The sequence below is a fragment of the Balaenoptera musculus genome, chromosome 16 (assembly GCF_009873245.2).
Source record: "Balaenoptera musculus isolate JJ_BM4_2016_0621 chromosome 16, mBalMus1.pri.v3, whole genome shotgun sequence".
NCBI classification, from domain to species: Eukaryota; Metazoa; Chordata; class Mammalia; order Artiodactyla; family Balaenopteridae; genus Balaenoptera; species Balaenoptera musculus.
The window spans coordinates 38,630,256-38,768,194 of record NC_045800.1 but is presented as its reverse complement, the minus strand read 5'-3'; the positions used below and the strand labels follow the sequence as shown (position 1 = coordinate 38,768,194).

The following is a 137,939-nucleotide window of genomic DNA, read 5'->3' as shown; positions in this document are numbered from 1 at the left end:
TCTGAAATCTACTTTGTCTGATATTAATATAGCTTCTCCCACTTGGTTTTGATTAGTGTTCACATGTCATATATTCTTTCACCCCTTTATTTTTAACATACCTATATCAATATATTTTAATTTCTTTTTTGTAGACAATACATAGCTGGGTCATGTTCTTTGTATCCATTCTACCAATCTGTATGTTTAACTGGTATATTTAGACCATTTCCATTTAATGTAATTATTGATATATTTGGATATAGATCAGCCATTTTATTTGTTTTCTCTTGGTTTCCTTTTTTTTCTTTCATTTCTCTGTTTTCCCTTTCCAGCCTTATTTTGAGGTAGTTGGACATTTTTTAGTACAGTTGACCCTTAAACAACGTGAAGGTTAGGGGTGCTGCCCCTTCATGCAGTTGAAAATCTTCATGTAACTTATAGCCGACCCTCTGTATACACAGTTCCTCCATGTCCAGTTCCTCCGTATCTGCAGTTCCACATCTGCAGATTATGTAATATTGTAGTATTTACTATTGTAAAAAATCTGTGTATAAGTGGACCCATGCAGTTCAAACTCCTGTTGTTCAAGGGTCAGCTGTATTCAGTTTTATCTATTGTGTTTTTGACTATATGTCTTTGTAAAAGAAATGTTAATGATTGTTTTTGGGATTAAAATATAAATATTTAATTATCCACAGTTTGCTTAGAATCAATATATTTTACCACTTCAAGTGGATGTAGAAATCTTTGCATCGTTTATATCCCTTTACACTCTCTTCTTTATGTTGTAGTTGTGTATTGCATTTACAAACACTGAAAACATACACTGGAAATCAAGAATAGTCTGTTATATTTACCTAGAGATTTACCATTTCTATTCCTGATGTTCCAGGTTTCCTTCTGGTATACTTTCCCTTCTGTCTAAAGATATTCCTTTAGTAATTCTTTAGAGCAGGTCTGCTGGCAATGAATTCTCTTTGTTTTCCTTCTCTGAGAATGTGTTTATTTGAACTTCATTCATGAAGGAATTTTTGCTGGATTTAGAATTCTGGGTTGAGGAGGTTGTTGTTTTTATTCCCTAGCACCTCAAGTTGTTCCACTTAATTCTACCCTCCATGGTTTCTGATAAGGAATTTGCAATCATTTGAATTGTTGTTTCCCTGTAAGTAATTCGTCATTTTTTTGTAGCTACTTTCAAGATTTTTTTTTTTGTCTTCAATTTTCACCAGTTTGATTTTGATGTACTTGGGCACGGATTTCTTTGGGTTTATCCTGTCTAGGGTTCACTGAGCTTTCTTGAACCTGTAAGTTTATGTTTTTCACCAAATTTGGGAACTTTTCGGTCATTTTTTTCAAATATTTTTTACTGCATTGTATTTTTTCTCCTCTTCTTCTGGACCTCCAATGACAAATATTAGATCTTTTGGTTTCATCCCACTAGTCTCTGAGGTGCTGTTCATTTTTTTCCCACCCCCTATTTTTTCTCATTGTTCAGATTGAATAATTTCTGCTGAGTTATCTTCAAATTCACTGACTGTTTCCCCTGTCATCTCCATTCTATGATTGAGTCCATCCAATGAGTTCTTTATTTTAGTTATTGTATTTTTCAGTTCTACAATTTCAGTTTAGTTCTTCATATCTTCTATTTCTTTGCATTCCTTTCTCTTGCTTCCTGGTATGCTTTTATAATAACTGCTTTAAAGCTTTCGTTAGCTAATTTCAGCATCTATGTCATCTCAATGTTGGCCCCTGAATTGTCTTTTTCCATGTGAGTTTAGATTTTCCTTGTTATTTTGTATGCTGAATAATTTTAATTATATCCCAGACATTTAAAATATTATAAGACTCTGCATGTGCCACACTGTTCATTGCAGAATTATTTACAATAGCCAGGACATGGAAGCAACTTAAGTGTCCATCGACAGATGAATGGATAAAGAAGATGTAGCACATATATACAAGGGAATATTACTCAGCCATAAAAAGAAACGAACTTGAGTTATTTGTAGTGAGGAGGATGGACCTAGAGTCTGTCATACAGAGTGAAGTAAGTCAGAAAGAGAAAAACAAATACCGTATGCTAACACATATGTATGGAATCTAAAAAAAAAAAAAAGGTTCTGAAGAACCTAGGGCCAGGACAGGAATAAAGATGCAGACGTAGAGAATGGACGTGAGGACACAGGGAGGGGGAAGGGTAAGCAGGGACGAAGTGAGAGAGTGGCATGGACATATATACACTACCAAATGTAAAATAAATAGCTAGTGGGAAGCAGCTGCATAGCACAGGGAGATCAGCTTGGTGCTTTGTGACCACCTAGAGGGGTGGGATAGGGAGGGTGGGAGGGAGACACAAGAGGGAGGGGATATGGGGATATATGTATATGTATAGCTGACTCACTTTGTTATACAGCAGAAACTAACACACCATTGTAAAGCAATTATACTCCAATAAAGATGCTAAAACTAAATAAATAGATAAAAAATAAAAAAATAAAATATGGGCAACATAAAAGCAAACTTTTTGGCCAAATGAGCTTTAAACAAAAATTCAACTTCTAGAAATTCTATTAAAAAAATAATATAAGACTCTGGCTTTTGTTTAAATCCTATGGAGAATATTGATATTTTTTGTTTTAGCAGGCAATAGAGCTGGTTGTATTCAGGCCACAAATTTCAACCAAACTCCTGTAGGTTCTAGTTTCAACGTCAATTTTGTTTTCAAAATATTTGCGGTACTGTTCAGATCTATCTACTATGTGTGCCACGCTCAGTGATCAGTCTGGGACATGTGCAGTGGTATATCCTTCAAAGTCTTTGGTATGCTGTTTAGGATCAGATCCACCCTTGTGCAGCTTGAAGGTGAGCCTAGGTGTTTATAATCAACTTTGTTACTTTCCTGAGCTCCTCTGTCTCCATGATCTCTGGTACTTTCTGGTTTCCTAGACTTCCTCTTTTAGCCTTACAGCCAGAAAGCTAGTGCTTCAGTGATCCTGCGCTGCTGCATACTCGCTGGGACTGTGCCATGTCCAGGGCCAGTCAGTAGATGGACAGAAAAAAAAAGCAACCAGCATTCTGCCCATTCTCCTGAAACCACAGCTTCTCCTTAGAGGAAGGTTCCCCTCTCTCAGAGATTTTGGTGCCCATTGTAGTCATTGCCACTGCTGGGCTGGCAGGATTTCCTGGGGCCTGGGGCACTAGAGGACAGAGACAGGAACAAAAAATGGCAGATTTCTCCTAGTCTTTCTGAGCATTAGGAAATGCTTTTCCTGCTCTTTAAGCCAGAACTGAAGGGCTTCTCCCAAAACCAGACTAGTAGCTCTAGAGAACCAACTAAGTTTTTATTGTTTAGTTATAACATACCTCAAATATATATTTTGATAATTTTGATATGCCTATGTTTTGGATTAATATACTGCTTGATTATTTGGTCCCTGGTCTCCTTGACTAAATTTGCTTAATGTTTCACTATAAATAATCTCAAGGCTGAGTGACCTAGGTCCTGTTTGGGCCAATTTTTATGTCTTTGAGAAGCTTACTTCAAAGACATATGGTTAGAAGCCAAAAGTTCATTTCTTTCACTTACAGTGTGGGAAAAAATGAGAAATGAGAGTAGTGCTGAATAAATATATGTAATTGAGTAGAAGGAAGGTAAAGGAGTTTGCTTATCTTTTGCAAATAATAGTTTTAAATAAATTCATATAAGAAAATAAACAAAACACTAATAATTCTTACCCATCATAAAAGAAGGACAAGGCCTCATAATTGGAGTGGAACTAGGCAAGAACTAGGTGTCTGTCTCAAGTGGGCTGAAGACTCTAGAATAGATCAGTGAGCTTTGGTACCTAAGGTAATTTCATGTTATGTTCTATTGCTCTCCACCAGATGGACTTCTTTCTTTTCTTTTTGTCCCCCACTGATCTTTTCCATCTTATCTGTTCCCTTGTCTTCTTCCTTTCTTCACAATTTTTTTTTCCATCTGTGAACTTGGTTAATCAGTAGAGCAGGGTTTAAAGAAGAAGCTGATCCTTGAAGGGAGCACCTTTCCATTATCCACCTTCATCCCCCCATCTTTTCCTTGTACTCTTGTTCCATTCCCATTCCTATTCTGCCCTTCCATGTTGTCCTCCCCAGGGCTGTGCTTTAGCTCTGCCACTGTTGGCCAGAAGACATGGCTTAACTCTGCTTGGGTCACTTGAAAATAAAAAGGTTATTACTTATTCTAGAATAAGAATACTATAGTTTTCCCGTCTCACACTAGAGTTTTAATAAAGCACTACATTGTTCCAGGGTTGGTAAGGATAATTTGTGAACTCAAACTCAGTTGTGATTTGGCCACTTCCATCTTAGAGACATTCAACGAGAAACGTTAGAAAATGATAATTTCATCAGAACTTGTTTGAAAGAGAAAAGTTAGCCTCCTGCATAAAAGTAGGAGTCCACATTCCCGGGAATTTTGGTTATTTATGCTGCAACTGAGGAAAAGGTACATTACTATGTTTGCTTTGTGATTAAAAAGGCCTCATAGACCTTTTTTTCCCTCTTCAGGGCACAGATTATTAACTAAGTCTGACATTTGCTCTGTTGATGTTCCCTCTGGGAAACAAAAAATGGAAATAGTGATTAAAGTCTTTGCAGATAATATCCTATACCAAAGTATAGAAAGAAAGGTTTATATAACATGATATGGTAACAAAATATAATATATGGATATTATTATCTGAGGATTATGTTATATTCAGTTGATAAGTTATATTTGTATGTTTAAGTATATATTTGAAACAGTGTGCAGTCTTCTAGTCATTGAGTTTATAAATACTTACTGAGTGTCTATCTGATATGTAAAAAAACTGTGCTAGGCATTGTGAGAAGTACAGAGGTTTACACCTTTGTACAAAGAATTATTTTTTAACCTCCAAGAAACTTAATGGGAAGTGGGACTAGCTACACTGAAGCAAAGACTGAGATGTAGTTAGGAGTTGGCAGGGTTTAAACTAGAGAGTCTAGAGGTACTGTACCTTCTGACAACTGTGAGTGAGGCTGGTTCTTGGGAAGCCCGTTGCTAGTTTGCTCTTTGTATAGTTCAGCTGGAACTATCATCCTTCTAGTTTGTAGGAGACATTATTCAGGAAGCTATCTAGTCCATGGAGGAGGTGACATCTCCTGAACCTGGCCCCCACAGGGAATTTTGAATGGGTGGAAAAGGAGATTGTATGCATTCTTGCTTATGTCATAATGTTGGACATGTGACTTAAAAATGTGGCAGGTCACTGTGATTGGACTATTTCATTATCATACTTTGATTCAGAGGCAAATGTGGCTTATTTCAACTCTTAACTGAAACATTGGTATGACGTAAGATTATAACAATAAAAGACATAAAATGACTGTTTATTGGGGACATCTTGAAGGACCAGGGGAATCCTTGTTTTCTTATCACCTCCCATCTTGCACTTGCTGATAGCTATTCATCATTCATTCGGCATTTACTGAAAGTTTACCATATCTCAAATAATATGCAAGGTGTCAGAGGTGGCAATAAGGAGAATACAACTGAGTAAGATACAGTATCTGCACTCAATAAAACCAGCTAACAACGAGCACTTATATAGTGTTTACTATGTGCCAGACTTGTTCTAGGTAATATAATATATATATCCTCACCCAATCCTCATAACAACCCTGTGAGGTAGGTACTATTATTATCCCCATTTTACAGACAAGGATACTGGGATACAAGAGATTATGTAACTCGCCAAAGATCTCACAACTGTTAAGTGGCAGAGCAATATTTGAAAGCAGACAGTCTGGCTCCAGAAATGATGCTTCTAGCCTCTGTGCTAAATAGCCTCTCAAGGAATTTATGATTTCAGTATACATAGTTAAGTACCTCACCTTTCAGGGTAAGGCAGTGGGGAATGGTGTATAAAGAAGCAAAAAGTGACTCAGATTAAGTGTTTCCGTAAACTAACACCAAGGGTGTCTGACTCAAGCAATGCTTCAGTTTGTGCTCCAGAGAGAAGAATGGAGTAACAAGAAAGTATTAAATGCAGCAAAATGTTGGATATATTTACCAGTGGATAGCCATCCAGTTTAATTTTATGTCCAAAACTACAATCCTGCATCTTCCTTTCATATATACAGTATAAGGATTAATGATTACAATCAATCTGATAACATTTCTTTTCTCCCTTTGTCTCTCCTTTGGTAGAGGTACTTGTATGAAGGCTGCTTCACTATGGAGGTTTGGTTCTGTATAGGCATGTCTGGTGAACTGATGGGATGGGTCTGCTGGGATAGTACTTACAGAATACTGGAAACCTTAGGGAGAAAATTCCTGGGGTGGAGAATTGCAGAAATGATAATAAAGCCTCAGTTATTTCAGGAGAGGAATGATTTCAATACTTGTGATACAGAAGCAGTATAGAGTCAAATTATAAGAAAAACATGAGATGTATTTCTGTAGATCTGCCTGTAGACCATTTAGTAGTAATATGTAGTCAATAAATATTCATTATTATTTGTATCACAGTGCTTACCCCAGGCTGTCCTTATAAAAACATATTTGCAGAGACCTAAGAGAGAAAATGTAAACATGCCAGGGGGCTTCTTAAGACTTTACATGTGCCCTTTAATGACCCTATACATTTCTAAATGTTATCAACAAATGTTAGTTATAATAAAATATTGGTAGTAATTATCATTATTACTCTTATTATGTCCTCATTTCATGTTATCACTAATTTTACCTTGGGGTTAGTGAGAAAATAGGATTTAATTTTCGAAATATTCAAATATTTTAGTAGATTTCTTTTTATTTATTTATTTATTTATTTATGGCTGTGTTGGGTCTTCGTTTCTGTGCGAGGGCTTTCTCTAGTTGTGGCAAGTGGGGGCCACTCTTCATCGCGGTGCACGGGCCTCTCATTATCGCGGCCTCTCTTGTTGCGGAGCACAGGCTCCAGACGCACAGGCTCAGTAATTGTGGCTCACGGGCCTAGTTGCTCCGCGGTATGTGGGATCTTCCCAGACCAGGTCTCGAACCCATGTCCCCTGCATTGGCAGGCAGATTCTCAACCACTGCGCCACCAGGGAAGCCCCTAGATTTGTCTAAACAGAAAGAAAAGGATGAAATTTATACATATAGACAATTAACTTAATTGTCATTCCTGCGCCTTATGGATTTTGCTTTCCTACAGAAATGAACTCCTGAACTATGATTTTATTACCATAGAATTAATTTCTTGCTAAGAGGCGCTTTCTGCTTATCTCACCTTTGGATATTTGCTAGATCACTAATATTGCCTCTATCCATCCTAAATAAATAAATAAATGAGTAAATAAATACCTTACTTCCTCTTTCCAGGCAAGTAGAAATTTCAAAAAGATGATGAAGAAATTCTTTTTCTTCTAATTGGTTCTTTGGCCGTTTTAATCTCCCCTCCACTCCCAGCAAGGGGTAGTCATTAAAATGCCTCAGAAAACTGTGGAGCCTTCATGATAATAACTATGATATGATCATGTTACACACCCATTCAAAGTCCTCTGCTTCAGGACCAAGGTTTGGGTGATACCACATAGCCTGTGGACTTCCTGCTTCCTGGAACGGCTTCACTGTTGTGAGGACAGGAAATGAGAGAAAGACGAGCCTACTGTAATTCTGAGGATCAGATTTAACTAGGGTCAGGTAAATCTTGAGATATTTCCATGTTGATAAATTTATCTAATGTATTCCTTTTAACCTAGTGTGTAATAATTCTGTCATCTGAAAATATCACATTTTATTTATCCATATTGATGGATATTTATTTAGGTTCTTCCTAACTTTTTGCTATTTCAAATAATATTGCCATGAAAATCCCTACATGTTTTCTTATGCACACGTATGAAAGTTTTTCTAGAGTAAGGAATTTTTAAACTATTTTGCTAGCTTATCCCACAAACAATTTGGACAAACTTTTCTTCCTTACACATTTTAGAATTGGAATGAAACTTTTCATTATGAGTTTAAGTAGTTACAAAGGAAATAATTTCCTTGTAATGTAAACATTAACGTTTAAAAGTAGAATTATTAAATGTATCTAATGGAATATAAATGCCGTAGTGATTTGATATATTCATCATTATCCATCAAAACATTAACAACATGGACAAGTGCTTCTCTTATAGTGGGAAATTTTACATCACTTCATTTTCTCTTTGCACTTGAATTTTCTTTCCACTCCTGCCACAGATTTTTATCTGAACGTAATATACATTATGTGTGAATATCTTTAATGATCACTCTATCGTACTTTTCTGTAACAAATTTTATACATAAATTTAAATTAAATTATGTTAAATTCCTTTGACCATAATACTTCTAAGTGTTAAATTATTCTGAATTATCATTAATTATTTTTAGTTCATAATTTATCAATTAAATACTTTAAAATGTTGTAACTATTAAACATAAAAAAGAAATCAATAGGGCTTTAAAAAATTATATATCATAAGTGAATTTTACTTATTTCCAGAAGGAGACAGGTTCACACATCGGTTTATTTCTAGTGTTTGCTTTTATATTATGAACACTGAGGAATATTGTTTACATAGATATGTGATTGGAAGGAATTGTTTTAGTGATGTCACATTTATTGGAAAGCTTTCCAAGTTGTATGCCACACATCACTTAGTGATCTTATCTTTAATAATTTTTCAGTGGACAATATAAATAGGTCTTCCTTCAATTTACTAGAAAACATGTATTGTTAAACAATCTAACTTTCAAAAGGGTTTGTTAGTCAGTAAAATCATTTAGCCTCTCAACACCAGTATCATTATTTCAGAATGTCTCTTCAGGTCCTTGCAGGTTTTTACACTTTGGAGCAGTACACCACTTTAGCATTTAGGTAGGGGTATGCCTTTCTCTTTTAAAGTGGGAGAAAGGGCCAGTGTGAAAAAGGAGGTGGGGCTAGGAACCACAAGGGCCACTTAACTACACTGGTTCTCAGGAAGATCAGATTTGGGAGGAAGTATATATTGAAGTTAAAGATCTGGAATTGATCGCCTTAAAACTATCTGAGTGTCTCAGTTCCCTAGTTTGAAGACCACTACTCTGAGAATTATACCCAGAAGTGAAATTACTACTGTTGGAGTCTCCTAAGCTATATGACTGTTTCACTGAACCCTCATCACTGAGGACATTGCTATGCCTCTCAAGGACTTGGGAGAAGTCCCTCCAAAGTTCCCTGTATGTGAGTCATAGGAATTTTCTAATTTGGGGAAAATCCCATGGTCACTTTATTTAAATAACTGGTGACCAATGTGTAGTAACCCACCAGGGCTCTATGAGACACTTTATTTCTTTCTATAATTTGCTTTGTGACAACCTCTGGAAGTATGTATTTTTTAAGATTTTTTTGATGTGGCCCATTTTCAAAGTCTTTATTGGATTTGTTACAACATTGCTTCTGTTTTATGTTTTTGGTTTTTTGGCCGTGAGACATGTGGGATCTTAGCTCCCTGACCAGGGATCGAACCCACACCCCCTGCGTTGGAAGGTGAAGTCTTAACCACTGGACCGCCAGGGAAGATCCCCTCTGGAAATATTTTTATCCATGATTTTCTTTCTTTAAAGGGCATCCTTAGTCTACGTGAACAAGGATGGTAGAAAGATAGCAATATAGTTGGTTTGCATTCTGTGCCCTGAAGCAGAAATGTCTTTAAGGCCTCCTTTACCCTCTGTTAACTGCAAAATAAACAGATGTCTAGTAGAAAAGGCTATTAGCAATATTCTGTGCAGTTTGGGAGAACAAGAAGTTGGGATCGCTTGACCTAGCTTCCAACAGCAAACTCAGGCCAAGTAAACTACCAAGCTAAGTATACTACCAAAGTAGCTTACTCTTAGGGCAAAATTTTTCTGGTTTACAAGTTTCTGGATGTAGTTGAAAAGGATAGTGCATTTCAAAAATAGAATAATGGCCATTCTCAGTCAGGGACCAGTTTAATTCTACTTAAAGACTGAGAACACTTAATGTGCCAAATTCAATTCATAAGAAAAAGTTGACCAGTTAATAGGACAAATGCCTCAACAGTATAAAATAAACAGAATATGAAATGCAGACAGTCCTATTTTACAGCTACAAGTTATTTTAAAAATCATTATAAAGACTATAATAATAAAATATAATATTTTACAGTTAGTAAGTCCACAAGAACACATTAATAATAAGACACATCTCAATTAAGGGTTCCTTTGTACTTGCTTCAACAGGTAATTTAGGAAAAAGGTGGTCTCATGAGCTTTAGCAGCCAATGGCCTGGGGCTGCACCTTGGGAGGCATCCAAGACAAAGGTATTATGTCCAGGAAAATTTCAGATAAAACTTAGGGCTCAGAGCTAGGTAAATGAGAGTTTTGTTTTGTTTTTCTCAGAAAATAGACTGTTTCTATCCATTAGCTTTCTCTCATTTTCCCAGCTTCATGAAATTTATGTTAAGGACCTGAAATATTCCCAAATTAATTTTTAAGTACCATGACCTTTGCTTACAGACCTCCTTTTCCTCGAGAGTTTCCTGAAATATAAAACCTGTACATCCTTTAAGAAATGCAGTACATTCAAGTACAATTAATTAGGAAAAATTCACAGAAGAGAATTGTTCATCTATTGTATTTAGAATAGGTAAAATTTTCCATCTAAGTTAGGTCTGACAACATTAGATTTTTCTGTGGTTTCTTTCTGAAGTTCTGCAAGGTAGAAAAATCTAAATCACAATGAGAGTACCTTTGGAACTTATTTTATTAATCCTAAGAAATTGTTAATAAGAAACTGATAACTGGGTAAGGTCCAGAACTGCTTTATTTTATCATTAAATGGAAACACGGAATTAACCAGTGGCCTACCGTTGGGCCGCTAAGGTTAGGTTTTAAACAATTAAATATAAACTAAAGATACTACATTCATGCGGTTGAAAAATCAAAAAGCAAGACGTAACAGCATCCCATACAATGTGGATTGGGGCCCTTGGAGCTGTGTAACTTGGCAGTCCTGTAAATGTCACCTTCCCACCTGGTCTCCTAGCCATATCAGTTTCTTGTACATTAATAAAGAGAATCTAGGAACATAGAGGTTAGGAGGAGGAAAATGGGATAGGAAGAAAGAGAATGGTAAGAAAGAGGGCAGGAGAAAAGAGAGCGGAAGGATGCTGGAAAGAGGGTGTCTTAGTCTGTTCAGGCTGCTATAGCAAAATGCCACAGACTGGGTGGCGTACAAAGAACAGAAATTTATTTCTCAGTTTTGGAGGCTGAATGTCCAAGATCAGCGTGCCCACATGATCAGGTCTGTGTCTAGCAAGGGCCTGCTTCCCGATTCATAAATGCTCTCTTCTAGATGTAACCTCACCTGGCATGGCAGAAGGGGAAGGGAGCTCTGTCAGACCTTTTTTATAAGGGCACTAATCCCATTGGTGAGGGCTCTGCTTTTGTGATCTAATCACCTCACAAAGGCCCTACCTCTTAATACCCTCACCTTGGGGTTGGGTTTTAATGTAAAAATTTGGAGAGGGCACACTCAGACCATAGCAGAGGGGAAAGGCTAAGTCTTTATATAAAGGATCAGCAACTTTCTCCCAGCCCTCTCTTGGAATTGTCCTTTGTGTGTATATTTGTATGTGAATATTAGAGGAAGAGTAAAAAGGAAAAAAAAAAAAGACAGTCTGGGGAATGGTAGTAGTGAGCCACTGGGAATTTTTAACCCTGTGCATATGTTATATGAATAAACTTCTTTGTATTGCTTTTTCCTCTCAGATCACTTTTATCTTGTCTCAACCAAGTATATTTAATTATTTTGAGATTTAGGTTTTGGGAAAAAATTCAGAGCTAATAGGCATAAATATTCTTGGAAGAAAGGGAAGCAGGGATGCAGGCCTCTACCATCCTCACAGTAGAGACAAGCTGACCTTTCTCTACTACAGATTGGCCTGATGAAATCCAGAACTAAACTTTCTCTCTGCACTCACCTGCTCAGACTGCAAGTAGATTCATTAACTGATTTTTAAAAATTAAAAAAAAATTTTAAACATCTTTATTGGAGTATAATTGCTTTACAACGGTGTATTAGTTTCTGCTGTATAACAAAGTGAATCAGCTATACACATACATATATCCCCATATCTCCTCCCTCTTGCGTCTCCCTCCCACCCTCCCTATCCCACCCCTCTTAGGTGGACACAAAGCACCGAGCTGATCTCCCTGTGCTATGTGGCTGCTTCCCACTAGCTATCTATTTTACATTTGGTAGTGTATATATGTCCATGACACTCTCTCACTTCGTCCCAGCTTACCCTTCCCCCTCCCTGTGTCCTCAAGTCCATTCTCTACGTCTGCATCTTTATTCCTGTCCTGCCCCTAGGTTCTTCAGAACCTTTTTTTTTTTTAGATTCCATATATATGTGTTAGCATATGGTATTTTTGAGCCCTGCAGGAGATGCTCCCTCTAACCATGCCTGGCACCACTTTCATTGACTCCAACTCTTCAGCAGGTGGCAGTGTTTCCCTCTATTCCCGGAAGCTTTTGGCATTTCCTTCCTTTCAAAAGAGCACAGTCCCTTTTCTTTTTCTCAATCCACGTATAACAGTTGCCTCCTTTCCATCCTTGTTTGGAAGGTATTCTCCCAATGATCTTAGGAACTGAGGAGGAGAAGCAGAATTGTAACATGCAGCAATTCATGTTTGATCTTTAAGGCCCTAATTCTCATGGTTCAATTTCAGGACACTTTAGGACAGAGAGTAAGCGTCAGTCACCATCTTTCCCTATTCCAAACCCTATTTACTGTTTCTGGTTAGGTAGTCTTCTTGTTGCCTTCATTCTCCCCTGTACAAGCTTGAAAATACCACTAACAGCCTTCTCCAGTGAAATTTCTAATTAAGTCTCTAAAAGCAAGGTTTTCTTCCCATCTTTATTCACTGATGGGAATTTATTCAAGAAATTTCCCAAACTCCAATCCAGTATCCCTCATTGAGTAGCTATGTAATCTGGGCATATAAACTCCTTGGGCTTCAGTTTCTTCCTTTGTAAAATGGGATTGGTGAACTAAGGGACCTTTGAGATTTCTTGGATCATAAAGTAATCTGCCACTGCTTTGAATGGTGGTATTGCTGTGGTACCAGATGATTATTTCTGGAGCATATTTTCTTTGAGCAGCAAAAGTCATTAGATAGTACAAAGAGTGAAGAGTAGATCTAGTAGAGATGGTTGATCTAGGGAGAGAGGGTACTCAGGGTAAGATATAGCCTGTCTACTATACAGCATCTCTACTGGACAGCACTTATAGCAGTTATTCTCATGTATTTCTGTTGGGCAGCAGACATCAAACAGACCTTTAGGCTTAAATGCTGGGAATTCCTTAGTGAGCTCATTTATTTAAAAATGAAATTACAGTTGAGCTCTTTCCTTGGTTGATTTGATATTCTTTTGATAATAGGTATTTGTTTATTTTTAGTCTTAATTCTATTTGATGAAATAACTTTTTCATAATAATAAATTATCATTGTAAAGAACCTTCAAATCATATAAAAATCAATAAATGAAAAGAGAAATTCCTCTCCCTCTGAGGCCCTCCCTCCCCATCCTAACCTCAGAGATAACCAGTGTTATCTTCTCTCTGGTTTATTCTTCCATATATTTTCCATGTAATTATGTGAACATATATATGTATACATGTATTATCACTTTTTTTATTTTACTGAATTTTAATGAACACTTTTGTGAAATAAATTAATCCTAGAGTAGAATTATGCATGTGAAATAGATGAGTGAGGAAATGAAAAGATTACATGATTAAGGAACAAAATAGGTAACAAACTGAAAACATTCAGTTGCTAATCAAATTGTCAGCTGATAGTGGTGATTCTTAAATGATAGAGTCTAGGCAGAATTGACCATGGAAAACTGTCTGATTTGAAGAGTCATTTATAAGGAAGAGAGGGCTTCCCTGTTGGCTCAGTGGTTAAGAATCCTCCTGCCAGTGCAGGGGACATGGGTTCGAGCCCTGGTCCGGGAAGATCTCACATGCCGCAGAGCAACTAAACCCGTGCACCACAACTACTGAGCCTGTGCTCTAGAGCCAACGAGCCACAACTACTGAGCCTGCATGCCACAACTACTGAAGCCCATGTGCCTAGAGCCCGTGCTCTGCAACAAGAGAAGCCACCGCAATGAGAAGCCCGCGCACCACAACAAAGAGTAGCCCCCACTTGCTGCAACTAGAGAAAGCCCGCGGGCAGCAACAAAGACCCAACGCAGCCAAAATTAAATTAATTAATTAATTAATTAATTAAAAAAATTTTTTTAAAATAAGGAAGAGAGCTAGGGTCACAGTGGTAGATGACCATCAACAATTCCTCCATCTCTCTACAAGCTTACCACCAAGAGGCAAAGTCTTTTTCCCCAGTCTTGAATCTTGATGGGTCTGGTACTTGCTTTGGTCAATGGAATGAGGCAAAAATGATGCTACTATAGTTCTGGGCCTAGACCTGGCAACTTTAGTTTTTGCTCTCTTGGAAAATAATAACCACGTGAAGAAGTCTGACTACCTTGCTGAAGAGAATGGCCTCGTGGAGGCAGTGTGCCTCTTTTTTAGAGGATAAGAGAGTAAGGAGGGAGTTAGGTCCAGCCAGCTCCTAGCTATCCCAGCCACTCCAGCTAAGGCATTAGACATGTAATTGAATCCATCTTGGATCCTCCAGCCCAAATCAAGCCACCCCAAACAACATTACACGACGGAGAGACAAGCTGTCACCATCATCCTGTCCATATTGCAGAATGGTGAGCAAAAAAATGGTTGTTGCTATTTTGAGCTGCTACATTTATTTAAAATGCTCATTTATTTAAAAATGAAATTAGGGGTAGTGTGTTATGCACAACAGATAATAGAAATTGATGTTTGAAAGTTGGACCCTGGCATAACAAAAATCTAAAACATGTGGCATTGATTTTGGGACCCAGCATTAGGTGGAGGTTGCAAAGGTGATGAGGGAACTCTAACTCCTAAAATTTTTGTTTTAATTTAGTTTTAAAAAATTTATTCTGAAGCAATTTAAACTTACAGAAAAGTTGCAAAATGGTACAGAGTTCATGTATATTCTTTGCTCAGCTGCCCTAATATAATAGATTACATAGCCATAGAATAATTATCAAAATCAGGAAATTAACATAAGGTACAGACCTTATATGAACTTTACCAGTTTTTCCAGTGATGTTCTTTTTCTGTTCCAGGATCCAATCCAGGATCCCACATTGGCATTTAGTTGATATGTCTCCTTAGTCTGGGCAGGGGCTCTTTTTTCTTTCTTTTTTTAAAATTGAGGTGTAATTGACATATAACATTATACTACTTTCAGGTGTACAACATAATGATTCGATATACACTGAGAAATAATCACCACAATAAGTCTAGTTAACATCTGTCACCATAAATAGTTACAAAAATTTTTTTCTTTTTTTCTCCTGATGATGACTTTTATGATGTATTCTTTTAGCAACTTTCAAATATGCAATACAGTATTATTAACTACAGTCGCCATGCTGTACATTACATCCCCAGGATTTATTTATTTTATAGCTGAAACTTTGTACCTTTTAACTTCTTCACCCATTTTACCCACTCCCACCTCTCCCCTTCCCTCCAGCAACCACCAATCTGTTAATCTGTTCTCTGTATCTATGAGCTTGTTTTTTTTATTATTATTATTGTTTGTTTTATTTTTTAGATTCCACATATAAGTGAGATCATACAGTATTTGTCTTTCTCTGTCTGACTTATTAATATTTCACTTAGCATAATGCCCTCAGGGTCCATTCCTGTTGCTGCCAATGGCAAAATTTCATTCTTTTTTATGGCTGAATAGTATTCCATTGTGTGTGTGTGTGTGTGTGTGTGTGTGTGTATTTATATACATATACTACATCTTCTTTATCCATTCATCCATCAATGAACATTTAGGTTGTTTCATATGTTGGCTATTGGAAGTAATGCTGCAACGAACATAGGGGTGCACATATCCTTTCAAATGACTATTTTTGCTTTCTTCAGATAAATACTCAGAAGTGGAATTGCTGAATCATGTTGTTCTATTTTTAATTTTGGGGCGGACCTCCACATTGTTTTACAAAGTGGCTTTACCAATTAACATTCCCACCAACAGTGCACAAGTGTTCCCTTTTCTCCACACCCTCACCAACACTTGTTATTTCTTCTTTTTTATAATAGCCATTCAAATAGCCAACAGATTTGAGGTGATATCCAATTGTGGCTTTGATTTGCATTTCCCTGATGATTAATGATGCTTAGCATCTTTTCATGTGCCTGTTGGCTATCTGTATGTCTTCTTTGGAAAAACATTTATTCAGATCTTCTGTCCATTTTTTAATTGGATTAGTTTTTTTGTTTGTTTGTTTTGCTACTGAGTTGTATGAATTCTTTATATATTTTGGATATTAACCTTGTATCAGATATATGATTTGCAAATATTTTCTCCCATTTAGTAAGTTGCCATTTCATTTTGTTGATTTCCTTTGAAGAGCAAAATCTTTTTAGTTTGATATAGTCCTGCTGTTCATTTTTGCTTTTGTTGCCTTTGCTTTTGGAGTCAGACGTAAAAAATCATTGCCAAGATCAATGTCAAGGAGCCTACCACGGGTGTTTTCTTCTAGGACTTTTGTTGTTTCAGGTCTTACTACATACAAGTCTTTAATCCATTTCAAGTTAATTTTTGTGTATGGTGTTAGATAGTAGTCTAGTTTCATTGTTTTGCATGTGGCTGTACAGTTTTCCCAACAACATTTGTTGAAGAGATTGTCCTTTCCCCATTGTATGTTTTTGCCTCTTTTGTAGTAAATTAATTGACCACATATGCATGGATGTATTTCTGGGCTGTCTCTATTCTGTCACATTGCTCTATGTGTCTGTTTTTATGCCAGTACCATACTGTTTTAATTACTATAGCTTTGTAAGATAGCTTGAAATCAGGGAGTTTGATGCCTGTAGCTTTGTTCTTCTTTCTCAAGATTGCTTTGGCTATTCGGGGTCTTTTGTGGTTCCATACAAATTTTAGGATTGTGTGTTCTATTTCTGTGAAAAATGCCTTTGGAATTTTGATAGAAATTGCATTGAATCTGTAGATTGCTTTGGATAGTATGGTCATTTTAACAATATTAATTCTTCTAATCCAAGAGCACAGATTATCTTTCCATTTGTTTGTGTCTTCTTTGATTTCTTTCATCAGTGTTTTATAGTTTTCAGTGTACAGGTCTTTCACCTCCTTGGTTACATTTATTCCTAAGTATTTTATTCTTTTTGATGCAATTGTAAATGGAATTGTTTTCTTAATCTCTCTTTCTGATAGTTCATTGTTAGTGTAAGAAATGCAACTGATTTTTTAAAATTTATTTATTTTTATTGATTGATTGATTGATTGCTATGTTGGGTCTTCGTTTCTGTGCTAGGGCTCCCTCTAGTTGCGGCAAGCAGGGGCCACTCTTCATCGCGGTGCGTGGGCCTCTCACTATTGCGGCCTCTCTTGTTGCGGAGCACAGCCTCCAGACGTGCAGGCTCAGTAGCTGTGGCTCATGGGCCCAGTTGCTCCACGGCATGTGGGATCCTCCCAGACCAGGGCTCGAACCCGTGTCCCCTGCACCGGCAGGCAGATTCCCAACCACTGTGCCACCAGGGAAGCCCCCTGCAACTGATTTTTGTATATTGATTTTTAAAAAAAATTTTAAATACATTTATTTATTTATTTATTTATTTATTTAGGCTGCATTGGGTCTTCGTTGCTGCGTGTGGGCTTTCTGTAGTTGTGGCAAGCAGGGGCTACTCTTCATTGCAGTGTGTGGGCTTCTCATTGCAGTGGCTTCTCTTGTTGCGGAGCACGGGTTTTAGGTGTGTGGGCTTCAGTAGTTGTGGAACACAGGCTCAGTAGTTGTGGCACACGGGCTTAGCTGCTCCATGGCATGTGGGATCTTCCTGGATGAACCCGTGTCCCCTGCATTGGCAGGCAGATTCTTAACCACTGCACCACCAGGGAAGTCCCTGTATATTGATTTTATATCTTGCAACTTTACTGAATGTGTTTATTAGTTCTACCAGTTTTTTGGTGGAGTCTTTAGGGTTTTCTATATATAATCTCATGTCATTTGTAAATAGTGACAGTTTTACTTGTTCCTTTTTGATTTGGATGCCCTTTATTTCCTTTGCTTGCATAAATGCTTTGGCTAGAACTTCCAATACTGTGTTGAATAGAAGTGGTGAAAGTGAGCATCCTTGTCTTGTTCCTGATCTTAGAAGAAAAACTTTCAGCGTTTTGCTGTTGAGTATGTTAGCTGTGGGATTGTCATATATGGTCTTTATTATGTTGATGTACGTTCTCATTATACCCACTTTGTTGAGATTTTTTTAATCATAAATGGATGTTGAATTTTGTCAAATGCTTTTATTGTATTTATTGAGATGATCATATGATTTTTATCCTTCATTTTGTTAATGTGGTATATATCATGTTGATTTATTTGTAGATGTTGAACCATCCTTGCATCCCTGGAAAAAATCCCAATTGATCATGGTGTATGATCCTTTTAACGTATTGTTGAATTTGGTTTGCTAATATTTGTTGAGGGATCTCAATGGAAGCTATAAGAGTAGTGAGGAAATTGCTATTGGAGGCTGGCTAAGTGGTGTTATGTAGTGGCAAAATGTTTGGAAACATTTGCACTTGTGTGCAGTAAAACATAGAAAATGTACCTAATGAACTTGTAGACCTAGCGAAGATTTTCAATGTGAATGTTCAAAGTGTCAGTTGGCTTCTTTTAGTGATGTGTCATGTATCACAAGAGAGAAATGTGTCAAAAAAAAAAAAAGAACTATTCAGTTTTTAAGCAGAATGTAGAAATATACAGGGCCTAGGAGAGTCTTTATAGTCAGCAAAAGGTCTCAAATTAAGAAATGGCCTTAGGGACTGCCTATAAAATGTGACCTCAAGGAAAAGATTTAATCAAAACTCTGTTGAGACCTCTAAAAAATTTAAGACATTGCTTCATAGACCCTCTCATCTAGACAAAAAGGGCTTCTAAGAATCTTAAGGGTGGTCCAACAGCAGTCACCTAGATAAAGGCCCAATGTAGACAGAGGTTTGTTTTTGAAAGAATTCTGGATGTTGCTTTGTGGTCAAGGAGTGAACTCCAATTAGAGTCATAGAAAACCCACACACTTTTAAAAAGAATTTTATTGATAAAAGCACCAGGAGCTTGGACCAAAGAAGCAGGAGACAGTTCAAAATGAAAAAAAGCCTCTGGGCCCCCAACTTTCTATGGTCAAGAAGCAGGCTGAGAGAGTTATTCAACTGTAAAGGGCAGGCAGTTTTAGTTTATGAAAAAGGAAGATTGACTCAGAGGTCAACTAGACCCCAGAGCAGGGAGCCAAGAACAGTGGATTAGGAAACTACTCCCAGGGAGAAGAACCAGGCCTAATGGAGAACTAGATCCTTAGAGTCAGGATGACAGCGCTTGGCTGGCTTTCAGAATTGCTACAGACTAATGACTGCTATGCGCCTTCCATTTCCCCCTGCCGACCTTTGAAAAGAAGTATCTATTGCAGTTATTCTATCCCTGTTTCAGCATTGTATGTTGTGTATTGTAACTTGTCGTTTTAGTTCATGGATCTCCAGATGAAGAGGAGCAGCATCTGAAATGCCTCATTCACATCTGGGCTTAGTGTGTATTACCAGATCCCAGACCTTAGAGCCAATGCTATACAGAATGATAATTTGGGGGGGAGGACGTAAGTGTCTTTTGCATGTCTGTGTGTGGGTGTGTATGTGTGAACACTTGTGGCCAGAGGGTGGATTATGGTAGAGTGCTTCCAAATATGACTGCCAATAATTCCTCTCATCCCAGCCACTCCTTCCATTAAGAAGTGAGACTCCTCTCCCCTTGGATCTGGGCTGGCCTTGTGACTTGCTTTGGCCAAGAGAATAGAATGAAAGTGAGATTCTGGGACTTCTGAACCATGCCTTTGAGAGGCCTTGAAGCCTCCGCTTTCTTCCTCTTGGGATTCAGTCACTGTGCAAAGATGCTTGGGCTGGACCACTGAATGATGAACGATCACATGAAGAGAGGGAGGCCCCCAGGCACTTCAGGTGCTCCAGCTGAGGTGCCAGACATGTGGGGAATGTCACAGACATTCCAGCCCTAGCCAAAGTCATAGCTGAACGTAACCACATGTCTGACCCAGCTGACATCATGGGGGAGCTGAAGAACTGTGAAGCTGTGATCTTCCCAAATTGCAAAATTGTGAGAAAATAAATGGTGGTTGTTCTTTTAAGCCACCAAGTTTACAGTGGTTTGTTATGCAGCAATAGATAATTGAAACAGTTATCAAATATTAGGGTATTTTCTACAGCTTTAACTTTACTCCTAGACTGTGAAGAGGTTGCAACAGTGTCAGACAAAGAAGCCAAGTTTTCAAGGAGACTAAATTTCATAAAGGCTGGACCCTCTATGCTATAGTCATTGCTCTGTCCACAAAGCTTAGCATTATTAGTACTGGCACATAAGACTCCCACATATTTGTTGATTGAATCATTAAATGACTGAATGGAGTTAAGACCCTGTACCATCAACACAGACAAAAAAGCTACCTTAAATAGAGTTGTTTTTTTTTTAATTTTTAAATTTTTATTTATTCGGCTGTGTCAGATCTTAGTTGCGGCATGTGGGATCTTCATTGTAGCATGTGGGATCTTTCGTTGTGGCGTGGGCTCTTTGTTGTGGCACACAGGCTTCTCTCTAGTTGTGGCGGGCAGGCTCCAGAGTGCACAGGCTCAGTAGTTGCGGTGTGTGGGTTTAGTTGCCCCCTGGCATGTAGGATTTTAGTTCCCCAACCAGGGATCGAACCCACGTCCCCTGCATTGGAAGGCGGATTCTCAACCACTGGACCACCAGGGAAGTCCCTTAGATAGAGTTTTAACCATGCATTTTCTCTTTCAAAAAGGTTTTTTGTTGCTTTTTGTTACCAGAAAAAGTGATACCTCAGAAGCCAGAAGGATGTTCTGAAGGGAAAGATTTGTAGGAGTGAGGCAATAGTTAACTTTGACTCCTTCTCAGTGTCCCTCCTATACCTGGACAAACGAGGGCTACTCTGTGAAGCACCAGGTAAATGCCCCAATATCTGCTGGTAACATAAAAATTATTATCTTTTTCTATTATCGGAAGAGCTAAAAGGCAAAAAATGTGTTCCTAGGGCTAGAGTTAGTATTAAGGGGACCAAAGTGGAATATCCAATAGCCAGTGTTAGATCGGAGACTAAAACAATCAAAGCTGTCTTGTCATGTTAGGTCTTTCTTTTCTATCACTCTCTAGTTCAAGTCACAATTTCTAAATGCCACTTGGACATAGTGAGTGCCTAGTCTGCTCTGTGGTTCTCCCAGAAGCACCCAGCCCAGCCCTTATTTCCCTTTGTGTGATATTTCATACAGCACACCTCTCTACTGAGATGTGAAAGGAGACACAAGTGCCATCTGAAATAGCTCCAGGAGATTAGGGCATGAAGAACTTGTAGGCAACAATGGAAAATTCTCTTTTAGGATGTGGTTGCTTGTATGATCCATACTGGTACCTTCTGGAGAAATGTTGTAAGCAAAATGTCTTTATTGAAAACAACAGGAGGGCTTCCCTGGTGGTGCAGTGGTTGAGAATCTGCCTGCTAATGCAGGGGACACGGGTTCGCGCCCTGGTCTGGGAAGATCCCACATGCCGCGGAGCAACTGGGCCCGTGAGCCACAACTACTGAGCCTGCGCGTCTGGAGCCTGTGCTCCGCAACAAGAGAGGCCACGATAGTGAGAGGCCCGCGCACCGCGATGAAGAGTGGCCCCCGCTTGCCGCAACTAGAGAAAGCCCTAGCACAGAAACGAAGACCCAACATAGCAATCAATCAATCAATCAATCAATCTTTAAAAAAAAAAACAAAAAAAACCAACAGGAACATTTGTAATTAGGATAACTGAAATAAGGGAAAAGTCTTCACACCATTGGAAGAATGGGATGGTTTAAATTAAAATATATAATTATTATATACTTTTTACTCTGTATTATTTAGAAAACAGTGGTTAAGCAGATAAAAATAGAGAAGATTACTTAAAAATTGAAGCCATTGCTTTAGATCTCTATTTGAAAGGTCAGTGTGTGGGAGATGAGAAAGGTACTATAGCAATCAGTGTTCAACAAAAGACATTTTAGCAGCAGGACCTACAAAGAGCACATCAACTATTTATATCATCCCCATTGAGTTGCTGGTCATTTCACTTATCAAAGAAAATAAGAAAGGAATTTTCTTTAGATATTCTCTGGGTGCAGTAGCAATACAGTTTTGGAATCAGCTGTTAGAAACTATAATTAAAGCTGGTTTTTCCTGTTCACTAATTATTCTGTATGGTTAGTCTCCCTGAAGCTTTATATAATTCTCCCTTTGTTACCAGCTTCTGTTTCTCCCCAGGGCAGTCTGAATCCAGACAGGTAAATAACTGAAGTGTTTAGAAACCAATGTATTGTAATATCTGTACAGCCAAGCAGATATTTGCAACTGAACTTGAAAAAAAAATTAAAAAATCTTTCTGTACATTAGATAGGGTCAGCTATTTAAAGGTTTCAGCTCTACCACCTGGGTATGGAGACCTCTTGGGTAGGAGGACAAAGTGAAGAAAAACCAAAATTAAAAAAGGATTTCCTTCGGGAACCCACTTAACACTGGGAAGGGGAGGAAATTTTTTACCCAGCAACTTCTAAGAACCACCTGATATTGCTGTCAGGCTGGTCAAATATCTGCCAACACTGGTGGTCCTTTCACTCACCATGGAGATAAGTAGAGGGACCTGATGTTTAGAGTAGCAGCAAAACTCATTTTCCAGTTTCTTCTTTCAGCAGATGGAAGTGCTTGTGGGCCAGTCTCCTATTCCAGCATGTTAGTGCTGGTGACGCACACCCTCTCTGCTCCAGAATAACTCTGTGCCACGGGAACTGAAAAGGATTCTCTCTCCTCATGCCTAACACCAAAACACCAACAGGGCAGGAATGAATCCACTTTCTTCGTAGGAAGTGGATTTCAGAACTTCTCAGATACTGTGAGACTAATCTTCACATGGAGTGGGGGGAGAGGGGTGGGCAAAGTAGGGCAGTGCTAATAACAGGAACTCTGGGGACAAGATCAGCAACTGGAAAAACAAATGTGGGACATTTTACCCCTCCCTAATCACTTGCCTTCATTTAACTTTATCTTCATTTTCCCTTTCCTCACCAAGCAGTAGTTGATAATCAATTGAGTGTAGTTCTCAGGTTCTTGCCATGCAATCTAGTGGAACACCTAGAAATCAGGGACTTATCCTTGGTTATTTATAAAATAAAGAAATCTCTAGGGCTTCCTTGGTGGCGCAGTGGCTGAGAATCCGCCTGCCAATGCAGGGGACACAGGTTCGAGTCCTGGTCTGGGAAGATCCCACATGCCACGGAGCAACTAAGCCCGTGTGCCACAACTACTGAAGCCCGTGCCACAATGAGAAGCCCGTGCACTGCAACAAAGAGTAGCCCCTGTTCACAGCAACTAGAGAAAGCCCATGACCCAACACAGCCAAAAATAAATAAATAAATAAATTTATTAAAAAAAAAAATCTCTAGCTTATCTAGGCTGTGTGGTCAGGACTTTCATCTTTGGAAACCAAATGGAGGCCTTTCTCCTACTCTTTCTAGGTTGCTCTCCATTTCTTTTTCCACTTGTGGCCCCTCCTTCCCCCAAGCTGACCAGGACCATGCACAAAACCAGGCTCCAATAAATATCAAGACTGAAGATTCAGCAGGTGGCTAACTCCTGCAGAGCTATCTTAAAAGGATGTTGCATATAAATTCAAAGTTTTATGAAGCCTCAGAGATCTCTAAGAACAGTGTAAATATCCCTGGTTTAATTAGTAAGTAGTCCTGGAGTTAGGTAATGGTCTGTGGCTTCTAAGGTAGCTCTCTTGAGGTTTCTAGTCTTCAGGGGCTGCCTGCAACTATGATGTGTTCTTTCTCATACACTGAATAAATCCTCTTTTAGACCTTCCTAGGCATCTATTCACAATAACTGCAACACACATGCAAATTGATCCCATTCTCTCAGTTCTAAAAAACGACCAGCGCCTCAGTCTAGGTATCAACTTAAATACTTTTGGACTCAAATTCTCCTTGAGTTCTACTTCCCAGGGGAAAGAAAGAATTCCTACGCTGGTACTGATGCCCACTCTCTCCAAGCAGACGGTGGACCACTCACTTTGCAGCCGATCGATGTCAGGGTAAATGCGCTCTAGTTTTCAGCATTTCCGAACCAGATCTTTCGCGGTTTAGGTCAAACAATCCGAGCTCTAAGCAGACTTGACAAGTTTGTTCTGGGCTGAAGGCCATGGACTAGGTTCTCCGACCAGATAAGTCACTAGGCTGAGTCTACAGTAGGTGGGGCGCGCTCACCAGCTCAGAGGTAGTGACTGAAAGTTTGTCGCAACATCGTTGAATTCAATCACCGGGCTGCTGCAGGAGATACCCTTTGCACCGCGAGTACAGCACCAGAAAGGTTCGTCCTAGGGGGCAGGGCACTAGCAAGGAAGATGCGCCAGACCCCCGGGGCCCAGCCCCTTCTCCCACGGTTTGGAAGGCGCGGTGGTAGCGGATCCAGAGCTCGGAGTTTCAGGTCTCCGTCCTCTAGCTTGCTCTGTGGGTAGCAGGAAAGGGTGCGACCAGCTTGGGAACTCTTGCTCCGAGATCTGCAAGAATCAGCGGCGGCAGCCAAGGTGAGGGGAGGCGGGGGCACGTGCTTGGATGTGGGTGCTTGTGTAACCAGCTCCTCAGGCGCCAGCACCGACAGCGCTCCGGCGGGAGGATCGTCTGAGCCTATTCTTCCGCCGAAACCGGGGAGGCTCCGGGGTTCAGCTACCCGTACATGGCGGGAGCACACTGGGCAGAGGAAGCGAAGCACTTGCCTCTAGAGCTATCAAATGGGAGTGGGAATTTGGAAAGTTCCCCAACTAGGAACACACGTGACCTCCTCCTGAAAGTAGTTCCGACTGTGGCCCGTGTATCCCTCCACCTCCTTTTGAACCCTCCTAGGTCTCCTCGGCTCCGCCCACTCGCTGGGGCTGCAGAGTCCTACCGTCCCGTAATTCATACTCCCGCCCTGCAACCCCGGTCTCTAGCGTGCACTGACCCGCTAGAGGAGCGCGGAACCTGGCCCCGGGGCGATCCACCCAGCCGGGTTTTCACTGCGGCCCAAAAGGGGCGGGGCGAGGAGCCGCTAAGGGTCGAGCTTGAGTTCGAAGCGGTGAACCCAACTGGAACCCCGAGGGGAGAGATGCTCGGCTCTCCGGGGGAAATGCAGGGGACTGCAGCGTGCATACCATCCTCGGGGATCCGCTTTCAGTTCACCTGGACAGTTGCCCTTTGGGATCTAGAAATTCAGGGGCGATGTGCTCACACTCAGCGCGCTCTGCTGGGAGCTTTCATTTTTAGGGCAAATGAACCGAGTACCGGGGAAGCGGGAGGTGGGGCGGTGAAAGGGAGCCGGATGAGGTGATACACACTGGAGACACAATAGGGGGTTATTCTTTGTACTAAGACTGACACCTTGAGGACACGGGTGGGGATGGGGGGAGAGGTGGGATTTCTCGGCAAGGGCTGCTGCAGTCACATCCCTGCGAACGATTGTGATCCGACATCCGTGCAAAAGGAGAAGGAGGCTGAAGGCCGTGCCGGGGAAATCTGGAGGTGGAGGCAGGGGGAGGGGTGTCCTCGCTGCAGGGATCTTCCCTGCGTTTTCCTGTACCCCGACCATAGCAGTCACCTGGTCTTTTCCACCTGTTCACAGGTAACCTCAGACTCAAGTCAGTGACACTGCTCAACGAACCGGCCACAGCCTTCACCTTCGCTCCCCCTCTCCCCCTCGCAACAGCCTACTCTGCCTGTGGCTGGGTTTTTCGGCCGTGGCTCAGCTCGTTCCCCCCACCCCGGGCTGCTGCAGAAGCAGCCGCGGCAAGTGCAGCTACAGGCGGGCGCCTCGAAACAAGCCCGAGCGAGCTCCAGGCAGTCATACTGGGCATGCTCAGTGCGCCTGCCCGTTGGGGACTCGGCGCTCGCACCCGGAGCTGCTGCTTCTGCCCCCTCCCTACAGCCCCTGCCCTGCCCTTCCCTCCCCCGGCGCGGTCCGTCCGCCTCCCGCCTCCCCTCGGGCTCCGAGGCGCCTGGGCTCCCGGCGCGGCGGCGCAGGGGGCGGGCAGGCCGGCGGGCGGTGATGTGGCGGGACTCTTTGTGCACTGCGGCAGGATACACGTTCGGGTGCCGGGACGCGGCTGCGCTCAGTTCTCTCCTCTCGGAAGCTGCAGCCATGATGGAAGTTTGAGAGTTGAGCCGCTGTGAGGCGAGGCCGGGCTCAGGCGAAGGAGATGAGAGACGGCGGCGGCCGCGGCCCAGAGCCCCTCTCAGCGCCTGTAAGCAGCCGCGGGGGCAGCGCCCTCGGGGAGCCGGCCGGCCGGCGGCGGCGGCAGCGGCGGCGTTTCTCGCCTCCTCTTCGTCTTCTTTTCTAACCGTGCAGCCTCTTCCTCGGCTTCTCCTGAAAGGGAAGGTGGAAGCTGTGGACTCGGGCGGGAGCCGGCTGAGGCGCGGCGGCTGCACCTCCCGCTCCTGGAGCGGGGGGGAGAAGCGGCGGCGGCGGCGGCGGCTGCAGCTCCGGGGAGGGGGTCGGAGTCGCCTGTCACCATTTCCAGGGCTGGGAACGCCGGAGAGTTGGTCTCTCCCCTTCTACTGCCTCCAACACGGCGGCGGCGGCGGCGGCACATCCAGGGACCCGGGCCGGTTTTAAACCTCCCCTCCGCCGCCGCCGCACCCCTCCTGGCCCGGGCTCCGGAGGCCGCCGGAGGAGGCAGCCGTTCCGAGGATTATTCTTCTCCCCATTCCGCTGCCGCCGCTGCCAGACCTCTGGCTGCTGAGGAGAAGCAGGCCCAGTCGCTGCAACCATCCAGCAGCCGCCGCAGCAGCCATTACCCGGCTTCTGTCCAGAACCAAGCGGCAGCAGAGCGAGGGGCATCAGCCACCGCCAAGTCCAGAGCCATTTCCATCCTGCAGAAGAAGCCCCGCCACCAGCAGCTTCTGCCATCTCTCTCCTCCTTTTTCTTCAGCCACAGGCTCCCAGACATGACAGCCATCATCAAAGAGATCGTTAGCAGAAACAAAAGGAGATATCAAGAGGATGGATTCGACTTAGACTTGACCTGTATCCATTTCTGTGGCTGCCGCTCCTCTTTGCCTTTCTGTCACTCTCTCTTATAACGTGGGAGTAGACGGATGCGAAAAATGTCCATAGTTTGGGTGACTATGACATTTAACCCTGGTCGGATTTCTAGATCATGTATATTTTGTGCCTCTTTTGAATGCATTCACCCTAGGGTGTGTTCGGCTATTCGGAACTCTTGCCTGGATGCAAGTGTCAAGGCACTGATGGGTTTCTTAGTCTGTCTGTGGGGACTCTCCCTAAGGGCTATTGTCCGTTAATAAAGAATACAGTACACTGCTAGTGGATTAGTGAGCTCGGTAATCCGGTCTGCTAAATGAACAGAAAAGTAGATGCTTTGAGGTTGAGCATATTTCGATTAAATCTTGGCTTTAGGCCCTAGATCAAGGGTATAGATCAGATTAAAATGAAAATTAGTGTTGCGCGTACGCATATTGCATCAGAATCTTGCAGTGATTGCTTTTAGTTTCCTGAGTTGCATTGATAGATTCTTTTAAAATGTGAGTTGTGAACCGAACTGATTTGCATAACTTTAGAGAGAGAATCATTTTAGCATATATGGTGCTCATTTGAAGGCAAAAGTAGGTTTGTGTGTTAAAACTAAGTTAATTACAACTTTGAATCGCATTTAGAAGTTTTGTAGCTTGAAATCAATAGTACCGTGTTACATCTCAAAGGCGCTCTTACTAGATCTTTGTTAAATTTGCTTTTTTTGTCTCGTGTTGGGGTGAAGTGGGATAGGGCATGAAATTTGCAGTTCAGTAGCACTGTATATTCAGTACTCTTGTGACACATAATAGAATGGAGATTGAGTGGTTTTTGATCCCAGATGATAATGTTGTGTAGGTTCAAGGGTATTGTGTGTAGCAAATGGTGATTGCAGAGATTAAACTTCAGTTTCACTTGAAATTTAAGTATTATTGTGATACCAGAATTAACACTCACCTTATTTAGGTTTCAGGTCCTGTGACACCTTTGGGTATCCATTAACTTTACTCTGGCTTGTGTAGAATATCAGTATAAGTATAATTTACCAGCTAATAACCAGAAATGCTGGCAAGAGTGGATTACTCCAGTTTCGGATTATAGGTGTGTTTGCTTTTTTCATATGGTGTATTAAATTTACTGAGTCAGCTTGTTGGATAAGACAGAAACCCAAGAGTTTCAGTGGTATATAATTGGTTGCCTAAAAGTTAGGCCTTTATATTTCAACAGATAGTGGTTATCGAAAGGCATGAGTCTTTGCAGTTTCAGGTATAATAAACCGGTTTTGATCAAGGATGGCGATAGAGCCCTCCTTTTTTGCAGAATGGAAAGTATCGTAGGAATTGAGAGTCACTGGTAGGCCAGTGTAAGGCATGAAGAACAGGATTAAGTTATTGGTCTGAGGTGACTGAAGCATTTTATTAAGGCCTCTATTTAAGATAAAAAATTTGGTGCTGTGAGTTGTAGCAGTGGACAATACTTAGTTAAAACTACATAATTGCATAGGTGTTAATAGTCTTAATAAAAATGGTTTCTTAGCAAGTATCAGTAAACATTTTGCCTAAAGGTAGAGTGACACTCAGTGTCTATACGTCCAGGTAAAAACTGTGGGGAAGATTTTTTTGAAGAAAATGTTACATATCTGAAGAGGTTTTATTCCTTTGGATTATGTGCCCACACATAAATGTGCACAGCTAATTTTGCCCCAGTTTTTGATATGAAATGAAGATAAAAGTTACTGAAGAAGTAGCTTTACAACACACACAACGTAAGTTTTCTGTTAGGTTAAAAAATGATATTTTAAAAGAATATTTGGAAATTTTGGAGTTGCATTAATTGAAAAACTTTACTAAATCTGAACTTGACCCGCTTGCCCAGAAGATAATTAACTATGAAAAAACTCTACTGATTTGTAACCTATTTCAAAAATAGTCTACTATTGGTGTGACTTGACAGTCATCTAGATGTATAGGAACAAATTAATTAAATGTTTAACTTTTTAAAATAAACCCCCATTCAAAAAATTTTCTAGAATGCTGTTTGATGGGCAGATTGCTTTTAGTATTCAGAATATGTTTATGCTATTTTTGCTTTACCCATTCGATTTAAAATTATCAGAGTTATAAGACTACCATTATTCTACCAGGTTCTTATATGTGAGCAGTGAGGTGATTAGCCATTTCTCCTTTGATTTCAGAGTGTGTGTGCCTCTATGTATGAAATTTATGTGACTTACAACTTTCTCTAAAACTGTCCTTTTAGTTATGGTATGCATAGAAAGCATTATCATATATTGCATCAAATGACTAATAACACTTAATTTCTAGAGTTGTGGTTTTATTGAGCCAAATGTTTATATGAAAAAAAATCACTTAGGGAAGTCAGTAAAGGGTTTACTTTTTTGGTAGTTGCACTTCCAATAATTTTGAAATACCAAAGCACTTTGGTTTGCTTGGTTTCACTTTAGTGTTTATTGTGGTGGGGGGAAAATTAAAATGGCCATTGAAGGCTTTGTCTCTAGCAGGTTGTAGTATCTATTTCAACAGCTAGCCTGTTCAAAGTTAAATTCTTTTATGAAAATAGTGATTGGAGTATTTTTATAAAGATCAATAATGAAGTGATTTCCTCAGAGGAAAATTGAGGACCATCATTTAGTTAATTTTTTTTGCAGCATTGAATTATTCTAAAAATAATTTGTTGGTGGGGTTTTATCCTTAATGTTAGTCTGGAAAGTAGTATTAAACATGAGACTATAAAAAATTCATTGTCTTTAGATTTCATGGAAACTTTAGGCTTCTATTGTATTTTAATTGATAAGTTTGTGTCTTCATAGGGAATACTTTTTAATTCGTAGAGAGTACAGGGACTATTGAAGTTAGCTGTATTATCTTTTAAGATTAGTGATTACTGAAATGACTGTATTGTGAGGTTTTTTTAAAAAAAGATTCTACTCACAATTTTTATTTTACACTGTTTTGTATCTGTTAAGTTGTATTTCTTTCCTGTGCAACATAATTGGGCCACCTAATTGCTATACAATAATTTATAAACTTCATTTTCATAAAGCGTATTAAAGAGTAAAGCGCATCTGAGAGGAATTTACAGTTTATGTAACTCTTAATATAAGGAAAAAGGAATTTTATTGCTGTTCATTGTAAAAGTTTGCACAGTGGTACAGTCATCAGTGCAGATTTAACATTGCTTATGATACACTAAATAAATACTAAGTAAATATAAAGTGTGGTGAGGTATAACCACCTTAATTTTAAATAGTTTTAGAAAGATAGTAGAGAAAGGTGCATTTGTGTGTATTACCTTTCAGAATTTTATTTTAACAATATTCAGGGTAGCTGGTGATATTTTAATTCTTGTGTGGAACAGTATAGTATCTGCTTTTTCCCATTAACCACACACACAATAATATAAAACTCTTAATGTTACAAAATTTCTTACTTTTTGGAAGTCTTTAGTACCGATTTTCAAAGGTCCTCATTTTGAGATTTGCCCCATTTGCTATTTGTTCATTTGATGATAGCTTAATACTTTTTAATAATTCCTAAGCAACTTAAGAAGTAATCACTTCAGTGACTTTTTAATGTAGGAGTATTTATTATGGGAAAATCACTTCACAAAGTTTCTACATTAAATCACTCTCAGTAAACATTTTATTTTTAAATTTTTCCCTTAGCATTTTTAGTAAGACAGCAGTGTAGGAAATGTTTTTATATTAATATTGTATGTGAAATTTGAGTTTGTGAAAAGAAATTTAGAAGTTTGCATGCATATGACAGTTTTTCACTTACTTGAAATGTTAGGCCTTGGCTGTACTATAAGAATTTAGCTTCCAGAAACATACGTTATTAATGATGGTGTAAGAAATTTATTTGGTGTGTTTTTTTTCCTGTAGCCACTATTAGTTCTGAAGTTTTATTTCTATTTCATAGAACCGTCACTCTTACCTTTTCTCCTGTCTCTTTTTTTGTTAGATAAACTTGATTTTAAGTAAAATCAGTATTCTTTTGTGGTATGAATTCATTAAGAAAAGGTGTTAGGATTTGTTCTAAGGATAGTGACTTAAGACATTTGTATCAGCTTGTGAGATTGAGGTCAGAAATGATTTCAGTAAATATTCAGTTTTATGATATTAAATATTCTGTTTTACAGTTGCTTTCTATGTGGTAGCTTTGAGGTTAACACAGTTGCTATCAGAAATACCAATAATGTTAGACTGAACAACCCTAAGTTGTTAAGGATTTGCTGAGCAAACTGATGTCCTTAATTCCTTTATTTAGGCCATATTAGTGCCACATGCATTCTTTGCTAGGTGGTCAAAAGTGTTTTGGTCTGTGATTCTCTAAGTATTGAATATATATATGCATTTACTAATGTAAAGTACTTTCGTTTGTCAGGAAAGGTGAAATTAGTATATTGGATTTGACTATTCACATATCCCCAAATTTTTGGAATTTTTTCATGGGTTACAGAAAAGCTATTGGCAATTTGGTTCTTTTAAAATAATTTGCACTGGCATTAAAAAAGGCTGTTAGAAAAATATTAGTATAAGAAGAATAAACATAATTTAAGGGTGAATTAATTTTGTATGGAAAGTCTTAATTTAGTTCAGTATAGTTAAGGCAAAGTCACTTCATTTGCAACAGTTTGCATTAAGAGATGAGTGGGCATCTTCAGGGTATTAGGTATACACTTGTTGGTAGTGTTGAGAATATTGAGAGATTTGGATACTGTGGTGCACCTTACAGCAAAAGAATATTCTTAACCTGTATATAGTGTGGAAAAAAAGACTGTTTATGTATTATATTTTATGTGGTTATACACTTAATTATTATCAGTAGTCATCACTTCAGATATGGACAGTGAATCTAACTTATAAGGGTTTGAATACTCTGTGTATATATGTAAATAAAGGCAGAATGAGGAAACTCTAGTAATATTTCTAAAAACTGAACTTTCTTCTCTTTAGAGATCACCTTGTGGATGTGGTTTTATAATTTTTAAATAAGGTTAAATCTATTTTAAATTACATTAAAATATTGAGTATTAGTTTTATCTACACACTGTTTGTACATTGTTTCATTTTAGATTTTAGGGTGGCAGTGTAGGCTCTGGAACCAACACTGCCTGTGTTGGAATCCTGACTCTGCCACTTAGTAGCTGGATGGCTTTGTGTAGGTTACTTTTCTCAATCTGTTTTATCTGTAAAATGAGGATGATGGTACCAACCCACATAAAGTTTATTTTGAAGAATAAATGAGATAATGTAAGTAATTCACTTAGCATAGCACCTACCACATTGTAAATACTTAAATGGTAACAGCTGCTCTTAAAAATTATAATTTCAGATTACCCATGTATGAGAAATTGTTTGTCTTTTCATTTATGGGAGGAGCAGTGATTTTAACTGAATTTCCTCAGTTTTGGATATGTTAGCATGTTAATTGGTTCAGGCTATGACTATTTTTTAAAATAGGGGTATTCCTTTAGGAGTTGTGAGTGTAACATGTCTGTGATTTTGCTGTTTCATTGCAAATAATTTGAAGCTCTGCTCCCTCATACTATGGAGCAAAGAAGAGTTAATCATACTAATTGAAGAGTATTTGCTTTAAAATACTAAGGTATGATGAAAACTTTCTCTGTTATGGCTTAATGCAGTAGAAGTTTTAAAATAAAAATTTGCTATAATATTAAATTTTCTTTAGTGTTAAAGATAGGTCAGCTAAAATATCATGTAGTTTTATTCACAGAGTAATCGCCATCTCAAAACTTTCAATATATGATATAACAGTTATATAAACTGTCTATCAGTAAAGGTATCTTAGCATTTCTTTTTAAGTTCAGATTTTTGGAGGAGTCATGCAACTTTGAATGCCAAGTTACATTTATTACAGTAACATTTACACTTAATATAATTTGGCAGTGCATTAATATAGGAATTTTATTTAGGTTAAACCTTTGTATTGTTGTTTCCCATTTTTGCTTTTGATCAAGATTCTCATTGTAGGCCCTAGAAATGGGAAGAAGAGCTAAAGGATTTCTTTCTTCATTTATTCTTACCAGGTATGGGGAAGGATGGGATAAGCTTGAGACCTGCCTATTAAAGGCCATTACTTGTACATAGGGATCAATCTTTTTTCTCCTTTCCCTGTGCTGGTCTCCCAGCTGTGTCACAGTACTCTCAGTAGTGAAGCACTTGATTTCCAGTGAGTTTTTTTGTACATATTTGTTTTGTATTGCAGAATGAATTGTGCTGTCTAATTTTGTATGCAGTTATCTGATTATATGATTTTTATGTGTTTTGTTATGTGTTGGATAAACTAGCTGTATTTTTGGTCCAAGTCTAGGTTGTAGAATTGAACTGTTCATTTTGACAACTTTTAGGAAAATTTAGTTATCTAAAATTCCCTCTCTTTCTCTCTTTCTCTCTAATGCTTCATGCTCCTGTATTTTGTTTTATATTACTACCCAAAACTTAGTTGATTTAGTGTTATTAAAACACTTCTGAATAGTTTTAAATTTTATTTATTTTGATTTTTGTAGGTTCTCAGGCTAAATATAATAAGGTTCTATCTTCTTTAGTAGTAATTGCAGGGATTGCATTCTGCTAATTTTATATGTTTAATATTTCTGATCTTTTAAGGAGGATGTAATTATTTAAGGTATTATGAAATGGGTTGTGATCTGATTATTTAAGTCATATGTATTCCTAAAGTGATTTATAAATATAGCATACATGTTCAGAGTTGCAAACAACTTGTTTTAAAATGTGTGCAATTTTTTTTTTCCATTTAAAATTCTTTTGCTCTCATGAATTTAGTGAGACTCTTCTTTTTGAGTGTTGTAGTTACTCGGAATTTACTGGAGATTAAATAAATAGAATTGAAATCTTTTCTCTACTTTTAAAATGAAGTTTGGGTACCTGTTTGGATATGAAACAGTGTTATTCCTTTTTTGGGGGATGGGGGATGGACAGTGCTGGATATTCTCTGTTTGCCCATCAAGATCCATTTTCCGCCTTTCTCCACCCTTCTTTGAGGCCTGGTAGACTGACATCCTTAGATGGCTCATTCAGGCTCCCTTATCCTCTGGCTTCCATTTGGATTCAGCCCCCAGGAGGCTCTAGCAGAATATTGGAGGGAAGAGGGCGAGTTGGCAGGGGGTGCTGTTGGGCACTAAGACTATAGCTCCTTTATGATGGCTCCTCTTCTATGGCTCTTTATTTCGATAATGGCTGCCTTCCATTGTCCCTTTAGGCCTAGGGGTGAAAATGGTTTACAAGGCTTACCACCATTGCTAAATTCTGTGATGCTTCAGTATTCCTTATTGGTTACCTTGCCTTTAAGCAGTCCTTGCATTAAACTCTCTTCAAATCAAAAAAAAAAAAAAAAAGTTTGGGGAATGTTACCAAGCTTGATATTTAGGTGTAATGTATTTATTAATTACTTTACTCTGAGTCTATCAGAGTTAAAGTGGAATGCCTGGACTTTTTTTTCTTTTGTAATGTGAAAACAGTACTTTGCCAGGCTTAACTTAGCCTTGTAAAATTTAACATTTTAACTTACTCGTTTATGAAATATGAAAGATGAAAAAGTGAGGACTTAAGTCAGAAGGTTTTTTTTCAATTAATAGAATGAGCTAACATATACCTTAACAGTGTCTTATATTTGTTTAGTATTTTTTCATTAACAAAGCCTTTTCTTAATCATTAGCTCATTTGATTTTGCAAAGAAAAAAGGAGCAACCTAAGAGATGGTACAAGCATTACTTTCCTCATTTTTTGTGGTATAGGAATCGTAGCTCCAAAAAAAAAAAAAAATCAGTAACTTGTTAAAGGCTACCTGAAGATTGAGTCCAAAGAAGGATGCAGGGTTTTTAGGTACCTCGTGCAGTATTTTTCCCATTATGTTACATCGGTGGTTCTCAAACTTTAGATGGCATTCGAATAACTTGCAGGGCTTAAGTCATAGATTACTTGCCCCACCTCCAGAGTTTCTGATTCATTAGGTCTGCGTTGGGGCCTGAGAATTCGTTGTTTTTTTTTAAATTACTTAATTAATTTTTGGCTGCGTTGGGTCTTCGTTGCTGTGCGTGGGTTTTCTCTAGTTGCAGCGAGCGGGGGCTACCCTTTCGTTGCGGTGCGCAGGCTTCTCATTGCGGTGGCTTCTCTTGTTGCGGAGCACGGGCTCTAGGCGCACGGGCTTCCGTAGTTGTGGCACGCAGCCTCAGTAGTTGGCTCGTGGGCTCTAGAGCGCAGCTCAGTAGTTGTGGCGCACAGGCTTAGTTGCTCCGCGGCACGTGGGATCTTCCTGGACCAGGGCTCGAACCCGTGTCCCCTGCATTGGCAGGCGGATTCTTAACCACTGCGCCACCAGGGAAGCCCCAGAATTTGTATTCCTAACAAGTTCCCAGGTGGTGCTGATGATGGTAGTCTGGGGATCACACTTTGTGAATCACTGTGTTATATTATATCCTGTCAAGCAAATCCTTAATGTCTTATCTCTTTTAGTTTAATAGAATTTACACATACATTATATCATTTGATTTGTAAACCCTAAGTAGCTCAGCATGGCAAATGTTACCCTGATTTGTGTGGACGAGGCAATGAGTTTAGAAAAGCAGCATAGTGTAATGGAAGGAGCATAGATTTGGGAGTCAGCTAGACCTAAAGTGTAGCTTAAATCCTTGCTCAGCTACTTATCAGTTATGTAATAAAAGATAAACTCCTTAACCTTAGTGAACCTTAGTTTTCACATCTCTAACATGGTCAAAACCCTTAACTTGTAGGGTGCTTTTTTAGGTTTGTTAGAAGGATATATTTTCAGAATATTGTTTGCCAACTGGGGGTGATCTCCTTCCGCCTTGTCTGGGTATTTGGCAATGTCTGGAGACATTTTTGGTGGTCACAGCCCCGGGGGCGGGGGGGGCGGTCAAAGGGCGGAAGCTGTTGGCATTTGTCTCAGAGTAGAGGCCGGGAATGCTGCTCAACGTCCTGCAGTGCACAGAGCAGCCTCATCCACAGCAAATAATTGCCTGGCCCAGACTGCCAACACTGCCGAGGCTGAGAAACTCTGGTTTAGAGGTGTAAGTGTCTGGTATGTAATAAGTATAATATTTGATAAGTCAGTACCTTTGTCCTTAGGTTGTGGTATTTAAGGTGAAATTGCTAATAAATGATAGAGCTAGGCTTTTAACATCTACTTTTTCTGACTGCTGCTAGGCCAGTATTCTTTATAATAACTTTTTCCACAAAACATATCCCTGGTAACAAAAAAGGGTTTATTTGAAGAAGGCTCATGTGTGACTGACTGATTGTGAAGGTGTTGCTTTGAACTTCTGTCAGAAAAGGCTGAAGATGTTTTCAATAAACGTGTAAGTATATTGCAGTATATGAGGTATTCAGAAGGGTGTTACATAGAACTCTAACAGGATGGAGATGCTTTATTAAAGCATTTTTCTTTTCATTTTTATATTGCCGTTAGTTTTAAAAGTAATTCTTAGCTTGCTTCCTTTAGTTATGTAATTAAGAGGTACTTTGCTCACAGGATACTTGTTTTGTGCTGTTTAATTCATTCTTTAATCTTCTGCTTTTTTTTTCTAAAGCTGTTTTTTTTACAGTCAGATGTGGTGAAGTTAAATCTGCTTATGTAAAATGGCAAATTTCTGACAAGTTATAAGAACTTCTCATATCTTTCCAGATGAAGTAGGGCCAACTGTAAGGTTCTCTGATGCATGTGTTACATTCTTTTCTAGACCCTAAATTTGCTATGTCAGCCTGTTGAATTAAAGTGCTTTATTTATCTACATTAAAAACTTGCGTTAGTGTGTGAGATTTTTAGAAAAAAATTGGGATGGAGTTTTAGACTAGTCCAGAGATGAGAAGATGCCAAGGGGGTAGCTTAGTGGATTCTGAATTTTGTTTTGTTTTTAGGGCAGACAAACATAATTACGAAAGTGTTCTAGCAATTGATTGTTTGCTATGATTTTTTTCTGTTCACTTGATATTACAATTTACTTTGCTTCTCAACTTTGCACAGGCAGATTAAAATGTCAAGGCCTATTTTAAAAATCCTTATGAAATTTAAGTTTTGACTGTTATGATTCTTTGTGAAATTACGGGAGATAGAGATACTAATATTTTAAAACCAGGACTGCTAATCATGTGATAGCTTCACATTTATTAAGAAAAACAAGTAGCATTTATTATTGTAATTTAATTGAATAAATATGGTATTTATTTCAGTATATGAATAAAACACTCCAATTGCTTTACTGTACTTAAGAATATTTCTTTTATAAAAATTAAAAAATTTTAAAAATTACTCATTGTCCTACTTCTCTGAAACTTCATATATCCATGTTAGCTTCTACTTTTTGTTCATATGCATTTATTTTAAAATATAATTCATCATAGTGAACTTAAAGGTGTGTGTGTGTTTTCACAATTTCCAAAGCACCTCATAATTACCTTAATTATTTTAAATGGCAAAGTCATCAGAAATATTTGTTTCTCTGTAGTTATACATTAAACATCTATCCAATATTTGGCCAATTTTTTTTTTTCTGCCCTTTTCAGATTTTCTTTAGTGTGGATTTAAGCTGACCTAAATATTAGAAAAGGTTTTCATGATTTTGATTCACAAAATCAGTCTGTTACAGAAAAAAATAGCTGAAGTTTGAAGTCTAGAAGCTTTTTTTTTTCCTTATTTACTTACAGGACAGTTATTGCATATTTAAAATTTTAAGCATATTTTAATTATGTAAAAGTGAGGCGAAATAAAATGTATCTAAACACTTTTGATCTGTCAAATTTTCTTTTGCTATTGTAGGAATAGTAATTCTGTTGTGTTGAAATTAAAGTGGATATAGAAGTAATTTGAATAAACTGTCACATCACTTTATACTAAAGTTGTTATAACCACGTTGCTGTCCTCTCTTTAATCAGAAAGGGTATGACTTGTCATGATGTTACTGTTCCTTAGAGCATATTTTGAATGATACAGTTTATATTTGCTTAGTTGCCTTGGTGATAGTAATTGGTGATAGTGATTGATGCAGGTTTGATGTGCATTTGCATTTATAATCAATATTAATTTTTGTGGTAAAAAATTGCATTTGTTAGTCTATATCAAATTTTAATTTTAAGTGTCAGTTACTACAACATGGAAATAATTTTAACCTTATTAGCTAAATGGTAATTCTCAATGAACTTATTCATGTAGTTAGAAAAAAAAATATTGCGGAAGAAACGAACTTTTCTCTTTTTTAAACACAGTTACTTGTTAGAGTAACATTTTTCCAAATGAGATAAAATTGTTTCAATTCTTAAACATAAGGAAATTTTAATCTAGGTGTGGTGTACCTTCTTGGGTGTTCATGAAAACATAATGAAGGCAAAATGTTTTGTTTGTAAGTAAATATATGTATTTTTTTTAAAACTCAAGAAGAAATCTAATATATGAATAGTTTTCATGGACTAGTGGTAGGAAATCTAAATAAAATAAATAACTTAGTATACTGAAAGTATACAATTTTTCATATCTAGGTTCTGTCCAGTGTGATCAAGTTTATATCTAATACTGTAAAATACACTAAGGTACTGGTTATTAAGGCTAGTTGGATTCTTTTTGATAATGAAAAGGTCACACAGATTGTGATTTTTGTATAGTGTCCAAAAAGTAAGGTTTGCCATCTGTTACACAAATATAGGAAAAAGTTAAGATAATCTAGTGATATAAGTGGTTTTGACACTTCTCTTTTTGGAATCATCTATTAATTACAATTTTTAAAAACTAATAGCAAATTTTAAGCTTTTGCAAAAATAAAACTTAATGGTTATGCCAGTGTTGATACTTTTCTACTAAAATACAAAGATAGCAGTTGGGAACTAAAGATTATGTAATGAAAGTCTGGCTTTTAGTCATTTACTTTTAGAAGATTGTTTGGATATTTAAGTGGAAACATCATGTTTTAACTTGAGGTATTAAGTTATACAAGATTTTGATACTGTAGTTATACAAGATTTTTAAACTGTAGTTTTCCTAAGAGTTGATATATAGGAATTCATTATTACAGAACTTAATCAGGGACCTGATTGAATAAGTATTCCTTAAAGATTTGCTTAAATATTTTTCAAGTTCTCTTCTTTCTTCTCCCATAACTCACTTCTTGTCTGTATGCTAGTAAATGAGTTTCCCCTAAAATTTTGCTATTGCATTTTGAACCACTTCAGTAGTTGTTTCTATAACTTAATTTCTTTTCACCCCCAAGAATTTAATCTTGCCGAGTTGCATAGAAGTCTTTAAAATTGCATATGGGGCTTAATAGGATCTGATTAATTTTAATCTACTTTGTTTTATTTATTATGTTGACATTGTTTTTTATTGAGAAGTTTGTTATCATGCCAGGTGATTAATATGATCAGATATAATATTTCAGTTTAGATACCATTTTGAATTTATGTTTTCAAATTCAACTTTGTGTCCGGAGTTTCTATTTTCTGTGTAAGAAACGTCTTGCCAATTTCAAATTAATGTCTGATGAAAGTAGATTGTTTTACTATCATCAGTTTATAGATTTTGTTCATTCCTGAATTGTAGGCCATGAACAGAATGATGCCTTTGTGTATCTTTTTGGATAGATGGTGTGTACATAAATTATATCTCTTACATGAAGTGTGGTGCATGTGTAGGTGAGTTTTTTTTATCCAAATACTAAAAGTGTAAAAGTCTTCACCTGTTCTGTTTACTTAATAGTATTTAAACGGTGTGAGGTGTTAAGAGCTCCTTTCCCCTCTTTTCATTTCTGTCCCTCCTAACTTGGTATTTTTGTTTTTCTGTATGTTAAACGTTATGTTTTTAAAAGTTTATTTACTGGTTGAAAAAGTTAGTAACCTTAAGTTAGTTTTTTCTTTAATGTTTCAGTCTAATTAGTTTCCAAGATTTTTACTGTGTTCTCCTTTGAATACGAAGATTCCACAGCTAACCATGATCAGTAATTGTGTCTTCTCCCCCATTTGCAATATTGGATTCATACTAATAATGGTATCCCTTGAGGAACATGCTGTCTAAAATTGTGTTATCAGTTCAAAGCAAGCAATGTACCTTATTCTCATAGCTGTTAGTATATTCTAAAATTGCATATTATTAAATCTTAAGATGAATTTTGACTAGTATTTTAGTATATGTAATTTCAGATTTTTTGGATAATATACTTATTCAAGCAGTTATAAATTGATATAATGATTAAATACCATCAGTGGGAATATGAATCATATTATACAGTAGTATTAGAACAGGCACTTATCATAAAATCAGTAATATGATTCTTACCAATAGAGTAATGAATGCCAGTATGTGTGCCTTCATATTTTAAAATCTGTATGAATTTCTAGTTTATATTGTTCTTATCCAGATTAAAATACTGCACTTAGGCAAAACTTTTTGCTAATTGGGGAAAAAAGTAAGTCATTTCCAGATGATTTTCTGACTTAAGATATGGAATAAAGAGATTTGATTTTATAATATTAAAGTAAAAAAAGATATGGAATAAAGAGATTTGATTTTATAATATTAAAGTCAAATATAAAATGAAACAGTACACACTTGTTTGGAGCTTTTCTCCTTTAAAATGTTTCAAATTAACAGGACTTTCTTTGAAAAGTAAATTTGATTGTTAGAAGTAAATTTAAAAATCTTGCAGTTTTGGCTTAATTAATAGGAAAAAGAAAATCCACTTGGAGACACATTTGTATTAGAACTTTGTTTTTTTAGTACCTTGTGTGTGTGTGGTAGTTTTTGAATGTTAGGAAATTTGTTCATGATTGTATCTAAAAGATCAATTCATTTACAAATCTTGGAATCTTTTTGTTCCTTCCAGAATGCAGTTTGCTAATAATTGAGTGAATTGGCACTAAACGTTACTAGGCCTTTGTTGTCAAACTACTGACAAATCCCTTGGCATCTTGTACCTTTAACTCTTTGAATGTCTTTTTTCTGTAAAAGTTAATGGCCTTTTATTTTTCTGCATAGCTATAGAGTAGCCAAAACTAATGTTTTAGGTAGTCACTTCTATTAAAATAAATGATAAAAGAATGGCTTTTATAATAGAATGATATTACAGAAGTAATTTATAAATCTAACATTGAATATGAATATTAGAGCATAAAAGACACCCTCTTATGTACTTCACAGTAATGATGGATTGATATAATTTTAACTTTTACAGTCTTTAATATGCTTTATTAAGATTTTATGGTAGAAAATTAATTAGAATTAACATTTGGCTTGGTTCGAGTATATAATGTGGATAAGTATATCTAGTGCATGTTGTTGAACTGATAATCTTTTTGAAAGTTATGTGTTACAGCCATAATTTGTTCGATTTGTCATTGGTAGTCAATCTTAGATGTTTTTTAGTGGGAGCAGCACTGTAGGGGGGTGTGTGTGTGTATTTTAACAGCAGCAGAGTTCCGAAACAGGAAATCAGTCTTATCGTATTCATCCAGAGACCTAGGAAGAAGGTAATTGTTTGGTATACTCGTTAAAACCAGTTAGTTGGGCAACTTAAATTTTTAGAGGTTCACAGATGTAGGCTTGAACAGTTGTGGATATATTATTTCATAATTAACAACTACTCCGGAGAAAAATTGATTCAGTTAGTTGAGGGGACTAATAATCCCTCAGCTAATACACTAAAAAATTGTACTTTGGATTTTAGACTATTGCTTGCATTATCAGTGACTTGATATTTTTCCATGGTTCTAATTTGATTAAATTTAAATAAATTTCAGTGCCTTGATTATTCCTTTAAAAAGATTTTTTTTTAACTCAGTGGAATCAATATATCTAGCTTGAAATGTTTTCAAAATGATTCTTAAATTTGAACAATTTAATAGAAAAAAAATTACTTCTGTTTCAGATATTTGTCACTGGAAATTATCTTTCCCTGTTTGTTAATGTACATATGAACATAATTAGATCCTTGTAATCAGTGTTTTCATACTGTTCTGTGTTCTCTTTTATCACAAACTTTTATCTGTCAATGGGTACTTATTTTAAAAGCTATATAGGTAATATTTCATCAGGCTAAATATCATGGTTTGCTGAAACAGCACTAATGTAGATAGCTTTGTATAGTTTACTTTTTTTTCCTTGGTTTGTTTTTTTAGATTATATTGTTAGAGTGGGATTGTTGGAATAAAAGATACAGCAGTTTCATGGCTCTGTAGGTTGCAGATTTCTTTTTTTTTTTTTTTAAGATGCTCATTCCTTTATTTATTTATTTTATTTATTTTTTTGGCTGCATTGGGTCTTCGTTGCTGCACACAGGCTTTCTCTAGTTGCAGCGAGTGGGGGCTACTCTTCGTTGCGGTGCGTGGGCTTCTCATTGAGGTGGCTTCTTGTTGCGGAACACGGGCTCTAGGCACGTGGGCTTCAGTAGTTGTGGCACGCGGGCTCAGTAGTTGTGGCGCACGGGCTTAGTTGCTCTGCGGCATGTGGGGTCTTCCCGGATCAGGGCTGGAACCCGTGTCCCCTGCACTGGCAGGCGGATTCTTAACCACTGCGCCACCAGGGAAGTAACATGATTGCAGGTTTCTTGCCAAACGAACCAGTTTATAGTATTGCTTCTAAGTGGAAGAATTACTAGCAATTCTTGATATTACCTTTGAAGAATGTAATTTTTCATTTAGAAAGTGAGATATAAACTTGTGTAAACTTTTCAGTCAAGAAGAGTTGGTATAATATAAAAACATCAAAGAAAGTTGTGAGGTTCAAATTGCTTGGAGAAGTAGAAAACTTTAGTAGAGTTCCTCAGTTATTTGCCAGTCAGTTTTCCTTTCTGGTTTGGCACTGCTAGCAGATAATTAAAAAGTGTTAAAAGGAACCTAAAATTTATGCTAAAGTGAATTTAAGTTAATATATTGGAATTCCTTTTATAATTTGTTTATGAAAACTGTCTTGAGTTGCCTTGTAATGAGACATTTAAACTAAAAAATAACAGGACATTTCTAACTTACGCAACCTCAAATAATAACAACCCCTTATTTACAATTGTAGACCCCTTTGCAATTTTACAGATTTAAAGATATTTCCGATATCGCATTTGATCTTTGAAACAACCAGTGAAGAAGTTACAGCAAGTGTTATTATTTTACAGAAAAACAAAAATATTTGAGGCTCAGAGATTAACTTAATCTGAAGCCTAGGCTTTTAAGTTGCAAAGCTAAGAATGGAATTCTGGTTTTCTATATTAAATGACAGTATGCATTAAGTACTTAGTACAGGACCTGTCATCTAGTAAATATTTCAGAGTTCCTGTGTCCTGTGTTGTTCCTGGACATTTCTTCTGTATTCTTAAAATTCCCATCTTTTTGAGCATTCTTTCTCTTAATATTTCTGTAGTTCATGCTTTTGTATCTATGTACCCTTTTCACTTTAGAAAATAAAATTTTAGGCTGCATTAATTTGGTCTGTACAGGGATGATTATATGATGTATATTAGGGCAGATGTTCTTAAATACTGAACAGTTAACACTTTATCAACTGGGGAATTCAAGGAACTCCTATTTCTGCTTTCCTCCCAATAGAATCATCAGAAACCAGATCCAAACATTTAACACACTTATTAGGGAAAAATAAAATCTAGTTAAGAAATATAAAATCTTTTATTAAATGAGAAAGTCATAGAAGTCTATGAGCATGGGTGGTATTTAAAACATAATTTGATTATAAAAGTTGATAACGTGGATTAACTGTGACATACTTGGAAAGTCTTTGTTAAATTTAAACCTGTTAAAATTTGTTGAAAGAAATGTAAAGCTGATGTAGCTAATGAATCAGTGGCTGAATTTCTTTTCCTCTCACCTGAGCCTTAAGTGTCTGTGAGTTGAAAGCACTGACAGAAATCAAGGAAAAAGCTCCAGAAAATTCCTCGAAAATGAAATTAAATTGTGACCTCCTGGTATTTGCTAACGTGCTTTTGATTCTTGTTGTCTTCTCTTGTTAGTCTGACTTTATTCCTTTACTCCTGCTGCCAGTTTAGCTCAGTGTTCCTCTTGTGAGCCAGACAACTTGAGATTTGCTTTTGAAACTTTTTGATCACTACCTCTCTAAAATCTGTATGTCACTTTTTATTTGACCTGTCGTGTTCCACGTATGCTATAGCTTCACATTGTATGACTTTCAGTTAACTAGAATTCTAAAAATAGCTTTTATGTGGTCTGTGGAAATAATTTTCCTTAAAATAATTTTGGCAGGAAAAATAAGTTATTGGTTTGTATACGAGCACTGCACTTCAGTTTATAAGTTAAGGGATAAGTATATCTATATACTATACAGAGTACTACAGAGAAACTTTTCAGAACTGCTTTACTGTTAGTAATTATATTTATTTATTTTTAATTAATTAATTAATTTTTGGCTGTGTTGGGTCTTTGTTGCTGTGCGTGGGCTTTCTCTAGTTGTGGTGAGTGGGCTTCTCATTGTCGTGGCTTCTCTTGTTGCGGAGCACAGGCTCTAGGCGCGCAGGCTTCAGTAGTTGTGGCACGTGGGCTCAGTAGTTGTGGCTTGTGGGCTCTAGAGCTCAGGCTCAGTAGTTGTGACGCACGGGCTTAGTTGCGCCGCGGCATGTGGGATCTGCCCGGGCCAGGGCTCGAACCCGTGTCCCTTGCATTGGCAGGCAGATTCTTAACCACTGCACCATCAGGGAAGCCCCCAGTAATTATCATATTTAAAATAAGATTCAGTCTGTGTCAGGAACACATTATAAAATAAAGCTTAAGGAGCTATTTTTTCCCTCCCTTGTCATTTTAATAAAATGTGCAATAGAATGGAAAGTAGTAAAACAAAGTATCTTAGGGAGCTATTTTTGGTTGTTATCCTCTATTTGAAAATTCAAGGTAAATTTATAGTTTAAACCCCATTAATTTAGGCTCAAATAAATTTCTGAGGTAAGGTAGACTCATGAGATCTCAAGTCACAAGTTTTTTGAAAGATGTTTTGTTAATTAGAGGTAACTTGGAACATGTTTTTAGTGTTTTATGTTATGCTTGGATGCTTAGAACAGCCAATAAAAAATTATTTAACTCATAGTAGCCACATTATTTTATAATAGGTCATTTATATTATGGGTTGAATCAACTTCTGTGCACAGATTTTAAAACTTAACTATTATTTATTCATTATTTTCTTTGGGACAGTGTTCTGTGGTGTGAGAAGGGATTGTTGTAGCGCTTGAGTCAAACATGATATACTGTATATAATTATCAGAACTCATAAACCAGTCACTTAAGATCTGTGTATTTAATTGTATGTAAATTATACCTCAATTAAAGGAAAACAAAACACATTTTAACATGTTTACTTGAAGGAGGGGGAGTGGGGAAAGACTGTCCAGTGTATATCAGATCTCCTGTAGCTATGGTGGCATCCGACCTAGGCAAGATAGTACCATGTATGCATTTCTTACTCTCTCCTTATTGCATGTGCAGGAGCCACTGATGTGGGGAAAGAGGCTTTTTTTTCCTTTTGGAGTTATATTTTACATATGTTCTTAAGTTAAATAGAAAGGCAAATTGATATAGTAAAGATTTTAAAGAGTTAAAGATTCTGTTGGGTTTTGATGTTCCTTAGAAGGGTTAGGTTATTCAACAAGTCATTGTCATTGAAAACCAACCAAATAGCGGTGGGCTCTTAAGATCTAGGGTTATACCATTTGTTCAGTTCATAGACATCACTGTGTTCTAGGCATTGTTCATATATTAAATCATTTAATCTTTATAACAACCCTATATGATAGGTACTTTTATTAGCCCACTCTACTTATTATTCAAAATAGTATCCAGTAAGTGCAAGTTAAGTCTATTCTGTATTAGAAGTCATATATATATATATATGTATATGTGTGTCTATATATATATATATATATATATATATATATATATATTCCCACCCCCCCAGTTATTCCTATTTGGTTTAAATTGTCTAAAAAAGTATGTCATAAAAATTTTAATGGGAAGCAAAAAAGTCATACGTTAGAAAGGTTTTATTTATTGACATAATTCTTGGCATGAGAAATGTTTGCCTCAAAATTGAGCATTCATAAGTTGCTGACATCAGTTTTGGAAATACCAGTAGATTTTTGTATTGTCTTTTAGAAGTTTTTTAGTTTTAATGTGTGATTAGTAAATTACTTTCATTTGAATCTGCTTCCTTTGAAAATTTTATGTTTTTATTATTGATTTGGAAGTATAGAAAATCTTAATCTTTTGAGGCAGAATGGTACAAAAAGCTTGGGCTTTAGAGTTACGTACATAATGGGTTTGAATTGTAACTAACTACTTGCTGGCTTTGGGACCAATCTTTTTGACCCTCAATTTCATCATCTGTGAAGTGGTAATGTTACTTCATAAGATTGTTAGGATTAAATGAGAATGTATTTGGTGTACTGTCTGGGACGTGTTCTCTGTTTTTCTAATTTATTTATTTATTTATTTATTTATTTATTTATTTATTTATTTAAGAAATTCACGTTCTTTTATTTATTTATTTATTTATTTATGACTGTGTTGAGTCTTCGTTTCTGTGCGAGGGCCTTCTCTAGTTGCGGCAAGTGGGGACCGCTCTTCATCGCGGTGCGCGGGCCTCTCACCATCGCGGCCTCTCTTGTTGCGGAGCACAGGCTCCAGACGCGCAGGCTCAGTAGTTGTGGCTCACGGGCCCAGTTGCTCCGCGGCATGTGGGATCTTCCCAGAGCAGGGCTCGAACCCGTGTCCCCTGCATTGGCAGGCAGATTCTCAACCACTGCGCCACCAGGGAAGCCCTGTTTTTCTAATTTATGATGGATGCCAAAGTGTTGGGTAAAATCTCAAACTGTATGAATAAGGAAGTTGGGAGTCTGACGAAAAATGAAACCTTAAGAAGGCTAAATTCCTAGATTCTGTTTAAAGGAAAGATTGGATTGTTGCTCTGCAGAAACTCATGATTGTTGCATGTTGATCCTGGCCTTTGACTCCTTATCTGTCTGATTGAATTGAACTTCCTGTCACAGCATCCTTAAAACCAGACCTAATCTTCTGTCAGTCCTGCCACCTTCTCCATAAAGATTTGTGTGTGAGCTATACTGGACTGCTCGCTTTTTCTGAATATTTTATGTATTTCCATGTATCTGCTCTAACCTCTGAAATGTTGTAATTGTTCTTGTTTCTTCTTCTGTTTACTGGTGTATGACCTATTTCTTAAGGATTATCTAACATACTACCTACTTTGTGAAGCTGTATCTCTGCCTCTACAGAATTAATCCCTCTTTCTCTAGCTCTTAAAATATCTTGATCTTATGTATATATAATGGGGCCTTTGGCATAGTTGTATGTCTGTGTGTCTGTCTTCCCTGATAGAATAGGAACTCCTAGAGTGCTGTAATCTTTGCTTACTTAGTCTTATGTTCTCAGTGCCCCTTGCACAATGTTCAATGTGTTTTTGAATGTTCAAAATGTGTTTGGACATTATTATTAGTTGCTGACATCAGTTTTGGAATTCTGTAAATTCAGTCGGCCTCCTCCTAATTAAGTAAATAAAGGAGGGGGCTGACTGAATTTACTTTAATGAGTATATAACATCCCCAGTTATGTGTAGTTACTGATAAGTAGTTTTCTTAAGTAAGTTAACCAAGCCCTTTGCAACCTTATTTACTTTATTAGTTAGTATTCATAGTACAAGGATAAATTTGAGTTTAGTCCTTGTTAAAATGACTGCATTTCAAGGGGCTTTATATTTCTATGCTTTTCTTTCTTTCTTTCTTTCTTTTTTAATTTATTGAAGTATAGTTGGTTTACAGCGTTTCAGGAGTACAGCAGAGTGATTTGGTTTTATATATATATGATTATAAGAATATATATATTCTTTTCCATTATAGGTTATTCAAGGTATTGAATATGATTCCCTGTGCTGTGCAGTAGGTCCTTGTTGTTTATCTATTTTATATATAGTAGTGTGTATCTGTTAATCCCAAATTCCTAATTTATCCCTCCCCCCACTTCCATGCTTTTCTATAAGGCTAGAATCTTACTAGCATTCTCACAGAAATTAATGGTTAGGTAAGTTAGTAGTAATAAACTTGTTTTTACATAAAAAATTTTCTGTTGCATTGCTCAGAAAAACTTGGCATTATTTCAATTTATATTTTTTACTAAAATGTATTTATAATTTTTTAGGTAGGAATTCCAGATATGTGGTAGCTGCCACTGCTTTGGGTTCCCTACTGCTGCCTCATTTTTTTCTGACTGTTATTTCCCATTTTCTTATGTTTCTACTCTATAAGACAGAGTTTAAAAGTAAAGATGATTCATTTTCAGGAATTGTACTGCTTTAGGCTTGATTTGAGCCTCTGTTCCGGTTTTTGTGTGTGTGTGTGTGAGTGGATACAATATGCTAAAACATTTTGATAATTGAATAAGAGCTACATTTTTAAGTGGCGCTACTTTCTTATGTGAGAATAATAGATGACAGCTAATATTCGTGATGTTAAAAATGTTAATCCTAACGGTTTTCTTTGGGAGTCTTTATAGTAGAAGAACCCTTTGAGGTTGAGGGTGAATTTATGTATTCTTAAAGTGACAAAAATTGTTCCTGGCCCATAGTAAAAGCTATTTAAGTCTTAGATACTTTTATTATTATACTTTTTTTTTAAAAGAAATTCAGCATTTAAAAAAACTACATACAAAGCTGATTGTTAAGTCATATAGGGCAAGACAATATTTTGCCAAGACACTTAGTAAATAGATTTGGAGGTAATTATAAAGCAAACATAATTTTTAAAACCCGTTATAGAAATAGTACAGGTGCATCATACCAAAAATAGAGAACACAAAACAAGCAAAAATGAGAAAAAATATATACTCCTACCATCTAGAGATTATTACTTTTAGTACTTTAGTTTGTAATCTTTTTGTCTACATATTTTAATTTAATTAAGTATACAGGTATACTGTATATGTTTTCTTTTATCAAAATGGTGTCACACTGTACCTTCTCTCTTGAAACCTTTTTTTCAGTCAATAATGTCTACTATTCCATTTCTGTAAATTTTCATCTCAGCCAATCCTCGGATCATATTAAAATTTCTAAAAATGTCCTTAATGGCTGGTTTGTCTAAAACAGTAACCAGAACAGGATTGTACCAGTGAACTTGACTGTTAGAACCCTTATGTCTTTCTAAATCAAGGATAGCTACCCATCCCTCCCCTCCTCACCTTTTACAATGATATTTGACTTTTTAAAAAGATAATTTGAAAGAGACTGCATCATGTCCTGCAGACCTTTTGAATTTGTCCAGTTTATGCTCATAATGTCATTTAGCTTGTTCTATCTCATATAGTGTCTGTAAGTTAAAATTTATATCTCTAAGTGCTTGGTGGATTCGCAGGTTGAAGATGATTTGGCTATCATAGATGATGCTGTGTTCTTCATATTGCAGCACATCAAAAGTTATGTGATCTCTACTTAACTTTCTTGGTAATGCTGAGATTGACCACTGAAATTGGGTGATGACAGTCTTTTCTGCCCATTATTAAATTATATTTGTCTTCTTACATTAGAAGATACTTTGTGTGGTGTTACTTTGGCTCTGTACGAAAGTTCAGTTCCTCATTATCCACTCACCTATTGGTTTAGCACCATTTGTTGATCCTTGCCTAAATCAATACTTTTATTAGGGCTTGCAAAGTTTGATTTTTCTAATTCTGTCTTTTTATGTTTATTAACTGGTGTTTTCTGTTGCGTTTGCTTTATGAAATGGAGTTATTTGCTTGCCCTGAAATAGAGTTCCTACAGGAAAAGTAGGATAAATCCTTAATCTCCCCCTTCACCAATTTCAAAGTAAAGAACTATTCCAATAGCCACTTTTATCAAAAGTTATAAATGAAAATAATTTTTTGTTTAGTTGCTCTAACTTTTTCTGTTTTGAGTATCTTTATAGACTCACGGATTTTCATTTTATTCAGGATTCTTTAATTTACTACCATTTAAATTTTTTCTTTGATACTCAGTTTGTCACACATTTAGCCATTGTGATATCCTTCATGCTAGCTTCTATGTCTGTTTGATATAGACCACTAATCTCTGTATGCCTTCCTGCTTTTTGGCACAGAAAGATATCCCAGGCTTACCTTGTACCTTCCCTGCCCCAGATCTGACATCAACCAGTTTTCCAAGGAGTTGGTACCTTTTCGTGTATTATGATATTAGGGATGAAATCGGATTCTAGAAGTGTTTACTACTGCTAAGGTGACATACTTTTAGGCCATTTTTTTGAAAAGACCTAAACGATATAGAGTTCTACAAACATGAGTTCACATTAATATTTTCAGTTATTACTTGAGTTCTTGATTTTATAATGGTATCTCTTTTCTCTTACAGTAATAATCATGAATCTTCAAGTCATTAACATAACTTCATTGTTTTTTCCTATAATATAAGGAAAAAATTTGAAGATATCAATACTGATATTATTAGAAATAAACTATTGGAAGAAGTTTAAAATTTCTTTGTAGCTCTCTTCCTTCTTAGAATACTTCCTGCCCAGAAGTACAGTAAAATTAGTGTCCAAATAACCCTTGAAATAAATCCTTTCTCCTGGTTACCAATTTGATATTTAATCAGATTTATTTGTTTCAATGTGTGCTTCCCTCTTTCCCCTCCCCTTCTCTATGAAGCAGCCATTTTTGTTTCTCAGTTATCAGTGTGTGTGTGTGTGTGTGTGTGTGTGTGTGTGTGTTGGAGGGTTCAAATTCAAACAAAAATATGTGTAAATAATTATTTCTTTTATAAAATATTCCTTTTATACAAAAGGTAACATACTATATACTCTGTTATGCACATTTTTTTCTTAAAATATTCTGTAGATCTGTCCAAGCAGTACTAGTAATCATAAAGGTAGAACATATAATAATATAATCTTTTCTTAAATTATAATGATATATCAAAATGAAAGCTTTTAGTAATTTAATAGTTATTTTTAGATTGAAAATAATACTGAAATAAGCTCGGTAGTGTGAATGCAGCAGAAATAAAGAAAAAATATCTTTAAAAGGGCACTGGATTTGGTGAATTTTGAATTGTATTTGGAAGATGAATGGGTCCAAGTAGGTGGGCATAGAGCTTTAGAGATGGTCTTGAGTGGCTTAAGGCAGATTAGCTTGGCTGGTTTCTGTGTCAGAAAATCATGAGATTAGAGAGGATTGATAGAGCTCAAGAAATGAGAGCTAGTATGATGGACAAAATGCATAGAAATGTAGATTATTGGTGTTTTTTTATGGTTAATCTGATACAAATTTTTGAGGTGGAAGTTTGTTTTGTGCAACTGTAGTATATAACATAAGTTAATAGAATGGGCATGCTAAATATTGATTACCTTGTTTGGAAATGAGAATAAGTTTCTACCTCAGTTCAACATTATCAAATCATAAATACCAAGGGCTAGAAGAGATCATAGTGGTCTTCTCAGCCTATTGTGTAGAATAGGAAAGGTTGAGTTGTCCAATTTATACAGCTGTTTAGAGGCATAGCCAGTTCTTAAATCTGGCTTTCTAACTCTTAATTGTATCTACTTTTCTCTATACTGTAGTACCTTTTACAACCATGAAAAATGAGAAGTTGTACAGCTGTTTTTTGTTTTGTTTTTATTTTGAGTTGGGTTTTGTCCCGATACTTTAGGACTGTAAATATGGAAGTTACCTTTTACCTTAGGTGCATTCTAAATGTACTGAGTAGAAGGATTTAAAAATTGTTTTGTCATATAATTGTTTTGAGGATCTTTTTTGGGGTCAATGTATTTACCTGTATTTCTTAATTACACATGGTGGCTTATAAGTAAATACATTTGACAATCTTTTATTAGCATAGCTTGTAGTGGGGAAAGCTTCTTTTTATAATCAGCTAATGTTTTAAAACATGTACATGTAGTTTGCATTGTTGTGTATTTCAATCAGCTAATGTTTTAAAATGTGTACATGTAATTTGCATTGTTGCATATTTCCTTAACTTAAGTACTCAGATATTTATCCAAACATTATTGCTATGGGGTTTCCTGCAGAAAGACTTGAAGGCGTATACAGGAACAATATTGATGATGTAGTAAGGTAAGAACTCTTTAATTTTCTGTTTCAAATATTGATGTATATTCGTGTTGTATTTTCATTTAGAAAAGATTTCTAAACCACAGAAAAAGATGTACCTTGTGATGTAAACTTTATTTTTATTATGTTGGTGACCTATAACTGCTTTTTTCTTGCTTCACGTACCTACTCGGCCTCAATGTGATAAAACTCATTTGATAAGAACTGACCTTTTACATAATCAGGTGTATGTGATATGATTTCATGGACTCCATAAAATGCCCCTCACCAGTTTAATGTCTGGATTCCATTACAGTATGATTTTTGTCTTTTATTTCACAATTGGGTATTATCCTTAAAATCTTGAGTGGATTTATTCACTTAAATTTATTTATGCTAAGGTGTAGGTACCTGGTACCATGTAATTTTACATAGAGCAGTTTATAATGGGGCATAAGTGTACCAAGGAATTGAAGAAGTATTTGGTACAGGGGATCTAGAAAGGAGTTGCTGGGCATACCAAAGCCTAAGTGTTTGCTTTACAATTTTGCATAATTCTCTAAGTGTAATTATCATTCAGTTCTGAACAGTAGTTCTCAAGGCTCATTTAAATAATTTTAAATACATTTATGACCTAAGAGTACATAATATATTTTATGAGAGAAGGAATTTTTGTCTGCTGTGTAAATAGTCAATATGTTTTCTAATTTCAGAGCAAAAAATATGTGTATAAATAAATTAACTGTAAAATGTCAGTAGGAACTTTAATTGGCTTTTAAAAGTTAAAATTTTGGATTATTCCCTGTACTCTCAGAAGTATCTTTTTTGGAGACTTTCAATTTAAATATTTGGTGGTTATGAGAATTAAATGTTATAATGTGCAGGAAAACACTTTTTAAAGCTTTTTGCAGATGTAGAATCCTTTTTAAATAGTTGTCTTAGTATATAAGACTATCTGTACTCTTACATGAGCTAACCATAGTTGTTTTACTAAGTGGTTAATTTTTAGCAAGTTGCTTTGAGCCAGAGTATATTTACATTTTTGCAGTATTGAGTTGTATCCAATTGGATTTTTGTAATGTTGTGTTCAGAATTAAATTTCAGTATCTACAAAAAACTCCCAGAGTTCTTTGTAGTTTCTGTTACGGTTATAGATGGTACATGAGGCTGTCAGAGGAACTATTTAAGAACTTGAAAATAGGAAATGAATTTGCCTTCTCATAGTTGGGCAGGACACAGTGGAAGACACATTACTATAATTCTGTATTCAACCAAGTCAGATTAATACTTAATACTGAAAAGGAGTATGAGTACTCTGAGCAGAGGACACGTTTTCTCATCTCTGTAAGGATATCCTTGTGATACATTAATCTGGTGTGCTAATTTTTACATTGTTCTCTTCTGAATGTGAATTAGTCTCTTTTGACTGAATTTACTGAGACTGATTGATCATGTTTCAGGTTACTGATAAAGTCCAGTTTCTGGTTCTATACATATGATTATCGGATCTTAGGTTGTAATAACGTCATCAAGCAACTACTGTGCTGGGAAGTATTTTGATCTGTCATCTGACTTCATAACCTCTGCCTTTATGCCTCTGAATTAAGATTCACACATTTAGCTTGTAATCAGGAACAAAGGTTGAAGTTTATTCTATCTTCTTTAAAGTTTATTTTATCTAGCTTTTGACTTTTTCAAATGTCACTCTTGAAAAAAGTTTTATGTGTATGGATTGTTATTTAGCCAGTGGGTACTTTAGCCAACTGATCTTGTCACCCCAGTGATAATGGTAATAGCACATAAAAATGAAAAATTATCAACTGAATATAATAGCTATGCTGTGCTTGTTTTGTTTTTGTTTGTTTGTTTTGGATTGGTGGATAAATGGCCAGTAAGGCTTTGTTGGCCTCAGTTACCCGCCCCCCTTAGTTTATGAGAAAGGATGAACAGTGACCAGGAAGGAAGATGTAGTTTTTCCTATGAAGTAAAATGAAAATAAATAATTCCTAAGTAGATTGTGTGTTAGGATTAACCTCTCCATGGAAATGACTGTCTCTAGTAGCTAAATAATTGATTTCCTTGAATGGCTTACACTATATTGGAGACACTAGTACTAATCAGTAATGATTCCTTTTTGGTTCAAAGATGATAACATCTCAGTGAAAAATGTCTTTATTTTCTTATATCTTTCCTGTTAACAAAAAGAAAACATTGGGATTTAGACATTGGGATGTCTAAAGAATATTTAAAATTACCTTTTCTTATCTAATTCCATATTTTTCCTATGATTTTCCCCCCAAGCAGGAAATATTGTACAGAATTCAGACTTGGTTGTTGCTGTACGTCATTGCTTTGAGTAAAATAAAATCAAATTACAAATATCTTCATGCTTAAATTATTTAACCGTTTAGGGATACGGTTTATTATAGCAACGTGAGATTTTATACTTGAGGTACTCAAAGTAATACTTCTGTGACAAATATTTAACTTCTCCTTTTGAGGTTACCTCCTGGGATCAGGAATTTAATGTAAAAAATAAAAAGAGAGAGGTGAAAAAGTGATCCAAGTTGAAATTTTTTACTATCTTAACTGCAAATGTTTTCTTTAATAAGCGATCAGAATTGACAGGGCAGGACAGGGTCATTTCATAGAAGGGAAGTTGAAGAACTAGCTCTTCCCAGATTTTTTTGTCTTCTTAATACTGCCTTCTCTCCCCTTTTTTTCTTGCCACTAAACTCTTTCTGTGACCAGCTGGTAATATGAAACAATGTTTTATTCAGGTGATTGATTATTCTTTGATATGTATATTAATCTTTTGCGTGTGTGTGTGTGTGTGTGTGTGTGTGTGTGTGTGTGTGTGTGTGTGTATTAATCTTATCCCTCAGGCTAATATTGAAGTTATCTAATTTACATGTTATCTGGTATAAATCTAGGCAATCTTTAACAAATTGAGGCTTCATATGTTTAACCGACATAGCTTGAGAACTGTTCTGTACCTAATAAATCAGGAAAGTTTAGGTTTAATAGAGGTGAACTGGCTTTCTTACTGCAGAACCTTTAATGTGCTATTACTCATTATAAATCTCCCAAGAATGAAATTTTAATATGTTGCTTTCCTTTTTTTTTCTTTTCTTTCCATTTCTCTTCCTCTCCCTCCTTTCCCCCTTCTCTCTCTCTTTTCTTTTGTAGTATAGTAAATAGCATCTCTCTAGTGCTAATAGTGTTCCATGGAGCACAATTTGGGAAATGTTGAAAATGAAAAAAGATGTATATAACAATATTTTCCTCTAGTTTGTCAGTAGGAAATAATTTACTTCCTCCTCTTTTATTGGAAAGATTTTAGATGTGGGAAGATTTCTGTATATATTATGAGGAAATGCTTAGTGCTCAGTCTCCTGATATATAGTGATTTTTGAAAAAAGCCTTTATTCATTGTCTGGGATACTATCAGCTTTTTTACCCATATATAAGCAGCTGTATTATAGATTCAAAAGTCCATCTTCCCCTTTCCTGTTTTATACGTTTTCTTCCCGAAGAAAATTTTCAAATATTCTTCTCTTAATCACATGCTGATCTCTCAATCAACCTTAATTGTATGTTGATTTTCAATAAAAAAGGAGGTGTTTGTCATCTCAACATTACCATTATTGGTTATTCAGTTAAAAAGAGTTGAAAAGAGATTATTTAGAGGAAAGCTTCAAACTGATTTAGAGGAAAGGATATCAATTCCCTCTCCCTTTCCAACAGCTTTCGACTTCTTCCCTCATATTGCCTCTCTGTTTCCTGCTTCCTTTTTTTTATTGAGGTGTAAATCCCATAACGTAAAATTAACCACTTTAAAGTATACAATTCACTTACATTTAGTACCCTCACAATGTTTTGTAACCACCACTTCTGTCAAGTTCCAAAACATTTTTTATCACCCCAGAAGAAAACCCTGTCCCCATTTGCTGCCTCCCATTTCTTTTGTTAGTCTTATTCTTTACAAATAGTGGAGCCATGAAGGATTTGACAATGATTAAATTATCTGCACCAATTCAATTTTTGATATTTTAATAATAGGTAACATTTATTTACATTTATTGTATACATGTGTTACTGTTGTATAAGCAGTTTACATGTGTCATCTTATTAAATTGCTACAGTAAACCAATCCCCATTTCATAGATGGTTTAAAAGAAGCTAACTTCCCCAAGTGCCACAGCTGGTAAGAACTGAGGCTGAGGATTGAGTCCAGGTCTGTCAGATTCCAAAGCTGATTTCCTTAATAACCATAGAATCCTGTATATCAGAGGGCAAAAACTGGAAACTCTTGGGCTCATCTAGCTTGTTGATTTCCTTTGTTTGGCCTAATACAGTGTTGGTCCCCACACAGTGTGGGAAATCATCAAAGAAAATCGTTTCTGGTATTATACCAGACATTTCTTTAGGATTTGAGTCTCCAGATTGAAAAGACCTATATAGTGCCAAGCACAATAAATGAAAACAGGCCAATACCAGGCAAATTATTTTGAAATTAAAAATACCAAGAATAATGAGAATTTCTCAAAAGCTTACAGGATCATTTAGAAAGGATTAGGAATATCAGTGGCATCTAACTTCTCAGCAGTAGAATTAAAGATAGAAGATGGAGGAACAGCACTTCAAATGTTCTGCAGTCAGCCTAGAGTTCCGTATCTAGCCAAACCATCAATCAAGTGCAAGAGTAGGAAAAAAAAGACACTCAAGGACTAAAAAAAATTTGTCCTTGTAACATATCTTAAGAGATTACTAGAAGATGTGCCCTAGCAAAACAGGGAAATAAACCATGAAAGAAAAGAAAAGGGTTTCGATAAACAGGGAATACAACTCAGAAATAACAAAGGAAAGTCCCAGGGTGACAACGGTGCCACAAAGCTGAAGAGCAACCAGTAGTGATTAGAGCAGTAGGACAGAGGGCTTCAGGGAAATAAATTATAGGTGGATATTGAAATATTTGGGAGAAAATATAATAGATTCTTAGGAAATTAGGTGAGTTAGAAACAGGAAGCAATTTAAATTTAATATCTGTTGGTTTATTTAACCCAAAATTGTGATGTTGCCATTTGAAGGGGATTAAGAGAAGTGAAATATTTGTGTTGGGGGTACTACTGGTTTTGTAAGCCTCCTCTAACATGGCAGAAAATATGTAGGTAATTGATAAATCTACAAGAAGCATTATTATGTATATTATATAGAAATGCTGAATTAAATACCAGGAAAAGGAATTCCAGTACTTTAGGGTAGTTGCTTTGGGGGGGAAAATATGGGTTTGAGGATGAAAAGAGATGGAGATGAGTAAGTTTTTTTTATTGTGGTATAATATATATAAGGTAACTTCATTTTAACCATTTTTAAGTGTACAGTTTCAGTAACATTAAGTATATTCACATCCTTGTGCAACTATCACCACTATCCATCTCTAAAACTATTTTATCATTCCATACTGAAATGTTGTACTCTTTAGACAGTAACTCCCCATTCCCCCTACTCCCAGCCCCTGGAAACCACTGTTCTATTTTCTGTTTCTATATGTTTGACCATTCTAGGTACCTTACATAAGTGGAGTCATTTAATATTTATCTTTTTGTGACTCATTTCACTTAGTGTAATGTCTTTAAGGTTAACCCATATTGTGGTATGTGTCATTGTATGTATATACCACAACCTGTTTATCCATTCATCTGTTGATGGACACTTGGGTTGCTTCCACCTTTTGACTATTGTAGATAATGTTGGTATGAACCTGGGTGTACCAGTACGTGTTCAAGTCTCTGCTTTGAATTTGTTTAGCTGTACACCCAGAAGTGGAATTGCTGGGTCAAATGGTCATTCCATGCTTACTTTTTCGAGGAACTATCATATTGTTTCCTACTGTGGCTGTATCATTTTGCATTCCTACCAGCAATGTACAGATGTTCCAATTTCTCCACATCCTCGTTGCCAACACTGATATTTTCTGGGCTTTCTGGGTTTTTTTTGTTTGTTTGGTTGGTTTTTCTGGATGATAGCCATCCTAATGGGTGTAAAGTGGTATCTCATTGTGGTTTTGATTTGCATTTCCTTAATGATAAATGATGTTGAACATCTTTTCATGTGCTTATTGACCATTTGTATATCTTCTTTGGAGATATATCTACTTAAGTCCTATGCCTGTTTATGAATTGGATGGTTTGTTTTTTTGTTGTTGAGTTTTATATATTCTGGATATTAATCCTTTATTAGATATGTGATTTGCAAATATTTTCTTCCATCCTATGGGTTGCCTTTTTACTATGTTGCTTTTGTCCTTTGATACATAAAGTTTCAAATTTTGATGCAGTTCAGTGTATCTATTTTTTGTTGCCTGTGTCTTTGGTGTTGCATCCAAGAAATCATGGCTAAATCCAATGTCATGAGCTTTTCCCCTGTCTTTCCTTTTAAGAGTTTTATAGTTTTAGGTCTTTAATTTAGGTCTTTGATCAATTTTGAGTTAATTTTTGTATATGATGTAAGATAAAAGTCCAACTTAATGCTTTGGCAAGTGGATATCCACTTTTCCCAACACCATTTATTGAAAAGACTCTCCTTTCTCTATTGAATAATTTTGGCACACTAGTCAAAAATCATTTGACCATATATACAAGGTTTTATTTCTGAGCTCTCTATTCTATTCCATTGGTGTATGTCTGTCTTTATGCCAGTACCATACATTGTAGCTTTGTACAAAGTAAATTTTGAAATAGGAATTGTGAGTCCTACAACGTTGTTCTTCTATTTCAAGGTTGTTTTGGCCATTTAGGGTCCTGTGAGAGTCCATATGAATTTTAGGATGGAATTTTCTATTCATGCAAAAGAAAATAGTTGTTGAGATTTTGATAGGAATTGCATTAATCTATAGATTGCATAGTATGATATTGAAATCTTAACGATATCAAGTCTTCCAATCCAGGAACATGCGATATCTTTCTGTTTATTTAGGTCTTCTTTAATTTTTTTTCAACAGTGTTTTGTAGCTTTTTGTGTACAAGTATTTCACCTCCTTGCTTAAGATAATTCCTAGATATTTTATTCTTTTTGATGCTATCGTAAATAGAATTGTTTTCTTAATTTTCCTTTTTGGATTGTTCATTGTTATTGTATAAAAATGCAACTGATTTTTGCATATTAATTTTGTATGCTGCTACTTTGCTGAATTTGTTTATTCTAACAATTTTTTTGTGGCATCTTAAAAAGTTTTCTATATATAAGATCATGTCATCTGCAAACATAATTTTACTTCGTTCTTTCTAATTTGGATGCCTTTTTTTCTTCTTCTTGCCTAATTACTCTGGCTTGAACATTCAGTACTATGTTTGAATGGAAGTGGCGAAAACAGGCCTCCTGCCTTGTTATTTACTTTAGAGGAAAAACTTTGTCTTTTACCATAGCATATCATATTAGCTGTGGAGTGTTGTTTTTTTTTTTTTTAATAGACTTTATTTTTTAGAGCCATATTACATTCGCAGCTATATTGAGCAGAAGGTACAGAGATTTCCCATATACCCCCTGCTGTTCATGCATAGCTTCCTCGTTATCGATGTCCCCAACGAGAGGGGTACATTTGTTAAAATTGATGAACCTACATTGACACATCTTTATCATGCGAAGTCCATAGTTTACATTAGGGCTTCCTCTTGATATTGTACAGTCTGTGGGTATGGACAAATTTATCATTATAAATATATATCCACTATTATAGTATCATACAGGGTAGCTTTACTGCCCTAAAAGTGGTCTGTGCTTTGCCTATTCATCCCTCTTTCTCCCCAGCCTCTGGCAACCACTGATGTTTTTACAGTCTCCACTGTAAAACTTCTGTTTGACTTTTCCAGAATTTAGCATAGGTAGAATTACCCAGTATGTAGCATACAAAAACTCTCTTCCTATTCAATATGGCAGTATATGAAAACTTCACAGCACACTGTGTACAACTACTTTGGGAAGACAGTTGGTGGTTTCTTACAAAACCACACCTACTCCATACAATCAAGCAATGCACCCCTTTGGCTGTTTACCCAAAGGAGTTGAAGACTAATGTTCACACAGAAAGACTTAGTGTTCATCCTTTTCATGGATGTCATACTTCTTAAATGTCTGGCTCCCAGAAGAAGAAAAGGGAAAAAAAAATAGGCTCTGGATCTCTAAATCCCCTGGAAGCCATTTCAGTTGTTGGGGATTGCAGCAATGGCAGCCTGCTTCTGTGTCTGCACATCCATAATCGTAATCAGAAGCAGCAGTCGAGGATCAAGACACAGATCTCTGATATTTGGAGGACAAGTCCCACAAGCTCCATCAGGCTACTCTAAGAATACATCCATGGCTGCCTGCTGGGAGGGAATGAGGGGTGGATAGCTGCTACCACACCAAGAGTTGAAATTGAAATTAATTGTGATTTACTGTCCAGACCTTCTCCTGGAAGCTGCAAGCTTTTGAATAGACTCCAGAGTTCCAAAATAGTTACATCAGACAGATTATGCCAGTACAATTTTTGTCTAGGTGGGGAGATGCATTCCTAGTGCTTTCTATTCTGCCATCTTCCCTCAAGTAATTTTTTATTACAAACTTTTTATATCTTTTGGAATATATATGTTTATATATTATTTTGACAAAAATAATTTAAAAAATTTTGCGCATTGGAAGCTTATTTAGAACTATCTCATAGGAATTCTTTGAGGAAAGGAAAGACTTAAAAAATAAGACAGTGTTTATTCTCACAACTGTCTTTAATGAATTCAGATTTTATATATATCTGAAATTATTTGAAATAAGGTATTGAAATTAGAAAGATTTGAATTCTAGATTTTTTAAGTTTTGAGGGTATTACCTCTCTGCTCTTGTCTAAGTTCTTATTCTCAACTTTCCAAGTATCCACAGTTAAATTTTCCCATTTCCCTTTGGAAAGTGCTGTTTTCTTGCTTTTTTCCGCCTTTCCATTGTATCAAACTTATACGGCAATGAGCCAATTGTGGGCCTGAAATCCTTGGGAGGAGAGAGGAGGAAGTGGGAGGGGCAGTCATGCGGAATGTTTCCCTAAGTAATATTCAGGTTCTTTGAGAGAACTTACCCTCCCTCCTTTAAAAAAAATGCTGTGATGTTTTCTTTTAAATAGATTGTTTATTCTCCTGCCTGTCTCACTGTTGCCCGCAGTGCTAGATAAGAAATTACAGTAAAGTTCAAATATTAAAGGGAGCACACAAAAAAGTATGTGTATGATTTCACCAACCCTCATTAAAAAAATAAATAAATAAACTATAGGAAAATAAAAGAAAGAAGTCAGGGTTCTTGGTTGCACATGACAAAAAGTAACTAATTAGCTTAATTAGAAGACAATTTTTTGAAAAATATTAGATTGCTCATAGCTAGAGAACCAGGCTTTGAAGATTTTCAGAAGCTAAGAGAAGCAGGGCATAGTCAAGAGGTTATAATAAGAGTATCCTATACTGAGGACATTGCTGCTTGGATATTTGCTGTCCCAGATACTGCCAACATGGCTGGATATTGGTGACTGTGCTCATAAACTTTAAGTTCCTCTGGAGATCTCTCTGAATAATCTCTGACTCCTCCGCACCTTGCTCTCACTACCTGGGATTCAGTGTTCAGAACACGAGGACCTAACTGATCTTAGACCTTGTACATGTGATGCGAGAAAGATGGGGAAGGGCGTATTTGCTTCTCATCTCTTGAAATTCTCCAAAATGGAATGGTTTTGGATGCTCAGCAGCCTAGAGATAGCAAATATCCCCTACAGATTTCTCCTATTTTACACGTCCCATCCTCAGACCCTCTTCCCAAAGATATCTACAATTAAAAGTTTCACATATTCTTTAAAAAATTGTTTTCATCTTATACTCACTTCTTAAAGAATTACAAATGAGAACATACTACATATTCTTTTTTCACTTAACATACTTAGGAATTTTCCATATTGGTGGGGAGATATAATTGATTCTTTTATTGGTTGTCTTTTATTCCATTTTATGATCATACCATAATAAACAGCCCACCCAGATACATTTTTTAGGGTATTTCCAGTTATTGCTATTGAAAATAGTGCTCTAATGAAAAGCTTCACACATTTATCTTGGTGTCCTTTTGCAAGTACTTATAATCCTTAAGGTAAATTCTTTGCAGTGGGTCCAGTGGGTCCATGGTTTAAACTAAAAAATGGTATCATTTTATATTCTCACCAACATGTGTGAGTCTTTCCCCTCTCACAATCTTGGTGAACTGAATATTATCAAACTGAAAACTTTTTACTATTTATTGTAATTTGATTTTTGATTGCATTTCTTTTCGAGGTTAAACAACTTGGTGATCTTTATTGGTCTTAACAAATTTTTCCTTGGTTTGTTTGTGTATACTACCCTATTATTATTATTTTTCATAATGATTTTTATGAACTTTTTGAAAATTAGCAAATTAGTGGTACCATTTCTTCAGACCATTTTTATAATGCTATGCCACTCTTGCCATTTGAATTTTACAACTACAAGATTCAGATGAAGCAGTGATAAAGAGCTTGGTGGATTATTTCTGTTTTGAATTATTTATTGTTAACTGTCTGCTCTACTAATATCATGGAATATCAGAGATTTTTGTTGATAGCTGTTTGTTAAGAAATGTTCTTTAAGAGATAGCCTTGCTTAAATTGCAAATAAAAAATGCTTTTAATCCAGAGAAATATCATGCACCCATCAGTCTTGAGTTATTGAATCAGAGCAATATTCTCTTGGACAGAGAAGATAGAAGTGAAAAGGAGATTTAGGAGTTCCTGCTTTTTTTCTACCTCTAGCATTATACAGCTGTCTAACTCACGGAATTCTACCTTATTTATTGTTCTTTTTTTAGTCTAAACATTGCCCCGCACTCCAAGCCTTTTCTTTTGTCTTTACCATTTTTATGTTCCTTTATATATGCTACTCTTTTATATTCATCTATAACTATTTCCCTCCTTTTTTCTGGAGATATGTATTTATTTGTTTGTTTATTTTTAAAATAACGTTGTGGGTAAATTCTCTGCAGCTATGTTTATTGGTTTTAGATAATTTCTGTTTTTCCTCTTTTGTCTGTTTTAAACTAGAGTCATTTGTAATTGTTTATACAGAATTTTAGTTTTTAAAGCCTCTCTATGGTCTTTCCTTTTAGATACTGAGTTATGAATTCATAGCCTGTTATTTAAATGAAGCTTTTGAAATCCGTTTTACTGATCTGTATCATATCTAACTATGCCAGTATTTCCTTCCTTGTCTGACGTAAATTCTAAAATTATATGAACACTTTCTCCCTGCTTCCTGGCATTTCCACTCAAACTTGTTCCTCATTCTTGGTTAGAAATATGTCCAAATTGTACTTCCCTTCTTTATTTTATTAGTCTACTGATAAAAGAAAATTAATTTAAAAAATCAAGAATTTGTTAGAAAATTGCATATAGTTGAAAATATCTTTTTCAGTGGATATTTTGACAGTTGTGAAGTCCCCAGTTATTACTGTATCTTTCTTCTGTTTCAATTTTATTCTCTATCCCAAGAATATACCCATTTCTGTTTCCTTTCTAAGAAGCATGTGCATTGTATTCCAGTGGATTTTTTCATAGATACATCTTTTAGACTTATGCTATCCAATATGGTAGCCACTAGCCACATGTAGCTAATTATGATTAAATTAACATTAATTAAAAGTAAGTTTACTCATTCATTTTCCTTTGCACCAGTCACATTTCAAGTGCTCAGTAGCTACACGTGGCTAGTGTCTACTGTGTTGGACAGCACAGATGTAGAACATTTCCATCATTGTGGAAAGTTCTATTGGACTACTCTTCTAGACAGTGCCATTTTGCTTTTCATTCTAAAAAGTTCTAATTCCTCAAGATGATGTGCTCCTTCTATTGCTATGTCTGCTATTAATCAAAATAAATTTGAGATTTTTTGAGGTGGGTTGCATTTTACAAATTGATGCTTATAATCATATTAGTCTTAAAAACCAATTTTTTAAGGTATAATTTATATGCAACATGTACCTTTTTTAAGTGTACACTTCATTGAGTTTTGACATATATACACCCATGTAAACATCACCACAATCAAGATGTAGAACATTTCTATTACCATAAAAAGTTTCTTAATGCCCCTTTGCAATCAGTCCCCAGCCCTGGTTCCAGGTAATCTCTAAATTTGTCTTCTCTCACTGTAGATAAGTTTTGCCTGTTCTAGAATTTTATATAAATGTAGTCATATAGTATGTACTGTTTTGTGTCTGGCTTCTTTCTTTTAGCATAATAGTTTTGAAGTTCATCCCTGTTGTTAGTAATTTGGTTCTTTTTATTGCTGAGTGGTATTCCATTTTATGGATATGATATAATTTATTTATCCATTCCCCTGTGATGGACATTCGGGTTGTTTTCAGTTTGGGTCTATTATGAACAAAGCTGCTATGAGTATTCATGGACAAGACTTTTGTGGACATATATTTTCATTTCTGTTGGCTACCTATGAGTAGAATTGCTGGGTCATATAATGTAGATGAATGGAACAAAATAGAGATTCCAGAAAAACTCACATATACATTAATTGACAAAGGCTTTATTAACAAATGAAGCTGGAACAACTGTAAGTCAGTATGAAAAGTAAAATGAGCCTTTCTCATCATACAGGCATACCTCGTTTTGTTATGCTTCACTTTATTGCACTTCACAAATACTGCATTTTTTTTTTTTTGCAAATTGAAGGTTTATGGCAGCCCTGAGTTGTCAAGTGATGTTTAGCATTTTTTAGCAATAAGGTATTTTTAAGTTAAGGTAGGTACATTGTTTTTTTAGACATAATGCTGTTGTTGCACACTTAATAGACTATAGTATAGTGCAAACATAACTTTTATATATGCACTGGGATACCAGAAATTTCATGTGATTTGCTTTGTTGCTATATCTGCTTTATTGTAGTCGTCCAGAACCAAACTCAAAAATATCTCTGAGGTATGCCTGTACACATAAATTAACTTAAAATGGATTATAGATGGAAACATAAAAGAAAATGTAAAACTATAAAACTTCTAGATAAAAACACCAAAGAAGAAAATCTTTGTGACTTTTTGTTTAGTCAAAGATTTCTTAGTACATACAAAATTAACCATATAAGAAAAAATTGACAAAGTGAACTTCATCAATATTAAATACTTCTATTTTTTGAAAGACACCATTAGTGAATAAAAAAGCAGCCACAGTCTGGGAGGAATATTTGCAGTGCATATATCTGACAAAGGACTTGAATTCAACACAGTATAAAGATGCTGTTACAAATTCATAAGAGGACAACCCCATAAAGGGCAAAAGATCTGAACAGAAACTTTTTAAAAGAAGATTTATAAATGATCAATAAGCATATGAAAAATTCAAAATCATCAGGAAAATGAAAATTAAAACACAGTGAGATCCTATTTCATATTTACTGGGATGGCTAAAACTTAAAGGGCTAATGGGTAGGCAAGGATGTAGATCAACTGGAACTCTCATCCATGTAAAAGCACAAAACGATACAACTTCAGAGAAATGTTTGGCGGTTTCTTATTCATAATATTTTTAATAGCCTTCTGAATTTTTTTCAGTGGGTTATAGGTTACTTACTACACTGTTTATTTCTTTTCCTTCTAATTTTATACCTCTTTAGATAGAATAGATTTTCTTTAGTTCTGGGGATTACTATCTTTCACCTGAATATAATATAAAGCTCTTATTTTTGCTCTTCTATTTAACTTGAGATAATGTAGGAGAAAGTACTATTGTGCAGGCAGGAGTGAAAAGTACATTTTCAACAAGATACTTACTTTCCTTGTGTCGGATATATGACTGATTTTAATTCTGACAACCTGAAGATGACTAGAAGAAAACAGTCAAGAACTAGAATATTTGCAGTTTGCCTGTGTTAATGGGATTAAGGCAGATATAATTTATGTGTTAAAAAGAAAAACAACAATCCAATTTCATGTTTTAGTAGGAGCAGTAGCAACTGTAGGTATATTAGGGTTCTAAGGGCAAATGTTGATTCAACATGGATACAGCAGATGAATTAAAAATGGTTACCAAATAGTGACTCACCTACAGAAAAATGTAGCAAATAAGTAATTATTTTTCTTTTTAGCCTATTTCTGGATTAGTAAGAGCAATCTAGTGTTCTTAGGCTATTTTCTGAATGGGATACCTTGAAAGGGGGTTTGCTGATGGGTTTTTCTCAAGCTGCTAGAAGCAATTGTTATTACGATTGTGGTTGTTCCTACTTGGAGTTTTGTTACCAGTGTATCCACAGTAGTGCTTGTCACATTGCAGGTGTTCAATAAATATTTGTTGGATGAATTTTTATCAGTTCCCAGCTCTAATAATATAGACTTTAATATCAGTAAGTACTGGCACCAAGCAGAGATATACCAGTTCACCTTTAAAAAACAGAATGACTCTCAGGCCTTACAGTAAGACTTCAATTTAAAGCAGTGGAATATATTTAGTTTGTCAACATAAAGCCTTTCGGTGAAAAGAAGGATTGGTTAGCTATTGAAACGTGGAAAAAGCACTGCCAAGAGAAAGGAAGCCTTAGCCAATGAACTTTAGATATTTTTGGCAAAACCATTCCTTTTGTGGAGATGGAAACATCAGAATATCATAGTCTATTAAAAATTGCTTCATTTAACTAACTTCTCTTGTTTGATTCCACATTTATTCAGCAACATTCTGATTTCAGTTCTCAGGTCTGCTTATGGTGAGATATGGTCATAAAGATATGAATAATTTAGTTCTTATGGCAGTTGGATTTTTCAATAAATTAGTATATTGCCATTATGATCATTATGATATTTATACATCAGTCATATGATATGGGTTTTAATTTGTTCCTGGGGGGGGAAAAAACACCACTCAATATGCTGACAGGATCAAGTCTAAACCTGAAAGGTAGAGGATCAGACTCTGGACCACCAGTAACTTCACCAAAGTAACAACTGAGTTTCTTATGCCTTCTAAGAGTCAGTATAAAGCTTATCTTGCAACCTAGATTCTTTCTCCTCTATTGGAATGAGTTCAGTAGCATGGTGTTAATGTATAGAGCATCTAGATTGAGTTTTGCATTTGATTTATGTAATCTTGTCTTGCTTCTTCAGAGCTGAACATTGCATAGTATATTAATTTGTAGAGTGTGACAACTTGTATAGCAAGTATATGTAAACATTTATATGTACTATATTTCATGAAGAAATATTATGAAGGTCAGTTTTGAACTTGCTTTGTAATCACTGACTTTTTTTTTTTTTTGGCTGAGTTGGGTCTTTGTTGCTGCGTGCAGGCTTTCTCTAGTTGCAGCGAGTGGGGGCTGCTCTTCGTTGCAGTGTGTGGGCTTCTCATTGCGGTGGCTTCTCTTGTTGCGGAGCATGGGCTCTAGGTGCATGGGCTTCAGTAGCTGTGGCTCGCGGGCTCAGTAGTTGTGGCTCACGGGCTCTAGAGCGCAGGCTCAGTTGTTGTGGTGCACGGGCTTAGTTTCTCCGCGGCATGTGGGTTCTTCCCGGACCAGGGATCAAACCCGTGTCCCCTGCACTGGCAGGCGGATTCTTAACAACGAGCCGCCAAGGAAATCTCCAATCACCAACTTGCTTAATTGGAGTGTTTAGTCCATTTATATTTAATATAATGATTAATATGTTTTATTTAAGACTAACATCTTTCTACTTGTGTTTAGTTGTTCATTCCTATTTCACTCTCATTCTCTCCATTCCTCTTTTTCTGTCCTCTTTGGGGTTAATAGAATATTTTCAGGTATTCAATTTAAATTCTTCTATTGACTTTTTATTTGTATGTATAAATATATATATATTTAGAGTTTGTTCTAGGTATTATAGAACACATTCTTAGCTTATTACAGTTCCCATTAAAATATAAGAGCCCTACAACAGTGAAATTCTGCTTGCCTCAATATTTTTGGTATGATTTTATATCTATGTATGTAATAAACCCCATAATACAGTGTTATTTTATTTGCTTTAAACAGTCAGTTGTCTTTCAGTGGAATCAAGAGAAGAAAAAGATGTCCTTTTATATTTATTCGTATATTTACCATTTCTGATGCTTTTTGTTTCTTTCTGTAGACTCACTTTTCATCTGGAATTAGTTCCCTTCAGCCTGTGGGCAAGTCTGCTGGCGACAGATCCTCTCAGCTTCTGTTGATTGTTTTTGAAGGGCATTTTGCTGGATATAGACTTCTGGGATGGCTTTTTTTTTTTTTTTGCTTTTCAGCACTTCATTAGATCTGATGAGAAGTCAGCCATTACTCAGACTGGTATTCTCCTATATATAATGTGTCTTTTTCTTTGACTCCTTTTGTTTTTTTCCTTTTGTCTTTGGTTTTCAGTGGTTTTGATCATGATATGCATAGTGTGGTTCTTTTATATTTGTCTTACTTGAAGTTTATTGAGCTTCTAGTATCTCTAAGTTAATGTTTTACACCATGGGTGGGAAATTTCCGGCCGTGATGTCTTTAAAAATTTTTTTCAGTTTCTTTCTTCTGTTCTTCAGGTTAGATAATTACACTAATCTGTGGTCAAATTCATATCTTTATTTTCCAGCTAATATTTATGCATAACAAACCACCTCTAAACATAAATAGCATAGAACATTTATTTATTTTATACTCACAGATCAAGTGAGTCAGGAATTCAGACAAGGCATGGTGGAGATGGCTTGTTTCTGCTCCAGTGTCTGGGGCCTTAGTTGGGAAGACTCAGTGACTGGAGATGAGTTGGCAGGTTGGGGGCTGAATCATCTGAAGGTGTTTTCACTCACATGTCTGGTAAATGCTGTCTTTATCTGGGTCTTTAGTTGGGCTTTTGGCCAGAACCCCTATACTTGGCCTTTCCATGTAGGCTAGTTTGGGCTTCCTCATAGCATGGCAGCTTGTTAAGAATGAAGTGCATGGGTAGAAGTGCATGGCATTTTTATGACCTAGCCTTAGAAATAGCTTTATGTCACTTCTGCCCATACTGTGTTGGTTGAGGCAGTCACAAAGGTGTGCCCAAGTTCAAGGGGGAGGGACCATAGACCCCATCACTTGATGGGAACAGTGTTAAGGTTATGTTGTATGGAGAGCATGTGGGCTGGGAGATGTAGTCATTCTTAGAAAATACAATCTGCCACATCTTTCTTCTGCAGTCCCCAGTCTTCCGTTAAGACCATGCAAGTAGATCTTTTTCTTTTCAGATACTGTACTTTTGAGACCCAGAATTTCTGTCTTTTGTAGTCTCTGTGTCTTTGCTGAGATTTGTCTTTTCATTTGCTATAATCATTTTCCTTTACATTCCTATATATATTTATAATAGCTGCTTCAAAGTCCGTGTCTGCTAATTCTAACATGTGGTTTGTCTTGGTGTTGGTTTCCACTGACTGCTTTTTTTTTTCTTGGTCATAGGTCATATTTTCCTGCTTTGCATGTCTAATAAGTTTTAATTGTATGATGAATGTTGTGGGTGATATGTTGTAGGGAGTCTGAATGTTAATTTAAGGGTGCTGAGTTTCATTTTGGCAGGCATTTAAATTAATGGTTAATCTTCTTGTATTATCGAGCTTGGTTTTCTTTGTTAAGGCAGGCCTATTTTAGTTTTGTTTTTTGTTCAGGGCATGGTCCTACTCCTAACGTGTGGCCTTTCTGGGTTCTCAGCTGAATACGTGAGTCCCTCAATGAGGTCTCTCCACTCTGGCTGGACCAGAACTCCTTCTCCTAGAGCTGTGCTGTCTCTGGTGTCATCTCCATTATGCTTCCAGATTCTGCACATATGCAGCCCAACCCATGGCCAAGTCCCTGAGGTGAATTTCCATACACACTTCGAAGTCCCTCTGTCTGTTCATCCTCCTTTTTCTGCTACCCTCTTCCACAAACTCTAGCTGCTTTACCACCCAGAACTCCAATCTCTGCCTGTATACCTCAGTGAAACCTTTGTTCCATTTGTTCTACTTCCTTCTGCTGTGTCAGAAAAGAGTCTCCAACCTGAAAACAAGGCAGCCACGGGGTAACCTCATGTTTCTTTTTCCCTAAGGATCATAAGCCTATGCTACCTTTTGTTTAGTGCCTCATACATTTTGCCCAGTTTTACAGTTATTTACAAGAGGAAATCTCCTGTACCAGATACTCTTTAATGGTCAAAAGTACATACATGCTCCTGTAAGAAAAATTTTAAGAGATGGCCCCTTTATATTGAATGCCAGTATAAAAAAAGATTTTTAGGACAAAGTTATTTAAGGCCTATTCATAATAGAACTTTAATCTGGTTACAATAACTTTGCTACTGTATAATAATTTATAACGTTCAAATTTTGCTTTTTACTGAATTTTACCCATAAATTTGTATTGATGTTCTCTAGAAATGGCAAAGTGAAAATTTTTATTTTATTCTCTCTCCCTCACTAATGGCAGATATTCTTTCCCAGTCTCCAACCTGTTTTAATAGCCTTAACATTGCCCCTCAACAAGCCACTACTAGTTTGACACCTATTTACCATCTCTAATGTATTTCCATTTTACTAGGTCAATCAGTATTATTTTGTGGGATATTTAATTTAATGAAAGGTTACCCTAATAGATACTTTTCTTTTCTAGAAGTGAAGTGATTTTATTTTTAAATGTGTGTTATAAGACATCAAATGAGGCTGTTTATTTAGGAAGCCTTTAGTACTTCCTGAATGGAATGTAGAAAAATAAAAGATGGGGAAGCAGAAATTCTTAGCAGTTGTGCCCATAATAAATAATACTTGAAAGTTAAAAGAGGATAAAAGTTGGCTTTGAATATACATTGTAGACACCTAGCTAAAGTAACATAAGAAGTGTCCTGATGAAATTGAAGGATAGGCTTTCCATGGCTGGAGCCTCTAGGAGGGATTTAAAGAGATAACACATTACCAGCATTTTAATGAATTGTTTCTGTTTTGTTGACATCGTTTCTCACTGATGTTAGATTTGTGATTTTGGCATACAGTGTGTGCCAATAATTTTTTTTTTTTTAACATCTTCAGGACAGGCTCAGTATGAATGAAAATATAATTAAGAAAAACCTCATGAGTCTTTATAAATAGGAATTGCATGAATCATTAAAACTAATTATTTCTCAAGGAGGACTGTTATCACATTTAAAAAAAGCTTTGATCCTTGTTTTTTCTACTTTAAAAATAGTATATGAAAATATTAATTTTATGTAAACTCTAAAAAATACTGTTTAAAAGAACCTAGACTTTTAATGAAGCCCACTTTTTGGAGGTAAAACATAGTGTGATATAACTTCATCAGTTCTTACTTTTTTGGGAAAATACATTAGGACAGAAAACTTTTTTCTTTTGAAAGTAGTATGTGCTTATGTTTTAACAACAAAATTGTAGAAGTGTTGAAAGTAAATCATGAAAGCCTCCATCTCTCCCTGAAAACCCAGGATAGCCACTGTGATCATTTTGGTATGTGTCCTGTCAATCCTTTAGACTCCAGTTTAAGTGTACGAAGGGCTGCCACATGTGAATAGTATTCCTTGGAGATGGGCAATAGGATGTGTACATACCTATTAATATAGTATTGGTTTATGTATTTGGATTCAAAACATAAAGTTACCAGACACAGAATGAACTAAAAATGAACTGTTAATCCTCCAAAATATCTTTTTTCCCCCCTCTGCTCACATTTACATTGTAGGTTTTCCGTGAGAAAATTGTATTTTGTAGATCATTTTTTGCTTATTCATTTTCTCTCAGAAGAAACCTATGGTGGAAGATATGGCAGGTAGCAATGAGTTGTTGTTTATTAAATTTTATGATCACTGTCCTTCAAATCATTTGTCTATGTTTTGGTTATTCTAATTATCCTTAATATTTACCTAAATTTCCAACCAAATTAAAATAGAAACTGAGAAAAGTCTAAAAGTATGTATAAAGCTTCTAGAACAAAACATAGAGAATATCTTTATGAATTCTTTATGTGTAGGGAAAGATTTCTCAGAGATGATGCAAAGTTCTAAACAAAAGAAAAATTTGATGTATTGGATTTTATCAAAATTTAAATTTGTTGATTATCAAAGCACAATATTAAGGAAATGAACAGGCAAGTCGTACACAAGGAGCAAATATCTGACAAAGGACTTATACCTAGAATATATAAAAGACTCCTATAAATCAATAATAAAAAAGACAAACAATCCAGTTGGGGGAAGAAATGAGCCAGTGACTTAAACAGACATTTCAAAAAAGAAAGTGTAAAAATGGAAAAAAAGAAAGTAATAAACAAATGAAGGACTAGAATTTTAAGAAGCTGACAGCACCAAATATTGATGAGACTGTGGAGCAACTGGAACTCTTAGAATGTTGGTAGGACTGTGGAATGGTACAGCCGCTTTTGAAAACTGTTCAGTAGTTTCTTATAGAGTTAAATATGCACCCACCCTATCTCCTCTGTGACCCAGCAGTTCTACTCCTAGCTGTTATTTACCAAAGGAAATGAAAGCATATGTCCCCCAAAAGACTTGCACGAGAATGTTTATGCACTTTATTCATAATAACCCCAAACTGTAAACATCCCAGATATCCATCAAAGGAGAATGGATAAACAAATGGTGTTATGTTCATGCAGTGGAATAATAGAATAAAAAGAATGAACTATCCATACATGTAACAACATGGGTAAATTCGAAAAACATTAAGTGAAGGAAATCAGTTTAAAAAGAATGCATATTACATGATTACATTTACATGAAATTAAAGAACAAGGCCAAACTAATATATGGTAATAGTAGTAGCTACCTGAGAGCTTGGTGGGGCTTGACTGAAAATGGGCACGAGGGAATTTTCTGGGGTGGTAGAAGTGTTCTATATTTTGATTGGAGTGGTTGTTACAAAACTTATAGAATTGTACACCTAAGATCTGTCTATTTCACTGTATGTAAATTTTTACCTCAATTTAAAGAAAAATCCAAAAGTAAAAATTGAGAAAAAGGTACGGCAATATAGAAGATAAAGAGGGTAGAACAGACAGGAGTGAAAGGGTCTGTAACAAACCACTTTTTCCTGTAATATATTTATAGACGTCTTTGTAGCAGAATCAGTGCTTCCTGGGTTGGTTGAAGTAGTGGGTTAAAGCAAAGAATTATAAAAAGTTACACGTACCTTAAATATTTACTTTAAAAAAGTTGTACACATGAAATACTAAAATCAAATAGTTCTATAGGGTTTATTAACAACTACTGCCACAACAACAAAAAAAGTAGTTATTTTCCTTTGTTTCCCTATGCCCTGTGGCAAGAGTTCTTAATCTTAGGCCATGTACCTTTTTGACAGTCTGGTGAAGCTTATGAACCCTTTCTTAAAATGATTTTAAATCCATAAAATAAAATTCATAGGATTATAAATGTGCCTATTATATTAGTTTTGATTATAATTGTTATAAAATATTTTAAAACATCTATATAATAATAGTTATTAACACATTTAAATCAAATCTGTTGTCAGGTCTAATGACTATGTTAATTTTTGCAGTGTTGATTGTAAATAATATTTTGATATCTTCAACGACTGTAGTATGACATATCAGTTAGTGATAAAGTTGTAAGTACTGCTTGTATTACTGTGTAACATAATTTTTCACATTCAAGTTTATGGACTCTTTTTTTCCCTCTTAACCCAACCACATATTTTCATTCTCCCATTCTTCCAGTAGTATATTGTAATTTTGGTTATATCAATATTGGGTTTTTATGTCATTATGACTAGATAAATGTCATTCATAGTTAAGCAATATAGTATATTATAACTGGTTTTTCCTGCACATTTTGTTTTCCCTGGATTTACAGTTCTCCCTCTCTCCATCCCTTCTTCCCTCCTTTTTTCTCCCTCTCTTTCTCTCTCTCTCATTTAGTTTCTACATTCTTAACTTTAATTCGTCCCTAAACTTACCCCTAGTTGTATAAATCTCTGTATATGTTTGAGCACATTTTTTATTATATCAATTTCATCTTCTCCAGGAACCTTCTGGTCTGCCCTAATCTGGATTAGTCGTTCTCTAGGCTTGCTGTATGACTGTCTAATCGAGATGTCCCTTCACTATTCATTCTGGGGATTCTCCTTTTTTCTTCTCATGCGTTGGATTCTTCAGTTTCTGGAACTTGTCATCTTCTTTCACGGTTTCCCACCCTTGTTTTGGTGGAACACGTCTTGTAGTAACTTCCTGAGAGAGAATATGTGGAAAGCAAAATTATTTGAGACTTTGCTTATTTTAAAATGCCTTTATTATATATTCACACTTGTTTTATAGTCTATCTTGGTATGGAATTCTAGGCTGGGAATAATTTTAAGTCAGAAGGTTTTGCCCAGTTGTTTTCTAGCTGCTGGTGTTGCCATTAAAAAGGATGATGTTATTCAGATTCCAGATTCATTTTATGAAACATGTTTCCTTTCAGGCAGCTAGGATCTTATGTTTATGTCTTCAGCATTCAGAAATTTCAGTGAGATATATATGCCTTTATTTGGGTCTGTTTTAATATTGCTGAATACTCATTATACCCTTTCAGTTTGGAAATTCATGGGCTTCAGTTTTGGGTATTGTTCTTGAATTATATCTTGGATTTCTTCTCCTGTGTGTTCTGTTGTTTTCTCTGGGATGCCTATTCATATGTTGAATCTCCTAGACTTTAGATCTTTTAAAATCTTCTCTTCTGTTTTCCATTTGTTCTTCTATTTATTCTATTTCCTCAGCCTTATACTTTTCTAACCCCTCTATTACCTACCTTACAGAATTAAACAAATTTGTATGCATAAAGTATTTAAAATAGTGCCTGGCATATAGTAAGTGTTGGCTGTAATTGTTGTTGTTGTTTAGTTTCTTAACTAATTGTTGAGGGGAGAGGTCTTTGGTCTTTTGACGTAATAGCTGTATGACCTTGGGCAAGTCCTGTAATTTCTTTGATACCTACTTCCTTCATCTCTCTATCTCTCAGATGTTTGTGAGCATCAAATGAGACTATGTATGTGAAAATACTTAATAAACTTTGTACAGAGCTAATAGTTATTACTTGCATCTTTCAAATATCAAAAGTTTTTAGTTTGAAAGAAAATGATGGCTGAATTTCCAGGGTTATTTTTAAGATTTCTTGATTGCATGTAACTATTTCTCACAAAACTGTATAAGCTAGGTGAACTTGAGCTAAATGCTAATGCTGCTCTTTAAAGGAGTTATTTCTTAATACTCAATCTCATTATGTTAGGCTGAAGAGAGAAGATTATGAAAATATTCATTTTATGAAGAGCTATGGCTTTACTTCAGATTGTATAAATCTGTGTAATGTAATAATTACTTAAGAAAGACCTGATTACTAGTTTAAACCCATGGATAGAATATTTATTGGAGTTTATTTATTTATTTTTCTTAAATGGTATTTGAGATTAGGAAAAATAGAATCTGTCTTTTGGTTTTTCTCAATAGTAGTAATGTAATTTCAAATGTTAGCTCATTTTTGTTAATGGTGGCTTTTTGTTTGTTTGTTTTGTTTTAAGGTTTTTGGATTCAAAGCATAAAAACCATTACAAGATATACAATCTGTAAGTATGTTTTCTTGTTTGTATGCTTGCAAATATCTTCTAAAATAACTATTGAGTGAAAGTTATTTCCTTGTTAGAATGAGGTAGAGTTAAAGATATATTTTAACAGAACTGTATTCCTAAAACAATTAGTTCAAGAAGTCTGATTGAGAGCATAGTTAGGTCATTTAGAAAGTGTAGTGATGAAGTAAAACAATGTTGGCACAGATTCATGTTACTTGATCTGCTTTAAATGACTTGGCATCTAGCCCATCTTTGGGCCCATAACCATGTGGTAACTTGAAGTGTAATTCACACAGAGCTTCTGCTAAAGCATTAATGCCATCTTCCATGGAGGGATGCTTCTAGAGTAGACATAATTTTATTCTGTGTCTCTAGGTCAATTGATTGAAAAAGCTATTAGCATATTCTCTAACTGTATATAAAATAAATAAGTTAACTAAAATTGTTGAATTGGGTGGCTTCTCTTGTCTGGGGCAGGGATGTAAGGATTGCCTCTGGATTCAGCTAGCTGACCTTATCTTTAACCTTTCATTTTTTCTTTTGACTTTGTGAGTAGAGGTGTAAAGTAGAAAAAAAAAAGAAGGAAAGAAAAATGTGAAGAAAATATCTTATCATTTTTGCTCTTGACCATTTTTTCCTTCCCAAAATATTGACCATTTTCTAATTAAAAAAACAAATTGTGTATAAAATGTGTTATGTTTCTACCTGGCTTTTATTTTTCCTATGTGATATGTATAAATTATGCAATGGAAAAAATTTTAATCTAAAGTTATGTATGCTAATTTACTGTTATAATTTCTGTAGAGTTTATTTATAAAATATAAGAACAAGGTTTTTTTCTGCGTTCAGTGGGCTTTCAGATATTCACTAAAAAAATGAAAGATTCTCTCTGCCTTATTGGCTTGTGGGATGTTGCTTTTTTATCTTTAATTTAGTGATCTTTGTACTCTGATAAGACTTCAGAAGACCCGAGAGTGAAGTAGAGGCTAGTATTGTATCTCTTAGTGAGTTGTCACTGATTTCCTCAGATGAACAAAGAAGCAAACATTTATTGAGGGCTTGCTACATGTTAGACATTCTACAACATTTTGTTAGTGCAGAGGTGAATAAGATGTAGTTCCATTCCTCAGGTAATTATAGTCTAATGTGAAAGGTAGACAAAGTATTATAGAAGAGGTAACTCTTGTATAGAAGAGAGCTGTGTAGACAACAGTCAAAATAGTGATTGCACCCCGTAGGGAAGGTTTCATAAAGAACGGCATGTTTGAGCTGGGGTGAAAAGAATCATAGAGGTTGACCTGAGGCTTAAGAGGAGGGGAAATGGCAGTGCAGGCAGAGAGAATGTCATGTAAGGAGCTTGTTGGCATAATATTGTCTAGAATATGGCAGATAATCCATTATGGTCAGATTATGGTGTGTGTGTGTGTGTACGGTGTAGTGGTAATAAGTAACAAGATGAAAGAAAGTAAAAGGTGCTGTAGAAACTTAAGTTTAGGTGGGTCCCAACTTACAGATGATCTGTGCATATATCCTTCTCTTTTCTGGATTAACCTCTCCTACAAAAACTCTTGTTACAGGTGCCAGAGTGTTTCTGTGGAGGAAAATAAAAACCACAAAGTTTTGTAGTTTTTGAACAACTGGATTCAGAAGTTAAGTTTCAAAACAAAACAAAAAACAAAAAACCAAACAGGACATGAACTGTCAAAAGCTGGAGTCCACTAAATGAGTCACCTCAGGCTTAGACTCTTAGTACTGGGCATGTAGAGAGTCCCAGAAGGAAGGTAGAAACATACTAAAGACAGATTCTGCCTTATTTCAAAATTTTATTTGAGTTTAACATTATATCCAAAGAAAGGAAAGGAAATTCTTTTCATTCCTGTATGCAGTGGCTTCCTGCTTCTAGAATTTAGGACTCAGGTTTGTACTGTCAGTATTGTGGGTCACTTGTGTTATTATGGTTAAAGTTGGCATTGGTATCTAGACTGGAGAGTTGATTGCCTGTTTGTTTTTGTATATCCAAACATCGGACCCCCAAGTTAGTGAACTGTCTCATTATTAGTTGAGAGTAGCTTTTGGTGCACATATTTTAACTCCCTTATTCCCCCATTCATTTAATGGAATCATAGACTGGAAAGTACGTGAAAGAGATCATTTAGTCCAACCTTCTCATTTTACTGATGGGGAATCTGAAGCCTAGAGAAGTTAAGTGAGTTGAACAAGGTCACACAGGTACATATGGTAGCAGACCATCCACAGTTGATGCCGGTATTCCCTTTCTGTTTTTTTTTGTTTGTTTGTTTGTTTTAATCTCCCCAAATTTTACTTTCTTCAGAAGTTTCTAGAACTACCAAGTTGTAGCATGTTTTGATTTCTGATGTCACTTTTCAGCCTTCTTTGCTTTTCTACCCCTGTTTATATTTCTGGCTCTGGGTAAGTGAGTCTGATAAGTAGCAGATGTTTCTATTTTATTTCTTTTATTTTTAGGATATTAATTTCATGTGATGTATGTCTTTGCAAAGATATGTAAATGGAAAGATCTTAAAACATTTGCACTTGACATACCTGTATTTAATAGTATATTAAACTTTTTATGGCAACTATGACATATGTGGGTGAAGAAGAGTTCTTAATGTGGACTTTCTAATAATTGACTGTAACTGTTTATATATCTATTATCAGGCATTCAGTAAGTTATTTTAAGAAAGGACAAAATTAGCCTCATATCATTAACCAAATTCAGGTGTACTTGGTGAATTACTTAGTACATTAATCCGTTTGTTTTATGCAAGTGTGTGTACTTCATTTTTGTATGTTGCTCTGTAATCTGTCTTCTGGTGGGGGTAAGGGGAGGAGGGGGGAGATAGGGTATAAAGACATAATATAGTTCTTGCCTTTGAGGAAGTTAAATGTTCACTGGATACTAATTTTTAGAAGGTTGACTATACTTCATGGTATATTCTATTTGACATACAGCTCTGCATCATTTTGTGGTAAACCTTCAGCTGTTGTTAATTTTTATCTATTAAGTGTTCTTTTGTAAGATAGGGATAACTCCATTGAAGAGAGTAAAGTAGAGACCTACATGCCTAGCTGATTCTATGACGAGTCTCATTTCTCTGGAAGCATTTCCTATTGATCTTATCCCTTTCTTCACTTTCTGTCTACTGCTTCATAAAAGCTCTCTTTCAGTGCATCTTTATTTCTCTTGTCTTATATAAGCCAATATGAGGTGATGATTTAAAAAAAGATATCTTTTAAGTTGAGTTCTAGTTATAAGGAAGTATAAATGGTTAGATCTACCTAACACTTGTCTTAGTCAGATCCCATTTACCATTCATGTATCTTTAATTTTGGTTTGTTGAAAGACTTGTCTTATCACTAATATACCATAAATTTACAAGGGTCTCTGTGTGTGTGTGTATGTGTGTGCAGTTATCAGAGAAAGTTTGTGTTTTGTTTTTTTTAATTTTTAAAAATTTATTTATTTGTTTATTTTTGGCTGCGTTGGGTCTTCATTGCTGTGCGTGGGCTTTCTCTAGTTGCGGCGAGCGGGGGCTACTCTTCGTTGCGGTGCGCGGGCCTCTCATTGCCGTGGCCTCTCCTGCTGCAGAGCACGGGCTCCAGGCATGAGGGCTTCAGCAGTTACGGCACGTGGGCTCAGTAGCTGTGGCTCGTGGGCTCCAGAGCACAGGCTCAGTAGTTGTGGCGCCTGGGCTTAGTTGCTCCGCAGCATGTGGGATCTTCCTGGACCAGGGATCGAACCTGTGTCCCCTGCATTAGCAGACGAATTCTTAACCACTGCACCACCAGGGAAGCCCCATCAGAGGTTTGAATTAAGAGAGTCTTCTTTCTTTCTTACCGGATCAACCACTCCCCAGATCACTTTCATCACTACCAGGCCCAGTATATGTTTTCACATACCCCCTATCCATACCTGTAGATATTTTCACAATTTTTTCATGTTTTCATTATCACTGTTTGTTGGTTCTTTTATGCCAAATAATGCTCTTGTTGGAATGCTGACTTTGACTAAAATTTGTCATTGTTTTGTTTTTTAAACTTTTATATTTTTTATTATGCGTGGAGTATGGAACAATACTGAAAAAAGTTTGACTTTTGTAATCAGAGGTGCTGGGCTCTTCCATTTACATATCGTGGTTTGGGGCCAGTTTTGTAATGCTCTTCTAAATTTAGCTTTCTCATATATAAAATGGAGATGGTATTAACTATTATATGATTGTGAGAATGAATTTAAAAACATGGAAACTTTGTAAGGTATGCACATCTAATAGACATTTAGTAGCTCATTATTTTCACTTTCCCTCCATTTTTTTCCTCTTAATAATATTTGAGAATCAGTATATGAAGGCAATCATCAGCAGTGTTTATCAAGCCAAACATTTTGAGCTGCTAAAAAAGTACAGGAATTTTAGATAACTGAAGCTGTATGAAACTCAACATGTTTATTTTTTGTTGTGCTCTCATGAGACCAGTTTCTTAGAATTGTTTCCTGGTATATACCTCTCCCCTCACCTCGTAAGCCCTATTTTACATGATTCCTTATAAAATATTCCATGACGGATTCTTCTTATTGACCATACTCCTCTTTAACCTGTACCAAAGAAAGTGTAAAATGTTACTATTTTCTTGGTCAGTTCTCTTCTTCCTGCCTGTCATTTTTTTTTTTTAAATAAAAGTGAGTATGAAATTATTTAGCAAGGATGCATATATGTGCATATGTCATTGTTAAATAAATTTTCTTTCTAGCAAAACTCAATATACTAAATTATAGTATGCTAAAATGGAAAAGCTTTGTTTTCAGCAATATTATGAGAAGCTGATTTGTTTCAGGTCTGACCAGTTAGAAATTAGTGGATTGCAGTTTGCTTATAATTAGTTCAACCTTCATGTGGATTTTTTTTTTTTTTTTTTTTTTGCTACACCACCTGGCTTGTAGGACCTTAGTTCCCTGACCAGGGATTGAACCCAGGTCCTCGGCAGTGAGAGCACCAGGGAATTCCCAACCTTCATGTGGATTTGAGTTTAAAAATTGTTTAAAATAGATGAACTCTACAGATATTTCAGGATTTCTAAATGTAAAGCACAGGTCCATAACCACTTATGTGAAATTCTTTGGGCTAGTTGTGTTTCAGCATTCAGAATTTTTCAGTTTATAGAAAGGTAACATGGAAGCATATATTTTGTATTGCATAACACCCCAGTGGGATTTGGAACAGTACCTAGAATAAAATGTTTTACTCTTTGCTGTAAGTGTATTCCTATTAATTAAGGACTACACATTCTCATAAACTCAGATCAAGTTCTACTGCAATTGAGTTTGCCATACAGTTAAAAGAAAGTTTCAGATGCTTCAAAATTTGGGTATTTTGGAATGGTGGATTAAGAGGCTATGGACCTTTATTTGTTTTAAAATGCTAAGTTTTTATTTTAAATAATTTTTAAAATATCTGGTTTGGTTAGTAGTTGGAGGTACCAGAATGCTGCTGACCACAAGCTAATGTATGGAATCCCTTTCTGAGCCTATTAATGTTTATAAACATGGCCTATTAATCATGAGTCAGCCACTGCATGATAACAAACATGTGACTACTATTAAAAAGGCAAATTTTAGTATGCTGTAAGTAATGCTAAGTCAACATTACTTTTTTCTCTTCTGTATTGATTTTACTTACTAGTCTTTCATTACTCTCAGACATTAATTAAAACTTATAACCTAAGAGATTATTGAAAAAGATGACCTTTGGCTTCTCTAAAGAGAGAAAGATCTGGTTAAAAAATTTAGTAAGTGTTGTGTCTGAGTAGATTACCATCATTCAGTTTTTCTTTACTTTTCCTTTGCCCTTATAATTTTACTGTTTTTAACATACATCTTTTGTAGTAATAGTTTGAGAAAACTGTATATGCTCAATTATAAGGCAAAGATAAAATTGAAGCTAGTTAGTTGTTTATACATATCTTGTGAAATCAAAAATAAAGACCATTAGCATATATAATTTTCACAGAGGGAATGTGAAGGTGTAGATGCAGCTGAATTTGCAATGTTGTATATTAGTGGCATTATAAGTTTTGTAAGCAAATGTATAAGCTCTGATTGCATATACTTAACATTTTCAGCCTTGATTTTGTTAATCGTAAAATGTGGATAATAACAGTACCTACTTCACAAGAGTTTTAGGATTAAAAGCAATAGTTAATGTAAGACATATAATGCTTGGTACATTATAAAGGTTCAGAAAATGTTTGTTACTAATATACTTTTTTTTCTCAAGTGCAAAAGATAATTTTATATCACATTTAAACTTTTCTTTTAGATGTGCTGAAAGACATTATGATACCGCCAAATTTAACTGCAGAGGTAGGCATAAATACACTGTATTATGTTTGATAACTTGAAGCCAACAGTCTAAATCTTACTGTCATACCAATAATGAATAATCTCAATTATTAAGTGATATATTTATCTTAAAGATGGTCTTAGAAAATTTGAAAAATAAATTTAATTTTGCTATTGTATTTTTGGAAACAAGTATCATATAAACTTGCCAGTAGTACTAGAAAGACTAAATTGTAGAATAGACCGAGAATTAGGAGAAATTCCTAGACTAACGGTAGAATAAAGAGAGGGTTATACTTACAGTTTGAGGCATTTGGTGTAACAGTAAGAGATTACAGGGAGAAAGAAGAACAATTTAGCTCTTGTCGAGGAACATGACCTGTGTGGTGGAAAAGGGTATAATGAAATATGGGTAAGAGGAGCCTGACAGATGAGAGCAGGAGATGATTTAAATGTGTTCTTCTCCGGGTGTAGTAAATTCTATCTCAGAGCCCACAGAAACTTTCATTTGTATTTGTGGAACCCTTTGAACCATGAGAGACCTGGAGGGTTGAGAAGCTTGGCAAGATGCTGCCGTGATAGTCAAAAAGAGAAAGTGGGTGCCTTGACAGATTGATATATTTGCCATTGATCCCTCCTAAATATTTAGAATGGACTTTCAAACAGTTGGTTTGAGAGTTCAGAAGTGCTAATGGCTGTGAGAGCCAGGATAGATTTACTAAGAAGGTTTCATTTTTAGTGGATTTAGGCTACTGCTTACTGGTCAAAGAGTGTTTTACTGGAGTTTTATCTAGCTTTAAATAGGCGTTTAACAGGTTTTTCTGGATGTTTTTGTATGCCACTGGGGAAATGAAGATGGAATGATGGTACAGCTGGGCAGATGACTAAGTAAAAGCTGTCCTGCTGATTCCCTGTAACGGTAGTCATTGTCTCCTTGAAGAGCTGTCCTGTCACACTGAAGGCTTAATTGAGTGTATCTTGTACCCCATTATGAATGACTTGGTTGAAGATATAAAAGACATACTTTTCACATATTTAGATAACACAGAAGATAGATACATTGAATGTTAGTTGGCATTTTTAAGAATCTTAATAGAGTGGAACCAATAAGATAAAATTTAGTAGTGATATATTTAAAGTCCTATTTCTAGAAAAAATTTTTAAAAGACCTCAACTCTAACTATAGGGAACAGAGAAGTTTTGAGTTCTTATAACTCATGTGAAAAGACCTGAAACTTCGCTTGATAAACTTTACTACAATTGTATACATTTTATAACTTGGGGGTTTTTTTCCCTCAATTTCTTTTGTAAATGTCTTTAAAGTCATGTGTATGCAACACTAACATTTGCAAGACCATCTTTAAAATAACATGTTTGACGTTTTTATTATATGAAGTGTAAAATGCAGTCTTTTCCATTGTTGATTTGTTAGTGATCTGTACTTTCTTTGGAATATATGTTTTGTGATTATGCAATATTATAACTGTTACAATTCCTTTTGTTAGAAAATGTATTGAGAGCCCTGATAAGAGGCTCCTGTGACATTTAATTTTGAGTTTACCTCCACCTCTGGTATGTTGTGACCTCTGATACTTCTTTGCTACTCTATTGCAAAGTTTCCTCCTTCATAAAGTGAGGAAAATAATACCTGGTTTCCCTGTCTAATGGATAAATTTGAGTTGAGAGACTATTTTCTATTCAAAAATTAGAAAATTATGAGACAATAAATTATTTTTCTCTGGAGTTCAGTTTTTCTTTAAGAACTCTGTTAAGTTTATATGCAACATTTCTAAAGTTAACCTACTTTTAATAAGCAATTCAGGAGAGATTTTTTTCTTATTTGAGGTTATCTTTTTACCACAGTTGCACAGTATCCTTTCGAAGACCATAATCCACCACAGCTAGAACTTATCAAACCCTTTTGTGAAGATCTTGACCAATGGCTAAGTGAAGATGACAATCATGTAGCAGCAATTCACTGTAAAGCTGGAAAGGGACGAACTGGTGTAATGATTTGCGCATATTTGTTACATCGGGGCAAATTTTTAAAGGCACAAGAGGCCCTAGATTTCTATGGGGAAGTAAGGACCAGAGACAAAAAGGTAAGTTATATTTGATGTTTTTTTTCTTTCTTCTTCCTAGATCTCAGAATTTATTGGAAAATAAATTTTTAAAAAGATAGTTGTTAACCCTTATTTTCTTTCCTCTAAACATTTAAATCAGTATACTACCTTAACTTTCATATGAGCAAATGACAGATTCATTCAATTTTTCTGTTCATTGTTGCATTTTCATGTCATGCTAGCAAATCTTACCCATTAACTGGATTGCATATTTGGTATAATGAAATCTTTACAAAGCATTTAAAAAAAGCAGCACATTGATCAAAAGTAAGCTTGATATTCCTGAAGCTTGCTTGAAAATAAAATGTCTTTGGATAATAACTTGGATGCCATTACCTAGTAAAGTGTGATCTTTACTTTTAAAATACATAGAGATTATTCTTTGATTTGAATATTCATAAATGTAGTTATAATTAAGATTAGTCAAAGGTTCTTCTCTTATTCAGAAGACTAAAGACTATGCTGAAAATCATTGACAAATTTAATTTGTGTAGTACATTAGAAAGCAAAAAATGAACTCTTGGGAGAATTTTTTACAGTGATTTTCAAGGGATTTATTTCTTTGGATAGTAAGTATGGCAAAACATGTTTACATTTCTTACAAATGGACTTTGTACATTTCTGTCTCCAAGAAAGAAAAAAAACCAAACTACTTCAGATAGATGGAAAAACTCATTTAGAGAGCTCTATTGAGGAAGACATCCTAATTTTATATGAAAAATTTATTCTAGTTTTAATAATTTTCACAATGAGGAAGGTTCTCTTACAGTTTAAGCTAATTTCTTTTTAATTTAACTTCAGAACAGAAACATAAGTGATCATAGCCATCATTTTCAGCTGGATAATGGCATTGATTCCTGGGTCCTTTACTCCTTCCTCATTTCTTGTTTTACTTGTCGTTGTTACATTTTTGAATTATATCTAAGGATGCCAAAGCACTGTTTATTGGTGATAGTTTACAAAATTGAATCTTATTGTTAATGCATGATTTTGGTGAATGTTGATTATAATAACTTGCCAAACATTTCTGTATACTGTGTGCACCCTGGGATGATAGCACTAGAATGAATTCCAGAGCAGAGGACAGAGATGTTTTCTTTGGTTCATCCTTTCTTCATTTAGAGGGAAACAATTGCTTTTACTGATTAAAAATATAGAAGGTAAATTTTTCTGTACTTAAGTGAATAAATATAGGGCAGCACAGGGAAAAGAGACTGAATGAGAAGAAAACCTAGAGAGATGGGTCAAATTAAAATACAGTCACAGGTGCAGTGGTAGAAATTTAAAACAGGGTTGATGAGCAGCAGACATTTTCGTAATTGAAAAGAAATCAGGTAAAAAGAATTTAAAATAAAAACAGAAAAGCTGTGTAATGTGGAGCCAGAACTAGCTTTAAGTTAGGGGCTCTTAAACTGTTTATGTTATATACCTTTTAAAAATATGATGAAAACTGTAACTATTCTCCCACAAAAAATGTGCATCATGTACATGAACATAAAATTTTGCTTATGGTATTTAATTGCACTGAAAATTATTTTTTTAACCAAGAATGTAAAAAATACTTTATAAGAATAATGTCTCATTTTCTTTTTTTATGCCAGGCAGTGGCCATTACTTGAGACTGCTGAATAAATCCAAGTGGTACAAATTAACCAAAATTAAGCTTTAGTTCTGCTCAGTAGTAAATTTTCATGAAAGGGCTACTATTATTTAGCTTTTAAATAACACATTGAAACTATGCCTTTGACTTTAGTAACTTTTATGTCATTTTTGATATCTAATTAGTTTTGACTTTGTTTCCCTATCTCATGAAAGAATGAAAGAGCAAATGGACTCTGTAGATTTTTTTTTTTTTTTGCCAGGCTTGTGTCAAGAAATAAGAATTCTTATAAGACTCTTCCGATAAATTCATGTTGCATCATTTTCTTTGCCTTCTAGTTATTGAGATCACTTTTTGGCAAGATTCTGGCATAATGCTGTGTTTGAAGGAAAAGATTATGACTCCACATTTTAGTTTTAATGTTGAAGAGTTAAACTGTGTTAATGAGTTTGTATTTTATGCAGGTAAAATTCTAGCTATAGAATTTGTCTTCCTAAAGCAAGTGAACTTATGTGTAGCAAAGAATTGCATAGTTGCTCCCACTTCTTGACAAAACCTCTTAAGAAGTCCTCGATTGAAAGTCTTGGCTTTTCTGAATTTGGCAACTCTCACAACAGTAGATTTTTTCGTGACAAATCCTCTTGCACAGTCTGTGATTCAAGACTTGGCTCTCTTGAAGTCGTAGAATACTTTTACAACAATAGCTAAGCTTTCTCTCAGGATTCATGGTAGAGTCTTACACAACAGTGCACACTGGTGAACAGAGCATGGAGTCACAGTGACGTGTAGAACTTCTGTCTTTACCAAAGCAGCAAAACCAGATGTTTTGCCAGGCATTAAGGTGTACTCTCTGTCTACAGAATACTGAGATTTCTTCAGGGGACTTTTTTTGGGCAGAGAAACTTCACCGTTTTGAAAATGTTACTGTCTGCTGAAGTTTCCAAAAAAGACTCCAAAATAGGAATTATTGTTTGTGTCACCGTGCATGTATTTGATGAAAACTAGTAGCTGGCTAAACTGAGACTTCATATGCTGAAGAGAAGTGGTATCTCCAGTCCTTTCATGACCTGCTTCATAGTTTTAGAAAAAAGTGTCTGTTTTTTTGGAATGGATAAAACTGTTTGATAGAGATACTACAACAGTCTTACTTTTCTGTTGCAAACTACAAGTATGTTTGACCATTTCTAAGGTATTTGCCTTCACCACGTTCACTCTGTGAATTTTTTGTTTGTATGGCATTACAGTATCCTTGTAGGTTACTTTAATCAAGGATTTTGAGTTGGGGGGCAAATAAGGTATTTGTAATGGCACAGCCTTTCTAACTAAGCTGTGCTCTCACGTGTTCTTACACACACCTCCCACCCCCGCCACACTTCCCTCCTTCTTACTCTCTTATACCCGCCCACCCCCGCACATGTGAATATATACTCTGTCTGACGTGGGTGCTTCTTCAGGATAGTTGGCTGAATGCTTCTGATAGTGAGAACTAGCCATATAAGAAGCACTTGGGATATTCCGTCCCATCGTGTTCAGGGAAAAAGTAAAACCCAAGGATACTTAAACTTTATTGTATTTTATTTTCTCTGTTTCCCATTTAAGTTAGATTCAAGAGATGTCTACATAATGAAAAATGAGACCATATTTTAATTTGTCAATGGCAAGATATTTTAGTCATCACAATCTGGTAATACAATTGTCAGTTCTGTTTCTCTGTAGAGGAGAGGAGAGATTTGATGAAATGGCAAGCCCCATGGGATATTGTTGTGAAACAGGGGCCAGAGTGAAAAGATAGCAAGAGAAGTATTTATGAAAATAAAATGCAAAGCCTGTAGTATCATGTGGTAGAATATAATAGTAGCTACATCATCAGCAGAACTGTTCCAGGCACAGCATATTCTCTGTCCTCTCATAGGTTAGAATCTCACCCAAGTGAAAGGTGATGGGTTAATAGAAAATGCAGTTCTGTATGTACTACTAAGGATGTACTCAGTAAAATTATGTTTAGCTGTTACATGATATTAAAATTCAGAGTTATGTAATTTGGCCAAAATTGATCACTTTAGCATCTTGAAGTCAAAGTAAATCATTAAGCTCTGCTGTGCTTATTTTATTAGCTCATGATTAATTAATATACCTAGACTACTTTTTGGATGAATTATTCACAGGCTCTAAAGGAGTATCGTAATGTGCTCCTACCTTTATCCTTGTGTATATTTTAAAAGGCAAAAAGACATTTATGGGCAGATGCTGTTGACAAAGCTGTATTTTACTAAACGGTGTTGTTTCCATTATAGGTTGAAACAGCATTAGAAAGCTAGACAGAGTAGATAAAAGTCATAAGATTATGAGGTTTTTTGTTTTTTGTGTTTTTTTTTGCAGGAGTATTTCTTATTTTATAGATGATAAAACTGAGGCCCAGAAAGATGAAGTGCTTTGAACAGGATTATCCAAACAATTAATGACGGTATTCAGAGTAAAATTTGAATCCCCTGACACATTGGTGAACTTCTTTCTACAATATCAAGTCCATAAATCCTGGAATTGTAAAAGAGTTTTGAAGCTCTTCAGAATTAATCTCTGCACAGAGTCAAGCTCTCCTGAAAGGTCACATAATGATGATGAAATTGGCCTCTTTTGACAAGGCTCCTCAGTTTATATTTAAAAATAGATTCTGGAGCAGTAAAGACCCCTGATTAAGTAGAATAAGGATAGCTTGAGTTTGTTGGTGTTAAAAATATAATGCTGCAGGCTTCCTTTAAATCTTTGGAATTTGTCTTACTAATTTTCAAATAAATCACATGTTTACCTAATGGTAAGAGTGCTAGTGAAATAATAATATATATAATAATATATTTTTAACCTTTAATGAATATAACTTATCATAAGAAAACTTAGCTGAGCATGGTAAAGCTGTTGTTATACAGCTGTGGAATTCTTCCAGAGAAATAAGTTATCTGATAATAAATATAATTGATTATCCAAAGTAGTTTTATTCTTGAAACATCTGTTAAGAGATTTATCCTCTTACCAGTATTTTAGGTTGTGTCTGTAGATTTGCATTTTTGTAAATGTGAACCACTCTTAAAGAGATACGTACATTTTATCAGTTTTTCAGTTTGTGTAGGATTAATTTTATTAGAAATGTCTTTAATGTTCTTTTGCTTGTAGCCTTAATTTTAACTAAGGAGAAACACTAAGAAGCTGAAGAAAATTGTGTTCTGGTGACATTTTTATAGGAGCAGAATGTTTCTTCTTCTCCTCCTCCTCCTCCCCCTTCCTCTTTCTCTCCCCCACCCTCTTTCTCTTCCTCCTTCTCTTCTCCCCCCACCCCCTCACCTTCCCCTCCTCCCTCTTGTTTTGAAGAAAGAGGAGCCAGTTGTCATGTTTTTGGTGAAGATTCATAGACTTTGCAGAGACTCTCCTCAAATTAACCTGGTAGAGTCTTGACATTTTTCTCAGCAGACTTGGTACAAATTAGATGGCAGAGTGGTGGGTGCCAGCTGCCCATAAGATGTGCAGCTGTGTTAGTAAAATACCCAAATAATACTTCAGGGTTTGAATGTTGCAGAGAAGTCAAAGTACAACTGATACCTCTTATTTAAAAAAAAAAGTTTTCTGAGAGTGGTGTAACTACTTGAGGGAAGACTTTCTTATTCAATAATTTACAAGAAGGCAATTATGTTATACTTCTCTGGGAATCATTTCTTTGCATATTTGATCTTTTGCTTTATGAGCACGTGGCAAATAACTCTAAAATGAACTGTCCGATGGTTCCCACCCCAATAAAGCTCCTAGGGTTGCTTCCTATCTAATCTATGCCTTACACTGTCTGTACTTATGTTTCAGAATTAAAGTAGATAACTCACAGTATTTATTACAGACTATGAATAAAGAATTAAAACATCCTACCAGTAGTGGTAAGTGTATATTTTGGGAAGATTCCCAAAATTTCTGAATTTAGAGAGAGAAACTTCTATTACATGACAAACTTACCCAGAATCTCTCCTCTCTCTCTCTTGTCTTCCTGCTTCTAGAATGGTAGCAGGTAAAGTAAACATTAATACTTAACTTTCTTTGATTAAACTCTCAGGAAAAAATTTTGAGGCTTTGATTTTCTTTTTGGGGGGGGGTTTGTTTTCGAAGCAGTTATTAAAGTTCTTATGTATTATGATCTCTCTATGTGAGTTCATTAGCTTATCTTTAATGAAGACTTCTGTCTTCTAGAAATAATAAATATTAACTTTATTCTAAGTGATCCCAAGAAGAGGAAATTTTCTAGTGTCTGTGAGGAATGAATTTATGTTCTAATATATAATCAGGTTATTTTTTTCTAGTCTGTTTACTAAATTTCCCCATATGGTAACCTAATGAAATTTTCTCGTTTTCTTTTTATTTAAAACAAAGTAAGGAAGAAGAAATGAAGTAGCTGTAACAGGAAAAGAAATGTATTTATGACTTCTTTCTGGTTTTCCTGACAACCTCGTGACAATTTATTGGTTGTTTTTTGTTGTTGTTATTGGGTGGCAGGGGAGGAGCAGTGTTTGAGAGGTACACACTTGAATTAGTACATATGCACTCTCTGCTATGCCACGCTGGGATAGCTGGACACTTGAGAACAGCTCTGCAAATATTTATTTGTTACGAAACTTTGTCTATGCGAAGCCTTCAATTGTGAAGCATTTAAAACTTAAAAGAAATTAGGATACTAAGAATGTTGTTGTCTAAAATTGTATCTAAGGAGATAAGGACACACTTATGAATGGGTACATTTTTACTGTAGGGCTTAAAACCGTTTAAGGCTTCATTTTTATTTTTTAATTTATTCCTTGATTAATTATTGAGATATAATTGACATAAAACCGTGTGTAAGTTTAAGATGTGCAACATATTTATTTGATACATTTATATTGCAGTATAATTGCCATTGTAGCCTTAGCCTCTGTTGTGCCACAGAAGTATCATTTCTTCTAGTGGTGGGAACACATAAGATCTTGTCTTTTGGCAAGTTTAATGTTTATAATGTAGTTTTGTTGTCTGTAATCCCTGTACTTTATATTAGATCTCCAGAAGTTATTTATCTACTAGTTGTTAAGTATGTACCCTTAAACATCATCTCTCCCATCCCCTCACCTACCCCCAGTGTTTGGTAACCATCATTCTACTGTTTTCCAGTTCAGTTTTTGGTTTTGTTTTGTTTTTTTAAATTCCATATATAAGGGATATTGTACAGTATTTGTCTTTCTCTGTCTGATATATGTCACTTAGCATGACGTCCTCAAGGTCCATTGGTGTTGTCGAAAATGGCAGAATTTCCTTTTTTCTCAAGGCTGAGTAGTATTCCATTGTATGTATATATACATTTTTATCCATTCATCTGTTGATGGACACTTAGGTTGTTTCTGTATCTTGGCTGTTGTGAACTACAATAAACATGGAAGTGCATATAAAAAAACAAACAAACAAAGTAAGCTATAATTACCCTCTTTTTTGGCTTAAGAAAACTCCAAATATAACATTCTTATTTTTTCTAACACATTAATTCTCCTGGGCTAAACTGTGTTTCACTAATACGTGGTATTTAAGCCTGTTATCCAATCTGTATATTCATAAAATTTTAAGAGTTTTATACCTTGAAGGACCTTAGTAATTATTTCAGACCCATTTTAGTATAAATGATAAAACAGATCTGCAAAGATAATTTTGTCCTAGGTCATTTAATCTCTCTGTGTAACAACTCAAAACCATATCTCCTAACCTCAAATCCAGTATCCTTTCTACTGTTCTATATTCTCCTGTCCAAATGATTTTTCTTTATTATTTTGATCCCCAAAGTAGAAATAGAAAGTTAAAAAGGAAAAAAAAAAGTGACTGTGTTATAATGTATTATAACTCTTTCAGTTTCAAGTCACAGAAACCCAACTCAAAATAGCTGAAACATAAGGAGACATTTATTGGCTTATATAACCCTAAAAGCTCTGGCCTGAATCTAGATGCTTAACAGATGTCAGAAATCTCTCTCTCTACTCTCTTTTTTTGTCTTTATATACTTTATTTTTAGGCAGACTCTCTGCAAGTAATGGCAAGGTAGTAGCTCCAGGTTTACGTGCTGTCTACTTTAGCAACTGCGATGGCAAGAGAGCTACAATTTGAGCAAAAATTTCTAGTTTAGGTTCTGGTTTACCTGGATTAGGGCATGTACCCATCCCTGAACCAAACATTCTGACCAGAGGCTTGGGCCATATATCTGAAGCTGAAGAATAGGGCCCCCCCCCCTCCCCCAAACCACAGGGAGAGAGATGGCATCCCAAAGGGGAAAGGATAATAAAAATATCAGTTTTCTGCTTCATATTATTCTCAAGAATTCTGTGGTTCATGTACCACTATTTAATACACTACTCATAATTTGTTTCATAGAACTGAAGCACTGTAATACTCTAAACTTTGGAGATTTTTTTGTAGATGGGAAAAATAAGAGCTCAGAGAGGTTGTGAATCTTTCAGATTACGTAGTTGGTATGCACGCTATTAGTAAAACCCAGGATGTAGGAGTAAAAAAAATTAGAATCAGACTCATATTTAGGTTCAAATCTTGTTTTTGAACAAGGTGATTATGTGCACTAGGACTGTTTTCTTATCCTTAAAATAGAGGAGATCTATCTTGTAAAGTGGTGGTAGTTTTAGGGATATATGTAAAATGTCTGGCATGCCGCTTAATATACAATAACTACTGTTATATGTTGTCATTGTAGGAACTGGCATTCCTAAGAGCCACATTTCTTCCTTTGTTGAATTACTTTCCTGTAATAATCTTATTGTGATCACTCTGAAACATGGATTTCCAAGCTTCAAGCAAACACTATCATTGTAAAACATCTACATTATTTCTGAGTTTAGAAGTGCCAGTGAAAAGTTTACTGAGATAGAAAATTACTTTTTAAGCTGAGGAATCTAGATTGTGAATTCATCTTAAAGAAGATGATTTGAGAGTATTGATGCAGAGCAAAATGTGTAAAACTGGATCAAGAATGTCATTTTATTTTAACACAGGGTGCACTCCACAATGAAGACTTAGCAGTTATGGACTTTTTAGTGCTAAACATAACATCACAATATATTAAGCAAAAAATGGAAGAAATTAAGAAAAATTGATAGCAATGCTAGTAGGGATCTTTTTTAATGTACTTTAAGATCAGGAAGGTACAAAATAAGAAGATATATAGCTGGCTTGAATAATATAATACAAGCCCATAAAATGTATTTCTTTTTTTTTGTCATTCACAAAACAGTTATCAATATTAATAATTCATTAGGCCAACCGTAAAATCTCACCTCCAAGTAGAAATATATAAATCTCATCCCTTGGTTACAATTCAATAGAATGAGAGATTTTGTTAAAAAGTTTAATCAAACTAAATCAGCCATTTGGAAATTTAAAGCCACTTACTTAAATAACTTTTGGACAATGAAGAAATAGAAATTTATATTAGATATTATTAAGATAATAACAAATAGATGGATTAATAAAGATGAAAATATAAATTTATGAATTAGCAAACAGTAAGCCATTTGAACTAATAAATCCAAACACTGTATAAAAATGCCAATAAGATCAATACATCTCTTTTAAAGCCAATCAAAGGAAAAAGAAAAGAGAGGGAAAACAAAAAATCAGATGTTGGAAGTTTGAGAAAAGAGATAAAACTACAGTGTGGAAGTGACATTAAAAATTATATTCAGGTATATGATAATTAATTTGAAAATTTCAATGGAAAATGGACAATAAATGCTTCAAGATGAAATCCAAAATCTGAATAGACCATCCAGGAGTGAAAATGTATAGGAGCCCTCAAGAAGTACCTGATGTGAATTGCATTTCAGATGGCTGCTATCAGACCTTGAAGCATCAAATAATTATGTTATTTAAATTGGTCCAGGTGTTAGAAAGTATGTAAAACTCCCCATATGACTGCTTGCATAGCCCTTCTACCTCAATATGATAAAGATAACATTTTTAAAACCAGAAAGTATAATATGGGGGAAATTAAATGGTTTGGCGAAAAGTTAAGAGTACATGGAAGGGAGTTGTGAGGGATAAGAGTGGAAAAAGAGGTTAGGCTATATTTTCATGTTGTTAAAGAATTATAGTGTTTGTTAAATTTGTTGTTATTTGGGTAGACACTGGGAAGCCATTTAACATTTTGAATTATTTGGTAATGTGATTAATCTTATGTTTTTGTAAAATTAATCCAAAAGCAGCATAAAAAATGGATTGGAGAATAGATAAATGAAAGGCTGATAATCAGTTGGCTATTGCAAAATTGCAGGAGGCGACTGAATAGAAAGGCCACAGAAAACCAAAACTGGTATTTTGAGAAGCATTTCAAAGTCAGAATCTGGGTTTTGACTGAATCTTTTTGCTATATACCTGAAACTAACACAACATTGTAAATCAACTATAGTCCAATATAAAATAAAAAATTTTTTTAAAAAAGAGAAAGAATCTGGATTTCGACATCTGAATAGACGTGAAGGAATCAAATATGAGTATTCTAAACAAGCTTAACCTCTGGTTTGCCTTCCATTTTGCATGGAGTGTGTGTGTGTGTGTGTCTGTGCTCAGAGACACACGTGCATATGTGTTTGTGTGTGTGTGTGTGTGTGTGTGTGTGTATATATATATATATATATATATATATATATATATATATGCCAGGTAGTTGATATGCTGACTGATATACCAATCTCTGCCTCGACTCTGCTGCCTGGACCTTTGCCATAGGTGCCATAGTGCTGGGGTTCCCTCACTTCTCTTTACTATAACCCTGTGTATATCACTGCTGTCTCTTAGATTGTTTCCTTCACTCAACGATGGTGATGGTATTACAATAGATTTTCGGCTCAGATGCTGGAGAAGACAGTGAGTTGAGTATAACGACAGAAATAACAGAGGTTGGTCTGTGCAAGAATGTGAAAGCCTCAGTTCTAGGATATGTTGTGTTTTAAGTGCTTCTGAGATTTCCAGCTAGAAATGTCCAAGTGTAGGAAATTCTGGACTGGGAGTTGGGAATAAAGTCATATTGAGAGACACAGGTTTTGGAGTTAATGTGTAAGACATAATTAAACCAGTGGAGTAGATAGGATTGACATAAAGAGGGAATAGCTGAGATCAATTTTTTGAGATATACCTGCATTTAGGGACAAGAAGAGAAGAGATAGCCGGTAAGGATAGGAGAAAACCTTTATTATTTTAAAAAATATTTTATTTATTTTTATTTTCGTTTATTTTATTCTATTATTTTATTTTATATTTTATATTTTATTTTATTTTATTGTTTTTGGCCACACTGCACCACATGTGGGATCTTAGTTCCCTGACCAGGGATTGAACCCTCGCCCCCTGCATTGGAAGCGGGGAGTCTTAACCACTGGATCGCCAGGGAAGTACCAGGAGAAAACCTTCAGAGAGTGTATCCTATGAAAGGAACAGGGAGTTTTCAAAATGACAGCTAAAAAATGAGCCACAATGATAATAAGAAAACAGTAGGAAATGACCATTAATGACCGTTAAGAACTAATGACCATTAAGAAATCAGTCTCATAATAACAGATTTCCAAGAGGTAAGGAGTAGAGGCTTCTCCTCAAGAGTTTATATATAGAGAGAAGATGATAGTTTGAAAGAGATACAAGATTTTGGGGAGAGTGTGGGTTTTTGGTCTTAGAATTGTTTGCTTGTTTTGGATAAAGGATAAGCGTTACCTGAGCTTTTTCATTAGGAGGAGACAGGTGGAGAGAATAAAGGCAAATGCCAGAGAGGAGATAATTAATAGAACACTTGCAAAAATGGAACCAATGTGAACATGAAGAGACACTGTTAGAAAGTATCAGGACTAAAAAGATTTTAAGATGAGAGAAAATAATTTTGAGGGCGCTCACATTGGGTGACCTCAGGGTTCCCAGTAAAATGGGAATTTAGTTCTTTGAGGATGATATTTGGGACAGGACAGAAAGAGAGGTTTTAAAATGCTGAAATCATTATAGTCAGGTGTTAATAAGTGCGTAACAGAAGAAAGAGTTATTGAATGATACAGATTTGGAATAGGTGAGACTGAGTAAAGACAGTGGAAAAGTGGGTTGGAAGGAATAGTGGGAGGAACACCAAATATCCTCCTGGTCTGTGAATATAAGGGAATTGAAGAAGCAATGGCTGCCTTTTGAGATGATGGCCAGGAATGTGATGCTAAGTCAATCTGAAGAATGCTAAGTTTAGCTAAAATTAGAATGTTTTGAAAGTTTTACTGGAGGAAAAAAGTTAAGCCCTTCTCACTACCACACCGCCGCCATCATGGGTCGTACGCATGCTCCCGGGAAGGGCCTGTCCCAGTCGGCTCTGCCCTACCGCCGCAGCGTCCCCACCTGGCTGAAGCTGACGTCTGACGACGGGAAGGAGCAGGTCTACAAACTGGCCAAGAAGGGCCTGACTCCCTCGCAAATAGGTGTGATCCTGAGGGACTCACATGGTGTTGCACAAGTACGTTTTGTGACAGGCAATAAAAATCTTGAGAATTCTTAAGTCCAAAGGACTTGCTCCTGATCTTCCTGAGGATCTCTATCATTTAATTAACAAAGCTGTTTCTGTTCGAAAGCATCTCGAGGGAAACAGAAAGGATAAAGATGCTAAATTCCGTCTGATTCTGATTGAGAGCCGTATTCACCGGTTGGCTCGATATTACAAGACCAAATGAGTCCTCCTCCCCAATTGGAAATACGAGTCAACCACAGCCTCTGCCCTGGTTGCATAAATTTGTCTGTTGTACTCAAGCAATAAAATCATTGTTTAACTAGAAAAAAAAAAAAAAAGTTAAGAATATAAGTATTTTTCTTCACAGTTAGAGTAGGAGAAGGAGAATAATTAGTGGTAGAGAGTAGAATTATATTTTTGGGATATAGTTATAGACCAGTTTAGCTTAAAAATTCTTGATTCAAGAATAGAATTGATTTTTATTAGTCATAATTTAAATGAAAAAATGGAAAATTTGAAAATGTAGTAATTTTTAATCTTCAAGAGCTTTAAAGGTCAGCCCTCTTTTCAGATATGTAGAATTTTTGAAGATCAGTAAAAAGTTCATTTCTTAGATTTTTAAGAAGATATATATATTTAAATTTAATCTTAATATTCAAGATGCTGTACGTAAAACATGCACATGAATCATTGTTTTCAGTGTATGCATTCAGGAAATATGATATTTGAAGTGTTACAAATCACATTGTCAACTTAGTGTGGAAGTTTTACTCATTTTATTTCAAATCCTGGATTACAGTGTATTCTGTACAATACATTGTATTGTTAATTAAATTTTAGTGAGTGTGCATGATGGCTGTAAGAGATGAGAACAGAGTGAGGACGACACATTAAGGGCTATGGTCCATACACATTAGGACCTTCCAAACTTTTTTTTTTTTTTTTTTTAAGGAAAACAAAACCAGAGTTTATTCATTACCAGATATCAAGATCTAATATAAAACTGTAAAACTGGCTTGGTGGTGCTGAATTCTTTCAGCTTTTGCTTGTCTGTAAAGCTTTTGATTTCTCCCCAACTTTTTAATTTCTGTTAATTTGGACACATTGAATTTGAGGTGCTGGTAAGCTAACAGGTAGGTAAGGATTGCAAAGTTAAGGTACAGAAGACTAATTATGCATAATTTGATAGTAAAATAATAAATTTACAATTATGTTTTTCACCATTTTTCTTTGAATTGTGTCAATAATTTTGATTCATCTTGTATTTACACATTAATTATTCATCCGCTGGTGAGAACTAACAGATTCATAACACTGTTTCTCTACACATTTACCTTTCTGTTAAGGATTAACTGGGTGTATAAACACCTGCATTATAGATATGCTACCAATCACTTGCTACTTGAGTAAAATTAAAGCTTTGAAAACCTTTTAATTATTTCATGCAAACTTACACCAAGAATGGAGATAAAGAGAAAAAATATCATCTATCATTCCACTAAACCCCAATAAATAACTTGACAGCTTGGTCGTCTTGTAGACTTCCATTGATTTTATTTTTAAAATCTTATTTAATTTTAATTTTTAGACTAGATTATAAATACACATGGTTCAAAACAGATTCCCTCCCACCCACCCATCTTCTGTCTGCTGTTTCCCCCAACCTGCTTTGCAGTTCTGTATTTTATCTTGATAAATATGAATGATAATTTTTTTTGCTGAAGTGGCATTAAATAATGTATAAAAAATAATTTTAAGTTTAAACACTTTTTAAACTTTAATGATAATTTTTAGCATTAGTGTTTGTAGCAGCTATTCAAAGCAACACTGTTTTATTGCCATTTCTTTAAGAAAATATGTAGAACTAAAAATCCAGCAATTCCAAAATAATACCTTAAATATAGGTAGAATTTCTAAAACTGCTGATTCAGATTTTTGTAACATTTTGTTGTTTTAGCATGCTTTTGTCGAATTGTGTTTAGTGTTTAATCCTCATGAGAATCCTGTGAAGATGGTATTGTCTTCATTTTCCTGCAGAAACAAAGTTTGTGTTTTGACTGTCAACATTCAAATCCAAGTCTTCTGATTATATGATTTTTGTACTATAGCCAAAATCTTAGATCATTAGTCCTGATTTGAAATGGCTTTTATCCATTATTTGGCATTTTATGTATTTTAAAAATTGTAATAAAATCATGCTGACCTTTAAAAAAGAAGCAAGAATACTGAAACAAATACCTACATACCTGCCATTCAACATACTTTTCTTTAAATTCACGGAAATATACTTTCCACTTTTCATTGGGGAAAGAAAAGTTTTTATGTCCAGAGTTTTTAACACATTGGGATATTTAGGTGCCAATATAACATCTAAAAGAGAAATATTGCAAATTCTAAGTTAAATGCTTAAATTATTCTGAAGTCATATCATGTAATAGGAAAAGAAACCTTAGATAAAAGTTCCCTAATACCTCACTTATTCAGTATCATTAGTGAATGCATTGCTGCACACAGTAGATTTTTTTTTTTGAGATAAGTCAGGGTCCCCATTTAAACACCACATGAATTGTATGTATTTTTAGCACTGTAATACTTAACTTTTCTAAAACATTATATATTTCCCTGGTTACATGCAAAGAGGTGTGTGTAGCTCAGGGACATCGCTAAGTACCTTCGTTATCAAACTGTTGCATACATTTATGTCAACTGCATACTCTTGTTTTTGTTGGGTTCTAAAGCCAGCATCGCTTTTTGCTGCTGCTATTTCTGCCTCCTAAAGGCAATATGCCTTTATCTGACTTGCTGATTTTGATATGCTTTTGCCTGGAAAATAGGTATCCAAGTTTTTGAGGAATTCTGTGTTTAATAAGAATCTATACATGCTTGTGGGGAACCCTACGTGTAAAGAGCACAGCTGTAGTGCAGAGGCCTTTGACAGTTATTTTGGATATGCAGTGGCCTTTGCTTATTGGGTACATGGGTCAGAGATTGTTGTGACCGTTGAATAGATGGGGGTGTTATGATAATTGTATTTTAAGGGAGAAAAGTTATTCTGATGTTTCCTTTATATTGATGTTGCTTTGATTTACTCTATTACTGAGCTGGATTTAAATATTAAATCATTTAAGGTCAAATTTCTAATGTATATATGTTCTTCAATGGATACAACCCAGTTACCATAACGATTTAGTGAAATAACTATAATGGAACTTTTCTTTTGAATTTGGCTTTTCTTTTTTTTTTCTGTCCACCAGGGAGTAACTATTCCCAGTCAGAGGCGCTATGTATATTATTATAGCTACCTGTTAAAGAATCATCTGGATTATAGACCAGTGGCATTGTTGTTTCACAAGATGATGTTTGAAACTATTCCAATGTTCAGTGGCGGAACTTGCAGTAAGTGCTCTAAATTCTCATCCTTTGATGTACTGGAACACTTTTCTTAACATAGCTAGAAGTTTATATAAAGTCTAAAAAGAATTTACCACACTTAAAATTTGTTCAGGTTTGTGTATTCTTAAGTATCCAAAACTAATTAATTAGCTCAGTTGTTCAGCACATTGGGCTATGGAAGCTAAGGCCATTGGGTTTTAATGTCTTTGAAGCCAAATTATATTTATGAAAGAAATATTCTGTGCCGCAACTACCAAATGCAGCCTATATCTGACTAGATGACTAAAATAACCTGTCCCGTCAGCATGAGAGTAGCATTGGATTCATCCCTGTACTGGTGTTAGGTCAAGGGCCAATTCCTTGATATCTTAGTAGACTAGATATTAATAGTGATGGTGATAGGGACAATAAAAAGAAAAAGAAAACGATGATAAGAGATGGCAACAAGCTGAAGTATATGAATGAATAGGGTAGTAGACTCAGTGTGTGTGGAGTATTAGAGAAATTAGATCTGAGTTCCAGTGCTAGATTTGTCCTTAATGTGCTATGTAACCGAGGGCACATCATCTACCTCTCTTTGTCTTTGCTCATCAATAATATGAAGATATTTTGAAATCTGAAACTTCCTAGAAAAGTACTAAATAAGGATCATGTCATTGATGTCTGCTCTAATTTATTTCTCTCTTACCCTAAACCTCTATAAGCCTACCTCAGTCACCCTGGTTCCTGTTCTGCTTCTCTGCTATTCTTCGCCAGAGTTCTTAGCTAAACTGATAGGAACCTTAAAACTTGACCCAAAGCAGGTAGTCAAGGGAGAACACATGGAAGGAAGTATTGTTTCAGCCCTGTAAAAGACCAGACTGTTGCTGCTTTTTTCTGTTACAGAGTTGTTTTTATATTAGTGTCTACCTTGGAAGTGATCAGTCATGTTTTCATGTTTAAGAACTGTGTTTTATTTATTCAGAATACAATTTTGTAGTTTCTAGATAAGATACCACTGTATTATTTTTTTCTAATACCTCTAATAATATTTCAGTGATATTCTGCAATTTGTTGATGGTTTCAGTTTTTAGCTTAAAGTTTGCTTCTTGACAGTATTTATGTAATTTAAAATTTTTCTGACCTTAATTTATACCTAGGGAATTAATTTCTTGATGTTGTTTATCTTTGTCAGATAGGTGTGATCACCTTCATTAGATCTTTTCTGTATTCTTAGGGCAAATAACTTTATCAAAGACCACAGATCTATTAACACAGCATATGAAAGGCTTCTAAGAGACCTCATTGATGCTTTTGTCATCTCAGTACAATTTTTAAAACTCCTGAGTGCAAGGTACTAGGCTGTCAGAGATGATTGGCACAGGAACTTTAGATTTATAGTGGAGAAGGGAAAAGGAAGAAAATAAAAAAGCTCACGCTCTTCCTATAGTATGAGATGTCACTGTAAGAGCCAAATGGTAAGGTATAAAATATTAGAGAAATAATAAGGGAGAGAGAACATTCAGTTCAATAATCTTATCTACTATAATTTTTTTTTTCACATTGGTCTCTCTAGCAAACATCTGTCAGTTCTGCTCTACATTTAAATGGTGTGTGTGTGTGTGTGTGTGTGTGTGTGTGTGTGTTGGATCTCTCAGTGTATTACATTTAAACTTCTCAACTTACTACTGAAATCTTTTTAATCTTTACCAATTTGCTAGTTCTCTGTTTATGCACTATGATTTTATACTATGTAGTAAAGCTGTAGTATAAGTAATATATAACTAATGGGAGGTTGTATGTATAAATCATAAATGGTATATTTAGAAAAATCAAGTTTGCGGGGATTGTCAAATAGTTTCATGAAGGAAGTCCAGCTCTTTATTGAACATTTGAGAAAGCATACAGTTTAGGTTAGCCTTAAAACCAAAGAAAGTATTACAGGCAATAGGGAATAGCTTGAATTGAAGCACAGCAGAAGGAAATGAGCTAGACAAGAAATACAGAGATGGAGAATAGAATAGGAATGGAGTGTGTGGCTGACTGTTGGAGGACTCCAAATGGGCATATCAGACTTGATCTGATAAATACTATGGTGTCAGTGGTCATACTAGAGGCTTAATAAGCTGTATTTAGGTACAGTTTTGTAGAAGGTAGTGATTGCAAGAGGGAGAAAAATGGTGGAAAGGAAAGCAGTTATGTGACTTGCTTTAAGCCAGATGTGCTTTGCTTGGGCAATCAAATGAGATGTGATTAGTTTTTCTTTTGCCATTTATATCTAAATATTTTGTCGAAGTTTTTATTCTGGTCAGGTGAATAATTCACAGAAAAGGGAAGACAGAAAAGACAATCTAACTCAGACTTGGAGACATGAATGTTGATATTTTGGTTTTAAACATGTTGTAAACCAGGTAAAGGTGAGCTATTTACATGAAGATATTTAGTGGGTACTTGAAAGTATGGATTTGAACTTAGGTAAGAGATATACCTGATATTTTGAGAAGCATTAGGAAAGAGACATAGTAGTTAAGCCTTTCATGTAAATTTGGCGTGGGGCTAGAAGATGGGAATGTTCAGAGGAAAACAGGGTGAGGGCTGAGACAAATAGGATTTGTAACAGTTTGGGTTCAGGAGGAGGAAGAGGAATCAGTGAAGAAAACAAACCATGTGAAAATAAAGTATCTTCTGCAAAGTTGTCAGGGGTTAACAGCCTTTTTCTTATTTGAGTATTGTCTTAATATTTCTAAATAAAGGAAAAGTTACTATCTTCTGTGTATCTAAAAGGGTTGAAAAAGTTAATGAAAGATGATCAGTGTGATTTTTCTCTCATACTGTATCAATATGCATATATCCAAGAAAATTTAATTGTAATTTTTGTCTGCTACGTATCAGTGTCTTCATTTCTTTTTTTTAGAACACAGTCGATCATATCAAAGATATATATCTCAGAGTTGTGTCTTAGAAGTCAAAAGAACCATACTAATGTTGGACAACTGTTAAGTTTGGTCTTATCTATCTAAAATGTGAAATTCATATTGTAAAGAAAATTATTTTCTTTAGTGATTTGAAGAAATATTTTCTACTTATTTTTATTAAAATGTTTTAGCTTAGTGTTGCTTAGATATTTCCTCAAAAAACTAATTTCTAATTAGATTATCAATTGTATATATAATTCTAAAGTTCTTGAAGGTACACATTTTAGATGTAGTTTAATTGAAATCTGGCTTACACAGTTAATTTGCTTTTTAAAGTCCTAAGATCAGGATTATCAGATTCTGAGTTAGTGGAGTTTGAATTAATAAGATTACAAGGCATTTCCCTCCTGGTTGATTTTTATCACAGCTTTGAAATCATACCTTGTTTATTTGCTTCTTCAAGCTAGGCTTCCCAGTGAAATTTTCAGTATCAAATAAAGTCTTGTAAAATAGTTCCTTGTACTTTGAATCTTTAGTCAAGGAAGTGAAAATTGACAGGTTGTTAGTGTAATGTTTCCCTTTTTTAGAGTTCCTTTTTCTCATGATAAATGTCTCACAAATCCATATTGGAATAATCCCTCATGCTTTTATGAAGCCTACTATTTATTATGGGATTGATGATACTGCTTTAGGTATTATATAGATGAGCCAGTAGGTGTTTATTACACTGGAAAATTTATTTAGCCGGAACAAGCTTTTTGCCTTGTCCTCAGTTGTTGGTCACATTGATAAAGAATGTGATACTTCTTTTTTTTGTCTTTAAGGATGATGCCTTTTGGTGCTGAGAACTTTATGTCTATATATATGTATTTCTCATGCACTTTATGCAAGCTTATGTTTTTATTTCTTGATTATCTTGGTATGTTTTGAAACTTCAAGACCCACTTCTTACCTCCTCAGGTTAATTACTTTTTTTCCTAATGAACTCTTGTTTTTGAACTTGGTGTACTACAAATGAATTATACTTTGTCAAATTATTTAGGTAACTAAAGTTTTTAAAGTCCTAGGATCTTAATGTTCATGACTTTAAATTCTGTCATTAATGTCATTAGGTATAAATGTATTTATGAGTAGTTTTTAAAAATAAAAAACCATAATCCTTGCCTGTTCACACTTACCTACCTTTTAGTTGCGTTGCTAATATAAGCATGATACATCTTGAGAGGTCATATTTTACCAGTTATTTTAAAACACACGTGGGTCAAAGCCAAAATACTTGTTAATGAAAATGGAGTGTGTTTTGGAGAAAGGGGGGGTTGTGCTGTAATTTGTACTTGATGTCTGTTGCATTTCTTTGCAGACATTTCAAATCTCTTTCCCCCTGTTTCTTGTGGTGGTGGCTTTATATACCTTTCAAAATAAAATATGAGTTATAAGTAAAATTAATTATGGTTAATATTTTTATAAATATTGAAACTTGTGCTTATGGAATATATTATAACTTTGTTATAGATTATATTCTCTTCTTGTGAATGTGTAATGATTGGTATTTTGTGGGTTTTATTCCGTGGTAGAGACTTTAAAATGCTGCAGCAAATACTTGTTTTAAAAGTTACTTTTTATGCAGTTCATTTTAATTCTTAAAATAATTTATATTAGATTTTAACATTGTAATGTTGAAATTTTGATATTACTGTACAGTGCTAGAAGTCCAGTCTTGGTACTTACTATTTATGAAATAGAATTGACTTTAATACCAGTTATAGAACCTTATGTTGAAGGCTCAAATTAGGGAAAACCTTGTATTGATTTTATTTTGCCCTAGTTTATTTCCACTGACTTGTTTTATTTATTTATTTATTTATTTATTTAGCTATCTATTTCCTATTTTCTCTCCACTGATTTGTTTTAGATCAGGGGTTAAAGATGCAGAATTACTACTTTGTGTATATTGCTAATATTAATCATCAAAATAGCTTTTGACAGTTTGACAGTTAAAGGTATTTCCTGTGAAGTGATACTAGTTATGTATTTGACCACGCAGATCCTCAGTTTGTGGTCTGCCAGCTAAAGGTGAAGATATATTCCTCCAATTCAGGACCCACACGACGGGAAGACAAGTTCATGTACTTTGAGTTCCCTCAGCCGTTGCCTGTGTGTGGTGACATCAAAGTAGAGTTCTTCCACAAACAGAACAAGATGCTAAAAAAGGTTTGCACTTTACTTTTATTGGGAAAAATATCCAGAATAGCCATACCTTGAATAGTAACCTCAGATCTTTTGCTTAAAGCATTTAGTTAGGCAGAAGTCATTCTGTAAGGAGAGACTAAAAGATGTATTTTATGACTGACACCTAATGAATCATGAATGATTTTCTATTAGATCTGCACATGCTTTGCTTATTATGGCATCGGTGAGCCATTATTAATGGTAAATAGTCCTATTAGAAGGAAACAGCCATGTGACGTTATAATTTGAGATGAATTTTCTTTAACTTAGGTTATGCATATAAATTTTATAAAAGGATTAAAGATTGCATACATATCCCATTCAATCAGTTACAGTCCTTTCAGAAGGGATGATTAATTACTGAGAAGTTAACATGGGACCATGAGTTTGAAAAAAAAATTTGGTCTGTATGTATAAATAAAATCTGTTTTGTGGTCTTGTGTAATGACACAAACCACTTTTCCCCCATTTTGGTTAATGTTTCTTGAGACTGGGTCATTTTATATTTAGCTTCCTCAAATTTACTGAGTATTCTGATTTTTAGTTAGGAGAGAAATAAATATGAAGAGGAAGTAATAAAGAATGAAAAAGTGTGGTATTATTTAAATATGCAGGTTTAGAAAGTTAGTGAGGTTTGCATCTCACTGAGCTATATTTAGAGAATGCAGGGGCTCATTTTAAAACAAACTGTCTTGGTTTAAAATATTAAGTGTGAACATTTAAGGTGAACCTAAGGTGCAAAATTTTTAGGTAGTAATGAACAAAAACATTAGCTGTGTATATTGTTACTGCCTCCTTAAACATACCAGATAGTGTATTGCTAATCTTTAGACAGTCTCTGTAATAGGATTGATTTCATTTTCCTGAATTTTAGCTTTTTTTTTTTTTTGAGAAAAAATAAGAGGAAGCTTCATTTACTACAAAAATTTTAACCTCTATTTTGACTTGTCAAAAGAAGTATAATTTCCTTTATCCAGAATCTAGGTAGCTGGAAAATCACAAAATGTAAAACTGATTTTTTTCACCAGAAACCCATTTCCTACATGTTCTGTATAAATAAAAGTTAAGTATATCTCAGTAACTTTGAAAATATATTTTTCAATAATCCAAGAAGTATTAACAAATGTTTTAAAATTAAGGTAAGTAATTTTTTCCTTCTATTCACTGTAAGACTGGTACACATAAGATTTTATGTTTTGCTTTTAAAAATAGGCACCTGTATCACTGTTTCCCTGTATGTTTAGGAGTGTACTAATTCTTATTCTTCTAGTTCTTATCACCTATACATTATATTAACACATGTAAAATTGAGGATTAAGTTAAATATTTATAATAATTTGTGTATCTTGAATTACTTTACATTTATTTCCATTTTATGTGATTTTCCTTGCCTGTTATAAATGTTTGTTCTGATTTAAACAAGAACAGTTTTACTATAATCAGTACATTAGCAGAATCTACATTTTTTGAAATTTAAATTCTACTAGATTATTTTCTTCTGACTCTAAGTGAAATATGTGTCTAGTTATTACTAACTCAGTAACTTTGCTAAAATGATTGAAATTAACAATATTTTCAAAGACTACCACATATAAAATTGCTATGCTAGGTACTGTTAAAAGATACAAAGACATTTAAGACATAAGTTACTTAAGGGTCTTACCGTCTTCCTGGGAAAATAAACTTGAAGGTAAATTAAAATAAAAGATTTAAATGGCAGTTTAAGGTACCAGATAAGGTGTCATGGGGTTGTACATCATTAATTGTCAAATAATGCATACAGGCCAGTTCCACTAATAAAGAGAGAGAACATTTTCTATGTTGGTCAAGAAAGGTTTGAAGTAATGAACTTCTGATGTGGTTTTTTGATTTACAAGGCCTCATTATTAGTTAATAAGTGATTTTTTAAAAATAGGCATTTTATAACAACAAAAAGTTGAAGTTCTTACCCCCCCCCCATATTGTATTATGAAAAATTTCAAACATACATTGTCATGCAAGAAACTGGAGCCACTTAATGTTTGTATTGCTGTAGAAGTAAAAATGTATCTGCCTTGCTTCCTTGGGAAGTTGTAGTGACATTTTAAGAACTTTTGGTAAAGTAAATTTTGTAATAGCTTGTTGAAACAAAATTAAATCCATTTCTGGGTTTTTTAATATATACATATAAACTCAACACTTTTAAAAGCTAGTGTTAGACTAGAAAAGGAGATATTTTACTTAAAGTATTAACTTAAGTTTATTTTAGAGCTTGTGGAATTACATTTTTGGTCTAGATTTGAATTAAAGGAAAAATCCTATGTGAATTAGATGCAACAGATAACTCACAGATTGCCCAGTATTAGTCTTTGTGTTTACCTTTATTCAGAATATTAATGACACATGGCATAATTTGTTCACTTCTTAGGGCAAATGTTGAATATAAGTAACATTGTCTTTTTAAAAAAAATTTTATGTCTCTTTTCTTTTCTTTTTTTTTTAGGACAAAATGTTTCACTTTTGGGTAAATACATTCTTCATACCAGGACCAGAGGAAACCTCAGAAAAAGTAGAAAATGGAAGTCTATGTGATCAAGAAATTGACAGTATTTGCAGTATAGAGCGTGCAGATAATGACAAGGAATATCTAGTACTCACTTTAACAAAAAATGATCTCGACAAAGCAAATAAAGACAAGGCCAACCGATACTTTTCTCCAAATTTTAAGGTCAGTTAAAAACATTTTGAGGAGTTGGTGAGTGGTTCTGTGTGTGTGTTTGTTTTATTCCAGGTGTGTAGCTGGTGAAAGACTTGCTTGACTTATTTTTAAATTACGTATATTCATAAGCATTGTTTATTTAGCAGTAAGGTGAAAGTTTCTAATGAAATCCAATGCACAGAGAGTCAAAAGGCTACAGTTTCCTTACCCTATTCTTTGTTACTTGGTGAAATCTGGGAGGGGATTTAAGTAAGTTGGATATGAAGTAGGAATAGGTGAAAAAAGAAGTGGAAAGGAACTCAGCCCTTTGGGAATGATTCATATGGAATGTTTTCACTGCTTTTACTCTTGTCCCCCTCCAGTTTATTCTCAACTCCTTAGAGTGATCTTAAAAATGACTTGATTGTGTCACTCCTGTTTATACTTTTTAAAGACCTTGTGCTTTTTTGATGTGACCTGCAGGAACCTGCATAATTTAGCACAGGACTACCTTCTGCATCTACTCTAGCCACATTCTCTCCCTGCGATTCACTCTCAGACCTGGTCTCTTTTCAGTTCTTCAAAATGCTATACTCTTCTGCCTCAGGTCTTTACAATTCTTTTCCTTCTCCCCGAACCTCTCCACCCTTGGCCTTTCCCTGCCCTTCACGTAGCTGTCCCTCACATTCTAACCTTAGCTTCAATCCCATGTGCTCTGTAAGGCCTCTGATCATCCTCCCTTCTCCTTCTCTTTTTAAAACTCTGTCTACTTCCTCTTATTATGGAATTATTTGGTTCATTTTACTTTTATCTAAATGTGATATGTATGTGTATATTTCTATTTATATTTCTAGATGAGAATTCTCCAGGTTAAAAAGGTGACTTGTAAACATTCCCAAATGGTGGTTTGCCACTTTTTTCTTCCCCTTTCCTATTTCTTATTCTACTTCATTTTTCTCTCTTCCTTTCACCATACCCTCCTCCTTTCTCTTTTTAAATTCTCTCTTTATTCCATTTTTATAGCATGTAGCAAACCTAATCATAGCTTATAAGAATATTGCTAGTAATAATAAAAATAAAGGGGGGGCTACCTGTTTTAAGTGAAAATGGATCTGATAATAAGTGCCTTTAGATCTTATATTTAAAGTGTTTAGTAAAGTGTTTAGTAGTGTCTTCTAGAATTCGTAGGTTTCCATTTACTTTCTTTTCTCTGTCTATATTTTACTCAGTTATTAGCTTTTAAGATGTGACTTCCTCTAACTTTATTATTTTCTGTTTTAATATTGCAAGAGGTTTTATATTTGTAATTACAAATAAAAACTATTTGTTATCAGTAAACACATGAGTGAGCTATACAAATACCTGGGAAAAGAGGGAAGAGCTGGTGCAGAAGCCCTGAGACAGGAGTGAGCTTGGTTTATTTGAGGAGCAATAGATAAGAAATTGTTTTGACTAATGCACATCAGTCCAAGTGTGAAGACGTTGAGTGTTTTCTGCACGGGAAAGATGTAATCTGAATTTTGTCTTTAAAAGTTTACTCTGTCCCCTCCTTTAAAATATAGACTCGAGAGGGGTAAGAATGAAAGCTGAGAGGCTAGTTGAAGGTAGAACTAAAAGGATTTACTGATGGATTGGATATTGGATGTAAGAGAAGGAGAAAAATTGATAATGATTCTTGGATCATGGGGGAGGGGCTGTAGATGTAATAGAATGATCAAAGGATTTGAAGTCAGATCTGATTTAAATCCCACATCCACTACCTACTAGATATGTGGCCTTTAACAAGTTCCCTAACCTTTCTGAGCTATAGCTTTCTCTCTTTTAAAATAGATACCTACCATTTAGAGTTGTTTTGACAGTTATTTCAGCTCTGCCTATAAGGCTGTTGGTTCACTGTTAAGAGCACTGTAGGATATTAACTTTCTTATTACTCCCTTTCAGTGAAGTTTTTAGGGCGAATGGAATCCTAAACATCATTGTTAATCAGTATTTTACATAGTGTAGTATTTGTATTTTTTTAGTATTGTTTGTATCAGAAAATACATTGAATTTCAGATAAGTAGTTAGGTGAAACATTCTTTTGGAACTCAACTCTTTGTGAGTTGAATTTTGTGATTGAAAATAGATTATGTGGACTGTTGAACTCAATACATTTCTTTTGCAGAATTATTTAGTTAATGCTTGTAACATGCCTATTAAAAAATATAGTATATTAACATCCCAGTTTCTTTTCAATATATACCAAGAAAGAAAATGTAGGAAATCTTAAGAAGAGGGTCATTTAAAAGGCCCTTTAAAGATCATATGTGTCATAGTACTTAAAAATGAATCTGTCAAAAATATGTATCTTTAAATAATTTAAGATTAGTCAGATTTATGGATTTTCCATTTACACTTTCTCTTCTTTCTCTAGGTGAAGCTGTACTTCACAAAAACAGTAGAGGAGCCATCAAATCCAGAGGCTAGCAGTTCAACTTCTGTAACACCAGATGTTAGTGACAATGAACCTGATCATTATAGATATTCTGACACCACTGACTCTGATCCAGAGAATGAACCTTTTGATGAAGATCAGCATACACAAATTACAAAAGTCTGATTTTTTTTTTTTTATCAAGAGGGATAAAACACCATGAAAACAAACTTGAATAAACTGAAAATGGACCTTTTTTTTTAATGGCAATAGGACATTGTGTCAGATTACCAGTTATAGGAACAATTCTCTTTTCCTGACCAATCTTGTTTTACCCTATACATCCACAGGGTTTTGACACTTGTTGTCCAGTTGAAAAAAGGTTGTGTAGCTGTGTCATGTATATACCTTTTTGTGTCAAAAGGACATTTAAAATTCAATTAGGATAAATAAAGATGGCACTTTCCCATTTTATTCCAGTTTTATAAAAAGTGGAGACAGACTGATGTGTATACGTAGGAATTTCTCATTTTGTGTTCTGTCACCAACTGAAGTGTCTAAAGAACTTTGTGATATACAGGTTCACATCCTACCCCTTTGCACTTGTGGCAACAGATAAGTTTGCAGTTGGCTAAGAGGAGTTTCTAAAGGGTTTTGCTACATTCTAATGCATGTATTCGGGTTAGGGGAATGGAAGGAATGCTCAGAAAGGAATATGTTTTATGCTGGACTCTGGACCATATACCATCTCCAGCTATTTACACGCACCTTTCTTTAGCATGCTACAGTTGTTAATCTGGACATTTGAGGAATTGGCCGCTGTCACTGCTTGTTATTTGTGCATTTTATTTTTTTTAAGCATATTGGTGCTAGAAAAGGCAGCTAGAGGGAGTGAATCTGTATTGGGGTACAGGAATGAACCTTCCACAACATCTTAAGAATCCACAAATGAAGGGATATAAAAATAATGTGGTCATAGATAAGAAACACAGCAACAATGACTTAACCATATAAATGTGGAGGCTATCGACAAAGAATGGGCTTGAAACATTATAAAAATTGACAATGATTTATTAAATATGTTTTCTCAGTTGTAATGCCTGCTCCATCTCCTGTGTAATCAAGGCCAGTGCTAAACGTCAGATGCTATTATTGCCGACATCAGTCAACAACGTACATTTATTTTATTAGTTTTCAATCGTATACCTGCTGTGGATGCTTCATGTGCTGCCTAAAAGCTTCTTTTTTCTCATTAAATATAAAATGTTTTGTAATGCTGCACAGGAAATTTCAATTTGAGATTCTACAGTAAGCGGTTTTTTTTTCCTTTAAAGATTTATGATGCACTTATTCAATCCAATAGATGTCAGCCGTTGCACCCTTTTGACCTTACACATTCATTACAATGAGTTTTGCAGTTTTGCACATTTTTTAAATGTCATTAACTGTTAGGGAATTTTACTTGAATACTGAATACATATAATGTTTATATTTAAAAGGACGTTATTTGTGTTAAAAAGGAAATTAGAGTTGCAGTAAATTTTCAACACTGCACAAATAATGTCATTTACTTTTTCAGTAGAAATTGTCCCACATAATGCTTTTATCAATTTGCTATTGAAAGAATAGATTTTTTTTTAATGTGCAGTGTTGAATCATTTCTTCATAGTGCTAGAGTTAGGACTAGGGCTTCAATTTCACTTCTTAAATATCATGTATTTGATATGCCCAGACTGCATACGATTTTAAGCAGAGTACAACTACTATTGTAAAGTTAATGTGAAGATATGATTAAAAAGAATTTTTTCCCCCAGAAATTTGGTATCTTTCAAATTATACCTTGACCTTGAAACATTTGACCATCCAGCCAATTTATTTCTTAATGGTGTAAAATCTCATTTTCAATAACTTATTGGTGCTGAAATTGTTCACTAGCTGTGGTCTGACCTAGTTAATTTACAAATACAGATTGCATAGGACCTACTAGAGCAGCATTTATAGAGTTTGATGGTAAATAGATTAGGCAGAACTTCATCTAAAATATTCTCAGTAAATAATCTTGATATGTTTTCCATACCTCGTCAGTTTCACTCAACAAATAAAATTTTAAAATTTTTAACAAAGCTGTTAGGATTTACACATTTATATTTAAACATTGATATATAGAGAATTGATTGACTGCTCATAAGTTAAATTGGTAAAGTTAGAGACACCTATTCCTAAGATCTCATCATTGAAATTTATATGTCACCTTGTCTTTCATAAAAGCTGAAAACTGTTGACTAAAATGAAAATCAACTATTCATGTTTTGAAGATGATTATTAATACTGTTATTTGTTACAGTTTTGGGCACAGTATATTAAAGCATAACTTGTATGGTTCCAATATGTAACATGGAGGGCCAGGTCATAAATAATGACATTATAATGGGCTTTTGCACTGTTATTATTTTTCCTTTGGAATGTGAAGGTCTGAATGAGGGTTTTGATTTTGAATGTTTCAGTGTTTTTGAGAAGCCTTGCTTACATTTTATGGTGTAGTCATTGGAAATGGAAAAATGGCATTATATATATTATATATATATAAATATATATTATACATACTACTCTCCTTTATTTCAGTTACCACGCCCATAGAATTTGACAAGAATTGCTATGACTGAAAGGTTTTTGAGTCCTAATTAAAACTTTATTTATGACAGTATTCATGATTAGCCTGAAATGCATTCTGTAGGTAATCTCTTTGAGTTTCTGGAATGTTTTCTTAGACTTTTTGGATGTGCAGCCGCTTACATGTCTGAAGTTACTTGAAGGCATCACTTTTAAGAAAGCTTACAATTGGGCCCTGTACCATCCCAAGTCCTCTGTAGCTCCTCTTGAACATTTTTTGCCATAATTATTAAAGGGTAGTTGAATAAATAGCATCACCATTCTTTGCTGTGGCACAGGTTATAAACTTAAGTGGAGTTTACCGGCAGCATCAAATGTTTCAGCTTTAAAAAATAAAAGTAGGGTACAAGTTACTGTTTAGTTCTAGAAAATTTGTGCAATATGTTCATAACGATGGCTGTGGTTGCCACAAAGTGCCTCGTTTACCTTTAAATACTGTTAATGTGTTATGCATGCAGATGGAAGGGGTGGAACTGTGCACTAAAGTGGGGGCTTTAACTGCAGTGTTTGGCAGAGTTGCCTTCTACCCTGCCAGTTCAAAAGTTCAATCTGTTTTCATATAGAATATATATACTAAAAAATTTCAGTCTGTTAAACAGCCTTACTCTGATTCAGCCTCTTCAGATACTCTTGTGCTGTGCAGCAGTGGCTCTGTGTGTAAATGCTATGCACTGAGGATACACAAAAAATTACGATGTGTACAGGATAATGCCTCATACCAATCAGATGTCCATTTGTTATTGTGTTTGTTAACAACCCTTTATCTCTTAGTGTTATAAACTCCACTTAAAACTGATTAAAGTCTCATTCTTGTCATTGTGTGGGTGTTTTATTAAATGAGAATATTTAATATTTATAATTGATTAGATTTATTGACATTTTAAATGATGGGCAGCCAAATGTGATTAATAAGTTTTTTGTAGGGTTTTTTTTTTTTCCCCTGCTGTCCTTCAAAGCCTACAGTTATATAAAAACATGGGCTCTTGTCAGTTTGGGAGTAGAGTATCAGTCTACTCATGTTTGAGAGAGGCATTTAGCTTTTTTAGTGTCTTAGTCAACACTTAATATACTGTTTCAAGCACATTAAATAATATGCTAATCCTAAAAAGTTCACGAGTCTTGAAAAATTGTGCATATATATATATTTTTACTAAGATGTCTGAAGATAATTCCCCAGAATGGATTTGATATCTCAGATTTCAATTTTGTGGCTTTTCCATTCTTTATGATTCTGTAGTGTGCCATCAACATATGGGGAGCTTCATCTACTCATTGTGACTTGTGCCATTTAAAAATTGATATTCCAGAATAGTCTAAAGGACTTTGTGTACTTGAACTTAATCTTGTTATTTCTAATATTCTTAAAAGCTTAAAGACTAAGTAAGGCACATCCTTTCAACAGAGCATAGTAAGGTAATAAGTGAAAGTGTAGCTTGTACAAATGTTTTGAAGATAAAGCAGATCATTTATGTAACAATAGAATTTAATGTTATTTCAAGTTTACATTTTCTCCATGTGACTTTTTTTATAGTAAATGTGAATATATAATGTAAAGAAGTATGAAAAGTATGTGTGTGTACACACATTTTTTCTTTTTAGGTATTGTAAGTATGGTTGAAAACTATACTGGAGTTTAAAATTATTCTGACTTATAAGATGATCTTGGTGATGTCTGAAAAATAGGAATTTACTGGCAATTTTGTTTTTATTTGCATGTTCTCACTACTCTTAATTTGAGCTAGCTTGGTTAAGTGAATGCCATCACCATTTCCATTGAGAATATAAAAATCACCAGTGTTTAACATGCAGGCTTCCAAAGGCTTACAAAAAATCAAGACCCTTAAATCTAGTCAATTTGCTGCTAATGTGAAACTTTTGTGTTCTTTTATTCTTGCCAGATAATTAGCCACAGATCTAAAACTTAGTCTTAAATGGCTTAAGTGTAAGTTTTGATTAGCAGTGCTGTTACTAGTGCAGAGAGAAATGTTTGTGAATAGAAATAATAATATAAATATTCAGTCTAAACTGGTATAAGTACCTAAAAAACTAGCAAAAAAGATAATAGAGGAAAACATTTTAAAACTTTTAAAGATGAGATGTTCGAGACCGATTTTCCTATAGAATTATGTATCTATAGGAAGCCTAATGATTATCAGTTGTTTTTAATTTTAGAGCAAATCTATTCCTTTATGACCACGATCTTGGTATTTTTCCATTTTTTAAGAGATCTTCCTTCTTCAAGTATTGGGTTGGCCCAAAAGTTCGTTCGGGTTTTTAACATCTTACCCAAAAACCCAAACGAACTTTATGGCCAACACAATATATCAGACTGTATGTAGCCATTCTGACAAATTCACATGTGTTGGTAGCTTTAAAAGTTTGTAATGTGAAGTCAGTAAAGGACAATAGTTTCATTGGTGGTAATACCCTTTGGTTCTTAAGTTAGCTTTTTTGAGAATAGTTTCCTGTAACAACAAAATCTTCAGTCATAATGTCACCACCTGGAAACAGCTATTATTAATGCTTTAGTGACTATACAATCATTTTTTTCTGTATATTCATGTATATATTTTCTTCAAAAAATGAAATTTGTACTGTGCATACTCTCAAGGCCTTTAAGCTTAGTATTTCCATCACAGATTTGTAGAATGTTAAAGTACATCAGAAAATAGACAGTGACTGGATTCTTTCTAACGCTACAGATGCGGATTATGTGCAGTTATTGAGAGCCCTTTCCAATTCAGTGGGTCAGTCATGGACGTTTAAATATTGTTAGCATCAGAATAATACATGTCTAAGTAAATAAAACAGTTACATTTATTTAGCATAGACAGGCTTAACATTGTAGATATTTCTCTTCAAAAGCCATTTCAAACATTTGTATTTTGGAATTAGGTGTTAAACAGAATGTGTGAAACACTGTATTAGTAGTGAATTTCATCATCACCTTTCTATTTCTCTTATAGGTTGGAAAAGAAGGATGAGCTTTTCATTTTTTATAATTCCCAAACAGTTGCTCAATTTAGAGTGGATTAGTTTAACACCTGGAAAACAGAAAAAAAGCCACTGCTGGTTTATCACTTAGCTGTTTTTACATCTGTGTGCTCGTGAGACTTCCATCACATCAAAAACTATTTCATGAATGGTTCACCTTTAGCTCTGGAACTTAACCATGATTAGTATAATGGTGGGCTTAGAACATAGAACTCTTTTATAACGTTACTTGAGAATTTGGTGGAAAAAAGTTTAGCTGGAGGGCAGTACATAACTTACAAACCAATGTATTGATATTTATGAACATTTTTACATATATAAGTGAAGTCAACTGCCGTCTTTTGAGGCATTACCACATTTTAAATAAAGCTGCATATTTTTAAATGAAGTGTTTAACAAGGATTTATATTTTTCATTTTTTTAATTAAAAGTAATTTATATCTCCTTTGTTGCATGTGGATTCTCATCTGTTCTTAAAATGGTTAGAGATTTTGTTTGTGTTAGAATGGAGCAAGGCCTGTAGTCATGGCTCTAGTGTTTCAGTTTGTCAAATCTGTTTACTGTAGTGAGATTATCTTAAAATGTTTAGATGTGGCTTTCTGTAGCTTATCATTTATTGGCTTTTATTTATGTACACTTTTAGGATTTTCTGCCTACTCTATACAGTTGTCTAAATGATATCCCACGTTTACAAATGCTCATTCAGTTTCTATTTTCTTTTTCCATTATAATGCCTTAATGGGCAGTTTTTAAGTGTGTGTGCATGTGTGTGAGTGTTGGGAGGTCTGGGCGGGTGGTGAGAGTGCTAGGTTCCGATTTTAGAGATTAAATAGTTTGATTCAGGCAAACAGTTCTCACTGGAATTTTACAGTTCATCGTAATGAAAATAATGTTAACCCTGGATGACCTTTGACATACAGTAATGGATCTTGGATGTTAATGAATTTGTTGGTAGCATCTTGATGCATGCATTATTGAGTTATTTTCTAAGTTGTGCATTTATCCAAAGTTGGTATATTGGAAATGTTTATATCAAATTCCATTTGGCTACTGATGGACGTAAAAACAAATGCTTTATTATGGAGAGTATTTTTTCTTTAAAAATAAAAAGGTTAATTATTTTTAATATTTGGTTTTATTAAACTTTTTATTTGACAAGTATTTATCAAGTCCCCGGTATATATGACAGATGTTTGGAATACATTAGAGATCAAAACGACACCCTCTCTTGCCCTTGAGGAGTTTCCACTCTAGTAGAGGAAATAGACCTTATTAAAAAAGTTATAATATGTGACACTGTGATGATTGCCAAACATTCCATATGCTCCTCTAAATTTCCACCCCTTTGAAGTTAGATGGGGCCATTGTAACTAGTTTATTCCAACAAAATAGCACTGAAAGTGATGTGACACTTCCAAGGAAAGGCATTGTAAATAAAATCCCTTGTACAATCCTTAGGCTTCTCTTTACTACAGTGACTGAGTACATGACATGTTCCAGATGGTGCAACTCTGTCAGCTTGGGTCTTGAGTGACTATATGGAGCAAAACTTCCTCAAATTCTCCCCCTACATTGAATGTGTTAGATATTAGCATGAGCAAGAAGTAAACATATTGACTTAAACTGAGATTTTGGGACAATTTGTTACCATAGCATAGTTAATTACATTCTGACTTATGCTTTGGAAGGATCAGGGAAGGCTCTCTTGAGCAAGGAAGGAGTTAAGAATAAAGCAAAACGCAAAGTGACACCTTTAAACAACATGATGCAATAAGGAAACTAAACTGTAAGTCACTCAATAGTTATTGAGCACTTGATATATGTCAGGCACTGTTATAGATGCTTGGGATACAAATGGGTGAACAGTGGACTCCTGTCTTCATGGATCTCACATTCTAGCAAGGAATAATAGATAATGAACAATCAACATACCATATGTAAGTTAATAAATGCTATGGGGGGAAAACGTGGAACAGGGTAAGGAAGACCAGGTACGCAGAGGTAGAGAGATTGCAGTGTTGAATAGGGTAAGTCCAGAATAGGCCTCACTGGGAAGGTGAGAGTTTAACAGACCCCCTGAAACAGTAGTTAGAACTTTTCATCCTTTTAATCAGCAAGGTGCACTCATTATCCTCTATAAAATTTTATTCTCACCTTTTACAACTCTATATTAATTCTTGAGTTTTTAAGATCATTATTGGTGTATCTAGATAGAATTTTTAAGAATACCACTCAAAATAGTCACAATGTTCTAAGTTACTTTATTTTCTAAATTGGTTTGGCAAAATCTATATAAACAATCTGTTTCTCTTCATTTTCAGAGTTGAGTTCACTTTTAAATTTCTTACAATCTTACTAAATGTGTGTGATTGTGCTTTGGCAATACTTGATATCACTTCAGTAGAAGTTAAAGTTTTGTTACAGCCTTAAACACTACTGTAAAGCTGAAAGGAAATGTCACTTAATGATTTATTGATGGGAAACAAGTTGTAAATTTTGAGTTAACTCAAGAAACAAAAGGTGAAATTTATGGCCTAGTTCTTTATATTCTTAACTCATGAGCAAAAACCTGTGGAAATGTATAAATATCTAAATAGTAAAAGAAATATTTGTTCACAAAGAGGGACCCCCCCCCCCACTCTTCTCCTACCCCATTTCAAGATCCAAGAAGTTTAACTTTGTGATCAAGGGAAAATAGTATAATTAAGTTGATACAGTAGAAATTTGCAACTATTTATCAGGAATATTTATTATTAACTGGTATTTGCTATTGATCAGTTTCTTCTTCCTATCAGGGCAGGTATGTATAATGGGACATAAAATTTTGAAAGAAAATGTTAACTTTAGCTTTTTTAAAAATAGAATTATAAGTGGTTTAAAAGACATTTCCTTGACAGTTTTGCATTTTGTTTTTATTCTGAGTCCAAGGCTTTTTTTTTTCTTCTTTTTTTTTTTTAATACATTTTACTTTGCTTTGGAAAGAATTTAAGGTAGCTGACTGGGGTTCCCTAACGTGAGAAGAATTGCCAAGTCAATTTAGGAAAAAATATTACTTGTATCCATTGGTCTTGGCCTAAGGGTTAAACTTCACTTACTGGGAATATCTCCTGAACCTACCTCACTGGAATTTGAAAATCCATACATTCCAATATTATTGTGAATTGCTTCTTTAAGCATTGATAAATAAGCCGTCAACCTAATTTTCAGGGAAATAAGCCACGTTTTTACCGCAGTGTTACTCTTCTTGAAACAGCTGAGACTTGGGAAAAATTGAGTTATGTTTTTCTATTTGATACATTTACAGGTAAATATGACCTGTAGATATTGTGAAACTCACCAAAAATATAAACTGTAAAAAATTTTTTAAGTATGACAATACTACCTATGCTTATGTTTATATCTATGTTTATGCTTCCCTTTTCCGTTATAATCATGTTTTTGAAATGAGAGATTTCCTAGTTTTCTAATCCTTACTCTAAGGAAGAGAAATGTATTTAAATTTCATGGATATGAAAATTAGCAAACTTCTCAGTTTTATTCAATATTTCCATGAAGACATCTTTGGCAGGAAAACATTTTACATGGTTATCCTCAACAAGGGAACCACAAGCGTTCCTTAAGTAATTAAATAGCTAATATTTTGTTTACCGTGTACAGCCATCACAATTCATATGAATAATGCATGGGCTTGGTATGACTGTTAGTACTGTATATTAAATGATCATTTGAAAGAGAAAATGAGTTTTAGTCTTTGGTAAAATAGTAGATATGAGGTAAAATTTCCCTTTTGCCAGACTCAGCAGACATCAGTTAATGTGTTTAGCTGTCCTTGGAGAAGACTTAAGCCTTTGTTTCTATAAAAAATCCAATAAGGTTAAAACAAAAGTATCACTAAAATTAAACACAGTTCTACCTCAGAAAACCTGATGACATGTATTTAAAATTCATGGGAATTCTGTGATGTCAGGTACCTAGAGACCAAAATAAAATAGCACAGAGAGAGAGAGGAAGGTGAAGTAAGAAAAGAAGGGAAAGCAGGAAGAAAAGCATGGGAGAGCTCAAACTAACTCTTAGTACTGGAGGGCTGGTGGAGGGATAGGAAAATAATAAATATCATTCTTTTGAGTCTGCGGTATGTGCCAGACACTGTGGTAGATATTCCACATGCTTTACCCACCCTTCAAGGTAGGTAGTTGTATCTCATTTTCTGCGCAAAAACTGAAGGTCGGAGTATGTTAATTTCCCAAGTCTGACAACTAGTAAGTAGAACTGGATATGAACAGGGCAGTCTGCTACCTGTTAAACAGAATCAAATTTACAAAGTGAACAAAACCCAAAGCTTAAACAACTAATGGGTAATGAAGTCATACAGATATTCTTTATTACTGACAGAAGAAAAGCAAACCTCAGTACCAGGTATAAGTCATGCAAAATGAATTGCAAAGAGAAATACTTAACAATTGTTTGAGCCATAAAAGAGAAAAAGAAAACGCTATATCTTGCAAACTTCTTGACAGGTATGATGGTAAGATGTTGGCACGCATTTTCATATCAAGACTCAGAATGAGAGCTCTTTTATTTACTAGTTTATTGTTAAATCAATTCAACAAACTTGTACTTTATTTTTGCTTGAACTAGAATACCCGGACTGTTCAAAGTAATTGGTTCTCAGTTAAGCAGGCCAACCAGCCATCCAACAAGTATGTGTTGCATGCTTTCCGTGTCCAGCTGGAATTACGGTAGTGCAGAAGTCAGAAAAGTTCATAGAGTTTACATTTTAGAGTGGGGAAACAGATTTTACATAGAGGGAAGAGCAAGTAGCATGGCTTGCTGTAGGTGCAAACTTGGCCATTTAGGAGCCTGTAAGAAGAGAAAGGCTGGTGTAGAGTAAGTGACAGGGGAGAGTGGTGGAAGATAAACATTTGGAGAAGTAGGCAGGGAAACTTCTGGTTCCAGCTGAGGTGGACCAAAACCACTCAAGTCTGTCTTCCTTGCTAATGACAACTAAAAACCTCTGGAGCAAATGTGAAAATCAAGTACCTAAGAACTCTGAAAAGTAAACAAAGGCAGGTAGATTGTGAAGGAGTGTCAAAACTTGGAAAAGCAACCTGTATGAGGATGCTTCCCATTTTTTTTCTCTTTTCTCTTACAGCTTTTGCCTTAAGGGTGGGCCCCACTTGTGGAGCTGCACGGCACTGGACACATGACTAGCTAAAATTCAGAGAAATCCAGCTTTCTGGCCAGAGGAACCAGAAAAAGGGTCTCCTTTGAGCCAGAGAGCATAGGGTTGGGGAAAGTGGGAAAATCTTGAAGAGATGCTGAGAAAAATCCTGAGAGTTGGAAAATCTTCTAATTCTGTGTATGACATTCCACACATCCTGGGCTCACTCCTGAGCTGGCATGCACAGGAGAGACCCAAGGCACCATAGCAAAGTCTTTGAAAATGAAACCGAGATCGGAACCACCACTCTCAACAGGTGAGACAGAATATGCAATCTGAGCCTAATTGGGTTGATTGCCTGTTTAACTAAACAAACAAACAAAAACAAATAAAATGTTTTCCCCCAAGTTCCAACAAGATCCAGAGTTAGTATAACCCAATATTCAAAATTATATAACTAGGAAGAACCAAGAATATTTTTTCTAAAGAAAAAGTATCAAGAGATGCCAGCCTTCAGATAACCCAGATGTTGGAATTATCAGATGTAAATGCAGCTATTATAATTATGCTTCATGAGGTAAACACACTTGAACTGAATGGAAAGATAAAAGTTCTCAGCAGAGAAACAGAAATTATAAAAAGAATCACATGGAAATTTTACAGCAAAAAGTACACCATCTGATATTAAAATAAAAACCACTAGATGGACAGCAGAAAAATGGAAATGATAGGAGTCAGCAAACTTGAAGATAAATTAATAAATGTCAGATTTTAATGATGACTTTAAAGTCTTAAAGGTAGATGAGTGCTTGAAAAGCAAAATATATCTGATTGTAATTAGCTACATGTGCCTTAATAAGATATTAATCCAAGTACATTCATGGGACTCCCTCAGATATATATGAAGAAGTTCCTGCTATTTGTCAATAACACTGAGTGAAGAATAAGCATTATCATAGGTCCAACCATAATTATGTCAATTTTATAGTGTTTTATATAGGCTTAATATGTAAAAACATGTTTCAAATGCTCTGTGACTTACAATGTCCAAAGTGGCATTGACAAAGAAAAGTTTTCTGATTGGGTCATTGTATACCTGCAGTAAAAGCAATTTTGAAACATGGGAGAGTCATCGCCAGATAATTGCTAAGCTCATCCTCAGAGTCAGTGCTTGGTAATCGCTTTGCTCACCTGCTCATGTTAACTCTTTGATTCATCCTTTGCAATTGGGCCTTTTCCCAAATATGGATGTTATTATAGAGATGTCCTAAGAAAATCGACCTATCATGTAGGCATAATACATACTCTTTGATTTTACAACAGAAAAATATTCGATGTTTAATGCTGCTGCCACTCGGAAATCTTAACAAATTTCTAGGATGGTTCGGAGAAAAACTGAACTGGTATTGCAGTTCATTTGGAAAAACTACTTCTGATGATGGAAGAGAATTTCAAGGCTTTAGAATACCTCCCATTGTTATAGTAGCACCATATTACTCTCAAACATTAGTATAAATTTTTGTGATTGCAATGATTATTCTAGATAACAAGTTTTGCCATTTAATTCTCATAAGGTAGGAAGTATGATTATATCCATCTGGTACACGAGGAATTGAGGTACAGAAAGGTTCAAAAACTCGTTGAACATAGCAAAACTAGTAAGTAGTAGGGCCAGGACTTAAATCCAGGTCAATCTGATTGCCAACCCTAGGCCATTAACTACCGTGTTATACATGTTACTTCCTATAACAACTTAATGAAACCTTTAATTTCTTTAAGAGGGCATAGTCTTCAAATTGGAATGGGTAGAACAGTGGTGTAAGGAAACTTTTCAAGCATTTTGGTCTCAGAATTCTTTCACACTCTTAAAATTTATTGAGGATATCAAAGAGCTTTTGTTTGTGTGGGTTATACTTATTGATATTTACCATATTAGAAACTAAAACTGAGTACTAGCTTTGGCAGCATGTATATTAAAACTGGAACGATACAAAGAAGATTAGCATGGCCTCTGCAAATTTGTGAAGCATTCCAGGATCTGGAACTAACATAGTGTCGTAGGTCAATATACTTCAATTTAAAAAAGAAAGATATTTTATAGCTAAAAAAAAAAGAAATTAAAACTGAAGCATTATTACCTGACATATTTATTAATTAAAAAAATAACAATAATAAACTCACTACATGTTAACATAAATAACATTTTTAATCAAGATGGCTGTGCTTTCCAAAACAAAAATTTAGTGATAAGCATGGCTTTTTAAAAAACAGTTTTTCACATCTTTTTGTTATGTGCCTTAATAGAAAAGGGTTGGATTTTCATACATGCTTCTGTATTGAATCCATTATAATATGGTTTTTGGTTGTAGTATGTAAAGAAAATACGGACTCACATAGATATGTAGTTAGGAAAGGGAGAAGTATGTTAACGGCCTTTTCAGATAATTGTAGATTTTTTGTTGTTGTTGTTAATTAATTAATTAATTAATTTTTGGCTGTGTTGGGTCTTTGTTGCTGCGCGCGGCGAGCGGGGGCTGCTCTTCGTTGCGGAGCGCGGGCTTCTCATTGCAGTGGCTTCTCGTTACAGAGCACGGGCTCCAGGCGTGCGGGCTTCAGTAGTTGTGGCGCACAGGCTTTTAGTTGCTCCGCGGCATGTGGGATCTTCGCGGACCAGGGCTCGAACCGCTGTCCTCTGCCTTGGCAGGCAGATTGTTAAGCATTGCGCCACCAGGGAAGCCCTGTAGATATTTTTATTTGGTACTACCAGCCCATCAAGTTGTAATTTCTTTAAGGTTAGTTACAATGTGGAATTGGAAACCTTCAATGAACTTTTTATATTCAGTTTAATGCAAACACATTGATTTATCCTGTCCTTTGAATGGATCTTTTACCCATGCATGATTTTGTAACATCATGCATGGGTTATTTGGAAAATATTGGTTCACTGAGTTGTGTAGATCTTCCAAATGTTGACACATTTCATTACACAATGTGAAAAAAAAATCACGTTTGCTATTATCACTCTGGGCTCATCAGAAAAGTCTTTAAATATTGGGGAACTGTCAAGTTCATGGTGGCAGATGTAAGTTTTAAAAAATATTAATTTTTACTCAAAAGCTTGAATTTTATTACTGACAACAAATGCTGTTAGTTGTTTTCCTGAAAGGGTCTCAATATTCCACAGGGGCTGCAGGCCACACTTTGAGGATCACTGATGTAAGAGCTTTGATTGGGAGGAGGCAAGTAAGAGAACATTTACCTAAAAGGTCCAAAAAAATTAATTTTCAGAGTGATGAAGGAACTTGAAAATGAGGTCTCAGAATCACTGGCAGTAATCTATGATAAATTAGGGGAAATCGGAGAGAGTTCAGACACACAGAAATGAGAAAAGATTGCCTTAACTCTCCAGAGGGATATATTCTGGGCAATGAATGCCAGTGTGTTTAACACTGATTCCCAGAAAAAGACTATACCATATTCTGTAGCCGGTAATTGAAGAACATTAGAAAATAATTCAGTGATTACCAGATGTCATGAGGACGAGGTAGGTCATCTTAAATTTCATTTTTCCTTTATGATCATCTGACCCAATGCTTTACAAGGTATACATGCGAAAATGTTTGAATAACTACATAAAGACAGTTGAATAATCATTTATATAGGCACTGCTTGTACAATGCACAAATCTCATTTGATTAAAAACCATTTACAGAGCACCCGCCATATGCAAAATACTCTGTTAGGTAAGGGGCTGGTCTGAGAGGCACATATGGAGGACAACTAAAAGAGTTTTCCTTGGGAACAGAAGCCCAAGGGTATTTTCAAATGTTGTAAAATATGTGAAGTCTGCCTTGTGAGAGAAAGCAGTGTGGTGTTTTGGAAAGAGCATAGCCCTGGGAGTTAGAATATCTGAGAGCGCATCCTGACTTTCCCACCACTCAGTGGATGACTTTGGGCAAGTTACTTCAAATCTAGATCTATATTCTGTATCTGTAATACTAAAGAGGCAAAGGCCCCTGAGAGGGATGAGTTGTACTCATGGAGTGTAATCAGAATTTATGAATGGAATATTTGAAGGCCAAGTTTGCCTCCCAATACGTAAGTTCCAGCTCTGTGCTGTTCGATACCATAGCCTAGCCACATGTGTCTGTTGAGAACTTGAAATGTGACTAGTCTGAATTGAGATTTGCTGGAAGTATAAATTACACACCAGATTTTGAAGATTTAGTGTGAGAAATAGAATGTAAAATATCCCCTCAATACAGTAAGTCCCCTACATACGAACCTTCAAGTTGTGAACTTTCAAAGAGGCAAACATGTGTTTGCATGTCCAATCATGTAAGTTAGTTCACTTGTCTGGCGTACATTGTCATGTGCGTGCATCCTCTGCAAGAAGTTGTGCTTTTGTGTACTTTACTGTACAGTACTGCAGAGAGTACAGTAGTACGGTATCTTTATTTCAAGCCCAGGATGTCTGGAAGCAAGCAGAAAAGCAGCGGTGATGTAGCTGGTACTACTGTACTTTTCAAAATTAAAAATGTACTGTAAGATTAAAAATGTTTTCTTTATTTTTTGTGTTTGTTTCTTATGTATTATTTGTGTGAAAAGTATTATAAACCGATTACAGTACAGTACTATATAGCCGATTGTGTTAGTTGGGTACCTAGGCTAACTTTGTTGGACTTATGAACAAATTGGACTTAATGAACGTTCTTTCAGAACGGAACTTGTTTGCATTAGGAGACTTACTGTAATTTTTATATTGATTACATGTTAAAATAACTTTCAGATATGTTGGGCTAAATTAACATGTTATTAAATTAATTTTACCTGTTTCTCTGTACTTTTTGAAATATATGGCTACTGGAGAACTTAAAATTACGCATATGGCTTGCATTATATTTCCTTTGGACAGTGCTGTTCTAGCTAACAGAGTTTACAACAAAAGAATAATAACTTGAAGAACTTAATCTTACTTTTTTTTTTTCATGTAATATGTGGGAGGTTCTTGGTATTTTGATTATTATTTATTTATTTATGTATTATTTATGGCTGTGTTGGGTCTTCGTTTCTGTGCGAGGGCTTTCTCCAGTTGCGCCAAGCGGGGGCCACTCTTCATCGCGGTGCGCAGGCCTCTCACTATCGTGGCCTCTCTTGTTGCGGAGCACAGGCTCCAGACGTGCAGGCTCAGTAGTTGTGGCTCACGGGCCCAGTCGCTCCGCGGCATGTGGGATCTTCCCAGACCAGGGCTCGAACCCGTGTCCCCTGCATTGGCAGGCAGATTCTCCACCACTGCGCCACCAGGGAAGCCCTTAATCTTAGTTTTAACTTTACCTTTTGAGGTACATAAGGAGAGGCTGGGTCACATTCCACTCAAATGCAGAAGTAAACCAAGAAAGAGGAAGACATGGGATCTGGAAAAGGGGAGGGAGAGCAGCAAAGAGAAGTCCTAAAAATAAGAGCTGTGTAGCAGGCCTAGAGAAACAGCAGCACAGAAGCAGAAACATGGAGTCTTCAAGGAGAAAGATCTCCAGGGGGAAAAAATGGAAAAGATGTGTTTGAGTGTATTCAAAAAGTTACTGACAGGTAAATGACAGAGATGTTGGGGCATCGGGGGCAAAAAGTGTTAGAGGTACATTGAAAATCAAACAAATGAAAAGATGGAGCAGGGACTTCCCTGGAGGTTCAGTGGTTGAGACTCTGCGCTTCCAATGCAAGGGGTGAGGGTTCGATCCCTGGTCAGGGAACTAAGATCCCACATGCTGTGTGGTGCGGCCAAGAAAATATTTTTTCAAAAATGGGTTAATTATTGATTCTAGGAAAAATGAAGTGTTGAACAAGATAGGATGTGTGGTTACAAAGTTTCCTCCAAAGCTATTATTTGGTTCCTCAGAAGCATTACTATACATTATTATAATGTAAACACTGTTTAATGATTTTACCAAAAATTCCTAAGCTGTTGGTTTGGGTGGGGTGATGGCGTGGGGAGAAGAATGCTGTGGGAGCTAAGTCTCTGTCCACCATAATGGGAAGGCAATCGTTCATACCTAACACCTAACATTGATGAATCAAGAGATAGAAGCATAATGTTTAGTTAAATATATGGAGGCAAACACCAAGGAAAACAAGAATAGTTGAGAATGGATTTGAGACATTTCCTCTGGAGGGTCAGGGCACAGAGAGAGGTGGAGATAGGAATCTGTCCCTTTTCATTATAAACCTTTTAGCATTATTTGAAGTTTAAAATTAGGTACCTGTGTTATTTTAATACAAAATAATTAAAAATTCAGCATGAGATTTTGATGCTAACGTTTTCCAGGGTTCTGAACTTCTCCCTCTTCCTTTCCTCTACCCCAACAGCTTGCTTGGGTGATTTCTTCTATTTCATGCTATTAACTGTCATTAGTAATCTATAACTCATATCTGACTTCCCTCAAAAGGCACGGCTTCCCTTGTGGCCCTCTCAAGTAGAAGCTGATTTTACCTTTACATTTCAGATAAATCAAGATTTGGTAGTGATGGGGTGGTAGGATAGGCATGGTCCTTGCTCCTCATCGTTACCTCTCTTGTCCTAAAAAACAAAAACAAAAACAAAAAAACACATCCCCTATGAAGTTTATGGCATTAGACTTTACAATTCAATACCCTTCCAAGTTGCAATTTCCTGGTTACCTGCTCTTCTTCACTGATGACTTTTGTACCTTGCTTCCTGTTTTCCTACCTACCCCTTAATCTTATGATTCCTGGTAGGTTATCTATCTGATACACCCACAGTTCCCTGATCTGATCACTTCCATTGATCTTTTCTTTCCCTCTACTAGCAGCTCTCATTGTCATAGGCTGGCCATTTCCAATTATTCAGTGTCTCCCAAATCTCTGGTTTTGAGCATCCTACTCTCTATTGCTTCATTATTTTCACTCACTTATTCTTGTACTTCTCCTACTTCAGCATATCTTCAACCTCATAAGACTTCCAGGCTATTAACCCTACCACTTTAAAATTAGTCACTTTCCCCCCTATATTCTTACATATATTTGTACCCATTTTGGGATTCATCATTATAATTATTCTCTTGTAGAGCATTCTTAATTTCTTTGACACTCTCTTTCTCATCATTTGCCTGGCAAATCCCAAATTATTCATGTACTATGTGCCTGCACCTCAGCAGCTAAACATTGTAGGATAAAATGCACAACTGTGCTTACTGGTTTCACGCTGCGTGAATTGCCCGAGCAGCCCTTCTATTTTTCCCTGGTAAATTTACTTTCTCCTTCTCCAAGATGACTGTTTCACATGTTCTCACTCTTCAAACCTCTAAAACCTTGATCAGTGACCTAAATTTATATTTTATAATCATTTAAATAATCACATGCTAACACTCACATCTCCTAACACAGAATCTGATAACCTGTCAGAATCAGTCCCCATGTTCTGTGACTTTCTTCTTATTACAACAAAAGGGAAAATTTTGCTCATTTCAGAGACCAAGCTCTTCATGTTGGCCTGATTTCTATCTCTTTTAGTAGTTTCAAATCTTTTTTTCTGTAATCGTCTCATCTCTTCCATCAGTGGTTCTTCCTTTTATACTTGATCATTCCCATTACCATACAAACATGTTTGGGTATTTCTACCAAGTAAATTCTCAAATCCTTAGCACAGCAGATCTTACACCCTTCATAAAAAGTAACTCAGAGTGGATTATAAACCTAAATGAAAAATGTAAAGCTCTAAAACTCCTAGAAGACAGTATAGGAAAAAAAATCAAGACAACCTTGGATATAGGGATGACTTTTTAGATACAACACCAAAAGCACAATCCATGAAAGAAATAATTGATAAGCTGAACTTCATTAAAATTAAGAACCTCTGCTCTGTGAATGAAACTGTCAAGAGAATGAGAAGACAAGCTACAAAGTGGGAGAAAATATTTGCAAAAGTCATATGTGATAAAGAACTATTATCCAAAATGTACAGAGAATCCTTATAACTCAACAACAAGAAAACAAACAAATGGGCAAAAATCTGAACAGAAACCTCACTAAAGAAGATATACAGATGGCAAATAAGCCTGGGAAAAGATGCTCTACATCATATGTCAGTAGGGAATTGCAGATTAAAACCACAATGAGATACTACTACACACTTCTTCGAGTGGTGAAAATCCAAAACACTGACAACACTAAATGCTGGCGAGGGTGTGCAGCAACAGGAATTCTCAGTGCTGGTGGGAGTGTGAAATGGTACAGCCACTCTGGAAGACACTTTGCTGGTTTCTTAAAAACTAAGTATATGAAAATACAATAATTAATAACTAAATACAATATGATTCAACAATTGTGCTCCTTGGTATAAGTACCAAAGGAGTTGAAAACTTATATCCATACAAAAACCTGCATACAGATGTTTACAGCAGCTTTATTCACAATTGCCAAAACTTGGAAGCGATCAAGATGTCCTTCGTGAATATCCTATTCACCAGTAGATGAATAGATAAACTGCAATACATCCAGACAGCAGAATATTATTCCACACTAAAAAAAATAAGCTACCAAGTCTTGAAAAGACATGGAAGAATCTTAAATGCATATTACTAAGTGACAGAAGCCAGTCTGAAAAGGCTATATATGGTGATTCCAATTATATGACATTCTGAAAAGGCAAAATTATGGAGACAGTTAAAAAAAATCAGTGGTTGCCAGGGGCTGGGGGGAGGGAGGGATGAACAGGTGGAATAAAGAGAATTTTAGGGCGGTGAAACTATTTTGTATGAACTATAATGGCAGATACATGTCATTACACATTTGTCAAAATCCATAGACTGTACAACACAAAGAGTGAACCCTAATTTAAACTATGGGCTTTGGGTGATAAGGAGGTGTCAAGGTTCATTGAGTGTAACAGAGTTTCCACTCTGGTGTGGAATGTTGATAGTGGGAAGACTATGCACTTGTTGGGGCAGGAGGTATATGGGAACTTCACACTCAATTTTGCTGTGAACCTAAAACTGCTTTTTAAAAAAGTCTATGATCAAAAATAATTGACCAGTAAAACAGACCCAGAAATAACAGAGATGAAATTAGTAGAAAATAATCTTAAAACAGTTATTATAAATGTTATAATATGTTAAGGGATGTAAAAGAAAACATGATTGTCAAATTGGATAATTCATTTTTAATATAAAGACACAGATTAAAAGTGAAAGAATAGGAAAAAATATACTATGCAAGTACTAATAAAAAAAAGCTGGAGTGGCTATACTAATATCAGACAATGTAAACTTAAGAACGAGGAATATTACAAAGGTTAGAGAGGGACATTTCTTAGTGTAAAATGGGTCAACTCATCAAGAAGCCATAGCTGCTTTAAATGTGTGTACATCTAATAACACAGCTTCAACTATATGAAAGAAAAGCTAATACAACTGAAAGGAGAAATAGACAAATCTACAATTATAGTTGAAGACTGCATTTATAAATATGAAGTAAACCATAATTAAGCAAAATAATTTAATTTTAATTTATTTTGAATGACTATTCCATTCACAAGGTTTAAAAAGTATATACTGTGTATAGTATATATAGTATAAAGTATACAGTGAAAAGTCTCACCACCTTGTTATACATTCCTTAGCCAGTTCTTTTTGGAGGCAAACACTGTAACCAATTTTTATGTATTGCCTAAAGATATTTTATGCATATATAAAAACACGTATATATCCTCTATTTTCATTTTTTTATACAAACGGTAGCACGCTGTACACATTTCAGATACTCCATTTTGTTTTAATATTTAATAATATTTTGATTTCATTATTGGTACATAAAACTCTACCTTAGGTAATTTAGGGCTTGGCACTTTCTCCATAGCTCTGTGGATTTTTTTTGTATACAGTTGTGCATGCTGTGGCTTGAAATTTTTCAACAGTCCTCAAGCCCCCAGGGAGATTGCAAGAGAATTTTTTTTATTGAGATATAATTCACATACCATAAAATTCACACTTTTAAAGTGTACATATCAGTAGTTTTGGTATATTCAGAAAGTTGTCCAAACATCACCACTTTTTATTTCCAAAACATTTTCATCACCTGTATGCATCAGCAGTCACTCCCCATTTCCCTTCCCCACATCTCCTGGCAACCACTATACTACTTTATGTCCCTATAGATTTGTCTAGTTTGGACATTTCGTATAAATGAAATCATACAATATATGGCCTCTTATAGCTGGCTTCTTTCAAGTTTCATCCATGGTGTACTTCATTCCTTTTTCTGGTTGAATAATATTCCATTGTGTGGATATACCACCTTTTGTTTGCATTAGAAGTTTAAACATCCTTGTTAACAACATACAATTGAATCAATACAGGACCAAGTGATGTGATGTAGTATATATTGAAACATAAGTTCTTTTTAGGTTGTGAATTTGAAAAGGCCTATTTTTAATACACTTTACAAGAATATTTAGATATGAGTTAAACATGTTTAGGAGAATCGAGAAACCTTGCCATTTGCGACAGATTTCTGGGAAAGATGGTAGCTTACTTGTAAAATTTTGAAGCTTTTCTCAGAATTAGAAATGGCTAAGAGACATTGAAGAAACAAAACTAAAGTACCTCCAACTAATTTGTTTTGAAACCAGGGAATGGTGCCAACCACATTCCACAAAATTCAAAGAATTTATATCACATATGGTGCAATGGGACCAGACTGAAGTGACAGAGAAGAAGGTAAATCCTGGAAACCCTACTGGCACCCCTTAATTTAAAATGATCAAGATTATGAGTGAGGGTGGGAGGTGTGGCTATAATAAGAATGTGATTCAAGAGCAAGTTGGGAATTGTTCTTTGATCCATCTTCTCAGTAACTTAGGGCTTCACATCTGGGCAGATAAGGACTTTCCAGATCAGGAGCGGTATAAATGCCTACATTCTCATCAAGAGGATGGAACACTGTTCCAAATGAGTGGGTGTACCAAGAGTGGCTACCAAGCCAAACAGTAAACTAGGCATGGAAAATTGCCTTCCTGTGACAAGAGAAAGAAATATGGAAGGCGAACAACAGAGACAAATTCTGCCGCCCCAATCTGACCATGGGGCAGGCTCTGGCCTCCGTTCTCTCCAGCCTTCTGTAAACTTCTTTTGGAATGGTAATGAGAACACACATGGTCAGCCTTCCAGTTGGATCTAAGAGGAGGTGTCAGGGGTGCTCAAGATCAGCAACAAACCTCAAGGAGAATCTATGCACACTATTTGGGGCAAATATCCGATGTGGTACTTACCTCCATGTGTCTAAATAAGATGTCAATACTCAATCTCTTTATTATTTAATTTTAAAGATTATATTGACTTCCTATTTGGTAGATGCCATTTATTACACATATTCCCCAATTCTTACCCCTTTTCAATCCTCCTGGTATAGTTATATCACAGTTTTTAGTTAAATCAGTATTAAGTATTTGCATCACTGGACTAAATAAATATTGCTCTCTTTGTCCTGATTGTTTCTTATACAACTTTTGGTTTTTCCTATGGTTAGTAGTTGCCTGGTTTGTTTTCATTTGTCCATTTCCTTATGCCTTGTACCCTTTGCTATTTTTTCTCCTTTCTTTAATGCAATTTTCCACATGGTCAAATCTGGCTGTAACCTATTCATTCCATTTATTTTCCTGGAGCTGTTCCTTTGATTGTCACTGGTTGCCCTCTTGGCCTCCTATACTGAGGTGATACTGGGACTTTCCTTTTCTTTTCTCTTGTGTTACATTCCTTTTTCCCCTTTATCTTCCAATCCTTTCCTGGCTACTGTATCTTCCTCTTTCTTGGTTTAATTCCTGTTTTAGTGATGCTCCTAGTTCTGGAACTTCCCAAGGAAAGGTACAGAGGAAGTAAAAATTTTTTTGAGACTTTTGCATGTCTGAAAAGATGTTTTTTTTTCTATTTTCATACTTGTTTAAGAGTTTTAGTTAGGTATTGACTTTTAGGTAGCAACTCATCCTTAGAATTTTGAAGTCCTGTTCAATTTTCTTCTTTAAGTTTATTTAGGAGATACTTTGCAAATATTAGGTGCCAGACATTATTCTGAGCACTTTACAAATATTAACTCATCTAGTCCTCAGAATAACCCTATGAGGTAAATACCATTATTAATGCCATTTTTCAGATGAGGAAACTGAGACACAGAAATATTAATTAACTGTGCAAGGTTACATCACTAGTAGGGATCAGAGACAGGATTCAAACCCAGGCAGCCAGGTTCCCAACTTTTACACTATTGTGCCACCTCTGATGTAAAGTTCAATAGCATTTGGATTTCTGTTTCTTTTATGGGACCCTTTTTTTTTTCTCTCTGGAAGCTTTGAGAATCTTCTTTTTATTTTTGGTGTTCTAACATTTTATAATGTGCCCTAGGGATTTTAAAAAATTCATTTTGTGTAATAGTAGACTCTTTTAATTTATAGTTTCCTGTCCTTTAACTCCTGAAAATTGCATGTGTGTGTATGTGTGTGTGTGTGTGTGTATTTGATAATTTCCCTCCCACTGTTTTCTCCTTTCTTCCTTTCCGGGACTCCTCTTAGTCATATGTGAACTTCTGGATTGATACTTTAATATTTAAACATCTTTTGTCTCCTTGTTCTACTTTCTGGTGGATTTTCTTGACTTTATCTTCCCAGTCCTTCTATTGATTTTTAAAAAAGAATTTAAGTTACATTTTCATTTCCAGAATCTCTTTCTTGTTCTCTGAATTTTTCTTCTGTGTGGCTTCCTGTTGTTGATTTATAGACACAACATATTCTCATCATTCTGAGGGAAGTAATTACATTTTTAAAAATTTCAAGTTTTCATCTGCTCTTTGCATTTTTTTTTTCTTCTTCAAGTTCCTTTTTGTTTGTTTTGATATCTTTGTTCACATTAATAAAAATGTCTTTCCAGGTATTGCTTGGTTGTCCATTCATATTGAGGAGAAAGAGATCCAAAATCCCAAAGCTCTGTTTTCAGTATTACCCCTCTTTCTACAACACTGGGCAACTCTGCTTCCTGCACCTTTTTTGGGGTTTGACAGAATAAACGGACTTTCTTCTTGTAGGTATCTTTCACCATAGGCATTTAAGTTTCACTTACTACTGTTCTGATAGGTGGTTACTATTCATCCATATCTTTTCCATTCTTTCCATGTTTATGCTTTGCAGATGTCTCCAGGATTCATTAAAGTTGAATTTGTGTTTCTGTTCTCATTCTCCTTGCTGTTTGGAGGAAGGTTCTGCAAGGAAAGGTGTGCAGAGGTATCTTTACTTTGCAATTTTAAATGGAGGTCAACCACTCTTTCTTCTTGAAACACCTTCCTTTCCCGGCTTCTGTGACTTCACAGTCCTCAGGTTCTGCTCTCACCTCTTTCTTCTATGTGATACATCAAAATTTCCCTCAGGCTGTGGTCCACGGCTATCTGCTCATCTCTCTCTATACTTTACTCAACGTGCTCTAATCCATTCATGTGATATTAATTACCTCTGTATCCTAACTTCCAAATTTATATTTCCATCCAAGATCTCTCCTTAGAGTCTCAAGCTTGTCTATTTTTCAAATGCATCACAAATTTAACATGTCCCAAACTCTTGATTTTCAGCCTTAAACCTGTACCTCCACTAGTTTTTGACATCTCAGTAAATAACAGCACCGTCCAGCCAGTTGCCGAAGCCTAAAGCCTTGTAATTTTTTTCCTCTTGCTTAACAACCCCCTCCAGTCCATTTGGTCCAAGATTCTAATTCCAAAATATAGTTTGAATCCTTCCACCATAATCCAGACAACTATAATTTCTCATTTGGATTCCTGACCCAGCCTCCCAACTGGTCCCCTGCTTCTACTTTTGCCTTTCCGCCCCATGCTTCAGACAGCAGCCACAGTGAATTCAAAATATCCATCGGATCATGCGCTCCTTTTCCTTAAAGATCCTAGTAACTTCTCATAGCATTTCCAGGAACATCCAAGCTTGTATAAGACTGGGAATGTCCTGGTTTTCGCCAACCTCTTGAACTTTATCTGCTGCAGAGTGATTAGGGTAGGGAGGAGCAAGAGTGTCTCTGGCCTCAGGGCTTTTGGATGCGCTGTTCCTTTTACCTTCTTCACTCTTACACACTTTCTTCATATGGATTGCTTATTTCCATCCTCCAAATCCCATCTTAAAGTCACTTCTCAAGAGGTCTTTTGGATCACCCAATCTAAGATAGGTTCCCCCAGGTTTTCTCTCATAAGACTCCCTTCTTTTTCTTTGATAACTTGCTCCAATTCATATTGGATATTTGTTTTCTTACTTACTTAAAGTCTGTCTTTAATGCTAGAGGATGAACTGTAAGCTAGTGCAAGGATTTTTAAATTTTCATCATTATCCTTCCAGTGCCAGAACTGTGAAGATCTTCCATTAATACATTTTTCTTTTTTTTAATAAATTTATTTTATTGTTTATTTATTTATTTTTGGCTGTGTCAGGTCTTCGTTGCTGCACGCTGGCTTTCTCTAGTTGCGGCCAGCGGGGGCTACTCTTCGTTGCGGTGTGCAGGCTCTCACTGCAGTGGCTTCTCTTGTTGCTGAACATGGGCTCTAGGCACGTGGGCTTCAGTAGTGTGGCATACGGGCTCAGTTGTTGTGGCTCACGGGCTCTAGAGCGCAGTCTCAGTAGTTGTGGCGCATGGGCTTAGTTGTTCCGCGGCATGTGGACCTTCCCGGACCAGGGATTGAACCCATGTCCCCTGCATTGGCAGGTAGATTCTTAACCACTGCACCACCAGGAAGTCCCAATACATTTTTCAATTAAATGAATGGTTTCAAAAGTAACTAAACAGCAATGAAACAAAACAAAAGTGAAATATATAAAAAAATTCTGCCACATAAATTAAAGGATTACCATAGTATTTCAAGACCACAGGATGAGCATACTTTAGGAAGGACAATTAAATTTTTGGGAGTATTTGCTTAGCATTTTCAGGGTACTTAAAGAAATTGTGAATCCTTTGAATAACCTGTAAAAGGTGATATGGTGAGACAACAAGATGAGAAGAAAAGGGAAATGTGAGACTAAAATGTAAGGGAACAAGTAAGAGCATAAGAGAAATTATGATGACATTAGAAGCAATAAAGAGCAGAATCAATATTGCAGAGAATCAAATCAGTTAAATGAAAGACAAGTGTAAGAAGCTCTTTAAGAACACAGAAGAAAAGGACAAAGTCTATTAGAAGGAATATAATAGATATGGGAGATAAATAACATGAATAATAACATACTGGGAAAAAAAAATCCCAGATATCTTACTACCCCCAAAGTGGTTAAATGGCAGCTGGAAGGGAGGTGATGAGAGAGTATATATATATATATATATATATATATATATATATATATATATATATGCCGAAGTCCATAATTTTTATAGGAGACACCAGTGGGTACCATTCATTTGTGACCAGAGACATTTGAGAATATAGAAGAGAAGCATGGATTTAAGTAGTTTTTTTAAAAAAGATAACCATAAGTAGAACTAAAATATTCCAAATTACTATTGAAGGAAAAAATATTAGAGCACCAGCTAAAAGTTAGAAAATGGTAATGAAACATTTAGAAACATATAAGATGACAGAAATAAATCCAAATGTATACAACCTAAAAATAAATATAAATGGGATAAAATCACCAATTAAGGTAAAAAGTATTAAGTTGGATCAAAAAACAAAATTAAGTAAGATGCTATTTACAAGAGACATCTAATATGAGGTAACAAAGGTTAATCAGCATTTATTGATTCAATCATGTGATCAAATTACTGAATGCCTACCGTGCGCCAGGAACTGTTATAAATGCTGTATTAAAAATGTAAGAATTGGCAAAAATATGCCATACAAATACCAAAAAATAAATAAATAAATAAAGCAGGGCTCCCAATTTACATAGAATGTTTTCATATTCTTATAAAAATCAACAAATAGGACAAAGAGGATTATTGTTTTATTCTTGGCACTTGCAAACCTCAATAAATACTTAACCATAGTAAAATTATATGCATTGAACAACATAATGACAAAATATATAATGCTAAATCTATTTGTAATGCATGAAGAAAAGGATCAGAACAATAGTGCAGGGAAACATTAGCATATTCCTTTGAATCTTTACCTAACCAAAGAAACAGAAGTATATATGATTATAAAAAACTGAATAACATGTTACTAATATTTAGTTAAATATATAACAAATCTTATTTCTTGCAAAAAAAAACTCTCTTATTTTTAATGTCAGTGGAACACTAAATGAAAAATTTTTAATGAAAAATGACTCATTGTATAATATAATTTTATTTTAAAAATCTGTATATGTATATTTATACAAATATATTTAAATAGATAAAAAGAAAGCAAGATGAAGACTGCTGTAGTAATAATGTTTTTCTCTGGGTAGTGGGATTTCTAGTTATTAATATTTTCCTTTTATTTATAGGTATTTTCTAGCATTTCTACAATGAAGATGTATTGCTTGTATAATTAAAAAAGTGAAGGGGCGTGCTAGCCAATTTATGATAAAGTGAAATACATATTATTAGAAAAGAGGTGGACCATAATAAGAAAGAGGTGATCAGTAGGAAGGAGGAAGTATGACCAGAGTGGGGGAAAACTTTAGTGTGTTTTGGGAAGTTTTATTAAACTACAAGAATTGAGAGAAGTCCAAGGAAAAGACATTATTACTTCATATACGGAAAAGGAAGCCAAGGCAGTACAACATTAGAATGAAAGCTCTTATCATAGGAGAACACTTTCCTAAGCAGAGTGTACCACAAAGTAAAGAACAGAAAGAGAAATAGATCTCAAAGGAATATAGGTATTAAA

General features: G+C 35.3%; 2 protein-coding genes and 2 pseudogenes across 3 annotated transcripts; 3 read left to right on the top strand and 1 right to left on the bottom strand.

Moving 5' to 3' along the window:
* Positions 1-22,741: 22,741 nt before the first annotated feature.
* On the bottom strand, positions 22,742-25,431 carry KLLN (killin, p53 regulated DNA replication inhibitor). Its single transcript, XM_036828070.1, is given in 5 exon segments — positions 22,742-23,055; positions 24,312-24,769; positions 24,772-25,150; positions 25,153-25,258; positions 25,295-25,431. Coding segments are annotated over 4 exon segments (837 nt in total). The 3' UTR covers positions 22,742-23,055; positions 24,312-24,554.
* Positions 25,432-26,365: 934 nt separating this feature from the next.
* On the top strand, positions 26,366-114,621 carry PTEN (phosphatase and tensin homolog). Of its 2 annotated transcripts, XM_036827805.1 has the most exons (9): positions 26,366-27,296; positions 52,362-52,446; positions 76,004-76,048; positions 82,384-82,427; positions 84,270-84,508; positions 99,903-100,044; positions 104,980-105,146; positions 107,647-107,871; positions 110,255-114,621. In XM_036827805.1, the coding sequence occupies exons 1-9, from the start codon at positions 27,218-27,220 to the stop codon at positions 110,438-110,440; spliced, it is 1,212 nt and encodes a 403-aa protein (XP_036683700.1). In that variant the 5' UTR covers positions 26,366-27,217; the 3' UTR covers positions 110,441-114,621. The 2 variants fall into 2 exon arrangements, with proteins under 2 accessions (XP_036683700.1, XP_036683699.1); XM_036827804.1 differs by lacking the exon at positions 76,004-76,048 and having other exon boundaries at positions 26,551-27,296.
* On the top strand, positions 96,426-96,982 carry LOC118882297 (annotated as a pseudogene).
* Positions 114,622-123,028: 8,407 nt separating the features above from the next.
* LOC118883169 lies at positions 123,029-123,120 on the top strand (annotated as a pseudogene).
* The last annotated feature ends 14,819 nt before the right edge of the window (positions 123,121-137,939 follow it).

Coding starts and splice junctions, on each gene's coding strand:
- PTEN (XM_036827805.1), top strand. CDS start 27,218: ATGACAGCCATCATCAAAGAGATCGTTAGCAGAAACAAAAGGAGATAT. Junction 52,447..76,003: donor AATATTGATGATGTAGTAAG/GTAAGAACTCTT, acceptor TTTTGTTTTAAG/GTTTTTGGATTCAAAGCATA. Junction 84,509..99,902: donor TAAGGACCAGAGACAAAAAG/GTAAGTTATATT, acceptor TCTGTCCACCAG/GGAGTAACTATTCCCAGTCA.